The 128,199-nt window shown below is 39.9% G+C and overlaps 1 protein-coding gene across 4 annotated transcripts; it reads right to left on the bottom strand.

Annotated features, from left to right (window-relative positions):
• Positions 1–12,840: 12,840 nt before the first annotated feature.
• Positions 12,841–106,493, bottom strand: OSBPL3 (oxysterol binding protein like 3). Of its 4 annotated transcripts, none has more exons than XM_064444410.1 (24): positions 106,283–106,493; positions 87,436–87,562; positions 63,456–63,698; positions 52,939–53,058; positions 52,698–52,751; positions 52,377–52,490; positions 51,467–51,637; positions 48,014–48,140; positions 47,082–47,185; positions 46,838–46,930; positions 46,066–46,222; positions 43,591–43,721; positions 40,665–40,772; positions 37,657–37,791; positions 36,864–36,957; positions 33,525–33,775; positions 31,480–31,617; positions 28,688–28,751; positions 25,531–25,609; positions 23,276–23,420; positions 21,880–22,024; positions 21,083–21,209; positions 20,392–20,514; positions 12,841–18,907 (listed from the first exon to the last, which is right to left on the bottom strand). In XM_064444410.1, exons 3-24 carry the CDS (start codon positions 63,546–63,548, stop codon positions 18,811–18,813), a joined length of 2,670 nt encoding a protein of 889 aa, XP_064300480.1. In that variant the 5' UTR covers positions 63,549–63,698; positions 87,436–87,562; positions 106,283–106,493; the 3' UTR covers positions 12,841–18,810. The 4 variants fall into 4 exon arrangements, with proteins under 4 accessions (XP_064300480.1, XP_064300482.1, XP_064300483.1 ...); XM_064444412.1 differs by having other exon boundaries at positions 52,939–53,055; XM_064444413.1 differs by lacking the exon at positions 40,665–40,772.
• Positions 106,494–128,199: the final 21,706 nt, after the last annotated feature.

Raw genomic sequence — 128,199 nt, 5'->3', positions numbered from 1 at the left:
ACCAAGGTCAGCGAAGAAGGAGGGGGAGGAGGTGCTCCAGGCACCAGAGCAGAGATTCCCTTGCAGCCCCTGGTGAAGACCATGGTGAGGCAGGCTGTCCCCATGCAGCTCGTGGAGGACCTCATGCCGGAGCAGGTGGGTGCCCAAAGGAAGCTGTGACCCCATGGGAACACCACACTGGAGCAGGCTCCTGACAGGACCTGTGGCCCCATGGAAAGAGAGGAGCCCACACTGGAGCAGGTTTGCTGGCAGGACTTGTGGCCCCATAGAAGGGACCCACGCTGGAGCAGTTTGTGAAGAACTGCAGGCAATGGGAAGGAGTCATGTTGGAGAAATTCATGGAGCACTGTCTCCCCTGGGAGGGACTCCACGCTGGAGCAGGGGAAGAGTATGAGGAGTCCTCCCCCAAGGAGGAAGGGGTGGCAAAGACAACGTATGATGAACTGACTGCAACTCCCATTCCATGTCCCCCTGTGCCGATGAAGGGGCGGAGGTAGAGAAATCAGGAGTGAAGTTAAGCCCAGGAAGAAAGGAGGGGTGGAGGGAAGCTGTTTTTAAGATTTAGTTTTTATTTTCTCATTACCTTACTCTGATTTGATTGGTAATAAATTAAACTAATTTCCCCAAGTCAATTTTGCCCATTGGTAATGGGTGAGTGAGCTCCCTGTCCTTATCTTGACCCACGAGCCTTTCATATATTTTCTCTCCCCTGTCCAGCTGAGGAGGGGAATGATAGAGCAGCTTTGGTGGGCGCATGGCATCCAGCCAGGGTCAACCCATCACAGCATGGAGCAGTTACAGAGACAGCATTAAAAAAACTCTGCCTTTGGAATTTCTTGCTCTGGAAATTTTGTTGGTTTGCTAGAATTAAAAGGGAAGGTACCAAAGCTGGTAGGAAAAGCCTGTCAGAGTGAATTCACTCTTTCAGACTGATAGCTAGGCGTGAAAGCAGAGAAGGAAGGTGTATCTTCCTTGCCTACTGAGAAATTTAGAATTAGCCTGAACCTGGGCTACAGGAGGATTATTCAATGAAGGGGATAAGATTCAGGAAACACATTTACAGCAACTACATTATTTACTTTATCAAATCTTACCCTGCTTCTTTCATCACAGCTCCCCAGCTCAACATAGTGGGACACTAGATCCAAATAAACATTTTATGAATAATCAGTGTTCACCTTTGTCAGTGGAAAAGCAAGTTCTCAAGTGTTTCCCGGTATTTCTTATATTCTGTATACACATACATTGACCTTTCAAAAAAAAATAAAATAGCGCTTTTTTTGCCATTTAACATAAGATCACCCAGCACACCGGGCTGGGAATTTGGGAAGAGGGAGACAACTAGACAGGCAAAGGTCATCACATCCCTTGCCAGTCCAAGTTGTAAGGAAATACAACCCCCGAAGGCATGACCACACAGGAGGCGCAGCATCAGAAGAGCCATTTGGCATCGGCATCAACTCTGATGTGCAGCAGCAGTAACAGCCCTTGAATCCTAATGAAGTCGGAGTTTACGCTGAAAGGCAACTGAAGCGTGGAAGCGATGACAAGCAGGACGTGTGTTTTATTACAAAACCTTATAGCTATTTTCACCTCCTTTCTAGATAATTTAAATTAAAAGATTTAAGCCATAAAAGCTAATACACAAAGCCTAGCAGGGATGTTCACACAACGAATTTCAATCCTTGAATGCATGCGGTCCCTGAAAACCCATCCAATAAACTTCAGTCCTGGATGTAGCCCTCTTTTGTGCCTCGAGGACTTTACAGCACGTGTCTCCAAAGACTTGATGGCACACCGAACCGCAGCAGCTTGATGGACCCAACATGGATGTGGTGCCCTTACCCGGGGCTGGTGGGTGCCATCCTGCGAGGCGGAGGCACGAGGGCCTACAGCGGGAGCCACGCACGGCAGGAGCGGGCCCGAGGCGTGACAGGAGACAAGATGCCCTTATCCTCGGTGGACAAAACATGCCACCTCCCCAACACCCGCGCTGAGGCGGCTCAGGCGGGCGTCCGAGCACGGGGATCCCCCTCAAACGCTCATGCGGCCTCGCCGCCCCACGCTTAAACCCCTCTCAGAGCCGCCACGCGTGAACTGCAGCCATTCAGCCCTGTTCTCCCCATCGTGAAGCCGGGGGACGCGCACAGGCAGACAGGGAAGGCAAGGAGAGTTACGGCAGTCAGCGAGGCGGCCCCTGGGCGTGTGAGAAGGCGGTGCGGGGGGCACAGGGCGCGCCGAGGCCCCGCTCCGCCCCGGCCAGCTAGCGGGGCGCGGGGGGCTCGGCCCGCCGCTAAGGGAGAGGCGGCGGCCGGGGCCCCTCAAACGAGCGCTGGGAAGGCAGGCACGGCCACCCCCACCGGCCCGCTCCGGTACTCACGGCTCTCTCGGCGATCCCAGCAGCCGGGCCCCGGGGATGCGGCGAGCTCCGCCCGGAGGGGTGTGCCGAGCCGAGCCGCGCTGAGCTGAGCCCAGCCCAGCTGCGCCCCGAGGCGAGGTGCCGAGGGCGAAGCTTAGAGAGGAGCCATGGGGAAGCCCGGGAAGGACAGTGGGGTTCTTGCCGGCGCTATGGCGCGGCGAAGGGCGAGGCCGGGAGAGCGCAAGCCCCGCCCGGTGCTCAGGCCGTGCGGGGAGGGCTCGGCGGCGGCGGGCCGGGGCTCGGGCTGAGGCGGGAGTCGCCGCCGCCGCCGCCGCCGCCATGTTACCGCGCAGGGCCGCCGCCCGGCACATGGCAGCGGGGCCAGGCTGTGGCTGACAGGAGCCGTGGCGCTGCCGTTGTCCGCCTGCGAAACCCCCGGGGCACTTGCTACCTCCCTTACCCTCCCTCGTGCTCGCCTGCACCGGGCCTGCCTCAACTGCCCCCCGGGTTCAGAATTCACCCATGAGGTGGCTGCACCCGGGGAATGGCATGGCTGGTCTTGCACAGTTATTTCCCGTCAACACAGTGTGCTCGTTTTGGCTGGGATAGAGTTGATTTTCTTCATAGTAGCTAGTATGGGGCTGTGTTTTGGATTTGTGCTGGAAACAGTGTTGATAACAGGCATGTTTTAGTTACTGCTGAGCAGCGCTTGCACAGAGTCAAGGCCTTTTCTGTCTCCCACCCCACCCTACCCCACCAGTGAGCAGGCTGGGGGTGCACAAGGAGTTGGGAGGGGGCACAGCTGGGACAGTTGACCTCAACTGACCCAAGGGATATTCCCTACCATATGGTGTCACGCTCAGTATATAAAGCTGGGGGAAGAAGGGGGGGGACGACATTTGGAGTAATGGTATTTTCTCTTCCCAAGTAACCATTACCCATGATAGAGCCCTGCTTTCCTGGAGATGGCTGAACACATGCCTACTGATAGGAAGCAGTGAATTAATTCCTTGGTTTGCTTTGCTTGCATTTGTGGCTCATGCTTTGCCTATTAAACTGTCTTTATCTCAACCCACAAATTTTCTCACTTCTACTCTTCTGATTCTCTCCCCCATCCCACCTGAGTGAGTGGCTGTGTTGGCACTTAGGTGCCAGCTGGGGTTAAACCACGGCACACAGTCAGCTTTTTTTCGCTATTGGTAATTGCCTGACAGTGATATTTTATGACATACTTAAAATTTTTGTGACACCCTTTCAAATCTGGCTTGGATCACCCATGGTCAGAAATGCAGAGGGTCAGTGGCCTGCAGGCAAAACCTGCTGGAAGCAGCAGCCCTGCCACATTTTTGGCTGTGGGTTTGCAGCTTTAGGGTTGGCACTTTGGCCTTACAAAGTTACAGTGGTCCAAATGGGAGCTTCCAAGCCAAGGTTCCCAGTCAAGGGACCTTGAACAGCAGCACTGCAGAAAATGAGAAACGTGGTCAGTGGAGCAGAGGGGGCAGGTTCATGAACCAGCAGTATGAAAGACTGTGCTCTGTCACTATATTTCAGCCCTTTGAAAACAATGCAACACCAGAACAAAACAACTTGATCGTTTATGATACCAAAGGACTGATCCAGTGAGAAATGGAGGAGTCTGCAGAAACCTTGCCAAGGAGTATTTTTTCAAGATAATAAACATCAATCTTTTTTAAGCGAACTGTGCCACAGGCCAGGTACTTCCCTTGTGGTTTGAAGAGAGAGCATTTGAGGCTGTGGGGTAGAGCCACAAGTGTCATGTCACCAGATCTTAATGGACTGGTGGGCTTAATGGACTTAAATGGACTTAAACACCTGGGCTTTGTAACAAAGGGATGTTGAAAGTTGTATGTCCTTAAATGAACACTCCAGGTGACAGGAAATGGTTAATGCATATAGATAAAGTATCATCCATTTTTTTCCTTTCTGTTTAACTACGTACATTATCCAAAACTTCCAATTAATTTCAGCAGATTTTAATCCATCACCCCTTTCTGATTCCCCCAGGTGACATCCTTAGTGAATCAATGATAAATAGATTTCCCCTCGGGGATTGCATCTGCTTACAGAAATTTGAACAAATAGCCTGAATGGAACTAAGTAAGTATCTGCAATTGTGATAATTTACTTTTTATGGACTAGTAAAAAATAAAAGATAAAACTCCATTCTTAGAGCCTCATTCTGAGAAAAAGCACCCACACATCCTTGGGACATCTCTTTTTACGATCAGCACCGAGCTGCAGACTGGCTAGCTCCAGTAATAATCTCCCACAGTGGCCAGTAATAGCACACATTTCATCAGCTATCATGTTTTTCCAGGGAGTGGCAATGTGTGATTCATTTCAAATGCGAGTGTCTGCTACAGCATATTTTGAGAAATCAAGTCAGGAAGTTGCACTGAACCACATTACCATGGAAATATTCACTGGGGAGGGAGGACACGAATTAAAACAGTGAAACTTGCAAGTCATTTTAAGGACATGATGGTAGTTGCATGCATACCAAATAAAGGGTGCCCACACCAGGAATATTTCCATCTTTCCAAGAAAAAACTGAGCGGAAATCTTCTATCCACTTGAAAGACACAAGCCAACATAGGATAGTTTTCAGATGCTTCTCATTAATTAGAAAAGACAGAAACATAGGTCTGGGTATTAGCAGACTGGTTTTTGGGCTATGCCGCAATTAACTTAAAGACTTCTAAGACTGTTATCAAAACTGGTTGCAAACAGGAGACATTTAGGATTGAGGACCCATCTTGAGCCTTAACGCTTCATGGAAATGCTCTTCAGGTGTACTGCACAGTCAAAACTCACAGCATTCAGGTATTTCATGACCGACTGGGATGCCAGCAGGGAGAACGTCATATCAGAGAAATACACATTGTGGGTGTGGTCTGTGTTGGGATCTGTCTGCCACACGCTCCATCTCCTGAGCTGAAGCATGAAGTGCATCACTTCTGCATTAGAAGGTCCTTCTACACAGAAGGTCCTTCTGTGTGGGAAGATCTTGCAGAAGGAGAAGGAGAAAACCAGAAACTTTTGCCTCTGGGACAAACTGCTTTTGGTGTGGGACAAGAGTTGGCTACCCCTTCTAAATGAATGAGACAGTCAACACGAGATCTTTACAGCCACAATTTAAAAAAATTAGTAATGCACATAATAAGTGAGTAATACCACAAAAGATAGTCTGAAAGGAAAGAAACCCAACACAATTGCTGAATGCTCTTCGAACACCTCTGTGAAATTCCTCAGGCATGATATTAAGATAAGAAATCATTGAGCAGGCCACCACAAGATGTCAGCATTGCAGAATGGTTATTCCTACCAGGAATAACCACAAGGTCTTTGCATCCTATAAGTGCTTGGCATTAGATTTTTTTTTTTCTTATGATGGCATAATCTGGCCCTATTTTTTTCAACCATTGACATTAGGATATAAGTCCAAACTTGGCTGCAAAGGGGAATTTCTTAAATGGCTTTTTTTTTTCTTTTTCTCTATCTTAAAAACTTTTCTAAATGCTTTCACAGGGTCAGTATTAACAGCAGTACTAATGGTATATAATGAGTTGTTTCAGGCTGCCTCTAGCCCGGCTAGAAAGAGCTCACTGAAATTCAGCCTGTGTATTGACATGTCAGGAGGTTGTCCAAAACTCTCTGTTGCTGCATGCGAGGCTTTTTTTAAACCCTCACACTGACTGGAGAAGGGTGTGCTGGCTTCAGTTCTGTGGAGGAAATGGGAAGAAAGTGTGAAACTATTTTGGGCTTCTATTTAGAAAAGGAGGATATTTGGGGTAGCAAATCTTTTTAAAGGTGTCCAGCAACATAAGCCAAAGCACCAGCAAAAGAATGAACTTCTTTTTTCCCCCATTTCCTTTTGCAAGAATAAAAGATCTGAGTGGGGGTTTTTTGTTTGTTTCTTTCAAATCAACGAACCAGCCTTATTTGTATTTCCCATTAAAATTCATCTCCTGTTTTGGTGGGATGCTCTGTACTTTTCTTCTATACCATTCAGTCCTCCAGAACATTTCCTGTTGCAAACAACAGCTTTCTCGCTCTCCTGCTGGTGTGGCTATCATCAGCCCTGCCAGGGTGCCAGCAGCTAGTGACAGGCTTAGCAAGTTCCTGTGTCCTGCTTAGGGGACACCAGTAGGAGGGTGCAGAAAGCCAGGAGGGACCGCGTGAATTCAAAGCAGCCAGAGGGCCATTCTGCTGCATTTCCCTACTTGTTTATGTGAGCTTCTGTCTGTTCAGCTCTTGACGGCGGCGGAGGGAAGGTGGCATCTTTAACTATCTGAAGATTTTGCTTGTGAGATGAGTTTTGCTACTACTAAGAGGCTGTTTTATTGTCAGGTTCATCTCCGCTACCTTTAGAGACCAATATGAGGAAAAACCAGTTCAGTTCTGGATCTTTTAGTCCCTTGGAAGGACAACTGGAGAGCGCCACACTGAGGCACAGAAGGAGGCGGATGTGTTCAATAAAACATAAACATAACATAAACATAAAACATAAAACATAAACATAAAACATAAAACATAGCCTGATTGCTGTAACTCAGTCAGATCATGGTGTCTCAAGTACTGATGTTGGCATGGGGGGGATGGTGCATTATCTACCTTTCTGTAGTACACGTGTGGTGGCACAGGGCTCCCCTCTGTCACTGCAAAAGCTCTCTTATCCTGGCAGTGACTGCGTTTTCAGGTAGCTGTAACTTTCTAAAGATCTACCTATGACACCCATGTAATTATTTGATGATTTTCTGATGGTTTTAAGAAAACTGTCAGAAAGGGTAGGCTAGGGTCATGACTAATAGATTGTTGGTACCTAAGGAGTCATCTAGTGATGCCTCTAACAATAATATGGAGGAGTTTGCATGAAGCTGCGTGAACTAAGTGCTTCTAATTTAAAATTATAGCTTAGATGGCAGCCACAGAACTTTATTTCTTTTATAATTATGATAAATGAAGACTTAGGAATAGATAACGTTTTTTGCATGTCGCAAAAGTCTTTTTCCATAATAGTTTATTACGAACCATCTGGTCTCATTAATGTTTTATCAAAAACCATATGGTTGCTATATTGTTCAGTCTACTCAGTAGTAGGACTTCCTCTTAAATTGCCAAAAGGAATGACTATCAAACTATAGTGTAGGAGCGCCAAACATTTATGTAGGTCCTATATAAACAGTTATTTTAAATGCATATTATTCCACATTAAACTACAAAAGTCTAAAAAAAATATAAAATCTGAAAGGAAGTTTATCCCCTGTGCTTCTTAATTTTTTCTTCTTTTTTTACATCTTTGGTTCTCAGGCAGTTAGAATGGGACCTACAAAGTCAAATGATAAACTGTATTAAAATAACAAATAGGATTTTTTTTTTCAATAAAACATTGCAAACAGAGGACAGGTGTCACTGAGCCTCCAAAAAATGAGGCCCTTCATCTTTGTATCTCTGCACACATGTACCTTTCAGACTGTAAGCACTCTGGCAGGGTTCTTTAAAATATAACTGTACAGCACATGGCACTGTTTAAAGTATAGTTGTACAGTGCCTAGTACTATGGGCAGCTAGATACAACTGATTGCAAATGATTGCATAATATGCATTGATTTACTAAATTGTAATTCCACTCATAATTGTTCTACTGTTACATTTTCAGATCAGTAAAAGATGTGATCCTAAAATTAGTGTGGCTCATATTGATTTTGTTATTTATAGACAGCCTTAAAGTTACAGTGAATGGAAGAACATGGGAAAGCACATCTAAAGAATACATACAAAGTTGAGGACAAAACTGGCAAAACAAGAGGAGTTAAATGATCCATGGGGAAGAGCCTGTGACTGACACTGCCTGTAGAGAAGAAAGCTGGCTGTAAGAAACAATTTTATTTGATCAGCTCCCCAGGTTTATTCTGATTCACACAATTCCTCCTGCAACCTCTGAATGGATGTGTATACAGAAGTGCTCTCAAAAAATGCTCACTGTCTGACTGTGGGAGCAAATGATTTGGGCAGAATTTTCCAAAGAATCTGCAGTATGCGATTACAGTTCTTCATGGTGTTTATATTAACACTGACAGAGAACAGGCACATGGCTGTAGTAAAATCTTGCAAAATGTTCAGAAGCTAATATTAATATTTCATTGAATAACACCAACTGCATGTTTTCATCTACTACAACATTTTTAGCAATAGCTTTATTATGATTTAAAACAGATTTTGTCTGTCCCTTTTGTTTTTTGTGCTTCCTTTGCAACTCCTTAACCCCCATTCTCATTATCTGTTAACTGTCAGCTCAATATCTCCTTCAGAACTGAACACCAACTGGAATTCCAGTTCCAGGGCAATCTGAAAGGGGTTTCTCCAGGAGAACAAAGTAAATGCATTTTTGAAGTACCCACAAAGATAGAAATTGATAATTTTGTTCAGAGGTCCTTGGGGCAGGTCATGGCCCACACAAGTAGCAGGTACAATGAGGTGAAGACCACAAATAGCAAAGAAGCCAGTGTCTCCAGAGGGTTTTGAGGAGCTGTGAGGCTGCATTGCCACTACAGGGTGAGTCAGGACTCCTGGGGCTCCCCAGGGTCTCTGCAGCAGGAGCTGCCAGCAGCTGTCTGCACCTTCTGCTGTGGAAACGAACACTGCAAGGGAGGATGAAAGGAAAAAACCCACCCCATTTCACACAGGGCTGATAATTCAGCCCCATTGGGAACCAAGACTAAGGTTTCTTTTTAAAGCCATTTCATTTTTCAGCTTGCTGTTGCTGCCTCCTAGTTTCAGCATGTGAAGGGCCTGCTTTTCGATGTCTACAGGCAGTGGAGTAAGAACATACCAGGGTTTTCCCCACCAAAGGGAAGCAGGGTGAAAAGAATACAGTTCTTTTTGAAACAAGGAGCAAGAGCTGGCAAACAGCTCAAAACTGTGTGGGCTGCTAATTGCATGGGAGTTCCTTTTATATTATGCAACAGTGCTGTCCCAAAAGACAGCAAGATACCATAAATGGGGAGCTGCAGTGTTGATCTGCTCAAGGGTAGGAAGGTTCTGCAGAGGGTTCTGGACAGGCTGAACCAATAGGCTGAGGTCAGTTGCGTGAGAGTCAACAAGGCCAAGTGCCGGGTCCTGCACTTGGGTCACAACATCTCCATACAACGCTCCAGGCTTGGCAAAGAGTGGCTGGAAAACTGCCTGGCAGGAAAGGACCTGATGGTATTGGCTGACAGCTGGCTGAACATGAGCCAGCAGTGTGCCCTGCCCAGGAGGCCAAGAAGGCCAACAGCATCCTGGCTTGTATCAGCAAGTGTGGCCAGCAGGAGCAGGGCAGTGATTGTGCCCCTGTACTTGGTGCTGGTCAGGCCACACCTTGAATACTGTGTTCAGTTTTAGGCCCCTCACTACAAGAAGGATATCAAGTTGCTGGAGCGTGTCCAGAGAAGGGCAACGAAGCTGGTGAAGGGTCTGGAGAACAAGCCTTATGAGGAGCGGCTGAGGGAACTGGGGTTGTTTAGTCTGGAGGAGGCTGAGGGGAGACCTTCTCTCTCTCTCTACAACTACCTTTCAGGAGGTTGTAGCGAGGTGAAGCTGGTGTCCTTGCTGCTTGTACTTCCCTTATCTGAATGACACATTGATTTGGGTGAGTAGCATCTGTAACAGGTGATGCAAGTAACCTTGGGTGAATGTCTTTCCTACTGCTAGTACTCCCCCCTTTGCAACTGGGAGATGGGAATACACGTACTTGTACAGAACTTGTCATAGTCAGCCTGAGCTGGGGCTTACTTGGTTCTTCCACACTTACTGCCCAGCCTCACCAATGCCAATACACCACAGTGTGAGCAATGCGGTTCCTAAGAGAGAAGGAAGGCCATCTGTGTCCTGAGAGGAAGTGTTAATACCAAAGGAAACAATGAGCAACCAGTACTGGGAAAGCGTGAACTGCAGCTGGTCTTTTGGCTAGGACCTTGTGACTGTACACTTCAATACTGAGAAACTTATTTCAACAGTATGTACTCCTTCCTCTCATTCCTTTCCCCCATCATTTCAAACAAAAGAATTCTTGTTGGTATCAAGACCAAAGCATTCACATGCGCATTTGTTTTAGGAAGCTTTGCAGCTAGATAAAATACAGTGGAGCTCCTACTATGGCCTTTCTTGCAATGTGGCGCACCAGATCTCTTTCCCAGCTTCTGATATCCACAAAAGGCGAGCATTTAATATCCTTGAGTTCTTTACCCTTCATCAAATTTGGTTGATGATCAACTCTCTCCAAAACAAGGAAGGGCGCCATGTTAAGGATGGGCTACGCTCACCATCCTTTGGTACCTAGAGAACTGAGGTAGAAAAAGTCAAGCTTGCCCTAACCAACCTACCTGCAGTGCTCTTTCTCAGGCAGAGTCCTCAGTAGAAGTTTTTCCCATGAAAGGCCTTAAGAATTTGGTGCACTAATTTTGAACTTCATAAGAAAATTCATTTCCCCATCCAAAAAACCTTTACAGCCATTATACAGCTCTGTTTGCTTTCACAAGATTTGTTTCAGACTGAAGTAACAAACAATGAATACAAGTAGGATGATCTTTTGACTTCACTCCATCTTCAGTCTGTCAATGGCTGAAACGATAACAAACCTAAGAGTAAACAAAGAAGTAAATCTCTCTCAGCTATTAGACAGGTTCTCATCTATTGATAAATCTACATAATCTTCTTTGCTCTAGGCAGCAATCTAGACATTGCAGGCATATCCTCGTAAAACCTAAGATGGAAAGGATTTTTCAAGGCATCTACTGCAGTAATTCAAACTAGATTTACTGCAGCTTTTATCGTGGCTTTTTTTTAAAAAAAAAAACCAACACAAGTTAAAAAGTAAGAATTTGTAATTCAGAAAAGCAAGTTTTTATTAAAGGAATTTTAACACCCCCGCAATGCTAACTATGCAATAAATCATATTTTCAAATTCTAACAGCTGCTTTTAGTAGAATAGCAAGTGAAACATCAGCTCAAAAAACCCTCAAAGTGAAACAGTGCCCTAGTACATTAGGTATATTACCAATAATTCATGAGGTCTGTGAAATTACAGACAGAAACGTCAGCTGATGTTCGTACACATCTTGTCTTCCAGGAATTTATTATTGTTCCAAGAGCCGTAAAAACTTATATCAATGAACCAACAGAGTCAAATTCTTAGTTAACTTAAGCCTCAGTTATACTTAGCTCAGTAGAGCAATGTTGATTTACCTCAAATGAGGGTTTACACATAGCAATTTCAAATATTTCCCTTGGTACAGAGTAAGCAGAGATACACATTCAGAAGTACACAGCAGAATTTGGTATCTGGCCAGCTTTTAACCCCATTTAAAAACTCAGAGTAACCCTACCAATTCTTATGCATCTGCTGCACTGGAGGGGGTCTAAGTTAAAAATCAACAAATTGAGCATGGAGAGCAATGTTTGCAAGATGAAAGAAATGTGATAGAGGCATTAAAAAAAAAAAAAAAAGAAAAATAAGCCAAGACACATCAGTTACTATGCAATGCAAGCTCTGCTCATCTGTCAGTGTTTTTCCTCACACTGTGGTGGTTTGAATCATTTTGCAGTAAGCAAAATGTCTTTAAAATAGAGAATACTGTAAATGAACAGACAACTAAGCTTAAATGAGAATTGGATGCAAGGTCCATATGAGCCAAGTTTACCCTACACTTCTGTAGGGGAGAACAGCCTGTTTTTGTTTGGGTAGCACTGACCACACCATGGGTACTTGGCATGTTATTAGCTCCAGGGGCAATCATAAGAATTTCACTCCATATCCATTTCTCTGTAAGAGAAGCTCTTACTGCCCCTAGGTGGTTCATGATCAGGGCACCAATAATGAGGTTCCCTTCCCATCTTCCTCTCCCTTTTATAATTATGAAGAAAATATTACTTCTTCTGTAAACCACTATTTTTCCAGCAACTTGAACTAAATGCTAGTTATTTCAGGTACCAATTAAAGCATATTAGATCTCTGTGAAATTAATCAGCAATGAAGTGATTCCCACCAACATGATGAGCAAGTTCCAATGTTCTTAAGTGAATACAGAACCAAAACTGCTGTATTTCAAAAACCAGGAGCTGATTCTTGCAAGCTATAAAAGCTGTTTTTCTTTCGGCCTCTATCCTTATTCTGCCATGTACAACAGCTGAGGATATTTTGCATAGTAACAGATTTATTGATCCAATTTTCCAAGCTCTTCCTGGAACCTCCATGCTCCCAACCACCAAATCTTTGTACACACTGGGAAGTGCTGGAGAACCGCAGTCAGGAATTACAGGTTGGTCAGGAATTACACTCACTGTACGCCTGTGTTTTTCAAGATCCTAATCCATCCATATTGCATCTTATACACATACGGTGGGACTGTGAGACATAGTTGAGATCTGCCTGGCAGAGCTGTCCTGAATCACCATCTCTAAGGAAGAAAACACTACATTGATACTATTCCCTTCCAGTTATTTATTTTATCCAGTAAATACTATGTTTCCTTGGTTTTAAAAGTTGTTTTATGGAGAACATGTGGTTTGTGGTTTCGACATTCATACTAAAAAATAACATTCGTGCCACACATCTGTCTACTAAAAACTGCTTTTAAGAATCAGCTTCCAGCTGTGAATGAATTCCACCAGCTTACCCCTTTCCCTGCCCCAGCGTCTGGCATATCAGCCATGCAACAGTGCTGTACAGTGTGTGCAGGTAACTGGTAAACAACTGGAACATGATACAACTACCAGACAGATTGTAAGAGTGATAAATAAGGCTTCTAGCAGATGGAAGCTCTTTCATACTTGCCATTTTGGAAACGGTAAAAAGCACAGATCACTACAGCAGCTAGACTTACTTCAGCTGTCACTAACAACCTTTGAAGAAAGATGCTTACAACCCCTGGGAAAAAGCCAGGGTGCTCTATGACCTTTTGCAAGTATGATTTATTAACATCCAACTAAATTAGTTACAGAGACAAAAATAATAAATCAAATTGTGTATCAAGGTGCTCCAACATTACTACAAATTTTTGGAGTAAGTGAAGCAGAAAACATAAATGATCCTGAGTACAGAATGTTTTTCTCAAAAATCTTAAAGTCAGTGATAATTCTAACACATACCTTTCTTCATTCTGAAACCACTAATGCCTTATCAAAACAATAAATCCAGCAGCTTTGTGTATAAAATACCTTATACATATGGTATGTTTTTCCAGTACTGGAACTAGTAAAATACTATTAACATAAATACAAGACTGCCTGATTTTCAGGGATACCAACCATCTCAAAGGTCTGGAGCTGAAGGAGCTCATCACCTCTTGTGGATCAACCTCCCAAAATTCTCATAAGCTTTAATACAGTTTCGTTTTATACAACAAAAACACCAAAGCCACAATTTCTATTAAAAAAGGATCCACTTAAAATAATTTTTTTAACACATGGCAAGTATTTATGTGGAAAATTTCTCTTATTGCTTTCAAAAGCTGCAGCAAGAACAGTATCTAAGAACTGAGCAGTACAGTAATACATTTGGTGGTAAGTTACAGCATTTACTAAGTTTCAACAGATAAGCCAGACAACATGTGCCATTTCCACAGCTGCTGGAGTAAGCTGCACCCACCAGTAGCTAGAAAACAGAAAGGAGGAGTTAGTGAATACTGTGTTGTACTGAATGTAGTAGGCATAATACTTGAATGAAAACACACTCAACCAAAAAAACCCCTTCCATTTTAACTTCACTCCTTTGAATACCACCATCTGACTCTAGTCCTTGCAAGATGTGTTCAGTTATGTGGAGAAGTTAGATTTCATCCTTCTCTCTATGACATAAGCACCATGGGCCAAGTTTTGCACTCCTCTTCAGCTTGCCCCCTCTGTATGAGTTGTACACAAAAAAAACCTCTATTGAACAAAATGAGATATGCTGAGAATATCCTGTTCTGCTAAGCTGGTCATCTGGAGAGATGACAGGAGCGACTGACACAAAAGCAGATGCAAGGACGTTAATTAGGAGTATGCTCAGCAGATGTAGCTGCACATTTCCGTAACATGCTTCCCTTACCAGGTCTGACTCCAGAGGGCAAGTAGGAAGAAAATCCTATTCACAGTCAAGGAAAAGATACAGAAGCAGGCCACAATGTTTATGGGGTAAGTTTTTAACTACAACTTTCAGGCATGATTTGTCATTTAAAAGCTTGTTAAAATGGACTGTTCTAGTCTTCAGAATTTTTTTTAATAAAGAGAAAATGGGACACTGAATAAAGACTTTTAGATATGAAGGGCCACACAGAAAACCTGAACAGGACTGTAAACAGCTGAGGGAAAGTGGGGGAGCATGGGAAGGAGTGAGGTTTTTGTTAGGTTGGGTCATTGGTTTTTTGGGTTTGTTTTTTTTTTTTCAGACCAGCACTGGACTTTTGTGCAACCCAAAAGCTGTCCCCATTTGTACATTCCGACCCCATGAGTTTGTGTTCCTTTCTGTACAAGGACCTGGCTTCAGCTCTGAGCTGCCAAACAACGGGGTGACCATGTTTGCAACCTCCATCTCATTCAGGGGCCAAGTTTTAAAGGAAAGCAGCAATCCTGCTTCCAGTCCTTCAAAGAAAAGTTTCTGGTGGAAGAACAGATCTCTAGGATGTTTCCTTCTAAAAATTCTGGCTGTTTTCGATCTTCCTTCCATGCATCTAATTTTCCAAGTTCTGTATAAAGAACCTAAGTACTTTCCTGGATCTGTATTTCAAAAAGCATCTAAAGAAGTAAATCAGTGCTGGCAAACTAGCACGTAAAGCGTATCTCAGAGCAGAGATCAAGGAAAGAAGGCAATGATTAATGGTGCACTCCAGTTCCACTCAGTCTAAAGGGCACTTTATGCTATCAAGAGTAGTCTCCTAAAGTTACGCAGTTTCATAAATTTACACTGTACCAAAATCAGAAACTGAGTGTCAAGTCTGCAAATCTGGAAGTAGAGCTGTGGGTTTCTGTTTCTATGAACACTACTTCCCTGGATTTTTTTTCTTTCTTTGCTGTGTAACTTGAAAACTGAGCCAGGTCTTTAACACCCAAAGGCCTGAGCTGCTCCATCGTCTTGACCTAAATTTATAGTGAGATTTTTACTTTGTGAATGGGTACAAAAAGAAAGGCAGTGCTAGATGAGTGTTTCTCAAACTGCCCTCCAAAATCATACTAAGTAATGCTTATAAAGTCATCAAATAAGGGAGCTGTAAGAGCAGGCAGTGGTCATCAGGAAATTTAAAGACTGATCCATCGAGCTAAACAGCTTGGGGATCACTGCTGTGCATGAAAGAAAGCAGAAAGCTGCCCAATACGTTCTTTCTACCATTCAGGGTAGAAAAGGGGGGGAGAAGTCCCTCAATGTCAGTTATTAAAAACAAGAGCTGTCTTAGTTATATTGCAAAAAGCTAATAGGTCTTGCTCCCATTAACACATCTGAAGTTTGGGGGAAGAAAATTATCAAAATTTCATATATCACCAAAAATAGCTGTAGAGAGTATATTAAGGTTTGTGAATGATGAATATATTTTTAGGCAGAAATACACAGAAGTAACATCAAGACAATTTTTGTCCACTTCTTAATATACAGTTGACAGAAGTTTAACAACTAAACTAAATCGTTTTGTACAACAGTAAGCAGGGACAACCATACTGCAGTTGGAAACATGGGGTCAGAGGGTCATTCACAACTGGTTACACCATGTTTGAAGATGTGTATCAGATTTACAAGAGCAGCTATTGTGCAATGATTTTGCTTCATGTATTTAAGAAATGCCCTGGATAATTTTTCTGGAAATGATAGTAAAATTCTGAAGTTTACCTTCTTGATATGGGAATTTTCTTTAAGGAAGTTTTATATAAGGCACTACTCAGTCCAGTGCTTCTTGTCATTAATCAAATGTATTTTTGACATGTTAGATTGTAAGATACAAGGCAATGCTGCCAGACTGATTTATTAAAAATTATGACTTAAACACCCAATATGAGATTAGTTTTGCTTAACATCTGCTGATTTTAATGCATTACTGTTCCTTAACTTTGCCTTTTGGCTTCTAAGCCTTTAATTTTGGACACTGTTGATTGTTAGGTCATATGACAAAGTATGGGGAAATCCCCTCCATACGCAGAAAATACAAACCCAGCAATCAGATCAGACAGTAATCACAGAAGCTGCCAAATATGACAATCAGCAAGTTTCATGCGTCCTCCAGAAATTTTGCTCCCTTTCTTAAAGGTGCTCTTTTTTTTAATTTCCCCTACCCTCTTTTGTTGTTAAATGAATGTTATTTTCAGTATAAATGGTAATTAGCAACAGCAAGAATAATTATAAATATAAAATAATTTCTGTGCCAAGTTTTGACAGTCAATACAGGAATAAAATACAGGAAGGGAACAAGCCATGAAGAGAACCTTGCTTTCCTTGAAAAGCCAAACAGCCCCCAAAGGTTAAGATTTCCTTTGGAATCAAAACCCACATTTTGTGTTCGTACTGACATGAGCTTTGCCTTATTGTAAGCTGCTGGCGTGGTAGTCAAGTCTTTAAAAGATGTATTAAAGAATTATGCTAAGTTCTTTGGTAATAAATTACAGAAATGATAGTGAGGCAGAGTTCCTAGGCAAAGTGAAAAAGGGTGAAAAAGCATTCATCTGCCACTAAGACAGTGGGGCTTCAAGATAACAGAAAGCAAAATTCAAATATGCATCTCATCTGACATCACAAATTTGGTTTAAAATGGAAGTGTTCAAAGTATTTCCCTCGTGTTACCTCTATTACATGGATCCATTTTTAATGGGTTTTCTTTAGAACAATGCAGCACACAGTAAAACACAAGCTCTTCTAAGCTACTAGTCCCCCTGGGAGTCTCCCTTACCATGCCATGTTCAATTGTTCCAGTCATAAGCCAGTTAAACATGCCACCGACATTTGAGTTTATTTTGTGTCATTAAAGTGGCATGTAAGAAGAAGAAAAGGGGGATGGTGGTGGTGACAGGGTATAGATCTAAACTTGGAAACTCTGTTGTTGCCAGAGAGTCACAGACACATAGAACAGACTTGAAGAATCATGGGTCAGGCTTGAGTTGCAGATTGGTAGGAATGCAAGCTATTCTGTTAATGACTGTGGCATTGTGATTTGATAAAAAAACCAAAAAATACTGCCCATCTCTATAATCTTCATTCAAAAGTGCGATTTCTGCTACATTTGTTTCCTGCTGTATTTCTGAGTTATGGTTTAGTACTTTCACAAATCTAGCCATATGTATAAAATTACAGGAAAGAGATGCAAATGATTTAGTGCAATACACTTGAATATTTATCTGAACACAACAAACAAACAGAGGAAGATCAAAGATTCCGTACATTTCTCCATAAGGCAGTTGGTCATTTTTAAAATATAAGATCTTAAATATGCTGTTTATTTCTTAAGAGGTAGAAAATATCAAAATACTAAGAAAAATTTTCTAGCTTAAAACAATCAGTTTGCTTACTTTTTAAAAAGTCTTACTGTCGCAATTTTTAGGTTAATAAAAACAATTGAAGCTATGGAAGCACAGGATTTCGTGCTCTGTATAGATTTTACTTACTGGAAAAAGAGAGAGCTGCTTCATCTAGTCAGTGCTCAAGCATTATGTACAAAGGATCTCCTCCTCATGCCCTGTTGGGGGCTATAAAATCTGAAGATTCCCAGTGGAAAATTTTGGCGATTCCTGAATTTCTAGCACTACCTTTAGCCAGGTACAGTTTATGTATAAGGCAGCAGAACCACTGATATAAGCTCCGAACTACCTCTTCCATAATGCTAAGAAGAAAGCTAATAAAAACAAAATCTTATTTAAATCTTTTCTACAGGCAGCAAAGGATCATACTCAGATTCCAGCACCATCTGATAATCTGTTTCAGCAATTTATACAAGCCCAGAGACAGCTGAACTATTCATTGAACTGTGGAAGCCTACTTACAGTTTGAGTTACTAAGGCTTGCACTCTGATTTCTCAGCACAGCTAGGAGATGCTGACGCTACTGTCTCCAATGCAATTCAATAAGGCATAAGTTAACTCAGAACTCACATTATTACACATTGGAAAAGTAGTGTAAAAGCTCCTCTTTTCCCTCTTGCTGTTAACATTCAGTACTATTTATTAAATATTTTATAAAAAGAAGTTAGGGTATTTATACATTCAAACAATCACTGCAACAGAGAGTAAAGAAAACAAATTAATTAACAGATTCTAAATTAAGCATGATTCTGGAGATATGCACACTTACACACATACACACATCCCACACATATATTTTATATATGTGTGTGTATATATATATATATAAAATGTGTATATATAGATATATTTTATATATACTTCTTTTAAATCAGATCTGAGAATACAGCACAGAACATCTTCACTTGGCTCCTCTTTCACCAGAGGACAGGATTGTCCAGTTTCGAAAAACCAGGTTCTTTTCTAAGGTCCATGTAGGTTCCATTGCTCACCCAGGAGTCATCGCTGGATTTCCTATCAAAGATGAAACAAATGCTTTAAATGCAAAGCTTCTATTTTCCATACATATGCTGCGTAATGCAATGTAGCACTATGCACAGATACCCAGTCCAGCCCCATGAACCAGGTGCAGTACAACTCAGTACAGCCTTCAAACAAGGCAATATAGCTTAGGGAGTCTGCACTGGGCCTTGGAGTTGCACCTCAGTAGCCTAGCGTCCAGCTGAGATCAACACTCTCATTTTACTGTCACGTGCCAGTGCTTAGCACTTGAAACTACAGTCCAGGTTTATTTTGTGGTCTCAAAGACAGCTTTGAGTGGAAAGTGAAAACTTTCCTTTTACCTCTCCAAAGATGGCTCTCCACGGTTATTGCGTAAAAAGAGCCTGTAGCTCTCAGTCAGGATGCAAGACTCATTACACTAGGTACCGTACCCTGAAGGAATCAGTCTGCTTTTAATCATGTGTACATTTTTGGCACAACAGCAAATTAGTCTTTGAAGCAAATCAAGGCTTGTGATTTGTTGAAGAGAGAAATCACTATTGAAAGCCAAATGCATAATTCATATCTACTGTAACTCTGGGTAACATTTTGCTATATAGTAATTCAAGTTTTTATTGTGTTATTTAAATCTCTAGCACAAGTCTCAATTTTCAAATCCTCATTATGAGGATTCAAACCCTCATCCCCATCCAGAGTCCTCATTGTGAATACACAGTTACAAAGTATTAGACTTCATCTCTATCTCATCTTTTTAGCCTGCTGGAAGCAATATATGCTTCTCTTTGGCAGGTATGATTGGACATGTGATGAGTTAGCTCACCATCTCCTTGGACAAGTAGGGATTTTAAACATTTCTGTGCTCGTCAGAAGTACAGTATCTACCTATCCAGAAAAAAATTAGGATCCCAGATCCATTAACTGTGATACATAGGGCAATAAAACATTCACCTTGGCTCCAACTCTTACATTGCAGGAGAACAGGGAAGCTGGAGGGCAAAAGGCCATGACCTCATTAGCACTCATTTATGTCTTTCAGCATTTGAAGTCTCCCATTAATTGATTTACAACAGGAAGAAATAAAGTGCCCTCTGAATGAGAATTCTCTCCCTATCATACAGGCGAAACATATACAAAAGTAGCTCTGGCAATGAAAGGCACCAACTCTGCACACTTCTGCACAAAGCAATCCCACTGCATTCAGCAGAAGTATTTAAGCTAAATCCAGCTATTTCACCTTGCCATTCAGGCAAAATGTGGACTGAATATCAATCACCATCAAGGCAAAAATATTAAGAAATTCAGGGATGCACTAATGAACAAGCAACACATAATCCTGAGTTTTAACTAAGCCTGGAGGGAGTGTTCTACACTGCCAAAGTACAAAAATCAAGAATACAGAAGAAACCTGGAAAAAAACTGGAGCCTGCTCTATGGCAGTTTAGAACCAGAACTATAATAAGAATTTCAAGAAATTATAGCATATTATTACATAGTACCTGAAAAATCTAGGCTGATGCTCTAGATTGTTTTCTTCCAGCACCTTCCGTCGTTCTCTCTGTAGCTGCTCGATCCTCTGCTTTTGCATTTCAGCTCCTTCAATATTCCCTTCTTCTAGAAACCTGTGGCACCAGTGGTGAAAAGAGACAATTGGTGCTCTTGCCTCCCATCTTTGCCAGGTCCTCTAGAGATCCAGAATCTAATCTTTACAGCAGGCAGTTCACAGTGTTTGAGAGGTAAACAGCTACATCTGCAGAGAACCGCACTATCAAAAAGCACTTAGGGAAAAGTAACTCTCATAACAAGCTCAGTCATTGCTATATTATATTGTTTTCCTTGGAAGTTAGCAACAGTAGAAATTCCACTGTAGAAAGAAATTTCAAGTGTCTCAATTTTTGGCTATTCAAAGACAGTACACTCAATATCCAGTACCTGAAGTACTGAAGTTTTAAACATCTTTGGAAAGGCAGTTATCTAGAAGCATGCGAGAGCCAATTTTAGGAAACACTGGTCCATAATCACTAGACCATTTCTTGATAAGTGATTAAAATGACTTACAGATGCACATTAATGTAAAAATAGAAACACCCTGCTATTATCTACACAAAATAGTCTGAGCACAGGGTAAAGTGAGTGTACAGAAGACTAACAACTACTGGAGGAAGCTGTTTAAGAGTTAAAATTTCTTACCTTTGGTCCGGCCTAAAACGTGTATCGGTGGGTGGGAGTAATGACCTAGTTTGCAAATCCAGTTCATTTAACTCTAGTGCAAACTGAGTAAATCCATACCACTGTTCATAATCTTTAGGCATCGGATCTACAGAAGAAAAGAGTACATTCAGAATTCCAATTAAAAGCTATTTTCTTTAGAAGGAAAATTCCAAGCTCCCCTCAGTCATTTGTTCATCTCTGAACCACGGTCTCAATCTAGGAGAATAAAAGTTTTTTTAATAACATGACAAAAGAGAACAATCCCCTTGATAATTGCACTGCAACAAAACAGACTTCTGTTCTCTCAGCTGAATCAGAGAAGAAATGTGATAAAGGCCATGCTATTATCATAGTGCTTTTTCAAACCCCACGAGTTTGGGAGAAGTTCAGATGTGGCTGTCATTACAGAATTGGACTTTGGGGGCTATCGTCCGATGTTTAATACAAGAAATACACCACCCTCCTCCCCTCTTTTTGTGTGGAGTTTTGTTCCTCTTTTTTTTCCTTTCTTCCTTTTAGAGTCCTCAATACCCAGTTCATGCCCAAATACGAAAATGATGGAGAGTGGTAAAAATGCAGGAAGCCATGGGATTAAGTTCTCCATATTATTTACATTAAATGATGTATTCTTCTGGTCTAAATTTTAAATGCTTGACAAAAATCTAATATTTCACCTAGAAATAACAGGAAGCTGGGGCCTAACAGAGAGATGAAAATAGTAAGCTTATTCTCAAGCAGATCTTAAGTTCTGTACATAAGCCATCCTGATCACTAACTTGCTCTCCATATGCAGTTTGAAGATGAAGTTGTCCCACAGTATAAACTTTCATGCCACTTCCCAAAGAGTCGATGCACAACTTTCCCAGCTTTATCCATGACACTGCCTTCAATCTCATGTGCATTTGGATTCCAATACTTTGCCTAGAAATAAAAGAAACAAGGGGAGAAAAGGTGCATAAGAGATCAAGTGTGAGTGATTTTGCCATGTCAGTAGCACCACTATCGAGTGGTTTTCTGAAACGGAAACTATTCATTTAAGTGTGTATTACAATACCATATGCAAATAACTCCTGTTAGTACTATTAATCAGCTTAGTACAATACTATTGATGAGAACAATATTATTTTGTTTTCCTTTTTTCAGGGCAGTACTAGGTGAAGCAAAGCTGACCTTGAATTTTGCCCAATGACAGGTAACACTGACTCCTGACTTAGTTATCCACATCTTCCTCAAATTGGCAGAAGAGGAAGAGAAGGAACTGATACAGTAATCTCCACTTTAGACAATTCACCATATCAAAGGTGTAAGACTTGCAGGCTCTCAATCTCTAAAATTTGAACTCTGAACATCCACTGCAACTCTGTAAATACATTACAGCACTTTCAAATAAGTATTTGAAAAAAAAATCACCCTAATGCTTCCTAGAAAGCACAAAGTATTCAGGAAAACAAATAACAAAAGGAAACTTTCCTTCTGCTGAGCATGCCATGCTGCATAGGTATGCTGAAGTACTTAGCTTGTATATGTATGTACTGTTTCTACATAAAGCACGGCCTTTCTCCAGCAATCAGATACAGAAAATGCAGGTGAAGGTAAGTCTCCTAGCATGCTTTGCAAAACTATTTCTCAGGTTAGAAATTTTGGCATAGTTTTAGGTTTTCATTGATTTTCCTTTACTAGAAGTCATCTATTGCCAAAAACAAATTTTAATTTCAGTTACAAGGGCATTTCCTGAGGAGGTCATATCTTGATGCCTTTTACTGAAGTAAAAGCTTTGAGTAATACCACAACCTCTCACTTCAGCTCCTCTGAGTACCTGCGAAGGGCTAGGAAAGAGCTTTGGGTGAAGCACCCCACATAAGCACTGGTTCTACCGTTGCTGACTGAATGTGACCACAGCACATGCCAATGCATTAGCAGGAGGCATGTGGTAAACCACCTTGTGCCTATCTCTCTCATCAAACACTGACTGTTTTTCACTGTACTTCTTCCTTTCCCTTCCCCATGCTTTTCAGCATCTCAAGTGGAATCACCTGAGAAAGCTGTTGCTTCTTTCTTGTCTGGCTCTACCTAGTGAGCAGTTGTACTGAGCTTCAGCAGAGGGCATCCACCCACTGTTGTATCTGTTAGAAAAGGCACTGCCAGCATTGTTGTGGTTAATGCTGTGGTTACCTTTATGAAAGTCAGTTTGCAGTGGCAAGTGTCATCGTTAAGATTTTTGATTATGATCTCTCCATAGTGTTCAATCCATCTTTGCCCACTTAAGATGTTATGGATGCAAGATGTCACCTTGTTCCATGCAAAATGGTCTTTAAAACTGCAAGAAAAATACACACAAGAAAAATCTCATGCCATGTTCAAACAAGCTCATAAACTTGTGAAAAAAATTGCAGAGAACTTGTGTTAGAAAAACCTCACAAACCAATTGTTTTTTTCTGGAATGCCTCATCTTCTTGTCCCACACCTTCTCAGAAACAAACCCTGTGACAACAATCCTGTCTCCCAGAAAACCCTTTTCACTTCTGCTATAAACACTGGCCTTGAACTCAGTTTTCTCTCAATTTATTTGCCCTCTTTACCAGTTTTAAGTTTCCAAAAGTCATCATTCTAATATCTTCTACTGGCTGAAATGCCCATTTCATAGCTTGTAACACAGTGACAACTGAACACACAAGGACATGGACCACCAGAGTCGTGAAAAGAATTATTGAATGGAATGAGCTTGACTCAAGCTCTCAAAGCTTAGCCTATGTGTGTGCTTCAGGCAAGAACAAAAGTTCTCACCAGGCAGTTCAAGATGCAGTTGCCCACGGGAAGACAGCAGACAGAGAGATGAAAAATACTAATAGGTAATACAGTATTTTACCTTTTATTAAAGAAGTATATATTATTATAAAACAGCTTTGTAAAACTTCAGGAAAAGTCTCATGAAGACACATATTCTACAGTTTGTTCTAGGTATTGATAGCCAAATCTCTACTGGTCAGGTAAAGGGTAATCTTAACAGCACCAGTTTCCCCACAGCAACTGCCTCACACACATCCCATAAGGATATTAGAACCTTTCCTTACATCCCCTTAATCACTTGCTGCTTTGTAAGAGCATGTACAAGGACAGTTTTTACAGACTAGCAGATATGCAGCCAATTTACCCCACGGTAACTTGTTTTCCTGCCCCTACCTGCAGATCACATGCTTTATTATGCATGCTAAGAATACTTTATGTGCTCCAAAAATAACCTTAATACTAATGCTTCATTTTTGCCTACAGCCTCAGTACCTTTTTTGTGCCCAGTTCTGTTTCAGATACACAGGGATACAAACCAGCAACACCAAGACCACACATGAATCACATTATTTTCCAGTTCATCAGCCCACCATGGGCCTAATCCATTAGTTACCTTGCGTCTGAACCCTCAACTCACCTCCCAAAGACCTTTTACTCCAGAGGTTAGGCTATCCGCTATGAACACAGCATGTTTTATACATTACCTTTTGGATACTATCTTACTATATCACAATTTTACCCACTTAAAAGGAAAAGGCATGCTTATTCTGTTAAGTGCTAGGTTCTTGGGTTATTTTTCTTTTTTTTTCAGATGACAGAATAATTAATTTTGTAGGCTGTCTTTGGGGGAGAGATTTAATTGGAGTACTACTCAACCTTAAGACCTCTGGTTCTGCAAACATGATGGATATAGGCCAAATTTTGAAGGATTTTAACTGTTGATCTATAATGGGCACTCTGACAAGCCAGCATAGGAACACTGCAGATTTTTATTAAAAAACCACAAACCACCACCAAACAAAAAACCCCAACTATACTCGACACAACTACAATGGCTGCTTACTTCCTTGGATGATAAACACCAGATATGCAACTGGTTCTATTTATCACTTACAATAATTATTTATGCAGTGGTGATAGCTATCAGCCTCACTACAGACCAGGACCACGTTGTGTTAGGGTCCGTACAAATATAGGTATGAAAGACAGCAACAACACAGTCTCCCCCAAACCCATATTCAAGCAAAAGAATTCATAGCTTCCGCTATCATGCACTTTTCTCCTGGGGGTCTAAAATACACAAAGCTTGAAGTTCAACTGAAGTATGAAAATACCAACTTTGGTTTTTTTGAAGATACATAGGAGTGATGTATGTTTTTATTTAATCTTTTGTTTTTTATAACCCTTGGAAGAGTTAGTGCTTCTGTTACATACTTCTGGTTTTGGTTTTGGTTTGTTGTTCCCCCCCGTCCCCCCTCCGTCCCCTCCCCCTTTTTGAACTAAATCATAATCACCAGTTCTTCCAAAGGTCTAACACAGCACAGCACAGCTTGTTCTCATGTGGGTAAACATGGCTTCAGTGTGTGCAAGCACATACGTGTGCCTGTGTGTGAACAGCAATGCACGACTAGAGCACTTACGCTGGAAGAGTTACATGTGTTGTACCAACTGGAACTATTTCCATGGACTTTCCCCAGAATTTGTTTTTCCATCTTACATCTGAAACAGGAAGAGGGGAAAAAAAGACCGGTTTAGTCATAAGCATGGGTGAACGATTCTATTTCTGGTTTCTATGTTTTTTTCAAGAAATGCAAAATAACAAAGTGCAACATAATAAAAGTGCTTAAAGAATGCTGTGGACCTTCAAGAACATGGTTTTGTTTGGGTTTTTTTTTCATTACGTTATCGGTTATTTAAATAGCAAAGTAACAGAGGTTTAAAAAAGTCCTCTCTCAAAAACTTTTGAAAAAGAGAGGAATCAGAACCTGCTCTAGTGTCCCTGCTCAAGCAGGGGGGTTGGACAAGATGATCTTCAGAGGTCCCTTCCAACCCCTACCGTTCTGTGATTCTGTGAATTTGAATAAGCTATAGACAGCATATATTTATCTGCAATTCAGTTGCTAGTGAATGAATGCAGACATTTCCAAAAACAAAACCAGAATTCAAAATACAGAAATATAGCAACTAAGGACATCCACAGTGAAAACACAGAAGAATATTTCAAAGGGCACGAAACTGCAGAGGGATTTAGTCCGACTTCCTCTGTAAGTTTAACTGGCCTTTTAAAATCTTGTCTGACTCACAGAAAGACGTGTCCAAATCTCACGTCATTTCTCCAAAAAAAGATGAGAAATCTCAATGCAAGTTTAGCCAAATTTATTAAGCAAAAACACCTGGAAGAGAAAGAAACATGGACAGAGAAGCACAGCAGGAGTATAAATTATGCTAGATAATCAGACAGTAACTTTCATAGTAACCTCAGAGCTCAGGGGAATAATATTCTTGCTATATTAGACACTAGGAACTCCATATTCCCGGCCCCATCTGAAAAAGAAGGAAAAATAATCTCTAGTCTCACAGAGATGCTAGTACTAACACGAGGAAAACAAAAACACTTTCCTGTGCAACCGTGGGGGCAAGCTGTTATGCTGACTGAGAGATAGATGCTCAAAACCATTGTTAGGAGATTACGTATCTCCTGAGTATATATGTTCAAGGGATAGGACTGAGCTACACCAAGCTGCCTACCATTGCAAAGGCTGGAATGGGACTTAGGGCAGAATTCCTCATGAAAAAAGTAACCCTTTTCTTACCACTTGAGAAAAGAACCCCCTTTTATTTAAAAAAAAAAATAAATTTTGAAGATAGTGCAGCAATTCCGTTGTGATTCCTATACTGCACAATAAGAGGTCCAAAACTACGTTGACTACGATGGTGTCGAGCTGAATTCTGTACTAGCTTTCTCTTCTGCAGTGGGATGGAAGAGAAGGGGCAAAGGCACACCCTGCTGAGTTTAACAGTTAAAATGTATTATCAGACTGTGTTATGTCCTATGTTCTCACAAATGGCACAGCTGTCCCACAGAGATCAGTACATGGGAAACACCTTGGGAACCAGTATGTAACTTGATCGTGCAAAAATTTTAGGACAGCAAAGAAAAGCGAAGTGTTATTTCAAAGCTATGCTCAGACCAATTCAGGCACAGATGCTGTAATAGCTGGGATTTTCTGTTTTGCATTTCCATTGTTCATGTGTCCACACTGCTTTGCAAAAGCAGAGTCAGCTTCGTAAGTCAGGGAAGCAATTTCCAAAATAACTGTCTCTGTCAGAACCCAGTCTTCTGGCTCACTAGAGATGATCAAGAGATTTCTTAGTGTTGAAACAGATGAGCTAAGGTCAGTGTCTGGTGAGACAACAGCACTACTCTGGCAACGTTGCTCGGGACCCTCTCCTTTTTGGCTGAGGAGATAATACGGTAAGTGAAAAGATCTTTGCACACAGAAAACTTACCTCATTGACAAGCTACCTTTATGATTAACTTGATGCTAACCTTTCCACATAAGTTAATATAGCCCCATAACAAGAGGCCACAGCATTTACATACGGCCTTTGCATTGGAGGAAAAAAAAAATCATTGTCTAGATCTCCCATAAGCTCAGCTAGCCACATTTAAAAACAAAGCAGAACAAAGCAAAACCCTGCAGTACCCTGACTGAGCCTCCAGTGCTCATCAAGACCAAATCTCAGACTCTCATTGATCAGATTCTCAGCTCTCATCTTACAGACAAGCTTTGTTCTCCATATGCAAGTGTTAAGATATTTGTGTGATAACCTTTGTCAAGATCTGTTAAACAAATCAATCTCATCAGTTTTTATTAAGACAGGTTGCTATCTAGTCTTATTTATACAATATTCAGCTATTGAAATTTTTGGTCATCTCTACTTTTTAGCTAAGAACAAAAGGACTCTTGTTCCTATATTTGTTTACGAAGCAAAGAATTATACTGAATAATGAAATGCAGACTAATGACAGAGTTCCAATGCCTGTTCAGTATGGCTCCATCCGTAATAACTATAATCAAGTCACCATAACAGAATTAAAGCTTATAACATGGGTACATTGTGCATTAACAAACCTCTGCGTGAAGGATTTTAACTGAGTTAAAAAGGCACAGTTATGTTTTGTGTACACTCCAAAAATATCTAACCACACAGGTACTGTGGCTGGCTGACATTGTCAGTCATCGGCATTACACAGCACCAAAAGCTCCAAAACTTTTTTTTTTTTTTGAAACACAATGTTAGTAGCTAAATAGCATGAAATCTTAAATACTGTAGTAATGCCTGCAGAGAAATGGTAAATATATTTATCCTCACTGTTATGCTCATTTTGGAAGTTTTTTCAGAACATGTTTACAGGATCTGCCAAGGCTCAGGATTTAACTTGTAGTTTTTCGAGCTGTGTTCTGGCTTGTTTGTTTATAAATAGCTTGAGGTAGGTACAACTCTTTACTAAAGAACCATCCCAAACCAAACATATTTTAAAGAAATGCAGAGATATGTACATTAAAAGAATAATCAATTAATGTTATTAAAAAAAACCCTGAACATTTTTATAATGGCAGAACATCCAAGTAAGAAACATGCGAGTAAGTATACGCTAGCATTTCTTAAAGCCATTCTAATACAATTTAAGAAGGGAATTTCACCTTTTCCCAATTTCTGAATATTTCATGTTAGACATACAATGAAAATATTACGAACACTGTAAAAGTAAATGATAGACTGAAGAGTTACCTTGCCAAAAAGCAAAATTCACAGATTCAGCATGGCATGCAGAAATAGGCGGATGGTGACTGACCTAATAGCAAGACATGAAAAGGGGAAAAAAAAAGATGGACATATTAACACTTCAGCAGTTGTTTTGGTTTGGGTTTTTTTTTTAAAATTCCCCTTACTTTTTCATTCATACATGGCATTTACAATTTGAGCATTTACTTTCCTTTTGCAGTTTGTCCTGAAGGGGGAGTCAGTGAGATTAATTAGGTACTGAGACCTAAGGATCCTTGAAAGAAATGGGAAACAGTTATTTTAAAAGGCCTGTGAATTTTGTTCGGCAAGTGAAAAAAATCTAACTATATTTTGTATATTGCCTCTAAGGTGATAATTACAATTAGCCTTACAACCTCTTCATATAGTAACAGAAGCAGCACTTTGACCACACAGACAACAACTTAAAAACCCAAAGGGGGAAATTCTTCTGTACAGTAAATACCCACAAAACCCTGACTATGAAGGAGAAGACAGCAATCAGCATCTCTTAGGGGCCACGGGTGGAGAAATCAAGCCATGAAATTCCATCTAACAATCCCTACTACTGCAGTAGTGACAGCCCCGGTGTTCCCTTCTAGCGCAAAACTAACTACGCACACTGCATTTTATCGGCTTTGGGCATTAGCACATACATGAATTAGGGCAACAACCGAAAGAGCAAAGCAAAGACTGAGTAAAAAATACAGAATGCAGACTATTAAAAGGAAACAGTAAACAATAAAGTAACTGCACAAAGTGAAAGCAGCCACTCCTCCTTAGCTGTAAATTCTCCCTTCTGGGTGAACATGACAACTGACCAGGTCCAGCTCTCTGATGCCTACTGTTCTTTTGATAAAGACAACTTTATTTTCAAGTCAAATTGCTGTTTCCCACTATTTAATTTCTTAACCACCTACATGGCTCAAATGCAGTTTTACTTCCTTCTTTGTTACTCATTTTGCAAATCAGTTATCAAGCATTTTATCCACAGGCATCCAGTTATTTACTAAACATCCTCTCCTTGGGTTTTGTTTTTTTTTTTTAAAAAAGGAAACTAATTACTCTCAGCTATGCTTTAATCCACCAAGAGCAACACTCACTCTCTCACATTCTGCACTTAGATTAACCCCAGATGTCACTATAATTCATGGGTTAAACTTGGCTCTCACTTAAACTGGTATAATTCCAGAGTAAAGTCATGGTGCTAAGTGGAGTTAGTCTAAACTCTACTAATAGAACAGGATCTCTGTTACATTATACATTTTGCCTATCTATTCCATGGATTGCACACTATCTGCACTAACAAGTTATCCAGAGTAAGCATCAAAATGCTTGCACAACAAGCACCAGCTTCTGATGCAAAGAGAAGTATTTAATGCTTGCAAGCTGCAGGAAATTTCTTTCCTCCTATACTGCCCTCCCTTCTTAATATTCCTCCACGCCATACTATTACAGTAACTTTACTACTCTATAAACTCATGTCACTTATTGCACATATTAGAACAATAGCTGTTAACAGGCCAAGCCCCCCATGTATTAGATTACTCTTTAGAAAAACTAGCCTTTGTACTGATTTATGAAATATTCAGGGGAAAATCTCTTCCTTTAATTCTGTGTAACATTAAGCTCAGTACCAACCTTGATTCACCACTTTGTTACTCCAATTTGATGTTACACTGGTAACTGCAGTGCTCTATACACATCATCTTAGAACTGAAGTAACACAATGAAAAACCAGATACATTACTGAACATTAAATTTCATTCTTGCTTTGACTCTTTGGTTTTTGGGTTTTTTTTCCCCCTCCTTATTTTTACTCTTGCCTGTGACATTCCTGAGACTAACGAAAAAACACACAGCACTCCTTTTTGTCAGTTCTAAAACATTATGTACAAAATGTTGTGTCTTCAGAGGTGGTCAAAAACACTTTTCATTTCCCAAAAGAAGCCTCTTCGAAGGCTTTCTCTGATCAAATTTCTAGGTTGTATACCCTTGCCCACTGCACTTTTTGTGATTTTTTTTTTTTTTGTTATGTCTAGACAGAACGAGACAGCTTTCAATGATTCTTACTCTAGTAGGCACCAGATTATTTAAGTGTTACCTCTTTTTAATGTATGTCTCAAGCTTAGCAATTTTGGTAACTTGGCTGGTTTAAATGTAATATTTTTCACCCATACTTAATATTTATTCTCCTATTGGGGAATAATTTCCATAAACACTCAGACCTTGATGCATTGTATATATGCTTCACCTACTGAGCTGTGGTACCAGATTTCAAAAGCTTAGCCCATGAAGTATTTGGACAGGAAGCAGAAATATTCATGATGCTATAGAAAATATTAGTGGTTGATTGACTCATACAAGGCATATATTTCTTATAAAAGAAGACATTAAACAGCTGAAGATACAGTATTTTTAATGATCACGCACAAAAAAATTACAAGAATGTGAATGCTTGTTGCAGTCGCAATCAGATTTCAGCACGGGGAATTGCACTCTACTCAACGAGGTTATCTAGTTACTGGAGTAGGCAGCCTGCCAGCCTTTGCTTCTTGAGCGTCAGCTGTTGGTTGCCATGTACCATCCCAGAGTTAGCCGATATTCCTCAATAAACAATTTCCTTTATTTGTAATTCTGCAATGTCCCTTGAGATTTGCTGGGCTCAGGTTATGCGAAGTAATTTTGTATTTTGCTATTAATTCCAGAGGATTGCAGCCATGCATTTAGAATTAAGCAGTGTATTGAGTAGCAAATCTAAGGGTTGCAGCATACAATACCTGTTCCGCAAAGAACTGGAAACCTTTATCTTCACGAATACATTCATAGGTTTCTCCAAGCACAGGGTTAAATGGCTTACTGCCAGCTCGGTAGTAACTGGATGCATATGCAGAGACTGCAAATGCAGCTATATACACCTGGGAATAACGTGGAATTTTGATTAATTAATTTACCACAGCCATGCACAATTTTTGCTATACATTCGTATTTAACAGACGGAAAGGAAAAAAAAAAGTCTTATCCTGACATCAGATTCTGTATTTTCCCCATCATTTGCACGCTACAAACATGCATGCCTCCTGCAAGTTAGGGACTAGCTCACACAGTAGAGAATGATTCAGTTTTCAGAGAATCATTCAATGGTCCAGGGATAGAATTATTAGGATTAAACACTGCAAATTTCATCAACTGAAAACAACATTTCTGAAAACTGTTTGAAACGGCTTAGCATTTTGCAACACAGTTCAAAGCAGTAACCTTAAAAATCACTGTTAGATTTTTTTAAATTGTTATTATAACTGGCTTTTATAATTATGGTCTGTGATACAATGGATCTACCAACTATCCTTTTTGCTAAAAACAGCATAGGAAGTTTTCACCAAGTTTGCTATTTCTAATGCAGTTTGAATTGAATTGCCTTTTATCTGCTGTGTGCTATTACCTAACCATGAAACTGTTCTTGATTATGACTGAGACACAGGTAACCCTTCCAAACCATTGCAGTCAACTCAAGCATAACTCCTCATAAACCCAAGGAATTAGAATTTGGGGTTGTTCGATTCAGGTCTCTCTTGTGCCATTTTCTCCCTTCTCCTCATCTTGTGAAAGTGTAGATGCTCTCCCTTTCACAATTTCAAAAATTGAATGCACTTCAGAATGGCTCTTTTGTGAACTATTGCAATTACTATGCAACAACCAGCATTAATTTTGCCTCAGGAATTTCTCAAAGGCAAAGAATACTCCATTCTGAGGTAATTTCCAGATGCTTGGGTGTGGGAAGGAGGGAAAAGGCTTCTTTTCTCTCCCATATGAAAAATTACTGCTCATTTCCTTTTCCTTCCAACACATGTTCTGAAGAGAACAACAACAAAAAATCTATGCACGGAAAACCCCAGTTAATAGCCACACCCTCTGTTCTGGTAACAGACACCAAATTGTAATGCCTGCAGAGTGTCAGAATGGAGTAAGGGGCTTTTCAAACAGTATTTATCACATGACTATTTACATTCATTAATAACCTCATTTTAAGATAAGATATATTGAGTTGAAAAGGCTTAATTCAGTTTAAGGGACATTCTATAGCTTCCATTTAAGAGAATTTAGAGAGCTTTTAATCCTTTATTTACAGGCTTACATATTAAGAAGCTCTTGTGCACCTGGAAGCAGAACAACTAAAACACTTTTTTCTCTTGTTCTTCTGACAAATGCTGAATTCAGGGTTCTGTGCTGGCAGAAGATGAGACAATTATTATACCCAACATACATTCAAATTGCCCATTTTTGAGATCCTGAACATTTTAGATGAGCCATAAAACTTCCTAAAACTAGCTAATAAAACACATGGAGCTCATTTAGTTAATATAAAGATACCACAGTAGTGTAGGGCTGGAAGATCCAGCATCCTCTATACACAAATGTGTTAGCAGATTAGACACCCTTAAAAAAAAAAAAAAGATATATTGTAGTTTTCATACTCAAGAGGGAAGTATATTAGTTCAACCCCCCTCCCTTTTTGCTGTAAATTTTGAACCTTACAGAGTAAGAGCTGTAAAAGACAACTAAACTACTACTATGGTTTTTAACCCTGCATGGCAGCTACTTGAGAGACACTTCCTGGCACAACAACAGAAATTACATAGAAGAGTCAAAAATCGTGGGTAGGTAAGTATGTACAAGACACATGTTTGGAGAGTCTGCCTCTCTCAGCTGGGAGAAAAAGAAAAATGGAACATAACGTCTTAATTTCTTTGGCAGATTGTTTTTATATATTTACTCTATTCTAATTATATTAAATGTTACAAAGTATTTGGAATAACATATTTACCATCCGTTCAAATGGATTAGGCGTATGTGCTGCTTTATCTAGTAGTTCACTGTACTCCAGCTCCTCGCAGAGACGCTGAAGGGTGTTAAGTGGCTCATTTAATTCAACAGGCATGGCCACTTTGGACAGATCCTTTCCTATGTTATTTCTCAGGATATTCCATAGGCTGATGTTACTCGTATTAGGACATGGAGCTGGTAAACATGTTCTCCGTTTAGAATTGCATCCAATTCCACTTTCAGAAATACAGTCTGAAAAGGAAGGAAGTGGCAGAACAAGTCAATTCACTGTTTACTTAGTTTCATTCCCTTTGCAAGCACACATTAAAATGCAACCATCTTTTTTCTGTCAAAATTTCCTTCCACCCTCACAATTCAGTCAAGTATTTCACTGTGGTTTGAAGACAGCCTGTTATAAAAATGATAAAATTAAGAACAAGATTATAATTTCTGTGTGTTAACCAATGTAAATGCTAGGTACAAAAGACGCATAAATTACTTTCTTTCCCCTTAAATGCTATAACAAAGGCTCAGGCTTTCCAGGGAATTTGAAAGAGTAAATATTATAACTATTTTATTTGTAACAGAGATGGATTCCTATCTGTTTAAGGGACATAAAACCTCCCTCCTTGACAGAGCTTCAATTAAGTTGACACTTCTCAGAAGGCAAGGCATAACTTACAGATCCAAGTGTAATAACAACTCCTACCTATCTTTTCCTACTGTTTTGAATACTCCTACCAGGGAAATTTACTGCACCACAGATTTACATGCAGGCTTTTCCACAGTGCTCCCCATAGTACTTAGCATTTAAAAAAATTTAGCAATGTTAGCTTTTAGATACGCCCATACATTGGTGAGGAAATGGGCTGGTTTAAAGGTGGAAAAGCTGAAGCAACTGTGGAGCTATGGGTTTGCTGATGAAAAAAAAAAAAAAATACTCATGTCAAGAGTCCTTGACACAAATATCTGAGGTCTGCGTTGCTATGTCAAAGCAACCAGAACAAGATAAATAGTTTTAAGTGTGCCATGAAATAATTTTGGGCAGGATCAAGACAGAGCTACAAACTTCTGCAACAGGCACTAGTCTGAAGTGATTACATTGCTTAGCTGTACATCAGTCTCATTTCAGAGAGGAATACGGTTGCCACTAAAAGAACATATTTCATATTTACACGTCCTTAGAAGCAGCTAGGAAGCTCCTGCCCTAGAATCAGTTACTATTTGGAGACATTCAGGAGTAGCCTCACTCTGTCAATCCTTGTCCTCATCTGGCCTTCCTCACACAGCTTTGTCTTGGAAGAATTACAACAGCACTGGGCAGCACATCTTTCCTGTGCTGCACATGCCCAAATAATCACTGCCCTTAAATGCACGATTTCAACCAGTACTTCCTCTGCTGGTCCACTGACATAAGCACAATATCAGCAGGGCTTCCAACAGTGACGAAGCGCAGACAACCACAAGAGCTAACTTCTCCATCACTGCCATGTATGCTAGCCCATGCCTCAGATGGAGTTTTTCAAGTGTAATCAAGAGCCTCAACGTTTTGAGGAAGAAGTTTCCATCTTTTCTGCCACTCACAAAGCAGAGGTCCTAACATCTCCTATGACTGAGTTACTGTTACAAGGACAGGTGAACTATTTGCAGTCTACTGCCTATCTCTTTGCATAAAAATTGCATGGACGCTATGAATCAAACACTGCCTAAAACAATTCTACTGTTAAGAGTTTGGCTCCTATACTTCCCTCTTGGAAGAATTTATTTAATATCAGAAGAGGCCAAAAAGAAGGATGTTCCCTTAGATACCTCAGGAATGAGGGGATATCTGGAGAGGAAGGAGGTAAATGCTAAAAATTCAGCCTTGTTCAAAAGACGTCTCTGAAATGGGATTTGGATATGTCCTTCGATAGCTTCTGATTAAAAGCAGAATACTAACTGACTGAACTACATATTCTGGAACAGCCCATTAACTGGGGTAAAATGGTAACAAAACAGAGCAGACAAACAACTAACATATTCAGATACCAGATTTTCTATAGAGTGAAGTTTGCCCACCTCCCATGAAAGAAAAGCCCATGCAGTTCTGGTTTAGAAGGACTGTGACAAATGGCCAGCAACAATTTGTCACAGCTCTTCCAAACCAGAACTGCATGGGCTTTAAGACATCTGACCTCCAGCTAGACTCAATGACTTTTAAGGCCAAACTGGACCATTACCATCATCTGGTCTGACTGTCTATATTAGAGTGGCCAGAGGATTTTATCATAATCCCACAATTTATGGTTCAGCTAAAGCCCTGCAGGAAAAAGACATCCAGTTTGCTATTAATGGGAGTGGCAGGCTGCCCAAAGCACAGAAATAGCAGGTAGCAGAAGCATGTGGAGGTGCTGCTAATACGGAAGAGCTTCAGTAATAGTCTTTGTTACAAGAAGATGAACAGCCACACTAGTACAGTTTTCTAAGGTCCAGATCATGAGACAAATCAATCCGTATTCTTTCCTGTATTTAAAAAAAATATAAAATCTTCATTTTTAAACAGTTACAGAATACAACAGATCTCCAGGCACATCAGACTACCCAAGTTCACAGAGTTCTGCTGGTCCTTGGAGATGATGAGGAAACAGCTGCTAGTAAGAAACCACTGTTGAGCATTTTTGAAGATAAAAATATATTGATAGAGTGGGAAGAACATTGTGGTTAGCTGAAAGAAGTTGAAGGCACAAAGCCAATTAGTTTGTTATGACCAATTCTTCTCCCTCTTTTTTTGATTATGTCTCTAATTAGCAAGACAGTTAAATAAGCATATGTACTAACAAGGCTATCACGATTAAAACATGCAAAAAAAGAAACCCTTATGGTCATATACCAGGCCTGCCAGTATGTAATTATTCTCATGTTCCTTTAAACAGTGAGTTCTGCTAAAAACAACAGAATTCTGAATGTGGTTGTTAAATTGCAGACTGAAAAAACAGTGTGACAATAAGAAAATTGCTACTTGAAGAAAAGAAAGCAGCTAAGCCTTGCTACTTTGAAAAATCCTGTGGCCATGAAAGGAACTGGAAAGGAGTGGGAGTTGCACTAAAGAAGCCAAGAAAATAGGCGTTTCTCTGCTGATACAGAACCGCCATCCTGCGTAACCAGTGGTGCTCAGGCCCAGATTAGTCAGAATGTGCTGTTCAAAACCAGCCTGATGCTGTAAGAGAAAAAAACGCAGGCTGTTTACATCTCAAAACCTGTAATACCAAATTATTTCCAGTAAGAGAAGAAAAAAGATATCCCAAACAAAAAGAAACAAAGAAAATTATCAAAACATGATATAATAAAACACTGAACTTACCTAAAGTTTGTCTTTCATTCTCCATGTCATTACTTAGGTTATCTTCTGAGGCATTATCACTGATATCACTTACGTATGAGTCATCATCTGATACCTGAGTGTGGGGCGGGGAAATGAGCAAGATACATCACTCATTAAAATAACCCCATATGCACATGAAAATTGTTACTTTCCATTGCAATTATTGTTTTCATAGATTTGAGCTGTTTAAGCTGTGTTTTAGTATTACGGGAAAGTAGTAAGAATTCCTAAGATGACACAATTGAGTTTGGGAGAGATCGCTATCACTGAAAATTCAACTATTATTTTAGTGGATACATGCTTCATCTTCTTGTCCTCATAGGTAAAGGCTTTCCTCATATCAAAAGCCAAGGTTTTTATGGAGTCCAAGAGAGGTGACAAAATGAACTATTAAGTTTCAATATCCATGATATCAGCCCCAATGTACCTACAGGTACCACAAGGACAGGTATGAATATATATTTGTAGAACACAATTTCATAAGCACCTGTATAACAACTGAAGGCAGACAGTACAGTATATGCAGTATCTGCATACTAGCTACCTAACTGCCATTTGCCTCTGTGCATATAAGACTTCTCCATAGTAATTGTTACATTTTATTGTGAAGAGACAATGACAAATAAATACATGCAGCACATTAATTTCTAAATGTTTTGAAAATTTTCATTTTCTGGCAGTCATCTGATGTGCAGTTAGCACTCAGAAAGACTGCATGTCAAGTAGCAGGTAAGAAACTACATCAGAATGATGTCAATCTTAAAGCTCAGACCTCATTTTCTGAAGAGCTAGCAGACAGTAGGACTTCCTGTGCATCAAAAAATTCTGTGAGAGAGTCAGCTATAGACAGTCTGCTTTCGTTGGAGACCTGGTGAACCAGACCTCTGCTTTCTTCTCTTGAATTTTCCTGTTTAAAAGAAATAGAGTTTTGAGAGAAGTACCACAAATAGCATTTATACATGCAATCCCACAGTCACATAACTTAAAGGGCTGTAAAACACAGAGGAGATTGCACACGCTCCTCTCCGATTTAGTGAAAGGTAGCATGTGTTTGAAAGAGGGATTTAAAACCAAAGTAAAACAGACCAAGGAGAAGAAAAAAAGGAAGGAAAAAAAGCAATGCGTATTCAATAAATCAGTTATGGCACTGCATGTACTTTTTCCTAACCCCCCAAAAAAAGTAAAAATGCTTTGATATTTGTGAGACTTCGCCAGACACACACAAGGGTATAATCAAAAAGCCCCAAAAGAACAGAACTCCCATCTCATGTATTACATTCTAGATTCACATTTCCTTCTGATCTTAGCAAATGAATTAGTCTTTTCCTCACAAGCCTTGTTTAATGCAAAGCCTATGGTGCAGTGGCATACAAAATTCAGAGGAGCAAAGCTGCTTTCTATATAATAGCAATGCTTTCCCAACTCTCTTCACCAGATAATTTTCTATGCTGCTGTGCTTTGGAAAGCCTTCCTTCATATCCACACCTGAGATAGTTCCATGTTAACCAAAATCAATATATTATCAAAGCCACATAAGTGACATTGCTTTTGCTGCTGCAGCCACGTTTGACTGCATAGAGATCTCTAACTCCTCTCATGGAAGCTCTACAAATCATTGGCATAAGTAGAGTTCCAAAAGGTGGCCTAGCAAAGGCAGGGTGACCAGTGAGGCTTGGTTCATTCTGTGGATACCGTAAAAAAAGTTGGAGAACACTATGCACTGTTGTTTTCCCTGATAACTCCAGCAACACTAAGAAAAAGGGCTAGCAGGCCCACAGGAGTGTATTAGCTGCTCTCAAGCTTTTCTGCATGAGATGCTTTACGAACCTGTAACCATGACTGCCCTATCATATTTTTGCAGGAATTGTAGTGTTTTACTTTCAGAACAATGTAATGAGTGATCGAATGATCTGACAAGTCTATAACCAAACTGACAAATCTTCTTTCAAAGCTTTTCTGCTGGTAGATTTTACTATAGTATGGAATGTTATTCAGTACATGCTGATAATGGTGACATGGTTACAAACCAAACTGTTATAATAGAAAAGACTTCAAAAAAACCCAACCAACAACACAAAAACCAAACCAAAACAACCAAACCAAACCAAACAAAAAACCCCAAAACAACTGATACAGCAACAAGAAAAGAGGAAACCTCAACACTGCCTCTTCTGTGGGAAAGCCTACACTAGCCTACAAGTGAAAAAAAAAAATCCTACACACAGAAGCATGGCTACTTTGATAGTTTCCAATAGTATTTTGAATCTGAGAAGTAAAGTGAGCAGGAAAGGCTCATAAAAGAACAGCAGGGTTTTATATCTATCACATGAGAGTTTCAGGTTGTCTTCTTTCATGTTCCCACTCTGGCATGATAAACTACTACATAAACTGCCCAAAAGACAAACTAAACTTTTACCTTATGCAAAGGCTTGAGATACTAGTTTATACTGCTTCAGTTTTCACTAGTCTGTCCTAGCACCTGATATATCATTTAGGGCCAAGCTTTGTACAGTGACCTTGTCTTCATCACAGCAGCACTGCTGTATCATAGTCCTCAGACAAATCTAAACCAAAACTCCTCCAGTATAAATGATTTCATCCTTAAGTTCCATCCCAAACCATGCCAGAGGGAATTTATGAATGAAATCTCTGAAGGGCCTTTTGAAAGCTATTTTTGTCCTCTGTGTGTGTGTATATATATAGTGCATAGAAGAAGTTTCAGAAATTGTCATTGCAAGGACCTCCATTAAATGAGAAAATAAAGAACTGCTGAAACTAAAAAAACCAATGCATTAATGCTTGTCTGGATAGTAGTTTAAGTGCTGTTCAAATTCTCATGGGATTAAAAGCAAAAGGCATTAGAATGATCAACTACCTTAAAGAAAACCAAGCAGCTAAATATGACCAAAACACAGCTCCACTAAAACAGAAATAAACTGGAAGTGAACAGATGGAATGACTAAACTGTCCTTAAAAATAAAAGGAAATAAGTTATATAAAACACCCAGCGTTACATCCACTCAAGTTCTAATGAAAGATTTATACTATAAGCACAGCAGAAGTTTCTGTATGAGTTAACATTTAGAAAAATCCATCAGAAATAACAGTTCTAGCTGCTCTCACTAGCACCATTAACACCTAGATCCTATGACCTATAAATACACCCTATTCACATACATTCCTGCAGCAAGCCAAAAAACTGTCTAAACATCAGTACGCCTCAAACTGGCTAACTGGATATGTAGAAAGCTCCCTGGCTTCATACAAAGAAAACTAAACGGCTGAAAGGGCTCTTCTATGCCTCATTTCTTTGATGCTTTCATGGAAATGTCTGATAGCTGTTCTAAACCTCAGACGAGCCACACCGGTAGCCAGCGTTCTGAGCTAGCAATATTTAGACAGGCAACAGAAAGAACTACAGAACTGGAAAGTTAACAAGGAAATGAGGAGGAGAGAAACAGTAGCACAAGGGAAACAAGGCAGCAGCTCTGCTCATGCTGAATGGGAAGCAGGCGGGAGGCGAGGGAGAACACCAGGAACCAGTAGCAAAAAGCAATGGAAGTGTGCTCAGGAAAACTGCTGACAAGGAAAGTCTTTGAAATCAAGTATTACACAATGCATCATGAGAAATTACTTATAATCATAAAAGCAGACTCATTTTACTAACACAATACACCATAGGGAAGACACGAAGAACAGGACAAGATGCAGCTACGCAGCACTGTCTGGATGTAGGGGCTTGAGGAACAGACATCACTGAAAGAGAAAATCCATACCCACCTTCACCAAATCTGGACTTGATTTTGCATTAGATGCTGAATCAAGGATCATAGATTCGGCATGTATTCTGCGTAACCGGTCTTTAAGATCTGTGTTTTGTGCTATTGCCTGGAATATTTAACAAAAATATTGGGGATATAAAGTTCTCTTAACTAACTTGATTGTGGATTTATTGTGTAAAAAGGGGTGAAGAGTATTTAAAGTGCAGTATAAAACACCACCACCACATGATTATTTTACTGGTTCAGCAAATCATTTCTTATGAATGCTTCAAACTTTGTTCCTTACCTCTCAAAACTATCTTTGTTCAGTGTGAGGGAAGAGACACATAAATGGAGAAAAACGGTCAAAGATGGCAGGGATATTTCAAGTTACCAGTTTTGCAAGCTGATTTAATGACTTATAAATGAATTTGTACACCTTTTTTCTTTTCAATCTCCCTTCCTTCACCCCGTCCTCAACCTAGCCTCTCTCAACACCAATTCTGACTCTTGCCACAGCCAAAAACATTGGATTTTACCATCAGTCTGGTATACTGACAGTTCCCTTTGCCTTCCACTGACAAAGGAATAAGATTTAAATTCAGAGAGGTACAGGTACAATTTGTGTCCTATCAGCTTATAATGGCGTTGATCAGAATATAAAGTCTCTCCTGCAAACTCATGTTTGTTACATGACTTTTACTCATGCTGGGTGCATCTGATGGACAGATGTCAGAGTAGACTTGTAGGAAGAGAATGCAATCCTGCCTGCAGTGAAAATATCTCTGAAAAAAAGATTGGGTTACTAATTTTGGAACAATACCAAAGACTTAATGCCCCTTTTAGTGGTCTGAATCAATACCAGGACGTGGAGCACCCTGCTGTTTTCACACCTGCTTTGTTCCACCAATGCTCCTGATTTTGACAGGAATTTTTTTGGAAGTAGTCTTGAGGGCAGAAAAGACAGTAAGCTCACAGTGATGACAGAGGGAAGAAAGTAATTTCTGGCTTTACATATATGTGGTCTGAATTTGCCATACAGGTATATATCACTTCTGTGTCAAGTGTTCAAGTGGACAGCATTGTGTGGTACTTTGTACATTGTGTGGCATCAAATAAGTGTAAAAGAGAATTTACGCTGCTTTCCTATAATAGCATCTTCCAATTTTCATTGTTTGCTACAAAGTGTTTTCTTCCCTCTATTGTCCTCCTCCCCCCAACACAAAAATATTTTTCTTTTCCCCATCCTGTATTTGCTTTTCTTAGACTGTGTGTAGGTCAAGGATACTATCTTAATGAGGGAGAAGCAGAGGCAGAGATGCTAATTTTGTGGTGTTTTATCCACTTTAAATCTGTTCAATTTTCTTCCCCTGCCAGACTGATGAGAGCAGAACAGACTTATGTTTGATAGCTTTCAACCTGTGAGTCTGGTTTTTTGTTCCTCATGTACAGAAAACAAGCTGAAATGAACAACAACAAACACTAAGTCAAAGTCATCAACACAGGACTCTTTTGCAAGGAAGCCTCAGAAATGTGTCAAGTTTATCATATCTGTGCTTCCATATGTCTTCAAAGGAAGCTTCTACAGGATCTCTGCTGCACAGGGTGAGAAAATTTCTGTTGGCATCATGCCTTTACAGATCTGCAAGCTAAGAATAGCTCTCACAGGTGTTAACCACTGCTGAAACTGCCAAGGTCCACAGATGACTTCTGGATGGGCTACAAAAGGCTTATTAAGTATCAGATAAGACCTAAAAGCACGACTTAAAAGACATTTAGAAGATGAAGACAGGCAACAGAATTTCATTGCTCAGGAAAAAAATTTCATGCTGAGTGTTCACTGAGTTCCCAGATCTTAAAATGTATTTTTTGATCTAAAATAGTAGGCAAACACTGGGAAAATAAAAGTCGCCTATTCAAATATCAGAAGTGGAACATCTGAAAGCCAAAATCAGAGAAGTGTAAGTGAGTGAGTATTGTTATTATGCAACAGGTTTCAGCTTTCTATAAATAATATGAAGACATCACGACCTCTAAAGATCTGGCAAAGAGGCATGTTACACACTTAAAAAACTATAACCATATGCAGCTTTTGTAAAGCAAAGGGAAGTTTTCATACTGAAATAATTCTAAGATTATCTATATCTCATTTATCAACGCCAGAGAGTCTCCCCTTCCTCTGGTTAGGAATTTGCAACAAACACTGAAATTTTAAGACCACGGTAATGATGGCCCTCATTGCTATGAAATCAGATCACTGGTTGTTGATGTGTTCAAACATGACCAACCCCAAAGTTCTGGTCTCAACCAATTACAAAAAGCACACCGACCAAAACCCCCCACCTTTCTAAAAAGCGCAATCTTTTGTCATTTAGAACTCTGCCCTAGCGGCTCCATTGCTGCTTTTAGAGAACTGACAGATAATTAGGGTTGGAATATAAACAAGTTGTACTTGAATTTGCTTTGCAGTGTCTTGACACAGCATGGTGAAGCTCTAGTGCATTAGATGGGACAGCTGAGTGCTTTCAGCCACTCTCACCTTTATTTTATGCCAAGTCATACAGTGAATACTTGAGTGCTGTTTAGGAAAAGAAGAGGAAAAGGAAACCTGCAACCTACCAGAACTGAGTGATTAAACAGTGTATGTTTTGAGAGAAAGTAGAATCATTGTCACACAGCAGCCCTCTGATACTGAACATCAAATGATACAGATTATACCATATACCTATATCAATCTATCAAACTTCAGTGATTTCACACCACCTTTAATATTTAAGAAAGAATCTTTGAAAAACACCTTATATAACAATTTGCTAGGATTCAATACTGCAAATTCTAGGACAGAACAGACAGTAAAGAAACAGAAATTAACTACTATGAAATTAAAAAGTAGTATCTGACAACAATGAAGCATGAAGCTTGCTGAACTTCAGCATGTCACTTACAGATGTTAAGGCATTCTTCAAGCCAACTATTTGTGCAGATGGAGATGAGGATGCATCGTGCTCCAGCATCTGCTTCAGCTTCTCTCTCTCTGTAGATATGGTGCTGAAAGCTGACCTCAAGGTGAAGTAAACTAGAACCATTTCATAAGAAGTGACAGTTAAAAACAGCTACCAATTGTACAGACACCAATTATGTAAAGCTTCAATGAAACGTCATTTATGGTGACAGAAACAATAATTTAGGTTGAGGGATCCAGGGTGGGTTACTAAAAACAAGTAACATTAATCAAGGTTATAGGGTAGATATTTTAGTAGGAGAAACGTTTATGGAGAGTGCTACCATGTTGACTATATTAGCCACAGTCAAAATTGCTCTGATTATTTGTGACAGATGGCAACAAAGCTAACTAACCACATCTGCTCTTCACTTTCTTTTCTTCCCCAATTAGTCTGACTCTTCAGATAGCCATGACTCTATTCCACATTCCTTTAAGAATTCCAGTGGGGAGAAGAAGAGAGGGAAGAAAAAAAATTAAATAGAAAAAAAAATAAAGCAGCTATAACACATACTGTGCCACAGCTATAGGGTTAGTAGTTTCCCCACAAGCAAGTCAGTTGTGGCATTGAGTTTTGTTATCTCTTTTAGGGATAAAGAAATTTCAGCTTGTTAGATGGTTTAGTGACCCAAAGGGTCAGATCCCAAATGTTGTGCATATTACGCTGCTTCTTCTACTCCTTCCTAAGGCAGTTATCACCAGCCTGAAACATTCAAATCAGACAACAGATGATGCAATTTAAAAAAAAACTAGATTTTTAAAGGGGAAACACACTTTCCTTACTTTTTTACTTTTAAGACATTTCGTGTTTTCTTTAACCACAAAGAATAAAAATTTATTCAAGTAATATTCAAGTGGGATTTGAACATTCATCTAACTGGAGAATTAGAGGATTTCTGAGGGCCTAATCATGCCTTGTAGCACAGTCATGAGAACTGTCAATGCAAAAACGTATCAATTTACAGGGAAACAGAGATATAAAATCTGGGCAAAGAACAAGGAATCTCTAACACCTCTCTTCTAGTCATCCACTCAGAGTTAACGTGAATCATCACCACTCCACTGAGTATTTGATATAACCTAATTTACTCTTAAAAGAAAATATTCTTAAGGTATATTTCAACACTGCAAACCATTACCAAAGCTAATTTTCATACTTTAACCTTTTTCAAGAAATCTTTAACAGTATTCTCATCAGGTGGAGAGGAAGATGTACCCACTATGATCTATTTTATGTTGGCCTTTCATATGTGGGTGACATGACCAGAACCTTCAGTGACCTTAAATGTCATTTAATAAGGTGCGTGCTAACTTAATAAATCTTGAAAATTTACATACTAAAGTACTAATGTTGCATTTTATTTAAAAGTTGTCTTCCCTATACCACACCCCTTCCAAAAAAGGGTAAAGAACTTCAGAAAAAAATTCTTTGTACTCTTAATAAAACGATACTCTATTAAATAGTACCAAGTCAACTGTCCCCTCAATGCATGTGTCAATCTACGCAAAATTTCTGACATGGACATTTCAGGTAAGATGATATTGAATAGACAAATTCTTTGCTCTGCTTAACTGCAACTTTTTCAACTGCGCCCACCCCACTTCTTTTCTCTTTTTGGAAAACATACATCAGTTTTGACTATAACTGACTTTATAAAGTTTATTACTTAGATAAGTTTCTTACGTAATGGAATCAAGATACATCAGCACTAAAGGGGAAAAACAAGCAAAGAACTTTTATTGATACCATCAACCATTATCTTGCGCAAAAGGGGACAAAACTAATACTCCCAAAAGTCTTTCAGATATAAATGCTTAAGTGTGTTTCTCACTGATATCACTTGAACAGTAAAAATGTCTCTGGTGCGAGGGTGATGGAGCAAAGCACTGCTAATGAAAAACAATCTTGAGAAGAAACATTTCTAGTCAAGCTGCCCCTCTGGCTGCTTTACATTATTTTACTCTTCTGTATTCACTAAAAATAGGTTACTACCATAGCAACCCTTGCATCACCAACAAATTTTGACTCTGAAACACAGTGAAGCACACCAAATATACAAACATACATGTGCTCATATACACACAACAGCAGATTTACACCCTTTTGTGTTTGCATGCAGTTGTGTTTATAGCAACTAATTTTAGGATTTTTACCTTTTGGCAAAAAAATAAAATCTAGGTTTTTAGCACATAAAACAAAGGGATGTCCTTTATTAAATAGAAACTAAAAAAATGTGATGATTAAGCCGTTTTTTTCAAATTACTCAAGTTCTCAACATTTGCAATTCCTCAACGGAATTAAGTGAAATGAGGGTGTTTTCTGCTTTTTCTAAATATTAAAGAGGTAGCATTCTCAAAAGTCACATCATTATTTAAATTGTGATGATATAAAACCACATATGAAAGACAATTTCTTTACCTTTATGTGCAATATGAAATAAGTCCTCTTGCAATTTAGTAAATTCTGATGATGTTTCAGAGCCATCGGAGTAATTTTTCTCCTCTACAAAATCTATTGTAGATAAGTTAGGATTGGAAGCATGCAGTCTCATAGGGGCAGAAAATACTGAAGGCACCTGTAAGGAGGATAGCCACTTGTGATGTTTTTACAAACTGTAAAGAAAAAATTTGTTTAATTATACCCACCTGGGTTACATGTTGGAGACACCAAGAATGGAAAGACTACTGTCAATTACGATAGACTTGGAACGGATAACACTTGGCAAATGAATCCATAGATATAACTTTACCCAAGGTATCATAATTGGAGATTTGGCAAAACTCCAAGACACAAGCCCATTGAGACTTGTAGCATACGTTATACTGGTTTTTCCCCCAGTTTTAAGTATCTAATCACTGGGGCTCTGGATGCAAATGTGTGCAAACCTATCTGGAGAATTTGCAAAAATCTGTACTGATTAAAAAAACCCCAAAACCACAACCCCTCAAATGGGAGACAGATCAAAAACATGGGTACAAAATATGGCCAGTTTCCTGAAGGTAGCAGCACATATCCTATTGCGGACATCAGTGACAACACATTTGTGTTTTGTCTGATATACTACCAGCTTAAAATGAGCTAGCACAGGGCACTACTATGAAAGGATTCATATTTCCTAAACTGGTTACACCAAGAAGTGATCAATAACTAAGACTTGGAGAAAGATGGGCACTGAAAGGACTTAAGTTACCTGTAATGTTCCTTTAGCCTCTTTCCCAACAACTCTGGATCGCCACCTCCTGTGTGTTCTCTTTTCCTTTTTTGGGCTTTCAAAAGGTCCAACCTTTTAACAACACACAGGACAAAAATAACACAGATTGCCATAAAAGTAGCAGAGCTAAGAAGAAATACCATGATCCTTTAGGATTTGGGGGTTGTTTTCTGGAATTGCAAGGGAAAACATTTTTTTGGTTTTGTTTTTTTGAACAACAAACCTGCATAGCATTTATAGCAGGCGCTGAATATGTCCTGTGAAGAACATCCATGCTCTGTAACAGCTGGTTCATTTCCAGTAAATATGTATGACAGTTGGAGAGGTCTGTTTTGAACAAGAGAATATTTTCAGTTGCCCTAAAGTAACAGACACACTGAAAGTCTTTCTTTGTAGGTTAGTCTTATTTTGATTGTAGCTAGCATAAGCTATTCATTGACTAAAAGCACATTATTAGACAACGGGATAAAAAGCTTATATCCTTCTATCTTCAAGTTCAAATTCAAAATATTGAAATGCATCTATATGGTGTGTATAGTGATTATGACATTTTATCCCAGTTGGTTGCAGAAAAATGAGAATAATGTTATAATTACTGCAGTTTGGGACTAGTCAGAGCTCCTCATGGTGAGGGTAACAATGCCATAGGCATCAAGACTGAACTGTACATTCAGAGCTGGAGATGAGTCTCCTCCGTATTAGAGCTGACACTCACTGGTGGGTAGAACTTTACTAAATCAGTATCACAGACACTACCAACATGAGAAAGATCTTCCTGTTCTTAGGAAAGCATGAAAGCAGAAGGCGACTTAGAAGTACAAAGATTTAGTGCTTTTTAAATGACTAGATTTTGGATGCTCCCCTTTTTTTGAATACTCAGCTTAAGAAAGTTCAAATCTCCCTACTGAAGGTGATGTTCATATATGAAAGAAAATGTACGGAAACATATAGGTTCCTTGAGGAGGTGCCCACAATTGATACCCCAACATCACTAGTCCTTTTGAAAACAAGTGAGTAGCCAGTTAATCCACAACCACCCCTTTCCTCTCCCCAGCAGAGAAAACTGTAATGACTACTTACGGTATAGCACTCTCATTGTCAGGAAAAACAAGGGGAAGTATTAGGGTACTTTCAACTTCCTTCACATATCATTACCTCTTGAACACTTTTCCATGTCTTCAGAAGACTGTAGCCAAGACGAAATCCTGGACTCATTACTCGAAAAGGAAAACGACAAGTTACCTCCAGCTGACAACGAATTCTGTTTAGTCAAGCTACCTGCCTGTTCCAAAGGAAAACAAGTGAATAATTAAAAAACAATATTTTAATGTTGTACGCACAAATTTTGACAACCAACTGTTGAGGTCCATAATCAGGGACATGGACTGAAGGCATCAATAACATGGAGGAAAAGTGTATGAACTAGACTAGGTGTACAGACATTGAGCATAATGTCAGGATATCTAACATAACTGCTGTCCACCAGCAGTGGAAATACTAACAGAACCATAAAAATTTGCTAAAAATGTAAATTTTGAGGAAGGACAAAGTTCTGCATCAATTAAGTCAACTTAATACAATTAAAGCACTGTATCTGAATAGGACCAATGTGGGACAATCTGTTCCTTCTCCGTGCTCCCCAAAGAAACCCCAAAATTAACTTAACTGTAACTTGCACATATTTGTTAGAGCTATTTTTTCAGTAAAGAAAGCAAGATCTAGTAGATGTTATTTAATAATTTTACTCAAGGTTGTATGACTTTAGCATGTATTTGGCTTGATAGGCCTTAATACATGTGTGACTATACACCTCATCTGGGTAAATACTACCCTTTTACATCATCTCAGTAACCATTTCCAAACTTACCTCATTTTCAGGAGTGCCCACTATCAGATGCTTCAGAAGATTCTGAAAATTCTGTGTAAGAGCTAATGGAGCAGTACAATTAAGTAGTTTCCAGTGGGAAGAAATTTCTACCCATTCTACTACCAGTTGATTGTGGCCTATAATGCTGTTTTCTTCTCCAATGTAACTACAAATAATAGCCATTCAAATACTTAATTATTTTTAGACCTTACTAAACCTTTCATCTTTAATAATATCTATGTCAGGAAGCTGCACAAATTACATGCTTTACCAACATCTTGTTTTAAAATGTTTCATCTTAAATGCCATTACATAACCACTTTACTGGTTATAAGAAAAGCTGACTAAATTGTTTGGCTCTTCTCTAAAGCACACACTTTACAAACTTCATTACGTCTTGCTCACCTTGCATCAAAACTCAGGTAGTGCTAGTTTTAAATCTATTCATAGCAATCATCATCTACATCTCAGTCAGTTGCTGTTTTCTTAGTTGGTCTTTTTAAATTTAAGCTCCAACATGCATTGCAGAATAAAATAAAATGCACTGTCCATGTGATGTCATTCAGTACTATGTCAATTTATATAGTCAATATGCAATAGTGGTAAGCACCAATAAGCACACTTACTTTTAAATTAATCTACGTAGTTCAGCTGTTTTATTCCTACATAAAGCTGTATTAGTCATCTATATACGTATACCCAAATAATAATCCCAGCACCTTTAAAAGCACAAGTAAACTGAATCTAAAGATAAGCAATTGTATTGACATTTTGTGAACAAATCCCACATTTATCTCTCCAGAAATCTATCTCATATAAAAAACTTTTCCAGAATTCATATACATGAGGGGCATGAGCAGGAGGGAAGAAGGAAGTAGGCATTACCATGAAACAGGCAAGAGAGAGTTTGTATAGCTCCAGTTAGCACAGTTTTGCTTTTGATCAGCATGGCTAAGCTTTAGAATCCAAGCATTCCACATAAACTTATGTAGATACATAAACCTACCTTCCAACAACAAAGAAACCCCCTCAGATATAAAAACTGATCAGGTGTTTCTAAAAGCAAATAAAATGCAATGCAAAGTTCACTAAATATATTTTTATCAGAATAACCGAACTGCTTGATTGATACCAACTAACATCAGGCTAGGGCTGGTGTAAATTGGCAAACCTCCATTTAGCTTCAGCAGAGCTAAGGTGATTAACTGCAGCTTAGGAACTATCCCCTTCTATTTTTCACATGAAAATAAGTAGGGCTTCTTTGCAGTGCAAATCTGGATTAATAAATTAGAAGTGAATTAAAGTCTTTCACGCTCATGCCAAAGAAGAAATGGTTAGTTTCCTGACAGTAAGCACAGATTTTTTTTTTTCTTGAGAGAGCAAGCACAGCCATAGAGATACCATGAGCTCTGCACTGTTCCACTTTTGCCCTCAATATTCTCCCCTCCCTCTATCCCTTCTGTGTTTTGGGAGAAAAGAACTAAATGGCTGCAAGAGGTTTGCCACTTCCTTGCAGACACAGCCTCAGAAGAGCAGGCTGTCAGAGCCACAGAGGTGCTGGCACCACGGAAAGCATGCAGACAGCTCTTTGCAGAGCTGCCCTGTTACCGCAGGGTGAGTTACTGTTCTTTCAGCTGCCTCACCACACAGATCTCCTCCCTCTCAACCACTAGCAAAAAGCTGTTCTGGCATATGTTTGTGTTTAGTAAAACTCACTCAGTTACAGCATAGTCCTACTAAAGCTATGAACTGCAGGTGTTGGGGAACAAGCCCACTCAGATCATACAGCAATACAGCCAGGGAAAAGAAAACCTCAGAAAGGAGGATAACAAAGAGGCGATTGCTGCTGACAGAATGTGACAGCTGGAGCTGTCAGAAACAGAGAGCCATTTCAGTTATAGTAAGTAACACAGCATTGCTAAAAAAAAAGGACATTATTGTCAAAAGAGATCACTGGTTCTAGAATGGAACAGAAGAGCTTCTTTGGGTGAACATCAGCCAGCCAACATGCAAGGCTGCTCAAGGCACAGGGGTTGTGTTCAGGCACAGAGCACAAACACTCTTCCATGAGACTGCGCCAAAGAGGTGAGTTATGGTGTTGGACTGAGTGTTTGTTAGGTCATTTGCAAAAATAAGTCACAAACTTCACCTAAAGAGAAGTACACACCAACTAGACCCATCCAGACCCCGTATCCATCTACAGCATAATCCTTGGATTGGTTTGAGTAACTCTTCTGCCTCAGTTAAAAATATAAACAGTGGCCACGGGTGATAACACTCAGCTAATTCCTATATATTCATCAGGTAAGCACAGTCAGATTCATTAACGTAAAAGGGGAGAGGCTTTATTAGCTAAAGTATAAACAAAAAACTGCTAAAGGAAAAACAAAAATCTAGCTGTATGCTCTTCTGTGACCCAAAATAATATTCACCAGCGTATATCAGACAAATACTGATATCTTGAAAATTTTGAGGATTCTAACTCAATATCCAGTTTTAGAAGTCATCATGAAAATATAATCTACTGCATTAAAACAATGAGAAAATACTATAAAATTTAACAGCATCAGAGAGAAAACTGCTTAGGAGTAAATCAGTAAGTAATATAAGTTTCCTCTTGACATTTTAGATCATAACTTAAACCCCACCACAAACTTCCATTATAATCTTCACTTAATAAACACAAATCAAACTAATTGAATCCTAATGAAAGCTCATTATTTATAAATCATAACTATTACCTTTCTGCCCGGAGTAGAATCACAAAAACCAGGGACAGAGTCCGTAGTAGTAGACACAGGAAAGAAAAGATTATTGGCATCATGAGGAAACATGGAGATTTCATTCTGACGGTACATTCTGTGATGACGAAGTTTTGCTACCCATTCATCAAACAGCTCCTGAGATTTCACCTACACAAAATTCCAGGTTTTATAACATTCACATTCAGAATCACTAACACAAAAACTAAGGTATTTTGTGCTCATTAGACAGCTAGCCTGACTGACCTTTATTGGCAAAATATCAGGAAAGGTTTTCTAATGATGTTCCTAATAAAAAGCACACTGTATGAACTTAAGCATGACAGAAAATTAATCACAGGATGAAGTCAAAAAGAGAAACTTCAATTAATATAGTTATAACTTCCAATGCAGAACTCAATACTTAGCAACTTCTAGATTGAAAAAAAAACCAAATATAAATAAATAAATATTTGGTTTGTCATTTAATAATTGCCATGTTTAGTCAAGGTTTAACTAACTACAAACAGAAATCTGATTTTGGTGATTATTTTAAAACAATATATTCCACAAGTATAGATAAATCTACACCTTTGACTGTGGAAAATACTTCCTGTAGATAAGACAAAAAGCAAGTCAGAACTACTGAAAACAAAAGCACTTGTGCAACAAGTGCATACCCTTTGCTGAAAAAAGTGCTGCTAAACATGAGGCATCTTCGACACTTCTATGTAGAACAGGGTAACTGACTTTGGAACAATACAGTAAGGCCTCTGAAGTTATAGAGTGTAAACTAGACTGCTGACACTAAAAAGTCATTAACAGACCTCCTACTATTAAAAAAAAACCCACCACACACAGCTAGTGTTGTTATTTTGGGAGCAAGGTTATAACAATCTTGAAGACCTACCTTCAGATGGTATATCTGCTCTTCTGTATCCAAATCTATACATTTTGTTGATTTCTTTACAGACATGACAGAAAGTCCAACATCAATACAGCCATGCAGCTTCCCTCTCTCTATCTGCAAAAAAGTAAGAACACCATAATCACCCCATAATAAAGCAAAAGGACAGATATTACCTGCCGAAACCATCATTTTCCCCACTTCAACCTATTGTTTAGAATTGCTGAAACTATTTCCCATTGCCAACAATATGGAATTACTGTTATTTTGGATAAAGTAGTGTTGTTACCTTATAATGGCCTTAAAGGGTTTCAGATCACTTACATCAGCTTGGCATTTGGAATACTTCAAAATCCCTCTGTCCAAAAAGAAGTATCTCTGTAATGGGAAATGTAGAGAATTAAAAACAAACAAAGCACTCCCAAAACCCCCAAACAACACTCCCCCCCACCATTTATTTGGAGGATACCTTCTCTGCTCTTAAGTAACCTTTTTTCAAATAAAACACACCAAGCAAGTCCCACTCACATGGCATGAGGCTTTCAGATATGCATTCCTTTCCTACCTTGTGCCAACCTTTCAAAGGCCATTTCCTCTTTTTCAGCAAGCAGCCCTCCTGCTTCTGTGGCTCCTGGGTACAATTCATTGCTCCCCGGAGTCCTTCTACAATTTCCCAGCTGTCCTGCTTAAACACAAAATCCAAACACAGATCTTATTTCTTCCAAAGAATGGAATTATTAAGAGAGATTCAGGAGGATGAAGGTTTTAAGTAAAAAAACCCCAAATGATGTTGAAATCTAAACTTAGATCCATCTGTATACTTTCTTATGTATCTCCCAAGAAGCAAGACTCCTTTTTATTTTGATAGAAACACTACGAACTAAGCAAAACACTATTTTGATGATACCATCCTTCATTGAATGTATGTGCTTACCAGATTTTTATATGTATATTTTTCTGTACAGACATACACACAATGTATAGCCACCGCCTAGTCACAATGTAGTGTAAAAAACCATCTGCCATCACAGGCAGAAACAGCCTATGCTAAATGGATATGTTTTGTAGGTTATGAAGCAGAAATAAGAGACACTGAAAATTAAGACCTTTTCTATAAAACTCTTTTGCCTGTATTCAGTAACTCAGCATTAGTCCCTAAAGTAAAAATAATAAAAGAAAATAAAAACAAATGAAAAAGCCAGGGAAGTAACTCAAGTAGTATGAGGAACATGACAAAGGGAGAGTACAAGAAAAATAAAAAGCACTCTTCATCAGATACACCTCTAATGAAAAGAGGATCTGTCTTTTGCCATCACTTAAAGGAAAGACATTACAGCAACATAACAGAGAATAGAATAGATCTCATAGTATCTTTACAGTTCTTATTTATGGAACGCCTGCTAATGACAACAACACATGACTTTCAAGATTTCTGATCAGAGATCTCATTAATTATTTATCGCCAGCTACCATAAGATTTGACAGATCTAGAATTAGAAACAACTGACAGGAAACGGTATGTGCTAGTACCATCCCCATAAATTTGAAAAAGACAAATAATACTTTAATGTATAGAATTTAATTACAAAAAAAAAAAAAAGGACTAGTATTAAATCCTTCAGGGAAAACAGAACTATACCAGGTAGGTAAGTACTTGTGGTCCTCCCTGTAAGATACATAGAGAAACATTCCCAAAAAGAACTTCACTGACTCCATAAAAAAAAAACTTTGAAAACAAAAATGAAACAAAAATCAGCAAGGGTGCTAGTTGTGCTGTATTGGGTTTGTGTGGCAAGGTTTTGGTAGCAGAGGGGCTACAGGGGTGGCTTCTGAGAGAAGCTGCTAGAAGCTTCCCCTATGTCTGATAGAGCCAGTGCCAGATGGCTCCAAGACGGACCTGCCACTGGGCCACTGGCCAAAGGCCAAGCCCATCAGTGATGGTGGTAGCATCTCTAGGAAAATGTATTTTAAAAGGGGGGAAAAAACCCACCAACCCTGAGCAACAGCAATTGCAGCCAGAGAGAGGGATAAGAATATGTGAGAGGAACATCTCTGCAGACACCAAGGTCAGTGAAGAAGGAGGGGGAGAAGGTGCTCCAGGCACCAGAGCAGAAATTCCCCTGCAGCTTGTGGTGAAGACCATGGTGAGGCAGGCTGTCCCCATGCAGCCCATTGAGGTTAATGGTGGAACAGATATCCACCTGCAGCTCATGGAGGACCCCACGCCGGAGCAGGTGGGTGCCCAAAGGAGGCTGTGACCCCATGGGAAGCCCACACTGGAGCAGGCTCCTGACAGGACCTGTGGCCCCTTGGAAAGAGAGGAGCCCACACTGGAGCAGGTTTGCTGGCAGGACTTGCAGCCCCATGGAAGGGACCCACGCTGGAGCAGTTTGTGAAGAACTGCAGGCAATGGGAAGGAGTCATGTTGGAGAAATTCATGGAGCACTGGCTCCCTTGGGAGGGACCCCATGCTGGACCAGGGGAAGAGTGTGAGGAGTCCTCCCACTGAGGAGGAAGGAACAGCAGAGACAATGTGTGATGAACAGATTGCAACCCCCATTCCATGTCCCCCTGTACTGATGAAGGGGGGGAGGTAGAGAAATCAGGAGTGAAGTTAAGCCCAGGAAGAAGTGAGGGGTGGGGGAAGGTGTTTTTAAGTTTTGGTTTTATTTCTCATCCTACTCTGATTTGATTGGTAATAAATTAAACTAATTTCCCCAAGTCAGTTTTGCCCATTGATGGTAATTGGTGAGTGATCTCTCCCTGTCCTTAGCTCAACCCATTAGCCTTTCATTATGTTTTCTCTCCCCTGTCCAGCTGAGGAGGGGGAGTGATAGAGCGGCTTTGCTGGGAACCTGGTATCCAGCCAGGGTCAACCCACCCTATGTGCTCATTTATCCGTCTCCAGAATCCTTAAAATTCACCCCCAGAAACCTAGGGAAAAATTACGTCAGGTAATATGCTCATTACTTGGGTAACAAGGCATAATGGCAAACCATCTTCGAAAAGACATTCATTAAACAGCCTCAGGAATGTGATCTCTTATTCCACTGCATTACTGGCAGCACTCCACTATTTTGTTATTATTTTCCTTGCACTGCAGTTCATGGAAAGCTGTTCTGTTTCCCTGGCTTGAGTTCACTCTGCTAGCACCACACAACAGGCTGCAAGCAGTAGAAATGTAGGGCTGAGCAGGTCCTGTCATTCAACACCCTACAGACCACCCACTGATGTTCTACTGCCTGAAGGTAAGTCAAAACTGCAGTTGTCCTAACTGAAATTGTTATCATGACACATATTTTGTGCCCCTACAGGTTTGTGTTTTGTCCATTTTGTAACAAATACCTTTACTCCCTCCAGTTCGAGAGAGATTTTGACAGCTACTTATATACCCTTATTTCTAACAATTAATCATGAAATCATATTTTTCCTATTGAAAACCAGAAGTTACACTGCATATTCTTTATTTTTTATTTTTACTACTTTTGGACTCACTTAAAATTCTCGATAATCATGAACCTTCTCCTGCTTTAGGGTAAATTACTATGGTATCAGACCAGGGAACAGAGAAGATAGTCATGGATATCATGAGCTAGCGGGCTGAAGGCAGAGCAGAATGCCTCCTGGGCTGTTTCTAGCACATCACCCTCACACCAGCCACAGCAGTGCACACTTTTCTGCTACGGACCAACACCACTGGTCTTTCACAGGGTGAAGCTGCCAGAGAACAAAGCAGAGAGCCAGCCTATGCCCATGCAAGGACAGTAGCTAAAGCATGCTGGCTCAGTTTGACAGCTATTCAAGTACAAAGGCAGCTCTCTAAGCCTCCACAATGAAGGACTTTTCCCCCCACTTTTTTTTGACACAACATTCCAGTCTAAACCTTGAAAGCCAAAGACAAATGATGTTCCGCCACCTCTTTTGCCATAAATGTAAATACAAGGCCACTAAATGGTTTCTGCAGTGGTCTTGGATTTCTTTTTCCTGTTCAAGATTATATATTAACCCTTATATAATCACAAGGATTGGGACTGTTATGATGACAGACAGCAGCCTCTTTAAATATCAAATATAGTGTAATGCTACAATTTACATTAACAGCTGAACTTACTGTTGCTTAGATGCCCATGTGTGGATCAAATCTCATCTCCTCAGAAAATACTATCTATTAAATAAGCCAATATAAAAAATAATCTTGACATTAGCTGATTTCAAATTTGGGACTTGGAAAAAGGTAAACAGTTTAAAAAGTGAGACACTTGATAGAACTAGTGAAAGATAATTCTAATTAAGAACTATGAGGAGCATCTGCAAGATTAAGAAAAATGCTGTGTTTATGTTTTTGTTTCTTTCTTCTTGAAATTAGCCAGAACTTAAAAGCTGTTTTGCCTGATTACTAAGCAAGCTATTTCCCTAGCCTTAGCTGAAATATATTAAAGTATACAAACACATAACTTTTCCACTGAGAATTAACCTGATAGCAGTCAAGACTAGTGAACAGCAGATCCTTTTCAGTATTCCAGTGTTATACCTAACAAAGTAACTGTCTCCAACGTTGGATCAAGTTCTCACAGACTTTAAGCTTAAACACAGTACATGGCTGATAGAGTGGAGACAAGCAGAAATTTCAGCACAATCAAGAAAAACACAAAAATCCAGATTCACCTTTCTACAAGCTTAGGAAGAAAGGGACTCCTGAAGCAAGACAGACCCACGCTACATTGGGTGAAGAGGTGAAGAGAAGGGAGCAGCTGAGATATAGCTCAGCCAGTTGCACCCATCTGGAATATATATGGTATCAAATAGTTTTGGTAAAACTTTTAAATGAAGAGCATCTCCTGGCCTGCATCACAACTGCAATTTTGTCTGGGCCTCTCCTGCAGACCAGGCACAAGGCATCTCCCACATTCCTGCAAGAAAGCCACATTTCTCACTGTTGTTCTTGTCAGTGAGATGGCCAAGAAAGTGCCTCCACAATTAAAAAGCATGAAAATGGGAAGAAAAACTGAAGTAGGAGCACTTCTTCCCATTGAACAGGCACAATGGCCTGCCAAATCTCAGGTGAAGGCAAGTCTTACATTTCTGCCTTGGGAACCTCACATTTCAACTGCAAGCTTTATGTGAAGGTAGCTTTAGTTGAATTAGAAATGGATCCTTTTAAAAGCAGAAGACTATTTAATCAAGTGGGTTACTCAAGGAAAGACAAGGAATAGCTCAGAGAATTAACATTTTGGGGAACTGCTGGATATATGCATGGTACCACACTGCAATAACAGCATCTGGTCCTCTTCCACATAGCTCTGTCCAGAAGAGTCCAACCTTTCCAACCTGAACCCCCAAACTCCCACATTTCTCAAAACACTGCTGCTGCAACTCATTTTGGATCCATTTGCTCTTGACTCAAACCCTACAGGATCTTGATAGGTATTTTGTTTTGCCAGAGATCTGACATCTCATTTAATGAGGAAAAAGCATCAGTTGGCTATTGCTGGGAGCCACTGTGGAGGCAAAAGAAAACTGCTTACTCTCTAAATTGAAGGCAAATGAATCAGGCTGGTTGGTTATCATCTGTTCTCATCTGTCTGAAATAGCAGAGATAAAAATTTGAGATATAGGATTTCCTGAAACCTATTAGAAGCATTCAGGTTATGCTCCATTTTGCTGATTCTTATCCCACAACAGGGAACTGAAAAAGATACCCCAAACCACAGTACTAAATTAAAAAAAAAAACAAACAAACAAACAACCACACTGATACAAAAATTTGCGGATACTATCCTTCCAAGTCCAAACCTCCCCGTAAGAGGAAGTGGAGTATCCAGAAAGTTCCCGAAATAAAACTCAATAGCAACAAAGTCACTATTAAGCAGGCATCCTTTATTACAGCACTGGGCAGCACTGGGGATTGATCCACCATAAGTGCTCCAGTGATTCGGTAAACTTCCAAAGATTATATGCTATAAAGTCATACATATTCATAAGATTCCTGAGGATTCATTAACATATGTAAAAACTCAAGCTGCATGCATAGTTGTCTTTTTAGTGGTCTTTGGGGGTCCTCCAGTGGTCTCTGATGGTCTTCCTCACCTATCCGCTGATTGAACTTTGGGTTTTCTTTGCCCATATATAGTCATTGAATTAGCTCCTCAGTCTTTTAGCTTTGGACTGTCACAAGGGGCTGATTTAAACTAGTTCCTCGAGTGCTTATCTCGGCACTGATGTCCTGAGTCTCTGTTATCAATTAATTTACGAGCTTATTCACCATCTTTTTTAATCCTATCTAGCACCAAGTTGCATTCTTCAAATCCCTGAAACTATCTTTGCAAGGGAGGAAACCACATGAGAACAAGGATGCTTACAATAAGGACTAAGTCAAGGACTGTCAGGGGTTTAGTTCTTTCAACACCTCCTCAAAAACCCCACCCAACTCCCACCTGAACAGCATTAACAATTCCAGCATAAGCCTGACACCCAAACTGGTAGTGTCTTAAGGTTATGACACTACCAGAGACTTTTGTATCATTATGGGCCAATATCTGTACAAAATGATCAATGCTGTATTTACATACTTCTCTTAGGTCCAGAAGTGCTCATTTCAGATCAGCACTGGGAACTCACCCTGTAGCTGCTACTTGGCTTATACCTGCTCTGAGCCTGAGAAAAGGAAAACCCATACAATTTGGTCTTCAGAGGTAAGTCTGTCATTAGGTAACTGTAGTCATTTTCTTAATTTAATAAAATAAAACCCTCCTCATTTTCTGCAATATTCTGTGCCATACAGCTACTCAAGGTGAATTATTTCAGTAGAAAGAATGAAGTAATGTGTTGGAATGTCTCTCAGACTGATGCCTGCACTTGCAGCTCCCTGAATGAAACAGATGACAGTGCCAGACTTTCTTCCAGTGTAAAATGCAGTCAGTTGTATCAAATATTTTAAAGCGCCAAAAATAGAAGCCCGCTTTGTGGAGAATAAGGGTTGGCATCAGCTGCAACTAAAGCATTTGTTACGGTTCATAAAATGGGCAGAAATTATTTAATTTTCTTTTCTACAACATGAGGTTTTTTAAAGCAGCATTCCTGACACAAAGCTTCTCCCTCCTGAATCTATTTTAAAAACTAGTTATCATAAAAGACTTAAAAGTACCACAATAGATCTTCTTTTGATTACAGGTCAATTTAAATTTAAATAAGATCAACACCAGTTTTCCTTCCTCACAAAACGCAGTTCGATTTGGGGCTTTGTGGAAGAGATCCTCTTCCATAACTGCAGGAGAGAAGCAGAGAGAAGGAGAGGTGGGATGTGGCAGTAGCCTCCAAACTGCTGTGGGGCTTCAAGGTGAAGGTAAACTTAGTGGAACAGGATTAACTCTTAGTGTCTTCAGTTCACACTGCAGATGTGTTGCATCTGGCAGAAAAAGGCCACCAAGTTTAGCGAAGGAAGGAGTAGGCCTCTCTAGTCCTGCAGCCCTGCTTAAGTCAACTCTTTATTAGCACAATGGACCATCTTCTGCACCATTTCCCAGTCTCAGGAAGCTTATTATTTGGTGCTAGCGTATACCTGCAACACAGTCTGTGCCGAGGAAATCAGAAAGACTCAAAACTGAGACCCTGCTGCTTTGCAGGGGGAGAAAAACAAATGAACTGTTAAGGTCCCTTCCCCTGCAGGTTTCAGAATTTATTTCTACTTAATCAGATTAAAAGACCGGCAGCACAGAGAAAAGCACCCATCAGGCAGATCTGTAGTTAACCTGCAAGCAATGAGCCTAGCTCTGAATGTCACCGAGAGAGGCACAAGTGTTTGATGAAGCCCTCCATGGAGCTGGAGGATGAAGGAAAGAATATCAAAATCATAGCACTCCACTCCCCAATCTGCACAGCATATGGCAAAATTATTTAAACTTTCACGATACTATTAATGAAGAAGTATCAGTAACAGTGTTATAGTGTACTCTTCTACCAGGGCATTGGAAAAAAAAATAATTTGGGGATTTTCAGCAGATTTGTAGAACTTTAGATTGTTGCTGTTTTCTTAATAGAACACCTAAAGTGCTGTCATTTAAATTAATATGCAGATGAAAAGGGCAAATTAAATAACTCTCAGACAGTGGCGTGACTCATGCCCAGTCTTCTCAGCCCTGAGTAGGTGGATATTAGTAGGGATGGACCATGAAGATCCAATTTACCAGTACAAGAGGCTGAGTGAGAAAAGAAGCAATTAATGATATAAACAAAACTACTTGATCAGGTGTGACACGAAATCCTTTGTGGGAAGGGGGCAGGGGGGGCAAGGGGACAGGACACAGGAAATGTCTCAACATCCTCACTGCCCAGACCAACAATTTAGATTTTATAATATATACTGTACTATATGGTTTGCACCACTAAAGAGAAGGCCTATCTAGCAATGTAAAGATCTTTATAATCTGCAAGAGCAGAGCCTTTTGGGGAGCAGGAACAGGGAGCAGATATCCATTCCTCACCCAAAGCATGGCTGTATCCAGGCCAGTAAGTCTTGCAGAGTCCTGCCTCTGTTAGACCTAAAGGTCCCTCTTTTCAAATGCAGCACAGTATATCTAACAAAACGTTTACTGAAACACACTACCATCACAAACTATAATTAATAAATGTATTTTTAAAAGCATAAGGGAAAATGACTCATGGAAGTTATTTTCAAGCAAATATCCAGAGTATGTACTGGACAGGATATATAAATCTCCCCCCCCCCCCAACCCAATTTGTTCTGTAAACTGCAAGATAACTTCAGTGTGAAAGAACAGCCATGTGAAAAACACCCAAAAAGCCAGGGAATTAAGGAAGGAACAGCAATCCACAGCCATGCACATAAACACTAACAAAGCTGAAAGAAACTAATTTAGAAGGAATATTTTTTCTTTCTACATTTTCCTACTTTGAAGGAAAACCTCTAGATCACTTCAGCAGATGCAGAGTTATAGGATAAGCTAGAAAGTTACTGCACTTAGTGAAGAAGGAAATAGGGAAAGTATTAAAGTATTCCTTACAAATCTTAGAAGTCCCTACTTAAAAATAAAAATATGAGAAAAAGCAGTGGAAGCTTAAACAGCACATGTAATTTCTGAAAAACATTTTCAGAAATTTCAGAAATGTACATTTTCAGACTACATAGAAAAGTCAAGCCAGCAGAGCTTTTAGCCCTGCTTAGTGATCATTTCCCAGCATATAACAAGTCAGACAAACTCCCCAACTTCTGTGGGCTTGCCTCTCATTACCACCCCCTGAAAACACAGACAATCCATCAACCCATGTAGGTTCCCCAGATGCAAAAATATACCATTACTTATTTGGTATTGCAGTAACTGACCATAAAAAGATAAATACTGAAACACTGATCAAAGTGGAAATACTTATCACAAAACTCCATATTATCACAAAGAAACACCAACTGTATCGCCCTTCAATATACATTGGGAAACAACCTCCTTTATACCTCCGTTTAACTTAACCCGATAGGTGTATGAGGCAATTTACCATCTGCCTGACTATAATGAATGAGCATGGATGTACCAGGAATACAAACAAAACACCAAGCTGCATCTCTTACCTTGGTCAGGTACCCCTTGCATTTTTTTGTACAAGGATCGAACACTAAAATATTGGGGATCAAAAAGATGACATTTAACCCTACTGAATTATTCCTTTTCTCCAAAGAGTGCAGGTGAGAACAAAATGGTTAAGAAATAGGACCTGCTAATAGTATCAAAAGCCTGAGCTAGCCAACAGATTTGATAACATTAAATGGCAGTAAACAAGGTTCTTGCAGAAATAGCTGCTGCAAAAGTACGGTTGCTTATATTGGCTGTGTAACACACCAGTGGATTTAGTCATGCTTATGTAGATCTTATTTAGATACTACATGATAACACTTGATAGACAGAAACTGTTGAAACAGACAATACCAAATGTTTTAAATTACACTTTATAAAGGTAATCTCATACCGAGGTTATAAAAAATAATGTTGCAGAAAACCAAAAAAGGCATCCTGAAAGCAAGGACTCCTTTGCTTGGTATACTAGAAATGCACAGCATTTCTTACAAGCACAGCACTTTAAAAGGCATAAATTGTTCAGAGATTTGTCTGCCTTGCCAATTGTATGTACAGGGCCAGAAGTCCCAGAAAAGCAGGTGCTATTTGAAAACACAGCTGAGGTCTCCAAAGCTTTTGGAATGCTCAATTCCAATTAAAATTTCGAACAGAGGCAGCTTCAAGAGCTCCACCAAGCCAGCATCTGTACAAATAAAAGTTTATGTTCAGCACATTGCTCATGATTTTGCAAGCATGGTTTGCGCATTTAAGCTTAATTCTCAATGTGGCTGCAGGTCAACGTTTCTTGCCCACAAACAAAAGCTGTCTTCAGCAGTGTCACTTGTCAGGTGCAAACACTCATAGACATGTCTTTTAAATCTGTAAGGTTTAAAGAATAGCGTAACCTCTGCAGAAAGCAAAGCATCTTTTGCATAAGGCACCCAGATGCATCATGTTACACAAATATTTATTCTACTAAGTACAGTTCTACAGCAACAAGCAGCACACACAGGCATTCACAGGCACTTTTTCAACATCAATGTTCAATGAAAGTTTAACTATATCAAGTTTCATAACAATGTGTTCTCTTCACACAGGTATGCACACCTTTCCCTGAAAACTTGAAATAAGCAGAGCAGTTACACAATAATCTACCACAGAAGTGATATCTTACATGGAAGACCTGGGATTTCAGGATCAAACCACTGAGACCAAGCCATGGCAGCAGCAGTACTTCACTACAGAGACACCATACATACGTGATAGGAATTCAATTCACTGTTAGCATTCCAGTTTTATGAGTGCCTGCTATTCGGCAATGCGTGTTTACTGTATTTGACTCGGAACAAGATGCTGTTACCAACAACAACAAAAAAAGAAAACAGAGTAAGGAAAACAGGGGAGTAATGAATTACAACAAACAAGCAACAGGAAAACAGCATTTAAGAGATTCATCACTACTCGAGCAAAAGTAACAGCTTCGTAATGCTTTCAGTTTGGTTGAAAAAGTTTGCATTACCTGTCGACTTCCCTGCTTGGAGGAGCAGCTGCTAGTGCTTCTAGAAGGAGACAACATTTTCTGGGATACACCAAAGCTTTTTTCTTCACTCATGATCCAATACCATTTGTTTCACACAAGCTCACTTAGAACACCATTAGAAGGTGATTTAGAAAATGTGTCAGAAAACTCCTGAGACAAACACAGAACCTCTTCTTCACTGAAATGCAGTCCAGTGGCATGATCTGCATCCCACACAAATTCCTAAAAGGAAGAAGAAAAGCAAAAAGCCAAGTTATCAGATGCCATCTCTTACTGCCATCCTGTAGCATGGATCATGAAATCATAATAAAGTCTTTGGTAATACAAGCTGACTGCTTTACTGTACAGTGTTAGAAATTAATTCAACAACCACTTTCTTTAAGATAAATTTTCAAGACTCAAACAGGAACAATAGGAATTTTGGATCCTAAATGCATGATTTAGTTACCACTATTTATTCAGAGGAGATAGTATAGTATCAAGCACCTTAGCACCTTTTTAATAATAATCCAATAAAAAGATTAATCAAGGCACACAGAGTATAAGAAATTAACTATATAAAAAGAACCAAAACATCCTCAAAATTAGAAGAAAACATCTAATAAAAGGTCTCACAAAAAGGATGGTGAATAACCTCCAAAATATCTTTTTTACCCCAGTTCCTTGATAATTTAAACAAGTAAGCATGGCTTCAGTTTGTAAGGGGAAAAAAAATCTCTCCATATTAAAAAGCAATACATAGAAGTGAAGAGCAGGCAAACGCAGCTGCACAGAGCTGTGCATGACCACTCTTACCTGGAATAGGAAAGTTGTAACTATTGTCACATCAGTCGTCTCACTCTGTGACTATAAGACTAATTAACAGTCTGTTTAATAACAGTGCTGTTTGCAGCATATGCAAATAAAAGCCATACCAGAAACTCCCAATAACGGATTTCCAGTGTGGGCAAGAGTTGTCATGGTAACTGCATATTTTTTTAAAAACCAAACAGAGGACGTAACAAAAGGGTGATGCTTTCCAAAACCTGGGGTGGTGGTGGAGCTCTATGAGTCGTGTATCACTTCAGATTTCGTTGTCTTGGGCAAGGAATTTGCACATTAGGAAGAGCGCAAGAACCACCACTGAGGAAGGTAAGGAGGTTTCCACAAAGAGAAGAGAAATTTCATTGACGAAACAGGGAGGCACCACTGTACAATCCCCTTGCTTGCACTGCCAGAACTCTCCTGAACTGGGTTCACTGGTTATTGAAGTTTGTCATTCATTTTTTCAAGTAAAGACTTAAAAGCCTATTCTGCAAGAAGCGGCATTTTACAATATCTAGTAAACCACTTTGTGTATTTTAAGTTTGTTTTCTTTCATAAACAATCAACCCCCCAAAAAAACCCACCCAAAAAAAAATCTACACCACACCCCCACCCCCCCATCCCACCCCCCAAAAAAAAAAACCACCAAAACCCCAACAACTCCCACCCAAAACCAGGTGCTATTTTTAGGATGAAGACAACAGTATGATGCGGAAAACCTCTCTCCCTACTGCTGTAGTCTGAAGCATCCAGCTCCTGAACAACAACCTTTTGCAATCTACAGTGCCTCTTTGCAGTACAATTTGATGTAACATTTCAACCAACATGCCCTCTTTTCACCTGAAACAAGGTCTCTCTTCGTGGCATTTACCTTACCTGGTTAGAAATACTCAATTATTATTTCCAGCAATCATCAGACAGGTACAAAGCCAGCAAGCACAACACAAGAGCTGAAGAAAATCAGAACAGTACAGCAATGGGATAGCAAGGTCTATACTTGGCCTAGTCCATGGGTTTCACACTGAAATTACTACTGAGATTAGGAATAGTGCATTTTGGAGAAGGTATAGTTGCTTTCTATCTGGAAGATAAATTTGTGTGGCATTTCATTAAGGACTAGCACTTTTAATAGGTTTAGATTTATTTCACTTTACACAAGTTTTTACTGTGGAGTAAGTATAAAGAATAACTTTCTTGCTTAATTTCAAGCTGCATTTAGTAAAAGAGATTAATGAGAGCATCTCTATTAACAAGCAGAGGTCAAATATTCACAATAGGAATTGAAACATGCTTCCTGCAAACCCATCATTCAGACACCCCCCTTGAAAGTACCATTCAGCTAGTGCTTTATCTTTTTGGCACACTGCTCCGATAACCACCTGCCTTCTTCACTGCCTCATGTTCAAAATGAGCACTTTATCACTTGGCTTTTATCAGTGATTATCTGGCATTTTGGCAAAGACTGGCAGAGGTCATGGCAAGAAACTGGCTCTAATTTGCAGGAAAATGCACTGAAAGCTGCTGTTACCAGTACTTTGGGAGTGTATCTCCAGGACATGCTAGTTGTAAGTTAAATAATGCCCTTCAACTATTTGAACACACAGTGCAATGGTTGTGATGTCCTGGAAGAGTCAGGTAACTGAAAAAACCAGATGTCCCATGCATTTAACATGAAAAGAATCCATATAATCAGAAGAGTATTTCTATCATCATGTTTTTGGTGTGGAGTCTAAATTAAGGTGTGGCTACGTTAGCATTTTAGAACAGAGGAGAACACCGCTTCCGCTGCAAATCTACTGGTCCCGCCTCTTGTCACATTTAGGTTTGCACTGCAAGGCGGTCTTGGAGTATGAAAACCAAATCCCTTTTGGATGAAATGTGTTCCAGGAGTGCATCCAGTGCTCAAAGCGTTGAGTCCATGGCACCAGACCAGAGCTAGTCCTGACTAGTCCCACCACAGTGTACATGTTGGGTCCTCACCCTTAACTGATTCACTGCAAAGGTCCACTTTTACTGCACTGCTGCATCTGCTAACATTGACGTCATCTAGACGCAGACTTGCGCCACCTAAGTACTTAAGATCTCCTAGGGCAATGTAATTTGTCCTTTTGGAATCAAAAAGAGAGAGAGATGGGCACTTTTCCAGAATTCAAATAACCTGAAGGTGACTCAGCCAACTAACCAGAGGTGCTTAATTCCAGGTGGGGTAAATCTGACAGAGAGTACATGAAGTATTTTGTCAGTCTGCCTCCAAAATTGGGCTTTTGAATTTTCTTTTATTCCTTCAAATTAATTTACTACATGGGCTGAAGAAAAGGCTTTTGTTACCAGCCCTGAGGAAGGAGTGAAACATGCCCTCTCTCCAAAGTGTTTTATTATTATTTTATTGGTGTTTCCCAGTAATATAACTTATTACCTTGAGACTTCCAGACTTGAACATGGAAGCGTATGTGAATAATAAACATGGCCCAACTCATCTGTGAAAACTGCTGCATGCTCCAGCAACTACTTGGTGCTCCTTTATTAAAATTCTTTTCAAGTTTAGGAAGAAAAAGAGAAAACTGTGGTTGTCCTTCAACAATAACCCACTTACTCTTCCTGGAAGAAGGTGTGAAAACATTGATCCTGCATCCCAAAGTGGCTCATATTCTGGCTGCCAGCAGCAGTGACTGGGCCTCTCTAGAGCAGCTGATATTTTACATTTCCTGTGGAACTTAAGCCTACCAGGTACAAGAGCAATTACAAGCTTAAAGTGGGCATAAAAATCAGTATTATACTAAGTTAAGGTTGCAGCTAAAATTGATGTTTTGAGGTCATCACGATCCAATTACTTCAGGTTCAATACATTTTGCTCCTTCCCATGCCCCAGGATGGCCTCAGAACTGTGTTTGTTCCCACTTTTCCTCCAGAGCACACAGTGCCACTTACTTTGATTTGTCTTTTTGGAGTAGACCAAAGGTGTGAGGCTGAGGCAAATCCACATAAATTTAGGACAGGAATTTCCACAAGTGCTAAGTATTGCCCTAATTTTTCACTATCAAGTCAACAGCAGCAAAAGTAGGCCAACAGTACTTTTGCAAATGACCTCGCCAGGTGCGTTTTAAAGAATTAAGAATACATGGGTATCAAATATTATTTGTAGCTACTACATCCTAAACCCATAAACAGCACTTATCTCTACTTATCAGCTGTTACTAAGAGCCTTATCATTCTACATCAACTAAAGCTAATATAAACATAAGATAATACGTACAACAGGAAGACCTGTTTTTAAAAAAAGTACTGTCTCAAGTTGTCCTCAAACCTTTAAAACTGCACAGGTTCAAAGCAACCTCTCAGCATCACAATTCATCTCTTGCAACTCTCAAAACAACAAGCTTACAACAAATTCCAAGTTGTTTCACATCTCACAAAACAGAGGCAGAAATTCAGAAAAAAACCTGAAAACTGCACTAAAAAAAAATTAATATTATGCAATAGTTTGTTATAGTTTTGGAAGAAAAATAAAGCCTTAACAGCTGCTTCAGAGCTGATTCAGCAGTGAAAGAACACTGAAGAGGGATTTTGAGCAGCAAAACTGGAAGCGTACATCTCATTCTATAAATGTAGTCAATTCAGGCTCTGTAGATAGAATAATAGAAACAACAGAAAGTCTGATGAGAGTCGTGGACATAGGAAGCACAGGACTGAGCAATCCTAATCAGAGCTGCAAGCAACATTGAGTGACTTTCACTGAATTAAAAAAGAATCCATGCTAAACCCTTTTCTCTGTAGCTATTATTAAATTATTAAGTTATATTCATGCACGTCCACCTGGATAAGCAAAGCAACAGCCTATTCCAGGTAATGCTTTCATGATTTTCTCTGTTATAGTTCAAATTGTCAGCTTTAATTTATCCCAGTGTCTTATCTGGCTCAAAAAAAGGAAAAAAATATTTATAGACTACAGATACTACTGGAGATGTCTTTCTGTGGAGGGTATTAGCTGTTCCTGAACTACCGTAAGATTCATACTATTCAAGGACAAAACACACAAATACTGTACTGTTGCTAACTATTCTCTTTACCGAAGAAAACTCGCAGGAACAAACACAAAATAGTTTAACACAACTAAGTTATTAAAACTGCCTTTGAAAGCAAAAGTTCAGACCACTTAGGGAGACTAATAATAACAGCAAGTATTTCAGAACTGCCTTCAATCAGATAGGTGCTGTCTCTAGACTTAACTCAAATCATAACCTCTGTTGAGCAGCTGCTTTCATTAGCCATGGACACATACTACTCTCTGAAGTAGTCTGTGATGCAAAGAAACAGTTGCTTCCATCTGGAGCACCTCCTTAAGGAGGCTATTGTAGTAATTAAATCATGCTATTTCAGTGACCCAAAAGAGGAAAATTTAGTTCAAACAAAACTCAGAGACACACAGAGTGGGAAAGAAAAGCAGCTAGGTGAAGACAAACATACCACATTTAACAGCAAATTACTTTGCGTGTATAATGTTCATCACTTGATGAAAGAAAATCCTGTACATTCCAGTGTACAGAAAGCAAAAAAACCCAAAACAAAACCACAGAAACAATCCAGTAGAACACATCTTACGAAAGACATCACAGAAGAACATGCTTCAGTGTCAAGTCTAGTCAGGCTCTCCTGAAGCAAAGCAAACATCTGCTGATTCACTAAACCTTGGGGCAAATAATTCAATCCTTATTAGACAAATCTTATATAAATTTAGAAATAGGTCAATCAGCATCCTGAACTGTAAGCATATATAAAAATACCACCTTTTCCTCACCACAGAAACTGACTATAATACTGCATGTGACATGATTTGTTTTAAAATGTCTAATCTTGACACTGTTTCCACTCCCCCCAGAGATCTGCGATAGATTACACTTGCATAAAAAAAGCTTGCTGGGTATATATTCTAGACAGGTACGTCAAGAATCTTGGTGACTAGTGATACAGAAAATACATGTAGTAATGGCTATATTATTACAGTAATTACTCAGCTGTCATACCACCTTTTCCACCCAACTTTTAATCATAGTTGAGAATCATAACTAATAGGACTGACCTAGCTCACAGTCAGGTCTTAAATAATTAATTCTTCTCTCCTTTTCAGAAGGGGCCTTGCCTAGGGACAGCCTGGCAGCTCAGGGCTCTCTAGCAGGAGCTACCAGACTGAGTGGGGTCCCACATGCTCCCTCCAGCTTTCAGGGTGACTCTCACAGACTTGACTGAGAAGCCAGAAGCTGGAGGACAGTAGGAACTAGATTGTGACCCAGTAACAGAGGGGTGCACAGCCTCTCTGTCAAGAGGATGGAGCAGAAAACAGTACTGAGCCGTGATCAAATCCTATGCTGGAAGCACATACACAGCATACAGCAGTGCTAACAAGGTTGATAGCTCTCCCCCTGCTCAATTAATAAAACAGCAGTGGGTCTATTTGCACTGGAAGTGCTATTCATTTAGAGAAGACCTTACAAGTGAAAAGACAAAGGAAGATCAGGCAATAGAAAAGAGAAAGGCTTATTATAATTTTTAGTAAGGAAAGTAACAGGCATGTGGTATCTTTTTACAGTCTGTACTAAAAACCTTGGAAAGGCCCATCTGTCCCAGCGTTGGTACAAGTGGAAGTGTTACCGTCAGAGCTTTGGCATGAGCTTAATGACCTTTCATTTTTCTGCTATCTGTTACTATTTAAAGCTTTGCTTTGTTCACTAAAACAAAGATACCCCACTATGCCCTGAGGCTTATTCCTTTTTAAAACTGCACTTGTTATTGCTAAAGTGTTACTGAAATACACAGTTTGTTTTCCTAGATTCAGTTTTGATAGGCACAATGTTAGTTCTGGAAGTCAGTGTCTTCTTGTGTAAATATCTGTCAGTCTGCCAGCATGTAGTAATTCAAGTTCTTAAGACAGCACTGGCTGCACATCAAGACATCACTTTCTGTCAAATCACTGAAGGCATTCATGTAACTTCAAATCAGACTGTCTCTTTGTGCCCTGATAAGCTGCATAATACTGTGAGATGCATAAATCTATCAAGGCTGACATCAAGCAATATATTTTAGTAAACCAGCTGACATAGTTGGTTTCACTATGGAGAAAGAAACCCAAAACCTATCACCTGTCGTTTCAGGCAGAACAGCAAATAGGACTACTGGAAGAGTGTTGGTGGCCCAGGAATGATCCTCACTGAAGTCTAAAAGAAAACATCATGGGGTACGTATGAACAGCAAAACACAACACAGAGATCCTTTAGCTCATGCAGGAAATCTAAACGTGTTCATTAGAGTGGTAGGATCCAATAAACCTGCTTTGTCCTCTTTGATGTGGTGTTTTACTTTTCACGCTTTGCCATGATCTACATTCTAAAAAGAAAAACCCAAACCAAAACCACAAAAAACCCCACCCCAACATCAACCAAAAAACTAAGGTCCCCCTCCCAGAAATCTGTTTTCCCACAATACACTGGAATTGTCATGTATGTCTTTGTGTACGTCACTTAATTTCTAAAAGACAAAAAGTTACAAAGGAAATAACACTTCCCGTTGAGAATGTTTAGTGCTTCTCCTTTATAAGCAGGCCTATTAGCTCAAAATTTAAATCACATTAACTTTAATGACCATGGTAACAAGATTCAGTTCTTCCTAGGATACACAAATTCATTTATGCACTTTATAAAGTGTAATGACCATGAGTTATAAAAATGTCACATTTCTTCTTGATCAACTTACCATACCTTTGGAGGCTTCTGTCTCGAAGTCCATTCCAGTACACCTTTGCTGGTGTACTTTATGACATTAGTATTTAATAAATGCAGACAGAGCTACAGCTTTCTTTTAAATTTTATGCAGATTATTTCTTTACCAAAGGTCTTTCATATTAAGATAGCTTGATACATCAAAAGATGTGTATAGTATTCTGAACAAGGATGGGTAGTTAGCACATCAGTGTTAACCCTTTTCAGCATCATCTTAGGCGAGGGGCTGCTGACATCCTAAAACAGTGTTTCTGAACACACAATGTGTGAATAAACCTTGACACTTTAGAGACGCACTGCAGGAAGCAATTAACACATATAAAGTATACCAAGGACAATTAGTCCTCCAAGTGCTAAGTATTTTTGTTATTAATACCAAAAGGTAAGAGTTTGTTAACTCTAAGTTTTCAATAAAAAAAGAAAGGCAAATATAAAGAAAAAAAGTATAAACAGAAATTTATTTCTTTTAAATAAAAATTACAACTATTAAGGCTTGGGATGGAGCTCTACAAGGAGAGACAGGACGATGCCTGCACCTGTCCTTTTGCTTAGAAAGACACATCACGTATGCAGGTGACAAGAACTATGAGAAGCAGCTGTGGATGGAGTGAATCATGTTCTTGGAAGATTCTACATTGCAGTTGGTTTTAAATCCATTCATATTTATAATCATAAAAAACACCTTGACAATGGGAACCAGGAAAGAGATTCCACAGATCAGGTTTTCTGCAAATTACCCTCTTAGCATAGGATAAAGATGAACTGAAAGAGACCTAAAGCTGAGAGATGCAAGATGTGGAAAACCAGATTATAAATCTGAATTATTACATACAATGTTTTGCCCAGGTAATATGAAATGGGAAAATATCAATCACAACAGCTGGCTCAGCCAAAGAAAATGCAGGCTAGAGTTGAGGGCTTTCAACTGGGTTAACAGGGTAGATCTTAAGCAGTAAACAGACCAAAAAAGGGATCCTCTCCCCACCACAAATGATAGAACCCCACCACCACCTCCTTAAAATCTGAAATGCTAGAGGAGAACCCAAATCCAGCTAGGGTTACCTTAAAGGTTCTACTTGTGCAGAGCTGGTAAAGGAACTTTTGACCTTGTAAAAGGAAGAAAGTGCACACAAAGCTGCAGAAGCATTAACTATACTCGGGAAGAACCGAAGGTCCATTCCAGAGTGAGTGCTTTCATGTCAGATCTTGTCCTGCCACTGCCTACCTACAAAGGAACAAAATCTAAAACCAAGTTAGGAGATTGGCCAAAAAGGAAAGCTTCAATTAAGATTGAATAATTTAACGCTATCACAAGACAACCCAGATCAAGGAAGATGTATAGAGTTTTAATGCACTAAGTTTGTTTGTACAAGTCTACTGCAGTATGACATCCCAATGTAAAAATATGGCCTGCCTCCAGCAATAGAGCTCAGAGATAATACAAAGCTGCTGAGAACTTTTATGGGTCTCAGTAGCAGCTCAGTGCCTCCACTGAAAGGTTAGAGCTCAAATTTATATTCACTTTTAAAACTGCCAAAGCAGTTAAAGAAATTCTTGCTCCCAAGCAATTTGTTACTGTCCCTTTTCTGAAGATCAGCAGTTCCCCTGCCAAAAACTAAATAAATTTTAAAAAACAGTAAAAAAAAAATCACAGGAGCCCTCCCCAATCCACTTCAGTGGAAAGCCATTTGTCACAAGGGGTAGGGATGCAGGGATGGTGATCACCAACTTGTGGGTAAGAAAGCAGAAGCAGTATGATTTTCAACTGATCTGAAAGATACACTGTTCATAATGTTACATTTAGATTCAGGTTAGTGTAAGATACTGACTATCTATTTGAATTTAATTAAAGCCAAAATAAATTCTGCATGATTAAAAAAAACTTCAGTTACACTCCCATTTTCAAGCGTTTTTATAGGTTTAAAAGATGGAAAGTTTTAATTAGGATGCCTCAGCAATATGAAAGAATGAATAATTTAGAGAACTTGATTTGAGCTCAGTGAAAAGGTGCTACAACTTAACAACCCATATTTGTTATTTCTAATGAGTACACTCATTTTTTACTTCAGTTCCTGTCACTGTAAACAGGCTAGAGACAGCAGACGACAACGTGAAGACTTTTATAATGTGTGTGGGTCTAGCATCTTGGTTACTTCATAGCATTTTCAAGGTTGGTTATACTTGAACCACAACTAACAACTGGATTTTAATTATAGGCTATAAAAGCAGCAATAAACAGAAGTGATGTAGATTCCCCTTAAAACGCTTAATAGAAGTGTGTCACCATTCTTGGTCTTTGCCTTCTATCCCTCTACTCTCCTCCCAACCTCTCAATATTTTTGTGTTTCTAAAATGCTGGCGTATGGCACTGGCTTTTCTAGACCAACAAGACTTACAACAAAAAAAATAAATTAAACCTGTGGTTAATTATGAATAGTACAGCATAAAGTGTATCCTGACATAGTTCACAAGACATTTTCCACAATTTTTCATATATAATGCAGTTCTGAAAAGCAAAATAGGGAAAAAAGCAATTTCTTAGAGAAGGGAGCCAAAAAGGTTTTTTATTTTTAATTAAAAATATGTCTAAAATAATAACATATGAGGTCACAGAAAACACTGAAAGCCAATTCCTTAACAGATGACAGTCATGCCCACTTCACCCATGCTGACCTATATCGTTTTCCTTAACTTTTATTAATATTAATCTTTCACTTTGTTTTCCACAATTTTGCCAGCAAGTGATACTTTTAGGATAAATGCTCCGAGAAACTCACTCAAGTACATCTTTTTTACATGTTAAAATATAGAATGCGTAAAAGAGGAAAACTTATGCCATAAAATTGCACTTTCGACCTAAAATTGTCTTTTCAGAGTTTCAATATTGAGGAGCCTTTATGTACAAAATTTTCACCAAGTCTTGACCACAAACTTCAAGTTTGCAAATAAGACATTTTCATAACTCACACTTTCAAGAAAATAAATACAGCTGTGCCATACAGACAGTTAAAACACAACATTTGAACTGAATTTCAGTATTTTGTTCTATCTGTGAAAAGGTAGAAAAATTAAATGCATGTAGAAGGTGAAAAGCTAGAGGAGGAATGTGGAAAAAAGTTACTGTGAGTGGTAATTTAAGTCATGAAAAATTTAAATTTCCATAGAAAATGCACCCAACCTTTTCTCCTAAGCATTGTTATACTGGTTTTGATCACACATCATAAAATATGTCAAAAATATTCAAATCTCTTTTGTTACTCAAAAATGACAAGGACTTACATGGAACATAACATAAAAGATAAATGTTGGAATGACTGATGGCAGTTGAAAGGATTACATTTGGAGAAGTTACATCATCAGCATTTGCAGTCTTCCAATCTCATTTTCTTATTTCTGAGTACAGATGAGAAGTCAACCATCTGCCCTAGGAGCAAACAAGCAAGGTGGCTCTGGGAGCCGGCAGTCCCCCAGCTCCTATTTCAGACTGTTGTTCTCAGGCGTACTAACTTGCCTGACATCTCATCGGCATCTAGGGAAAAGAGCAAGGTAGTTTGCGCATCTTTTCACTTCATGTGCAATGGGGAGTCTGCTGCAAAAATATCCTTTTGGAAATACTTACAGGCTTTCCTAGAGAAGAGGGGTGCTTCTATATAACAAATTCTTTATGAATGAAACTTATGAGCTACATTTTGTGGTTAGCAACATAAAGATGTCAAGAAAAGTACCACATACCTCTGATTGCCTAACAAAACTCTGAAAACCTGCACATACAGACAGAGAATCAAAAGGACAAAGAGTTCTTATTTTGGCTGAAGGACCAGCCAGCCCGCTGCTGTCCCTCATTACAAGCGATCTTCCAGAGTAGACGACTTGCTCTAATTTGGAGAATAACGCAGTTGATGAAGCTATTCCTACATTGTTCCCAAAGTGAGATGATTGAAAGGTTGCTCTCTAGTGTGATTTTACAATACCAGTTGGGCAGAGGAACAGTGAGGGTAATCAGTGCTTCAAGTCAGTAATCAAACAATAAAACAAAATACAGTGACAAAGCAAGCAAGATCTCCTGTAACACTCAGTACTTAGCGAGATGATTTTAGGAATAGATCACTTATCATGCTGAATGGGTAAAAAGGTAAAAATCAAGAAATACAGAGTATAGCACAATGCAACACATTTCTTGAGTGCCTGGTGTTGTATTCTGTATCTTCGTTTTGGTAAACTGAAATAAAATGCTATTAGAGCTGCATGCAAGTACATTTAGGAAGCCCACACATCAAAAATCCAAGTAATTTATTGTGTTACGTATAAAAAAGTTACTGAATTACTTGGAGAAAAAGATTCTGATCTCTCCTTGTGTTTCTCTCAGCACCATTAGGTTTTTCAACAGATTTTGGAAGTGGGACAAATGGGGAGCCACACACCAGGCTCTGAATAGCGTCCACTGAAAGCTGACTGTCTCTTCGTGCTTCCCAAAACACCCGCTCTGAAGTGTGGTTCATTTAGACTGACCCAAAACTGCATTAAACTTACACACTTCACATTTTGCTTTCATGTAAGTGATAGCATTCTCAGCCATGCAAATTCTGACCTATCACCAATCACCAACCTGTTAAAAAAAATTCAGTATCATTCCCCAAAACTGGATGTAAGTTTGCCTTTACTCCCTATGGCATCCAGCAACTCATTTTGAGGAAGTCTGTCATTTGCTCTTGTGGGTAATTTATACAATTCCAGCATACAGTGCTTTAAAGTAATTTAAGTTTCCAGTAAACGCTGCAATGCACTATTTTTCCTGCCTTGTGCAAAGGGATCTGACTTTGTATTAATTTTGCCTGGGGGGTCCACAAAATGCTTGAACAGAGTTCACATCTCCTGTTGCCAGTTTGTACATTCACAGCTCCACCTCTCTCCATCTTCCTCCTTGCTCCACTCCCTGTGCCTGGAATACTTTTCTAAAGCTAGGTGAGGACATGGAAAAAGCATGAGGCATTTGGAAGTTAAAACCAGCAGCTTAACCACCTTATACAGCAAATTTAAGAGGCTTAAAACTCACCAACAAGTGCAGGAATTGTCAAGTTGGCCGTTATGCATTAAGCCTGAGAAAGTAAATACATGTGACAAATGCATTTCTTCCCATGTGAATGTAATGATTCCCAGCTACTCTGTCTAAATTAAGTCACACATTAGTTATGTCTGAACAGAGGAGAACAACAATTAACATTTTGTACATAATCAACCACTGGCTTTTTTATATTCAGAACCAATTATAGGGATGCTGCAGGCCTGACTTTTCTTCAGCTTAGCAAGCAGAGAGATATTATTTCAACATCATCCACTTAGAGTAATCAGCCTTCGTGTCCACATGCACAGAAACAGGATATTTCACAGGTGGTAAATTAAATAAATCACACGAAAGCAAACAGTTCAGATGCCACGATTTCTCCAAAACCATTAAACAACCTTCCATTTACTCTTCTCTGTAACATACTGAATCAGGACTTGTTCACTACCAGTGACAGAAGTAAATAAATAAATAAATCAGCAATGCTAGCTTTCACAATCAGAGTACTCTGAAATACAAACACATACAGAAATACAAGTACTACTTTTGTGACAGCAATAAAATATTCTTTATAAAGGAAGGTACATCTTCCTTACCCCTAACTTTGTAACGTGTTACTTTATTTCACACCAGCTAAATAAGCAAAGACCTTACTATGGACACTTTGTTAGACCTCAAATAAAGCTACACCTAAAGAAAGAGAAGAATGAAGGCCTGTTGTTCTCAGACTCCAGCTTAATGACAGGAATTTTACTGACTGATCATGGCAGTTGCAGCCGGATGCTGCAAGGCTGAAGAACAATTAAAGGTCACTGACTATTAGATTACACTAGCCCCACGACAACCTATTTGTAAGCTAAGGCCCCCTAGCTCTGAGTCACTGCAGAGTCTGAACAGATACGGACATTTCACTCAATACCTGCATCATTTGTGCTTTCCAAGCCAGCCACTGTACTCAGATCCATCACTATGCCACCTGCATGGGAGACTCAGGTGGACCACAGCCTTCCCCCTCTACCAAATACAACTTCAACAGCTGTATATCATTTTTCAGGCTAAGAACTTCTGCAGCACCTTCCATGGTAAAACTCTCAGTTCTTGCTGGTCATAAAGCTGCTTTATTTCTAATACCTATGCAAAATACTTGCATATTTATACACATGCTTTCTATACATACATCTACAGTGATGCTATCATTGGTTCAAGTGCTAATGATCCTTTTTTTAATCAAGTCTTAATGTGCAGATTTATTTTTTCTATGACACCACCATTGTGTTTTAAATGAGTACATCATATCTAGCATGTTGTGGTCAGACTTCCGGGGTATAAGTTAAATAAAATGTGATGCATAGTTACGTAACTGAAAAACATGAATTCATCTTCCCACAGGCGATGAGTCTAACAGCACAGCTGCAACATCCCCAACACAGCTAGACATCTAGGCAAAAGACAGTATTAGTGGCTCCTTGTCCCTTGCAAGCGACTATTAAAAAGGGCTTCAGCTTTCAGCCAAAGATCCCACTTCCGAATTCCTCACATTTTGTGCTGCTAGTCATGAATTAACCAAGTCTGAAGATGTTTATGAGATAAACCCCAAAATATTCAAATCTGCCTAAACAGATGCACAGAGTAAATAACCTGTGGCTTGACCAACGTAACTTTGCAGAGGTATTTATATCCTCCTCCATTAGAACTTTAAAGGAAAGAAGAGAACTGTGATAGTCATGTACATTGAGTTGCACTTCAGTCTTAATGGGTGTTTTCAAAATCTTTACATCTGCTTTTTCAAAAATATAAGAGGCAAGGCAACACTGACAGGAATAAAATTAAATACATTTAGAAATAAGATTTTAGCCTGGTTATGTTTTACAGAACCCCGAGATCTGCTCGTGATTTGAAAATGTCTTTCTGCTTCTGCTTTGAAAGACACTTGTATTATGCAAAGCCCAATATCTGATTTTAAGTGCAGAAATACAAAGTTGTAAGAAATTCTTATCACTCCTTTCTTTCCTTCCCTGCATTTCTCTAAGGCCTCTAGTCACTGTCCTCTCCATCTTTCAGCCATACTGTCCTCCATACTTGCCCCTGCCATGCAGAGATGATGACTACCGATGCATGGTGCCACCCTCTTACCAACATATTCAGTTACTAAAGCAACAACTCAGCGCTTACTTCAGTAACACTGTTTTGGCATACTGAAAATCTGAAAGACACTCAGTATTTAGGAATGTTAGGTGGTGGTTCTTTTAAGAAATACTTTTGTGATATCGTTCAAATATCTTCCATCTGAAATAGAGCTGCAGGGAGAAAACAAGAACGCCACAGCCAAAACCAGCAAGAGCTTGCAGGCATTTCTGGGGGTGGGAAGAGAACAGCCTCAAATGAAAAATGAAGTTTTTCATTGCAAGTGTCTTGAACAAGACATCTCAATTTTGTCAAGTGAGATTTAATGATACAGTGCGTAAAGCTACTTCATGGAGAGGGGAGGGGGGGTTACGCAGCTTGTTGTTGCAGCTGTTACAGTTCACTACAGTCATTGCTTTCTTTAACTTCGTGTTTAGGAATTTTTCTTTTTCACTTTTTTCAATTTAAATGAAGTGAGCATTATTTTTCAAGCTGATATTTCAGGTCATGGCAATTGTTGCCCGTAGAAGTAATACACACCACCCTTGAAAACAGACTTATTTTTGCCAAATATATCCGAAGTCAATCCCTATAATATAAATTTATTTAGTTTCATGTACACCATCAAGATATATGCTTATTAGAATAAATGGGCAATTTCAATAAACTTGAAAAAATAATTTAAAGACAGCCTTTTTCATATCAGATCGTAAGTCACCCTGATGAAGGTTATAGGAAGGGTCTGACAAAAGCGCAAATGTTTTACAACTATTCAGGATAAGGACTGGCTTGCCTTCCTACTTAACATCTCATACTGGCCAGTGCCAGAGACAGGCACAGAAGCACAGAGTACTTCCATCATGGCAGCCCCTGCACACTGGTCACCAGTATTCCTTCACCAAGGAGCCTGCAAATACAGGGTATACAAAAGTTTCAAGTTGTGGGGTGAGACAGTTGCAGGGGAAGATGCTGAATCATGCCCTTAACAACTGTTACTTAGATATCACCACCTCTTATTAGTGTTTTCTTTTAGATTTCCGTGAGAAGTGTATGGCACTAAAAAAACAAACCATATGCAAAAATTTTAAAGGTGAAGCATAAGCTACAGTTTGGCCAGAAATAACAAACAGGCTTCTAGAGTTAGTGTCTAAGTGAAAGCATGAACTATGGCCTGAGGGAAGAACAATTTTATATTTAGGAGACTTTCAAAAAATTTGGAATTGCTGGTCATGGGATGACTTTGAAAATAGGCAAATGAACTCACTCACTCTCCAATCAGCACCCAGCAGGATTTCAGCCAGTAATCAAAAGAAATCTTGTCTCCAAATTTGATTTGATACATACAAGTATTCATCTGAAAAGTTGCCTAATACAGCCTATTTCTGTAGAAGAGCCCGTATCGCTCAAAGCCAAGAGGATTTAACTGGAGCAGTAAATCCCTCACTTTTCTTACAACCAGACAGCTACAGTCCTCCCTCACCCACTGCTGACCTCCCTTTTCTTCTCCCCTGTACATCCCCCAACAGTGAGTGAAATAAAAATATACACGCATGCAGTCAAGCACTGATTTATAAGAAAACCAAACCAAAAAGTTTATCAATGTTTCAGACACAGATGTGAACCTTCTACAGTTGGTCACACAGCAAAGATACAGCATGTGCAACAAGTTCTCCAGGCTTAGTGGTCTGCTGTAGAAAAACAGAGATTTTTTACATTTTCATTCCTTTATATTTACTTAAAGAGAATGATGAATATTCATTATTACCTTTTCCAAACTACAACACTATGGATCATAAAACCTAAGTTCAACCAGTGTTGATTTCAACGTCTCTGGTAGTTACTCCTTGTAGAATGTATTATTGGAAGGAAATTACTGCCTGTTTTTTAAAGAGTGGCAGTTAGAGCTTTCACATATTTTATGACATGTTGTCTTTCCCATTTAAAAAAAAGAAAGGAAGGAGACAGGAGAGCTGTGACCTCTGTTTCTCAGAGGACAGGTGGAACCTGCCACCCCAGATGATGACAGAACATTAGAAATACTGAAATTGTGGTCATTATGAACAGCCTGAAAGATCAGCAAAAATGATCTCGTCAAAATGTTCTAACTTCGAAATTTTATTTCTGAAGGTATGATTACACTGCCAAAACTGATTTAAAGTGAAAAGGCAAATTAAAGCAGTGTATGTTTAAACAGAAGGTTTTAAAGGGACTCTAACCACAGGATTAGGAAGAGCTGTTAATCACCCACATTGAATCAAGGCTACTCTCTGGAAAGTTACCATGAAGTTTTATATAGCAATATCTTCAAGTATGCTGCCTAGTCTTTAGTGCAGTATATTGGTCACACAGAGTGAAGGCAAATGGGAATTTAAAAACCTGCTAATTCTTCACCTAATAACAAAATACTAACAAACTGTGCAAGGGAACAGCTTTTACACTTCCAAAGTACAACCAGAAACAATTCTGTACAGTAGTACAATTGTACATTTCTGGTTCAGTAAATTAGTTCTTCAAGTTGCATATTTTTGAATTTAATTTTAGAAATTACTTTTTCAGTATTTTAACCAATTTCCATGGAAATGTAGTTTACAACAGATCATACACAGAACAGCATCTTAGCACCGTTCCAAAAGTAATAAAGGTGCAAGATAAGAATCTGAATTAGACATATGTGATGCTATATAAATTACTTAATTAAGCAAATATGTACAGCTGTCTGTGAAAGTACTTGCTTTGCTAAGCTAAATTTACTACTAAATATCCACATACAGTTCATTAGGTTTTAATGAGAAGCAGTCTTCCCATAACTTCATAAAAAGCAAACACACAAAAACATTACAGCCAACTAAGAAAAAATTTCTTCTGGATTTGAGGACACTTTTGTAATTTTCTGGTGTCGCCTTAATGTACATGACCACAGAGATACGTAGCATGTTTCCTCTTTACGGGTAGAGAGCACAGTCTGCTTTGTTTCTATTTTCATAACGTCATTTCATTACAACACACTAAATTTAGTCAGAAGTTTATTAACTATGAAAGCCATCTACAGGCATATAAATTTGCAAATTTATACTACCCTCATGACAAATCGAAATCTGCTGAACTTTTTAGTTCCTAACTTTGCAGCCCATATTCCTCCACACAGTGGAGAATCCAGTTTCCTTCAGAGTCCCAAAGTTTGAGCTAAATGATGAATGCTTTTTCCAGTTCTCCTGAACCAAATGTTTTCTCTCAAGAGCTGCTGGCCAGATGCTGGAAGGTGTTACAGGTAAAACTATAAACTATCTTATCTTAGGGTACCACTTGTTAATATCACTTTGTCCAGTGATGACAAAATTAAAATCAGCAGGCAGGGAGTGGCATGTCATCAAGTGTTAAAAACTGCATTAACAAACAGTTTCAACCTTTAGAAGCAAAGAGTTGCTGCCCAGTAAAAAGCTGGCAATAAAAATCACACACAAAAGGGACAGGGCACTTCCGAACTCCTCCTTATCCTTCTCAGCAGCAATACCAAATTCTATTGATGTGTCTCAACCAGAAACACACTCAGCTTTTTCACTGTCAACACAGTAAGAACTGCTGCCTCTGACTACTACTGTAGCTGACAGCATCTACCTTTTAGCTAATGTAAGAGCCCCCAAGAATTTGAAATCGTTTCATTTTGTAGCACTTGACAGCTTGTTAGCAGTTCCAAACACTTGCTGCACTACAGAAGAACAATTTTCATTAATCACTTAGTATTAGACTTCTAAAGTAGCATAATAATTTAAGTTTCTTGATTTTTCTGAAAGCACAATTCCTGCTGTTTAAAATAAGCTTCTACCTGTAGTACATTCAAACACGCCTGAGGACAGTTGTCAAATTGTTCAGATATTTAAGTACTGGGAGTAAAAACTCCTGAGATCAAACATATACATTGTCAAAACTTAGGAGGGGAAAAAGAAAAAAAACAAACAAAGAGAGAGAAGTAAATTTTTTGGTACTTTTTAAGATAAGGCATCGTATGAATCTGGTCTTAGATCAAGACCTTTTCTTTAATAACTTGCCATCCTCCAAAAATACAGCAGCAGAGCCCACATCTCCTCCAGGAAATATGGAAGCACAAAAATCACCTGGACAGAAAGGAAGCCCAGTGAAAGTTACAGGAAAACATGCTGCTGCATCAAAATCATCTTAAAGCCTTTTAAAATAATTTTATACTGTATTGCTCCAGTGCTCACTATTGTGCCTGCAAGTTACCAGTCAGCATGTTTTACTCCCTACCAGATAAGACTTTGCCTGGTTTTCCGCCAGAACCTTAATGTTCTTTCAACATAAATTCAGCTGATGGGAGGATATATTTTTCTTCTCAAAAGTTCTTGCATGTGTCTCCACAGAAGACTTCTTTCATAAGTGCATGGCACATGCATGAACTCAGTAAGTTTAAAATACTCATTAAACAAATACTGCAAACATGTTACATTTTCATAAATACATCTCTGTTTATGAATCACTACTGATAATTATCCTTGCCCAGGTTTGATTTTTTTTCATCCTTCATATATTATTTTATAAGGTGTGCAACAACAAAAAACTCTACAACAGATTACATGCTTGGACCAATATGTCAGGATAAAACTACATTAAACCACATTACTACAGAAGCACACTTATGGTGAATTTTACACATGTGGCTTTAAAGACCAAGTAAAATGTTAACAGTATAATTTTTTAAAGTAATCTTTATTTCTCCTTGAAAAGTATCTACTTTAATAATCATAATATTTTTCTACTCAGTGTAGGAAGCTTCTTCAAACCTAAAGGAACAATGCAATTTCCATTTCTTCTTCGAATGCCTACTGCTACAAGAACTTGCCTTATGAATTGAGGATATGACCTTTTCCCAAAAGCAGATGGGAGTATAAGGCATTTGAACTAGGAGTCAGTGAATGAGCAAAGTAGTCACTAGAGGCCAAAAACATACCTCATTCACTATTACACATGCTAGTATCAGAAATTCAGTCTGAGATCCTCATTACCATACTACTAAAGGAGTCCACTAACAACTGCAACCTCCTCTTCCCCCTCATGCAATTAGCCTGCATGCAAAACCTTTGCTATTGCACAATTGGAAAGCAAGGGGCCCTAAAGCTATACAAGAGTTGCCTCTTCCTAAATAAATTTCTAAGGCCATCCTTGAAACGTGACAAATCATCTGCCTGCTGATTTATCTGAAGCATTATTTTTATTCTTTAACTGATGGACAAATACCCAACTCAGAGTTTACATAAGCAAAGAGAGGGAAAAGTTACCCAGTCTTTCAAATAAAAAAAGAAAAAAAGATGATGGAAACACATGTTCAAACATATACTGAAAGACAGAGATGGTATCTCTACAGCTAACTCTTAAAACGAGAGGCAAGTTCTCATGGCTTCTCCAACCACAAAGTCGATTTACATCAAAGAACCAACTGAGTTCATGACCTCCAGATGAAAAGTGCGTGCTTCTGCTCAGTGAGAGTGCAATGAAAATGTTTTCAGAGGTAAGAACCTGGATTATCTTCATCACTTTGGAAGCAAAATGCAGAATTTCGCTTTGTAAAATCCTCCTTGAAATGCCAGTAAGAAGGCAATTTGTTTCTGTTGCTAAAATGAAGGGCGACCAACATGATTGTCTCTGGAACAACGAGTCACACAACAGTTGCTACTTTCCTCTGCATAGAAGCATAAGGAATCAAAAGTTAGAATAACCCGAGACAAGGTTCATGATCTTCTAAGTTACTTTTGGCTGTGCTAATTGCCTATTTCAAGCACTTAAATTCATAGCCTCTCCCAAGTTAGGAAGCAGTAACTATTCAAGAGATCAGAATATTCATGTCTGAGACATACTCATGTCTCTGCTGCAGGGGGAACGGTCTGTGCCCGTGACATCACAGGATAAAGGATTTCACAACCTTTTCACACCACTTCAAGCCCAACATCAGCCTGACAACCTGTTTGGCATTTACAAGTGACAACCTGCCTTAAAAGATGCATCTAAGCTACAACTGGCTTACAACGCTGTATTAATGAACCTGTACGTTTGATCCATCTTTTCATAATTTCAAACATTTGATTTCTAGTGACACAAATTCTAAAAATTACTTTATTTTGTAGTCATATTAAATCAGCAGTCCAGTTGTTTCAAACAGTTCCTCTGCCTAATCGGGTATTATCTTTTTAAGAGCAAAGTACCTACAACTAAAACTAAAAATTACAAATTATGCACTTATGAGGTAAAGTTATCCTGCTTCTTCGCTCCTCCCTTCCATAGATGCCATCCATGATGCTCAGATAGAGTTTAAGACTAAAATAAACTATTACACAAAATTAATTTGTTTCAATAGCAACTATTAAGACAGTAAGTTAACAAACATCCTTTCTCCCCTTCTCCACTCTTCTTTTCCAGTAATATTTACCTCTGCTACTACCCATTGAACAATTTAGTGCAAGTATTCATAACTAAATTTGATTTCATCTGAGAGAAGGAGCTTAAATTCATAAAGATCAGCTTGCAGACAAAAGAGATAGGGTTGTGCACATTGGTTATTTTTGCATTTACAAGTACACACACACTAAGAGTTGACCTCATTTTCCTTTGAAGGAAGTACTAAATGACATATTTTAGCACAGAATTTAGGTCTGTGCAAAGAGTTTCTCATATAAAGACAGTAAAGAGCCAGCAGACGATGTCGAGCTGCTGTCAATATTCAGCTTACAAAGTAAAATTAACTACCTGTCACAAGATACACTATGTCAGTGGTCCAAGTGAGAGAACACACAAAAATCAATGTACATAATATTTATATTGCAGAACTAAGCTTGGAATCTTAAGTTGGCAAAACTGAGAGAAAATACCAACATAGGAATACACAGGGGTTCCATGAAGCTTCTAAAATAAAATTTATGAGGATTGAGGAATGAGGATCACTTCCCTCACTATGTTTTCCCACATTCAAGAGAGCAGTAAAAAATGCCTCTAACAGCTCAGTAATATATGAAAACTGCTTCTATAACAGCCATAGATTCTGTTTCCAACTTTGTAAAAGTTGAAAATTTAAGGTAACTTCCCTTTAAGGTGAATTCACTTTGAGCACTAAGTACAGCTTCTTTCCTTTTTCAAAGACAGAGCTACTCAGTGAAATTACACCATGTGTTAATCTTTAAAAAAGGGTGTTAAAAATGATTAATGCATTCCAAGAACATATGCCAACAAGATGGGACTATGTCAGTATGAAAACTAAAATATTAAGATAAATAGTAGCTCCTATATTCTGCTAAAGCTATTAGAAAAGCAATGAAGAATTCCCTTTTAGTAACTGTTCAAACTCTGCTGGTTTTGTATCCCTGTAGATCTACCCCTTTTAGCAACTATCAAAGTTGTCTTTCAGTGGAGTTCTTCCTTACACTAGAAAGATCAGGATAAGCAAAGTGAGGGCTTCCCCTGACTTTTTCACAGGTTTCCTGCATGACTCCATGTGAAGACATGAACATACCTAGTCCACAGAAAGCCCCTCTGTAAATAAAATAGTCACATGTTGCATACTGGGATGGGGCAGTCTATTTTCATCTCTGCCAAGTACACTGAAACTTTTAGAAAGTCATTAGACAATCATGAAGCATTGCTTTGCTACTTAAACATAAAACTTCCCAACATAAGCAGCTAACTACTTTGTAATAGTATTTGATAAACTCTATCTGCATAGGTAAAAGGATCTTCTAGCAACTGGGCACCTCGCAGAGTCCTTTGTAGCAGTATGGCAGTACCTACCAACACAAACCAAGCAGAAGTATTTTCCAGTCCTTGCTCTCCTCCTCCAACTCTTTTTTGGCTTCTCATTTGTAGAAGCTGAAAACACACCTGGATGTAACACGCCTTACAGCAGCCACATGTTGCAAAGTTTAACCCTGTGCCTGCTGCATACCTCAGTTTTCATTACTTATTTCCAGCTTTCCGGAGGAAAGTAAGTCCTACTGGGCAACACAGAGCTAGCAGTACCTTTTAAATGCTCAAAATAGAAACTGTGAGAGATTTAGCCTAAAAGAACTCACCAAGCTTAAAGCAGCGACTAAGCCTACTCAAACATAGACGTAAGTATAATGGGACATAAGTGCAGAACAGCAGTGCTATATTCTGCTTTACAGGTAACAAGATCCATGTAAGCCTGTTAAAACTAATTTCAAAACATTAGTTTATATACAGTCACAAAAAACCAAAGAACTGCACAGTTCAGAACATCCAGCCTTCCACAACAGCAAGCAAATATGTAAGTTATATGCCCGTAAGACCTACAACATCCTACCTGTCCTATATGTCCTATAATACTAATTTAATGCCTATAGGTTAAAAAGGCCATGAATATATTAACACAGAGTTAAAATGCAGCACAAGCAGCTAGCCAGGAAGTTCAAGTGGATTATCAATGTCCCTATCCCAAAAGAGAAATTTTTAAGTATTCAGGATGCACTGCAAGTACCATTTACATACTCTCAGAGAAGGTAAAACGTCACAAGTTTCATGACTAGTAATATGGCTTGGGACAGAATTTCCTTCTAATGATACATCTCACAATTAGCGAATAGGCAGGCAAAAAATGCAGCAACACGAGAAGTTTTTCAATATCACCAGTAACATAATCTCAACCTTGCAAAAGTCTTGTCTTTGGCTGCAGTCTATAGAGAGCATTTCAGAATGAGACACAAACCACAGAGTCTAATGGTGCAGTGGGTGAGAGCGCTCCTTCCTGACCTGGTAGATGACCAGTGCAAGCCCCAAATCCTAAGATTAAAGGGAATCCAAACACAGTACAACCCAAAGGATATTTTTTCTAGTTCCCTCAAAAGTAACACAGCTTTGAGATATTTTTGAACAATTATCTTCATTTCAGCAGAATATAAGGTTACATTAGTACAGCTTCAGGTTTACCTATTCCATTTCCTTGCTACATCCTTCAATTCTTCTTATAGACATACAGTTAAGCACAAGGTATCATCCCCCAAGCCAGCTATACTACAGTCCTCTCCCATTCCCCATTGATGAAGTAATTCTTCATAGCACAAAGCTTCTTATGCAGCTTCTTTCATTATGTCCTCTCCAGGCTGAAACAGGCTCCACATCAGTTTAACTTCTGCTTTGCTATAGGGAGGGCACCACATGCGTTACATAAAGACGACTGACTTACAGTGACTGGGTAGTCTCTCAGCGCCAACTTGTTAAGAATACAAATCTTCTCTTCTTTTACAGCAGTGAAAGTCTGAGCAATTCCATTAGGCAAGAGGTGGTAAGCTCACGTGAGGCTGGTGTTGGATCTGAAAAACAAACAAATCAGGTGAGAAAACTTCCTGCTGCATTGTCCTTCCATACCTGGGAAGCATGAGGGGGGTAAGGAGTAAAATATATGCCTGGAAAATTTACTACCTTGCTTTTTCTGTGTTCCCCTCCTCCAAAAATATTTCCCTAAAACATCATCTACAGCTACATCTTCCTCTCCTGAAAGATATGTATAGAAGTTCAGGTTAGCAACAGTCTCCCATATAACTAAGCAACTAAGTTTTAGTCTACTAACACACTAAGAGCAATGCATTTTATAAACAGAAATCTATCTTGCCCCAAGGATCCAGAACTGGATGTAAGGAACCCACTCAAACATCTTGTCAGCACACAAAATGAAAGAAACAACCTGCATAGAAAGAAATATGGGGGGTACTACTCTGACAAACTCCTATCACTATTCAAACTGTTGCTTTGAAGCAACCAATGTGCAGTTTTGACATTTAGTCAAATGCATTTTTTCTGAAGACATCCCAATTTTACAGTTTTAGTGGCCTGCAGGACTTCTCTGTACAATATGAACACTATCAAACAGAAATGGCTTATGACAAAGTTTAACATGCTCAATTTCAGCTAGAAAGAATCAATAGTTTAGCCTCTATATTCATGGACTGTATGGTGCTTCTTTCCAATTATTAGATTTGAATTTCTGTTGCACTGAGCCAGTTCCCATATCAACTTGACTATAATCTTTCAGGAAGTCTAATCAACACCAGACGAAACAGTGCCTGGGTACCACATACCACTTACTGTTTATAAAAACTAACACATCACTAAGCTTCCTCCAGTGCTCTGAGGCTTTCCAGATCTTTCTTCAAGATCAAGATGAGAAATAGGATTCCTCAAATTATTTGTACCCTAGATCCAAAACTGTTATCCACTCTGTAGTTTGTGGTTGTTTTTTTAAAATAGCTTTAGCAGTTATAGTTTAACTTTTTTCTTATTTCTCTATGCTGCCAATAGACCACACGGCTTCATTTCAGTAATGCAACTAAATCATTCTGCATTTCTTGAATTGTTGACATTACTGCCCTTATTTAGTATTATTCTTAAAGTGTTAGCATATTTTCCAAGGAAAAAGGAAATCCTTTTCCCTGTTTTCAACTCACTGAGTTTTGAGCAATACTTTTGCCTTCTCTTATCAGTTGTCTACATTGACTAACTCCTAGTTTAGTGTTTCCACTCAATTCCTTGCTGCTTCTGTTCGTTATATTCCTGAAAATGCCACCACCCAGCTGGTCTGGAGTCTAAACATCTGTAATCTAAGTTGAGGATTAGATTTTAATACATGAACTTGTGTATTTTTAACAATAATCCAAATATTAAGGGTGGAGGTTTTTAAAACTAGAGCAAGAAAGAACACCTGATGTGTTAACTCTGGCATTTTATATTAAGCTAAGGTTCTTTTCTTTGGTTGCTTTTTAAGTTTAGAGACCTAAAATAGCTATTAATGTAAGAGTCTATTAACATTTTTAGCCTGTAGGAGCATGCAGTGGGCAGATGCAGCTGAAGTAACATATTTGAGCGATGAACCAGCTTTATGATTTTATTACTCAGACTTTTCCAAATCTATGGCTGGCGTTTTTCCCAGCAATTCAGAAATTAAGCTGTTCTACATTTAAAACTTCCAACTAATCATATACTAAAAACTTCTCATGGTTAAAGCAACAAAATCACCTTATGATAAGCCACTGAAAAAAAATGGATAAAAATACCTAGCTTTGCAAAATAGTACCTTGAAGTTTTTGTGTTATTTACACGAACGATGTAAGAGAAATATGAAAAAATCATCTAATATAGTTTAGAGACAATTACATTAGTTATCAGGAGTATAATACATATAACTGCACATTTATTGTGCAGTCCCCTGTGTAAGAGTTTGGCCTTGTCTTCACAACTGCAGAATTCATGAACTCCATGCCACCTAAGACAAGACAAATGCAGGGGCCTTCATCTTGAATGACATTTCTAAAGGTATCTGAAAAGTCAATCAGGGAGCTGAGGCTTGTACCAACCACTTAGTCACCCATAAAGCCAACCGATGCTTTTGTTGTTCCACAACCTTTCCACATTTTTGCACACACAGCAAGTCTTCCTCCTCCCAAAAATGATGTTTTCCCCACAACCTGCCAGTCAAGAAAAGTTCCCATGTTCCCCGTTTCTCCCCAAGCCACCGTGCTGCAGTGATCTAGTCTGATCAGTGAGCACAGGGATTCACCCATAGGATATTTTGCTTCTGAGTATTTTGCAACACAGGTGCACATTCCTAAAATAATCCAGAAATCCAGGCCAGCTTAACTACACTGTTGATTGATTTGTAACTTTTTTTGTGCCTGTGAAATGAAAAAGTAATCCAGACTTATACAGACATACTCACAGACATTAGAAAAATTCTAGTGTCCAATACATTGGAATAGAAGGATAAATTGAACAATAAATATACCTCAGTGGGTGACTAAGCTCATGTGGGCATCACAGAGGGATGCTCATTTAATGCAGAATGGAGGAAATCAATTATTTGGTACTGAAGGGAAAAAATGAACATGCAATAATTGACCTTTCAACAACTCCACAACAATTCATTAAGCTGTTTTGTACTCTATTAGTTCTAAAGAACCTACACATCTCTCTGTATTGCTGGAAAAGCCTTCCAGGAGTGCACAAAGACCTAGTCTGGCAAGATAATGTAATTTGGTGTAAATCTACAGCAGGCAAACCTAAACCCTTGGGGAGGAACCAGCCAATTCTCTCCCTTCTCAAAGTTAGCCCTTTATTTCTGCTGCAACTCCTACTAAAACCAGTAGCAACATGACTCCAGGGTGGAATGAGAGTTGGAAATGGAATCCCGTTATTAATCAACCAGGAAAAAAGCCAGATTTTTAGCCACACCATTTGCTGAACCAGTTCACTGCATGACCATGCTGCCACCATAGAAGAGATGAAAAGAGAAAAATCAGGCAGCTGCAGACAGGAGGGTAGAACAGAACTGCTCCTTTTGGAAGCAGAGGATTATGCTGGTTTACGCTGAAAATGGAACTAAAAACAAAGTGACAGGGAACAATAAGAAAGCAAGTGACTTGCCCTAAACAACCTGCAACAGACATGCCATCTAAAATTCAGATTTTTGATACATGTGAGCAAAAGCTGTCAGTAATGCCAAGTCTGACTGAAACCAAACATTTAAAGTCTTGTAGTTGGCATGATGGATAAGGTAGCTACAAGTGCCATTATATAGAACTAGCTTTAATTGCTCTGAGCTAAATATATCTTTAAGAATTTAAGAGCTCCCCATAGCTTTTCTGTCTTTCAAGGAGAGAAAAGTCTTCCCGATAGAAAGAGCACACAGGCATACACAGTTACGTCTGAGAAGCAGGAAGCAAACCGTTAAGATGATTGAGTTAGAGTCTCCAACACTCATTGAGAACTCCTATTTTCGAGAGATCAATTGCCTTCCTATTCCACCACTCTGGTTCCAGTTACAGCAGGTGAGCAAAGCATGCATACCTGCTCCTTTTCAAACTACACCATTTCATTGCTTTATTAGCAGACTGTACTGAATCTTCCTCACCCCATGTTTCAAGTCAAGTTGTTGCCCTTACGAGCAAGCTGCCCTGGTACCCACATGCTTCTTCCCATGCCACCTAGCTAGGCACTGCAGGCAGGAAAAGGTGGAGTGAGCCTCCTGCACACACGTGTTGCCTGACCCTTCACTGCAGCCATTGTATCAGCATCACATACACAAGTGGTCCAAAATCCGCTACAGCAGCAGAGACTGTAGTACCCCAATAAAGGCATGAAACAAGTTCTCTTCTGCCTTCTTATGCCCAATAAGTTTTTCCAAAAATTTAATCAAAAGTTTTATGTAACAGGCTTTAGTTTCCTTGAGTTAATAATGGGTTTCAGGCAGAAAACTTGGCTGACAGGTAGAAGTGTGTTCTACAGATTTCACATTTCTGTTCACCTTCATTTTAGAGGTCATTATGTAATTGAAGTGCCTGCACTTTTTCTACAATTCTGGGAGTTAAATTAAAAATAATAATAAGAAAAGCCACTGCTGCAATGACAGTCTTTCAGCTTTCCCTCAGGCCATGACTGCAAAACCCCTTCTCTCCCATCACCTGGCTTGTGCCCTCTATTTCTTCTGTGGTTTCATCTGTCTTTTCTTTACTGAGCTGAACTCTTAATTTTTATTAAGAGTTCTGGTCCTCTTCATCCCTGTCTTTGATGAGTGTGAAAAGAATAATGCTACTTACAGAAAATAAAGTATTATCAGACCATAGGAATTACTGAGTGCCACATCACAGCTGAAGAGATGGGCCAGCTAAGACTCCAGGATTGCCTGTGTTAGAGCTGTGCGTGCACAGTAGCAGCACCAGCTGGAGGTCTGCCAGGAAGTACCAACTACACTGAACAAGATGTAGGCAAAAGTATGCTTCAGCTTTTTCTGTCCTCTGATCTATCATTTCTGAGGTACATATAAGGCTGGATAAAACAGGTTAAAAGGACCTATGTTTATTTGTTGCTTAAGAGAGATTTTAAAGCAAGCCTCCTGACATACACTGTTCTGCACTGGAACATCCATGCTCTCTACTGCTGGCTGAGCTGCTGCAGGAGAGAAAGCCTCCCTACTGTCAGTGCAGGCGTAGGCAGACTTCATTTACCCACTTCTGATAAAGCACAAAATAATGATGCTCATTGCCATTAAGATTTTTTTTCTTCTGAAGACAAAAATGTGGATAAATAGCATCAAAAATAGGGATGAATACTCGAGGCACTTTGTATACTAGATCTGTCACCCTTACAGAAGGCATTTTTACTTTAAAACTTTGCTAATCACAACAACCTATGTAGTACAGATGAATGCTTGGGAAAAAAACCCCAAACCCCAAACAGACAAAGCATTGTGCATCTACTATGGATAAATTTAATGCTATGTGTTAACTGCCATGAGTCAGAGCTGAGTGACCTAGAACTCCATAGGGCTCTTCCTGGTCCAGCTGTTCTGCTCTCAGACAGTGGCAAGCAGACAGCGGCAGGGCAGGGCAGCCTGCCCAGCGTGGCTGCACAAGTCCTGAGCGCCGAACAACCTCTCACCCTCTCCGCACATTTAAAACCATCACGTAAGATGCAGTGAGTAGAGACATACCACATGCTGCCTTTTAAGAAATTAATAGAAAACCCCACACAAGCAGAAGGATGGAAGAACAGTGGAGATCAGCCAAAGCAACCACAGCATTAGTCTAGGAAAGCAAGCATGCAGCTACAGTAGCATTACATGACTGTCCACTAAATCTGGATCTGGGGATTAGCAGAAGAGAAAAGGTACCAGAAATACTGGAGAGATTTTACTTTCTTCTCCAAAATTAGAACACCTATGGAGGTATAACCCCTTATTTTCTTTTTAGTGTCACATGTATACACAGAAACACACACACAAAAAAAGCATATCATCAGCCTCAGGTCAGGACAGTTGAGGCCTAAATGTTCACAAAACTTTCATGAAGCATTAATTAAAAAGCAATTATAACAACAAGATCCATCAGAGTAAATATATACCATCCTCCAGGATCCATCAGAACAAATACATACCATCCTGCAGAAGCTGCAACCTATTCACAGTTAAGTTTATTCAGATAATTTTTCCTGCAGGGGAAAAAAGTAGATGTGGCCAATTATGATGCCTGCAAATTCCAGAATCTGTTTATGTACCAGATGCTTTTCTCTACATCTGGTGACCTGCAAATTTGCCTCAGCTGTAGCAATAGTTGCTGAAAAACTCTGGTAACAGCTACTCCTGTATCTGTGACTTCATAGGGAAATAAAATTATAAACATTTTCAGTTGAATATATATTCACTTAAATGCAACTTGAGACTTTTTTTTAATGTTTTGATAGATATAAATAAAGTAACATTTAAGTGAGTGCTTTCACAATGTGATCAAATGATTAACATATTTTGGCCCTTCCCCTTCCTCCTTGCACTTCATGTATTTCACTGCTGATCTGAAGCTACATTCTTTCTGGGTGTTCAAGGCTACTTAAGTTGCAGCAAAGAACAGAGAGGGGTGCAGAACCTAAAGATTATTTATATGGCAGGACTTCAAACAATCGATCCAGCCAGATCTCAAGGGATTCGATAAAGAGGCAAAAAGATGGATGAAACACTAGAGAATTCAGAGTCTCATTCACGAGACAAGGCCACTGACCCTCTAGGACAAGATGACACACCCAAGAAGGGATTTACAGATGAAAGTGAGAAGTGAAAGTCTTTGGGCACCCACACAATCTCCACATCTAACCTCACTGTACTAGCAAAGGAAAATGAGGATGTGGCCAAGAAGGACTCTTATCTCTGATAGTTTGATTAAGGACTGAAAGGTGTAATAGAGAACAGAGGTCAAACAGACAAGTAGTCTGGCCTGGCAAACAGGCATGACCAGATGAAACATTTTGAAGTATTTGTGTACTTTAAAAAAAGAGCCCATACTACAAAACCGGTATTAGGTATTAGAATACACAGCTAGATATCACAGAGACAACAGCATCTTAGGGGCTAAAACACATATTGAAACAAATGCACATGCTATTCAGAAAAGCCAGTAAAGGCAGTACATATCTACACCACTTAAGCCTGCGATGGATAAAAAAAAACCAAAACACAACACTGCAAAAGAACAAACAGAACCCATCTGGGTCCAAAAAAAGCACTTTAAAAAAAGGACAGTCCTGCTCAGATTTCTGGGATTCTGCAGCAGATTCCAAGAAACCAGCCTTGGAAAAGATTTTGTTTTATTAGAATGAAAAATGTTACAGTGAATTGGGCATTACAGGAGATTAACCTCTCTGACTCAAGTGAGTAATAAGCAAAAGGAACTAGTTCAAGTAGTCAGTTAGACTGAGGAATTCTCTAAGTTGACAGTGCTGAGCTGCTGCTTCATTAAATGTGCAGAAACAAATCTGGAAATGCTTCATGGGATGCAGTGTGCAGTAGACAACTTGCAAGATGAAATAGGCCTAAGTAGATAAATAGCTTCCCCACCCCTCCCAAAAAGGCAGGGAAGGAGTTGATTAAAGAAGTTGCACCTCATATGTTAAAGTACAGCAATAAAGGTAAAACTTTCCCCAAAAAATTGAGAGATACTAAAAACAAAGGTCTTCAATAACACATTGAAGCTAAGTGGAGAAATAACCTGGCAGTGAAAGTTTCTTAGTAAAGAAACAAACACAGGATGTCAGCTATTAAACAGGCCTGGAAACTGTCACAATCAGCATGGAATCAAAAGTAACAGCTTCCTGAGCATGAGTTGTGGAAACCAGATGATACTGCAACAGATTTCTGATAGAAAAAGGGAGATTAAATTGTGCATATAGCTGCAAATAAAACTTTCATGCATTCTCAAGTTATTGTGCCTACTTCATCTCTAGCCAATATAAACATTTAAAAACCATAATCTATACTTTTTAAGTAGACAGAAAAAAAAACAGTGGGAGAAACTCTATGATGGCAGGAGAGCAAACAGAATACCTGTCTATAGAGTTGTAGGTGAGGGGAGAAAAGGGAAAAGAAATCAGCCCTACTAAAATCAGTAACATGCAAGATTTCAGATTAAGTCGAAGAGTCAGAAAGCCAATGGTAGATTAACCATTAACTTAACAGATTAACAGGTTAACTTTTTTTTTTAATTAAAAAAGGGAAATCTGTATATCTCATCTGGACCTGACACAGCTGCATAAACATGTTAATACAGCTGGCAATGATCTTATTTAGTAGAATTGCAAAGTGACTAACTGGCCACAGAAGACGATAGAAAAAAAAAATCAGGCTGGACACAGACCACCAGAAGAGGTTACCAAGAATTATCTTGGGGCTAGTTTTATTCAAAGTCCTACTAGTGGCAAGGAAACTGAGGTGACTAATAAAAGTTGCTGCTGACAAAGTAGAGGCACCTCTGATGCACCGAACAACTAGAACAGCAGGTGAGAGGTTCTGTCACCACATGGACAGAAGCAGTGACAGGGAACGTAGTTCATCAGTCCTGAAAGCAAGGCCAGGACCTGAGGAGTAACATAAGCAGAAATTCTGCTGACAGGTGGAAGTGACCAAGGAGGGGAGGGTGCTCACATATATGAGCTCATTACACATTCACTCCATCACAAATTCGATGGAGGTCTGAAAAGAGAAAAAAATAGATACCCTCTGACATAAAGTAAGGCATTTCCTACAGACATATAGGGAGGGAAGCATTAAAAAGAAAATCATTGTGCAAGGTGCTGCCAGCATCTAATCTGCTCAGGAAACAAAAAATAGCATCTAAGACACACCCAAGATCACTGTAAGTTTACACAAGGCAGACTGACAGCAAAATATTGTCCTGAAGTGAACACCATGAGCATACCTAGTCAGTCACACCATAAGATTCTCTGTATCTCTTCAAGTCTAAAGGCAAGTATCCTAGGCTGACCGGGGGAAACCTTAGAGTCTACCCTCTGTGAACAGAGCAAAAAGTTAACCAGTTTACAAAGGCTCAGAGGGAACACAGATACTCTAATAAAGACTGAGAGAAAATGCCAGTTTAAGCCAGGTGTACCAACTGGTCATGGATACATTTAGTCAGAATCCTGGAATAAAGTTTTAGTCAAAGCAGGGAAGTTTTGAAGTAATTTGTTAATGGGACAGCCAGGGACAAAGCTCTGACTATTTTAAGATGATGCTTGGTCACTTTACAAAAGGGACCATACAAATGTACTGTCTGCAACAAATACTGAACATTTGTATCCAGGAACTCTCAGCTAATCCTGTGATGTGTCAGTACAGCCACTTTCCAGAGTTCTGGGACTCGGAAACACAGAAACAAGCATTTCTGGATCTTGGTGCAGGGAGGAATGAGCACGATCAGAACAGTTTTCTTCAATTCCCTTCTTCAACAAAGCCAATCCAAGCACAAGTCTAGCCAACCTATGCCTTCTGATTTTTGTTTGCACTCCTACATTCCACAAAACATTCTTGCATGCAAATATTCCAGTGGCATTCACAAACTAGGCAAGTTTCATAAGATCACTCACCTGTATTTACTCAGAACACCCCGTTATTTTCAAGGGCCAAAAGAAACCACAGGGAAATTAAAAAAGCAGTTTGGTCAACATGAATAAGAAGAGAGAATTAAAGTTATGTACCCCAATATATAAAAATCTGTTTTCCTGCCCTTTGTCCCTAGTTCCTTTACCAAATACCACCCTTCCTCTCAACTCTAAGTGCATTAGGCTAGGCTAATACAGAAGATACAATTTTATTGATAAGTACTGCACAACAGAGACACAGCCTACACCTTCTGTCTTAAGTAACCCACTGCGAGGCAGATTGAGCTGCAATGCACTTGCAGACTGTTGAGCAATGATAACAACAATGAAAATCCCTCAGGAATTCAAGTTCTGCAAGATGCAAGTGCTGGGAGACAGGCCATAGTGAGAAAGGCTTTATGTCTTCCTCAGTTAGGGGACAAACTTTTTTTTTTGTTTAGCACATAAAACTCACTAAACAGCAAAGATGATCCTTTTACAGAAGAGCTCTGCACACTGAAATACTATTTAATAATTTAATTTGAGAAAACCAGAAGCAAACAACTCTCATCCTACACTGAACAGAGGGTGTGTTTATGCTAACCATGCAGTCTAGTCATATTAAAGTAAATAATGCAAGCTCATTTGGAAAGGAACATTTGGTAGTTCAATGTGAACTGCCATTAGGTCTGGATTATCAAGACTGAAATGGCAACCACAGTTAGGAAAATGTGTATGTTTTTCAAATGCTGAGCCACACCTCAGAAACCAAGATTTCCTAAGCTTCTTCAAGTCAGGAAGAAGACACCACCACTGACATGCCCCACAAATATTTCCCAAAGTGAGAACACTCAGTCACTTGATGATACTGAGATACAGCCATTGCTCTACCACTGAACTACTATGAAATTAAGGAAGCCACTTGTTTAAAAGTAAAGGCTGACAATATAGCTAGAAATAAATGGGAAGTTGCATCTTCCCTACTCAAGTTATCAAACTAATCAACTAAGACTAAAAGCAGATTAAATCCTGCCTGATGAAAACAATGACCTCGTATGCATTTAAAAAAATTCAATGGTGTCCCATTACTTGAAATTTGATCCTTTAAATGTAAGATTATCACCAGTAAGAGATCTTCAGTACACCAGCAACTGCATGCATGTGATATGGCAGGAGAAAGTGACCTTGTATACTTAAGTATACCTGCAATAAAGAAAGAAAAATATTTTACAAGTCACCCTTATCAAATACTACGTTTTGTGAACGCCTGACAAACAATAAGTCTCATCTGCTGAGGTGACATCCTGGCAATGGCTGTGCTGTTGATTTTCAAGTGGAAGTGGAAGTGTTGATCCTACTGAACTTCAAAGAGTACAGTACAATATAGTATTATACATAGGAAAATAAGCTGTGAAATGAAGTGTGTGTGGAGAGAAGCCTATGATTCAGCTAGCTTGTGGAAAATTCTAATATCTTATCTCCAGATCTGAAATGAAGTTCCATGTTTATTCAGTGAATTCAATGAAATATGACTTCAGCAGTGCATTTTTCTTCTCATTCTAAGAAGTAGGATGTTAAAAAGCTTGTTTCAACAAAACAAACTGGACATCAACTAAAAGGCAGGAACTTTATTTATTCATGGTAACAGTTCCCTACCTCAGTAAGTTCTCCCTTCTCAACAATTTGAGATTATTTAAGTACTGGGAGATATTCAATACATGAGTCTTAGATAAGGTTATCATAATATTGAATACTTCTGGTTTTAATGCCTTGCAGATGAAACAGGTGGATTTGAAGGACAGTAACAAATCTGCAAATGAACTCAGTAATATAACTTAAAAAAAAAAACAAACAAAACAGGAAAGAATGAATGGGTTCTATACTTTTAATTTCAGCAGTTGTGGCAGCAGTGTAAATGCTCTGAATTGTTGCTTCCTAGGAAGGTCACTCAGTAAAAATTACCAGTACCATTCAGTTAAGGAAGACAAGAATGAATCATAATACTTTGGCTCAATATTTTGCTCAACACCCAAACTTTATATTTCATTTCCATTTAGATCTTTTTTTAGACGGAAGTTTAAGAATCACATGGCAAAAGCACCCCTCATACCCAGCCCAGGAATCTAAACCTAGCTGGGTGCCCACTCAGCCTAGTAGTGGTACCAATACCACAGTGGTAGGTAAATGAAGGTCCATGATATATCTTAGCTGTCCATCATTTTATTCAGTAAATAGTATTGGTTGATGCTAGTAAGGGTACACCTACTGAATTCACTTCTTGAAAAACAGTAGCTTTCTTGCCAAGCCATGACAAAGTCCTATAGACCAACACCTAAATTGTTTTCCTTCCATTGTTCAACCTTAATCAGAAAACAAACAAGAAATATCAACTCCTCCTCAACATGGTTGTTACTAGAGTCCAGTAACAGGACTATATTTAGCCTAGATTCTCCTCTCTTCATATACAAGTTGCTTAGTATTTGACTTTAGCATCAGCAAATTAGCAAACCCCATTAGTTCTAGTTCTATTTCTAGATGCCAAATTCTGTCAGACAGACACCACCAACCCTCCACAAGAAGCCTATTCCAACAATGGTTGCATCCTGCTGTATGAGAGGTGACCTGTATGCCAACCACAAGGTTGCTTATTGACTCAGTTAAGGCCCAGGCAAGACTGGAAAAGAACACCAGGGACTCTGACTGGCTTTTCCAGAATCATTTCTAGATGTAACAGAATTTGAAGAGCAGAGCTGCACTACACTAAAATTCAAAATACACTAGGAGAATTATCACAGAATGGTTAATGTTGTAAGGGACCTCTGGAGGTCATCTGGTCTATCTTGCCCTGCTCAAGCAGTGCTACCTGGAGTTGGTTGCCGAGAACCACATCCAGACAGCTCCCTCCCAAGGAGGGAGACTCCAGAGTATCTCCAGGCAACCTGTGCCAGTGCTCAATCACACTCACAGTGAAAAATACTTCCTGATGTTCAGAGAACACCTCCTGTGTTTCAGTGCCCATTCCCTCCGGTCCTATTCTGTTACATATCTTAACAAGTGACAAAACCATTATCAGAATGTTATCTTTTAAGGAAACTAAACATGGCTGCTCTGAGTGATTCAATTAGCCCTATTTAACAGTAACAGCAAGTAAGATGCAGTTCTGAGAAGTTTCCAGGACATGACAGTGCCAGGGTAGACCACAGAGCTTTATTAATCACTCTTACTGACTAGCAAAAGTTATCTTCAGGTACAGTTTCAATAACACCTTTTGCTTATTATTTTTGTTTCTTTGTTCCATTATCACTTATTTAAAAAGTGATAAAAAGACCCGCAATCTTTTAGCAATAATGCTAGGTCCAAATAGCCTGATGCATGCTAGGCCACCTATACCTTTTGAGGTGGTGAAATCATTGCTTAAAAAAAAAAAAAAAAAAAAGGACCAGCAAGGTCTTAGAACATCTACTACCTGAACAGCTGCGTAGTTCCCAAGAACTGAGAGGTCACGTGCCACTGAGCTGCACAGACCCAGCTACATCCAATTGCTGGGGAAACCCCACACAATTACCAAATTGCAGAGAGGTATCTCTCAGCCAGTACCAGCCTGCCTGCCTTTGGCAAGCAGCAAGGTATCAGGGAGGGAACCTGAGAAAGCCACCACAAACACCTACCACAGTCATCCTAAACTAGCAAAGACTCAGTAGCCCACATCCTTTGGAGTTAACTTCATCAGCTTCCCCAGTATGCAGACAATGATCACTAGCACATCTTCGGGATCCCCATTGCTGATGATGATTTACAGTTCCTTATTTTGAAGTGCTCAAGCAGTACCACAGAAGATTGACAGACACTCACTGTTTCTTTTTTTTTTTTTTAAGGTACATGAGACAGTCAGTGGCTGAATCACATTCATAGCAAGACTTCCTCCTCCTCCTCCCCCCCACATCATAAGTTGCACTTAATTTCAGTTTACACTGTCAAAGGTTTGTCCAGGGCCTCTCTGCAGTTGTATTTGTCACAAGGAAAGGATACAGAAAGAAATGATAGAACCACTCACTCTTTTTCAGACTACAGTATTTTATAAGACCATTAAACAAGCTTCTTTTCTATCAACACAGCTGCAGCCAGCATACTCCCAGGTGCCAGTATGAGCAAGACATGCCCTGCATTGCGTTCAGGGGAGACGCTGCTATTATGCCTCCAAGCCTGAGGCAGCTGCAGAACCCTTTTGACAATAAAACTTACCAAGGCTGGTTTCAAAGCCATCTGTTACCACTGCAGACAGGACAGCAAAAGTTTTGTAAAAATAAGAATTGTACATTTCACTTGAGGAACTAGGAGTATGAAGAAACTCTCTCTATCCTTACTCAAGGCTATTTTTCCAGACACACTGACAAAGCAATTATCTTGGAGAAGAGGGATACATTAGAACAATTTTTTTTAAAAAAAAAAAAAACATGAATAGTTGACAAGATGGAAGAAAATAGTGCCAGAGACCTATATCCTACTCTGTCCATGTGAAAAACTTGAAGGACAGGATTTAACCTTCTGTAACAAGCAGAATTAACAGTGACACAGATGGGCTTGTGCACTGAGAAGGATAAAGTCTCCTGCACATGCGGTTCTGCTGGTGATTGACAAACTGTTCAGAAATCATCTCTTCTGTTGTTTCATCTACTCCCCAGGCAGAAAGAAGTAAACAAGTAAGGCAAAGGGAGTATACCCACACAGTTGTTCTTTACTGGAACCATTAAGACCAAGAGCTTAATTAATTTTCACCAGCAACTATATTAAAATGGAACAGACTAAAATCTGAACAGTAACAATGCATCCGCTGTGACTAGGAAAAGCCTCCAGAATCACAGGAAAGAGAGAGGTGACCTAAAAGTGACCTAAGTGATTGCCACAACAGATAAGGCATGACACTTATGATAACAGACCATCTGCAGTATCATCATGAGCAGTAAAAACAGAATTAGCAGAAGGTAAGATGAGGGAAGAGTATGAGTACATTCAGCCAGGGAAACATTTCAGACTTCTCTAAAAACATTCATCAGGGGATACACCACATGGCCAGAAAGCTCAATGCTTCAGGTTTTTCTAATGGCATCAAGTCAGGTATCATTAAACACAGAACAGTTATAAACACTGATACAAACAAGGATCAGTTTCTCACCTTTACTATTCTGTATTGTTACCATCTTCATTCTAAGAACAGCAGTTAAATACAAGTGCTGCATGACAACTGCAGCACCACATACTACCATGGTTTTGCTGTAACAGGTTTTTTTAGGTTTGAGCTCAACCAACATGCAGGCAGAATCTGAAGCTATCACTTTAGAAGCTGCTATTACGGAAAGATTAAACAAAAGAAAAATCTCTGTAAATCACAACTCATGCATTGCATTGGAAGGCAGAAGAAAGACTTGTTTGCACAGCCATGTTAACATAATCACCAAAGAAAATGTCCAGAAGGAAATAATTAAGTGTTGACATGGCAGCAGCTGTGTTTGCCAACCTAAACATGATTCAGCCATCAAAACCCCACACCTTAAAGACTAAAGAGGGAATCTTCAGTTCAAGTACTTGTAATTTAACAACTGGACCTGAAAGTGAGAAATCTAGAAACACAAATATCTACACACCTCTTGGTCAGATAAGGAATGCAGAGCTTGGCTAATACACTATTCAAGGACTTCAAAGGAAGGATTTTTCAAATTCAAACTGTTACAAAATCGAAAAGCAACACACAGAGACACATGAAGAGTCATATCTGCAGCCTTCCTTCTGTGATTTACTAGATGCTATTAGGCAGCCACTGTCTTTAAGTCAGGCTGTCTTACAGCCAGATATACAATTAGTAAGTTCGGAGATCTCTCTTAAGAGCTAGAAACTCATAGCAATTCTCAGTGCACTCTTCAGCTTAGGGCTTAGAGGTCAGTGAAAGTCAGTTCTCAGTCTTATTCCTCCCTCATGTTGCACATAACAGGGATTCCTGTGAAGGAACACAGAAAATATAATGCTCATCAGTACTTATTTTCCACAGAAAAAGATTCAAGAGCCATTCTAGAATAGCCCCCATCCAAAGACTGTGAATCATTAGCAAATAGACATTGCAAAAATTGCTTAGTATCTTCCACTGCTCAAAAGCTGCTCAACTGTATTTCTTTACCTTCATGGTTAGCATCCTAGAGCACCCAGACACTGAAATAGGATTAAGCACTGCCGTGCTTGGTACTACACACTGACACGTGACTTCTACCCTAAGGAGCTTGCACTGAGTCAGAGCTGTTCTGGCACACCAGACAGGCAGGACAGTAGAGGCTGAGCTGCACTGGGCTGAACTGACCAAATGCATTTCTCAGTGTCACCTAGCACTTCTTAGAGTCCTCACTGCTTTTATTAACAAGGCAGGTTCCAGAGTTGTCACTGAATTCATATTTAAAAAATAACTCTATCATTTAACAGTTATCTCAATTGAGACACCTAAATACAGAAAACTTAGAATTTGCACAAGTTTTCCGTTTTCTTACTCCACTGAGGCTGTCCTCAACCTTTTTTTTTATTTTTAAATGTTTCAGGCAACTTGCAACCATGTACCATGAGTTTCATATAGACAGAACTCCAAAACCACTACTCAAACACTGTGCTAATTCACATCATAACTTCATATATAATAGAATCTGCTATTTCTGAATATACGTGCTACATGAAAGTCACAAGCAGCTTCAAGAACTTCGCATGAGCAACAAGCTAAAACAGATTGAAAGGAGAAGTTACTGATATTCTGCCTCTTAGGACCAGACCCACAGCTGTGCTTTTCTTAGCTATTATGTTTCCAGCTTCAGCTAGATTATCATATTCATTACCATCAACACCCACATCACTCAGCCTTGCAGGCAGACAGCAAACTTCACTCTAAGGTAATTAGAAATTAACATTGAGGAGACATATTTTATGTTAGCAGAATAAGGACAAGTACCCACAACGGGACAGAATGTTGCATACACAAAACCTTGTCCTTCAGATAAGCAAGAAACTAAATCAATGAAACATGTATTTCCAGACACAGTATTCAAGGGTTTACGTACTTGTACCACAAGTAAGACAGCTGCAGGAAACTAAAAACAATGTCTGTCCCCCAAAGTATACTGCTTGAACACAACCACAAAGGCAGCAGACATGAAAATCCATCATCTCAAAGAGCAGAGCTGGGTGAATTTGGTAACAGAAACACATTAGTCCTGGTCTGGAGAGCTGTTTGTCAGATCTCACAATATCTGCATCCTATTATCCGAAACATGATACAGGAAAAGGCAGTTAGATTCTCCTAGAAGTTTCTTTGGCTACCTTACTAGTAGTGTATCACAGTATCTATCCCCTAGCCTTTACCAGCAAAACTCTGTCTTTGACGAGCCAAATCTTAACATACCTGAACTCAATTGAGAAATTTCTTTTTACTTCAATGAGATCAAAATATGCTGATATAGATACTACGCTGCTTCTGACATATAAAAGTACCCCATGACTGAACAGTCATATACTCATTCTGCTGCCTCATTCATCACTGCAGTTTTTTAAATGCACATTACAGCAAATCAAATTTAAGCCTGAAATATATTAGCAATTCGTATATGAATTGCCTCTTCAATAGGGAGGCTTTTCTCATTTTGTAGCTAAGAGCACTGTTTGTAGCAACTGAAAACTCTGTTTTACAATTGGAAACCATACGATCCGAGACTGCCAGAATAATGCTCTAATTTCACTCTACTTTCCACGCAGCATGTAACAAGACTACAGAATGCAACAAATGAAGGAAAGGCTGTTAGGCTGCAATGCATCTGTTTATAATAGATGTGGTTTGAACTAGACCCAATTCTTTATGGTGACATACACACAGCTACTAAAACAACCAAATAAGGTTTTGTATAAAATACAGTATACTTGTATTTGCAAAAGTGAATGACCAAGCCACACATGCAGTGTTGCAATAAGCAAACCCCAGAGTCTTAGCATCATTTCCTGTCCTTGGGTGAACATGCTAGTAATTGCAGCACAACCACAACTGTTCCACACATACATGCACACTCATATACAGAGAGCATTTCCAATCCCTAAAACTCCCCTCCCACCTTTCCTGCATGTTAACCCAGATATCATACAAAAGAGAAAACATAAATGTGCCTAACACAGTGTGAGAGGAGGGGGATGTCAGGGTAAAGAAAAAGAGAATAAAGAATTGTGTATGCTATTGCTTTGCAAATGGACTAGGAGCCACAGTGGAAAGTGTTTAGATTAATCCATTGGAAGTATAGACTAAGAACTATTACTTAAATGTTTTTTTAAAAAAATCTTTCAATAATAAAAAACAAAGCTTGTGAAAATAAAAACCATTGTTACCCATGGCTTTGCAGAAAACGTCCATGAAAACACTTGCTTTAAATACCCAAACCTGACTTACGAGCTGTTGAAATTAAGTAGAGTGAAACATTCTGAACTCTATGATTAATCGATGAAAGTCAAGGGATGAAGCAACGACCAACTGTTCCCTGCGTCCCTTCTCGAGAAAGCAGGGAAGGAAGGACACTGTCACCATCATTTGAGGCCTAGGACAAAAATGTAAGGCAGACAAATTACCTTACAACGAAGGAGTAAATTTACTAAACGCCCTTTTCTCTAGCCATTCCAGATATCCTCCTAGTGAAAATAAACCAGCGTCCGTGAAGAGTACCTCACTGTCAGTGAACTTTACCAAGTAGTTTTCAAGTAATGGAGTATTTAAATGCTCATAGTGCCTAATTTGTCCTCAAATAGAAATTAAATCAACCAGGAAACTGAAGTGGCTGGATTTCATTAACCTATTTTCTTGAAGATGCGGGCAAAAAGGAAATAATAATAATAATGGTGGCATGTTTTATTTTACAGGAGCACTGAGAACCACTGATTTAGACGAGAGCGGCGGCTTTGCAAACATGCCCAAGACTTCTGAAGTTACACTGAAGAGCCAGCCGGCTGCCGGCTCGGTTCCCCAGAGCGCACAGCAAGCGGGAGGCCCCGTCCTTGCCCGCTCCCTCCCGGGAAGGCCACCGCTCCGCCCGGGGGGTTCCCTTTGGGAAGCCGCTGCCCGGTGTACCCCAGCTAACCCGCAATTCGCTCCCTCTCGGTGCCGCAGGGAGCGGAACGAGAGTTAAATAAAGGACGAGCAGCCCTGAGCAGCACTCTCCCGAGGGAGGGAGAGGTGTTTGAGTCGGCGGCCATGCCGAGGTTACAGCGGCTCGGCCGGGGGACACCGAGGGCCGCAGGAGGTGACCGAAGCGGGGCAGGCGGGAGGCTCGGGGGCTGAGGCGCTTCACCGGCAGCCGCCGCCCGCCCCCGGGCTCTCGCTGCGAGCCGAGCGAGGAAGACGCTTTTTGTGTGGTAAAAAGCCACTTTTCTCACGTGCCGAGTTCGCCGCTGCCCCCCGCCCCCCTCCCCACGGACCCCCGGCACGCCGCGGCACTTCAGCCAGGGGAGCCGCAATCGCAGCCCTCCCGGCCACCTGGGGGTTACGCCCCGCCACGCCGCGCCCCCCGACCCCACGGCGCGGCGGGGAAGCGCACCCCGCGGCCGCCAGCCCCGCCCGGACATCCACCTGAGCTCCTCACCTACAGACGGCCGAGCTACCGCCTGCCGGTCACCCCCGCCATGGCCCCCGGCCAGCGGCGCCCCGCAGCCAGCAGGAGGGAGCAAGGAAGAAGGAGCCGGGCGGGAGCGACAACCGCAACCATAAAGAGCCAGTCCCAGCGTGGGCGCGCAGAGCAGCACCTCTGCTTGCCTCAGCTCCTGTGGAACGGCCACGAGCGGGATGGGGGGGCGGTACCGCCTCGCTCGATTGGCAGCTGCCTCGGCCAACAGGAAGCGCGCATTCGCTTGCCCCGCCCCGCAGTAAGGAGGTGTTATTCCTACCCGCTCTCCCCAGCCGTTGGGGTGGGGGAAGTGGGTGTTTCCATGACGTCAAGGGTGGCGTCCGGCGGACAGGTGGGGAGCGGTCTCTGAGGGGGCGGTGGGGGCGACAGCCCCGGCCTGAAGCGGGCGCTGAGTCGGCCTTAAGCAGCCGGGATAGGACAGGACGGGGCAGGGCAGGGCGCGGTGCTGGTCCCCGCTGGCCATGCGGGAACCCTGATGGCTGTCCCGGCTGCCCCGTCACGGGGCTTCCCGCGCCCTCGGGGCGCACCGCGAGCCGGCGCCGACGGGGAGAGCTTGTCGGGGGGGCGCCGTTCCCACCGCGGCCTGAGGGGATCAGCGGCCGGGGAGCCCGCGGCCTCGGGAAGGGTTCCTCCAGTGGGGGAGAAACCCCCCGCCCTGCCCCGCCGTCCTAAGATTAGCGTGTTCCTCTGAGTCTTATTTAAAAAGAAACAACTTGAGTGACTAATTAGATCCAAGCCGTTAGAAGTGCTCTGGATTGCTTCCATGAACCCTTTAACCTGTGCTCTAAATCCTTCCAAAATTATTACTGCTTGTGAGGATGTAGATGGGATGTGACCTGGCACACAAGTCATAGCTTTTATCTAGAAAGTGTGATTTAATCCACGCTTTGGAGAAGGGGAGGGGAGGGGAGCGGGAAGAACCACCCTGATTTCCCTTCTCAGCCTCATGTGCCCAAAACTGATCAGCTGCTTTTCAATTCCATTCAGAACTCAGTGCTTTTCTTGACTGGAGTGATTATAGGAACCAGAAAACCTTTTCTTCATTTATACCATTTCTACTGTAATAGAAAAGAGCAAAAGCATTTGGAAAAGCAACCTTAAGTGACATCACAAAAGGTAGGGGGGGTGTTCATGGATGGGAACTTGTGGTAGCATAACTCGGGAGTAGAATAGTACCTTGTGTTTTGAATGAAATCTTATTTCTTATAAGGGCACAAGAGACACTACAGTGTATCGGATTTATTAAGAACAGTATCTGGCAGAGGGTTCCCAAACCATAGACACCAAAGCAACCCTAACACCTTGAATGCCATTTTCAGAGCTGGCCTAGATGCCACCACAGCAGAGTGGGCTTCAGTTGCCTCTGCTGCTGACTGTAGGCATACAGCCTTAAGGAGATGCTGCCTACACGATGAAAACTCAAGCAAGGATGTTGTGGTCAGCATCAAGCAATGAAGTCAATCAAAAGCAATAGAAGCAATTTTAGTTTTGATTGCATTGTTTAATGTAGCATCAAGTTGCTGTTGTGTGGGAATTCAGGTACTGCCAGAGGGTATTTATCAGCTTGCAAACAACTGGAATTCAAAAATAGCACAGAGCAATTCCTTAGGTTTCAGGTTTTATAGAATTTTGTTTTTATAAATACAAGGTTTAGGAAAAAATCAGCACTGTCCTTTCAAAGAGAACAACTGTTGAACTAATGGCACCAAATAGCCTGCAGCAGCTAATCAGTTAAGGAAAAATTAGGCAGCTGGAATATGTTGATGGTATGCCTTTCCAGTGGTCACATGATGTAATAACATACTGTTAGGCCTGTTCCAGCTCCCACTGAAACCAAACTTGGACCACCTCTTGATTTAGAAAGGAACCAGGTGGTTCCCAGAGGATGTACAGTCTCCTCAAGGCCCTTCAACAATAAGGAAATGAACAAAGCAAAAATAAAATTCTCTTCCAGTCCAAAATCTTCATTTGAGTCCTGCTGTGTAGACATTGTGCTATTGGAGGTTCCTGAAGCATTTAGGACATTTACTGTTCCTGTGTTCATCACAGCAAAAAACACAGATTAAGCCCATCTCTGGGCTGTATTAAATGATTTCACTGGAGTTACATCAGGAAGGAGTTTGATCTTTCTATGGATTTAGGGCTTTGTTTTGTTTCCTTTTGTTCTGCCCTTCTGTTGAACAGAAACAATGAAAAAATATTGGACTGCTCTCTTTTCCTGTGCTAAAAAAAAGGTTTAGAAATAAATTAATAGGGAGCCCTTTGAGAATAAGATTATTCTAACCGAAACCGTTAGAAAATCAACACACGGAGAAATAGTGACAGTCTGTTAACCGAGATGGCAAAATACAAGATGGTTGTATACATCAGGGGAAATGTATAGGCAGAAAGTCTCTGTCTGAATATAGATTGCTGTTTTTTCTTCTTAAGAGATCCATTGACACAAAGCCATCCAGTTTATAATAGTAAAAGGATGGTGGTTAGGGTGTTCCTGAGCACCATGCACTTAACCTTTGATTTATCCTTGCTCTTTGGTTTTTCTGTTCTGATTGATGGAGCCTCATGACATTGTAATCTTTCCAGAGCTATTACGAAGAGGAACTCCATTCTGCATAATCCAAAAGGTTGGTTTTTTTTAAAATTCAATTTCCCTTTGATCTAATATAATTCAGAATTAAATTACGTGGCCTGAATTAAAACTCTACCACAGTGTCCATTTAGCTTGCCCTTTCCCGTGGTTTTGTGAAGACAGTTCACAATAATATTTCTAGTGGTGCAATGAAAGGGATTGTCTTTTGATTTCCAGCCTTTTTTTTGTTTTTAATTATTAGGTTAAGATAATTACATCTCTATTGAACTCAAAGACATACAATGATGTTTCATGTCTAAGCAGTCTTAGTCTCGTGTGAGTGAACAAGCTTCCAAATTGTCTATATGGACCAGGGAGAGAAAATTCATCATGAGATACACGTTATGTTCTGTGGTTTGAGCTGAACAACTAAGACAAATAAGATGAAGAGCTTCTACGTTTACAGCAGAGGAATATATTTAGCAGTATCCTTGTGGCCAAGAAGGTGTGAGCAGCAGCAGAGTTCTGTACATAGCAAACTTATTGGATTAATCCATCTTTCTGTTCTGATGAGTATGTGCATACATCTTCAGTCCTGAGCAGGAGTTATCTGTCTTGAAATTCAGCAACATCTTTCCTTGTGCACCAAAATAAATCTGTCCTTGGTAGCTTTCCTCTTTCCACCAGCCCTCCCCATCATGTCATTTCTGTCCGTATGCCAGTACCCTTTATTTTATTCTCAGTCACTGCTGAGGAGCCTTCTATTGCATTAACAATGCTTTGGCAAATGTTGCTATTGTCCTGTTGTTTCCTGTTGTGTCTCCAGGCAGGTATTATGGAGGCTACTGGCGCTATCTTTCATGTGTCATTCTTGCTGGTATTTCTAAATACTTGCCTATTTCCCTAATCTGCCCAGGCCTCTTTTCAGTGGGTCTTCTTCCATGGTTTGTCTGGCTTCCCACCTAGAATTAGGCTTGTTAAATTCCCTTTGGAGCCATTCTGAATATCTCTGAAGAACCAAGTTTATCTCCAAAGTGCTTGATGCTGTAATGCACATGTGAAAGCATCTCATATGTGTTGCAAAATTCATTAATTGTTGCAAATACTTTTAGCAGTCTCAATTCTGCCCTTCATTTGTGTGTTGATCAGAGCTCTACAGCTGTGGGGGAAAGCAGATCTGCTGTCACAGCAACCTTTACTCTTCTTCTCCTTACAAAACTGTTTAACAGGGTGTAAATTACTCATTCAGATGAGGACAGAGAGAGCAGGAAGTCTTACAGTCTTTCCATGTTGGCAAAGCAAATGTGTGGCCAGAAGTTAGTCAAAATGGGAAGGAGAAAAACTGAAAAGGAATGAATATCCACCAGCTTGGCACTCAGCAAGGAATTATCCCTGTGGAGCGTACCACAGTGAAGAAAGTAAGCAGACATCCATTTCCCCATACACAAATCGCTCTTCAGGAGAGTCCCTATGCCACATAGTCAAAAGTAGTTCGCTCTGGCCCAAGACTTACAAAGCTGGAGTAGGATGAACCAGGTAGCAAACGTTAATAAGATACACAGATTTACTGTGGCTGCCATGACCATGCATAGTGTATCCCTGGCGGGTAACATGACAGAACAGCTTTACAGCTTCTTTCCACAGCCCTCCTGATCCATCCCAGAAGGTGCCAGTTCACACCAAAGAAAGAGAGAACACATGCAACATAAGTTCTTTAAAAAAAAACAAAAAACAAAAAGCCAAAAATGCAGACTCTGGAGAACCCTGTCTTTTGTATGTGTTTGTGCAGCACCTGCCACAGTAGTATCCGTGGACTTGGAAACAGCCAAATTCCAAATAGTAACATTCATCACTGGTACTAAAAGTACTTTTCTTGCTGTTGATTTGACTTGCATTTGACTTGCATTTGTTTGTTCCATTTAGCTCCAGGGAAACTGGGAGGGCCCAGCTGTATTGGGTCTAGCTCCCAGGCTTACTGCACTTGAGGGCCAACTTGTGAATGTCAAGTGGTCACCATGTGGTGAGTAAGCAAATCCGACATCCAGACCGCTGGAGAAACAGGAAGTTAAGAATCACTGAGCTTCTGCTTCACGCAGATGAGGACATGCTTCAAGCGATAACTTTAATACTGACTTGGAAATGAGAGGCAACTCCAAGGTTTTCAAGAGAAAATTATTCTTATTTTTAAATTATTTTTCCTTTGAGAAGAAAAGCTAAACAAACTGGCAATTGAAGATTCTGGATTTGTCAGTCTTGTGCTGGTTTCATACACACCAGACGCTGTTTTATAACATTTATTCTCCTCCCCCTCATTGGTGACTAACACTCATTCTTCCAAGTATTCTGGGACTTAAGTATTTATCTAAAATGCAGTCAGATGGAAAAAAATAGTCCTATTTTTTCCATATTACTAGAGACAGAAAATATCAGAGTACATGGAAGTTTACTGTATGCAGAAAACAAGTTTACAAAGATGTGATACAGGTCTCTGCAGAATCTGGCATCTAGATGTTGTTCAACTGACAGAGGGCAATACAGTTATTAGGAAACAGTGTAATTCAGTGCACTGTGGGCCCAATTATCCTTCCCTACTGATAGAAGCCTGGTTATTCAGATTGCTGGTGAGGGGTTCTCTCTGGAGTAGGAAAGACAGAAACCTCCTGTGAGGCACAAAGGATTACTTAAGATATTAAGTATCTTAAAAGATACTCCACACCCACAAGTCTTTTGCCTTTCTAAAGTCTTATGTAGTTGCAGATGGAAGCCTTAATATATTTTCCGTTGACAACAAATGTTTACTGACTTTACTGGGCTCTGGGTGAGGCCCAGGTGTACTTCTTGTGTTATCCTTTCTGCATAACTATCACACGCAGAATGGAGCACTTCAAGTCCAGAAGTTAGGACCCTGCTCTCCTTTCCTCAGAGGAACTGCACACAGATTCTTTACCCTTTGAAGACTGTCGTATTTTCTGCAGTAAGAATAGGATCCAGATTTCTCTTATTAAGTCTAGCTGTGCTATTCTTTTCCTTTGAATACACACAATAGGAAAAAACGTGGAAACATTAATGCACAAAAACTGCTGACATCAAGTTATTTCATTCTTTCAGGACCATGAAAGCGAAAGGTAAGATAAGGCACTGAATTTATATCTGGAAGGCAATTTCTGGAAGGGATAGATGCCTTTGCATTTCACTTCAAAGTAAAAATAAATTATGTTGTTCAAACCTTGTAAATTGTACCTACAGGGTACATTTCCTGCCAGCATGGGCAAAGCTTTCCATTGTGCGAACTCCTTAAAGTTGCTAGTTCTTCATCTGAGTGTATGTGATACTCAGCGAGGGTCAATAATGGCATCAACAAGCAAGACCACGACAACGTGTGCAAGTCCAGCTACAGACGTTAAACTTGTTAGCAAACAGCTACTCCTGACTGTCCTCGGAATGAAAGAGCAGAGAATAACTCTCCTCACACTGACTTGGAAGTTAGGCTTCTGGCCTCCAGCCAAAGAGCTGTTCCAGAGCCTTCCTGCTCCAGTGATCAGACAGCCTCCCAGTTCTCAGACTAGCCATAGTTACAGCCAGTTTGTGCCTATTGATACTTTGCTCCCCGGACCTGCACCTCAGCAGAAAGTTAATGTACCAGACCTATTCACTGCCACAGGTCCTAGATATCTGTATACTTGAAACTCTTACTTAGGTAGGAGTTTCACTAGAAGCTAATAGAAAGCCTGCCTGTTGCTGCTGTGAATTAACTGTTCATTTGGCATCTGGAGATTTCCAACAGGAAAACTGTTCAGTCTGGCTGCTATGTCACAGTCGGGAAAAGCTAAGGTAGGTGGGTTCAGTTCTGCTGATGTACAGTAGTAGCCACTCCTCTTTCTGTACCGTAGCCATTTGTATCATGGCCTGAATTTTAAAACAGTTCAGAAGCATACTAGTGTGGCTTATTTCCCATTTTCAACGCTGCCAGCAGACCTTATTTGACAGGAAAATACATCTTCCCAGACATTGTAACCCTGACTCCGCAGAAAACAAGTCAGTAAGTCCAGACAGATTTGCCTCTTCTTTTTTTTTTTTTTTTCCCCTCCCCCCAGAGGCTAGCAATGGTTCCAGGCAGAGGGGACATCCAGGAAATGAGAGCTTCACCTTTATTTGAAGTAGCATTACAGTTCCAGGCAGCTCCATCAGACCAGATATAGAGCTGTTGAAATCAATGGAAAAATCATCCTTCAAGTTCAATGAACTTTGGGTCAGATGCCTCACCTAATGGATCAAAATGTTGAGTGGCTGGCATTTTCCTTGCATCTCAAGACATTGGTGAGAATCCAGGCAGCTGTTGGGAGGACAACCTCCTCACCCCACTATTGCCCCATCATAATCGAGGCAAGACAGGCTACCCAGTCTATTGCTCAATGCATCCTTTCATCTGTGCTGTTTTTCTAATGGTTTGCTGCTGAGGAATGGGTCTCTGTGATTAAGAAAGTTTTGACAATGATAAAGCAATGAAAGCCTTCAATTGAACACAAAGGTGATTGCTGAGAAAGAGAAGAACAAAAGTATTTATGGCATTAGAACTGCAGTCTGACATGACTGACTGACAAAGTAAAATAGAGGAAAAACAAACCTGCCACACAGCCTGCCTTGGGCAAACACAAATAGAGATGTCACTAGCAAAAGGCATGAAGGGAAACTTACTCACCTGCAGCCCAGGTATAGCCAGTTCATCACAGGCACCTCAATCCAGCCAGTGCTAACCAGGCAAGTAGTCACTTGGCACAAATTCAACTAACAGTGCCCTCAACCGTGACAGAGATGTGCAGCTGCCTTTCCACTTTCCTGCCTCCAGAAGAGGTGTGGAAAGGGGATATCACCACAAGGTTTTAAAGCCATCCAATTTTAATATCTCCTTTTGCATACAAATAGACATGGATTTACCAGCTGTTAAATTTTTTTTTTATTTTAATAAGCTGCTATTTTTAAATTGAATTAAAAAAAAAAACCTGTTGAAAAGTTAAGCAAATACCATAGCAAAAGTGTTGAGGTCATTGGTCTGTACACATTTGTAGGAACCAAGAGCGAACAAGAGTATTTTAAAGCCTTTAAAATGGGAAAGTCCTTCATTCATAACTGAAGAAGAAAAATATTCAGCAGAGACACAGAGCTGTTTATGTGCATTCATTATCACACTAGTTAATATAATGGAATGGCAGGAAATAATAACCTGTGGGGAATTCAGGGTTTTATCTTGGTTTTTAGAAGTAATAAAGGCAAAAGACTCCTGGAGACATGTTTGAAAAGATGAAATTAAATCACATTACATAACTGGGAGCAGGTGATATAAGAATGTCTAGTGAGAACTAAAATAAGAAGCAGCTGAATTCAGGAAAACCCATCCCACAAAATCAAAAACACACTTTGAATGAAATGGGCTGTTTATCTGACCTCAAAAAGCTAAGGCAATGTGTTATGGCAAACATTTACTTTGCAAGGAGGAGAAAATTAAAAACCTAGTATTTGCTCTTTAAAGTGGAACTCATCTTGATTTTAGGAATCATATAGGTTACAGAGTTTTAGCTCAGTGCTGAGGTAAAGAATTAAAGGTGGATTTCTGAGGCAGCTCGGATACTATTATAGGCTGGCAGCAGTCATAACAATAGGGGGAGAAAAGCAAGCAAATATGCCTCGCATACACTGGCTTTGATAAGCCAAAATAAAGTCACTAATAGTGACTTACTAATAGGGAAAAGCATTTATTTTCTAAGATGTAAACATTATTTCAATATTAAAATAGTGGCTTATGAGGGATGAGGGGATGCAATTAATTCAGAGCCTTGAAACACTGTCAATAACGTCTTTTTTGAAGAGGCTGTAAAGGAACTTGAGAATCAGAGGTGAAAGGTAAAGTTCTGTCATGAATTAACAACTAGCTGAGAGAGAGACTACGAAGAGCTAGAATAAATTACTACCTCTTAAAATGGAAAAAGGTTAATAGCAGGATGCCCCAAGGACCCCAGCTGGAGCCAGTATTCTGTATATTATTCAGAGTCTGGGAGAAAGAATGGTCTGGTAGCAAAATTTGCTTGTGATACAGATTATTTGGGTTTGGCACTGTTTGGGAGGATTATGAAAAATACCAGATGGATCTAATAAAGCTACTGTAAACGTTTGGAAGCAATATAAATGTAAAAGAAATGCCAGCAAAGTTCAATATAAGGCTTGTTGGAAGGAAAGTAGACTTGTATGCAGTGGGCTCTGAATGAACTGTAACCTCCAAGGACAGCTCTAAGCAAAACTAGCAAGACAACCATTAAAAAACCACCAGTGTGACTGTTGTCGTCTCAAGGCTGTTTGCAAATATGAACTGACTTTGCCAAATAGTTTCAGCAAGAAAAAAAACCATAAATGTTTGAGGGCCAGATTCAAAAAAGTGAAGTAGTAGCTGGAGCACTTGGCAAAGATGTGGGAGAACCAGGTTCCCCTTCCTCCCCTGTGAGGGAGGTGCATATGTCATGGGGGAATGCCAGAGCTACCACAGCACAAGTTGTGCCAAAGGGTGTGTGTTGAGGGTTTTCATTAACTCAGAGGAAAAAAAAAGAGAATGAATCCCTGACTTTGGCAGTGGTTAAACTATTCCCAAAAAGGTGCAGTGCTTTAATGCCTCTACTTTTTCCTTTAACACCAAAAAACCACTTGATTCCTTTCAACTGTCCCAGAAAATCCTTTAAACAAGTGGTTAGGACTCCCATATCATGCATAAGCACTTACTGAAGAAGGAGGAACAGTAATGTTGGAGGATTAGAGTATATTGTCTTCTACTTTTCCTCTGAGCAAAGCCTTTCTCTGAGGGTGAACGGAATACTTGTGTTAGATGAACCAGTGTTTTTTCAGGGTTTTATTTGGTGAGAAGATAGACTTCAGTCTCGATTTTAACCAGTTTTTGTTTAAATTGTCCAGTTTAGCTGTCAAATCAACCTGTGGTGCTCAAGATGCAAGCACATGTTGACAGCTCATCCAAGACGTCTGCTGAGTGCTCAGCAGATGTCAAAAAGTGAGTAAAGTACTAACCGTTGTAAGAAGAAAATGAAAGGTAATAAACAAAACAGTATGATACTATGCAGTGTTCTTCTGATCTTTACTTTGTCAGTTAACAAAAGGCTGCTACAGAGAACATTTGAAACTTAAAGGCATTTTTAAAAGACATCCCACATTGCTTTCTTATGCAGCTTTTCTTATTCCGACTCCCTCATTTTATCTACCCCTTTTCTCCTTCATTCCTTCACCAGACTCACATGTACCGTAAGTGCAGATCCAAACATTCCCTCTACTATTTTCCCTCTGTTTTCACATCTCACCTCCTCTGGTGGCCATCCCATCACTTCTGTTTGTATTTGAGATTGGGATTAACTTCAGTTTGAAAAGCACCTTGGTTAGCAGGTACATGCTAAAAATCTGTATGCTTTCAATTCTTGAAATCTCATACTTAAAAAGAAATGATCCAGATATAACCAGCTGACACTTTCACAAATCATGACTGTCATCATAAAAGTTCCCCAGTGTCAATGTGAGGTGTATATTCATTATTCACTCCCAAAAAGAATAAAAGGAAGGAAAGAGACACAGACAATGTGTGGGGGAAAAGTGGAGCGTGCTGCTTGGGCTTCTGTGTTCTCAAAGTAGCTCAGGGAGGAGGTGCCCTGAAAGGTGGCTGTCATTTTTATCCAGCACATGTAGGCTGAATGGCAATGACATCTTCAAACTGCCAGCTGAAAAGATCTGAGTCATTCAGGTGAGATTGCTGAATATAAATGGAAAAAAAAATCAGAGTAAGAAACTCCAGAGGGAAAGAGAAGACAGTATTTCATGGGTAGCAGAACTAATGAAGTTTGATCTCCTGCAGCTTTGTTTCTCTATATGTTTCCTACAAAGCTCCACTCAAAAACCCCAGTTTTCCCCTCATCTTTTCCAGTTTACCTACATATCCGTAAACTCCCCTACAATAGTCTCATCTCACTCCAGGTCCTCTAATTACCAGGCAGGGAAGAGGCCAGATGTGCAGTAGCTGAATTAGAGCTCTGCACCTGGTCAATTAGTGCAGACTAACGGGCCAGCCTGTTCTTACCCAGATGGCTGAGTTTTTTCTCCTTTCCCTGCATCGTGAAGGAAATAATAGGCTTTTTCTATCTAACCACAGATTTTTACATGATTTGCCAAAACTGCCTGAAATCAGTCTGCAGGTTCATAGTTATTAGAACTAAATTGATATATGGGTGAAAAAACTTGGCTGAGTAAGCATTGTTTCCTTAAGAAAACAGATTAAAATAGTTTTCCATTGTGAATGTCCAATACTCTGGGAGCTTTCTTCACAATGAATAGACTTAAATAATTTTCAGCCATTTTAAAAGAAGTAAAGACTAGCTATCTGATCCAGCTGAAATAACTTTGTAAATGGAAAATAGCTCCTAGAAATACAAAAGAAGAAAAAGGCAAAAATGCTGGGTTTAAGCACTGTAAGTACAGAGCAGACTTCTGGCAAAATACTGCCATCCTAGCCACCAGATCCAGTCATTCTTCTCTTTTTTAGCTTGTATGAAATACAGGCAAGTGGCTTTTAGTTTATATTAACCCATCCAAACCCCCCAGAATTAGTCTCCTCCTGGTTAGCTGGGGGAGAATTAACCAGGTGGCATGGTAACTGTGCTCTCAGTGCAGCCAGCCACACGGGCTCCATGTGAGCCAGGTTGAATCTGGAAGCCATATACCCATGTTCTCATGGGGATGTGCCCTAGGACTTGCTGGGTTGAGCTCACGCTAGATTGGAGAGCCTTGTGCTGCAGAGTTGCCTACAATTAAATCAGTTTGTATGTGCTGATGCCAAGTTTTACCAGTGTTTTGTATTAACTTTGTTATTGTCTTGTCTAGCTTATCCTAACACCTCCCTCACAACTAACTTGGCAGGACTTTGCTCCTGAATCTGCCTCTGCAAACTGAGGGTGGCCTTTGTGGACTCTGCCAGGGAAGATTGAAGTGACCAAGTTATTCACAACTAGTTTCTTTCTTCCAGAAGAGCCCAGGTAGGATTCAGGAGTGTTTCTTCAGCCAGATATATTTTAAAATCTAGTTGTCCTCAACCATTCACCCCAAGCCCTTTAATCCCAGTCCCAGCTAATGCAGTGTGTGAAGAATGTGGAAAGCTTCTGTCCTGCCTGCCCTAGGTGAAAAAATGGCTTAAACTGTGAAAGCAAACCGGGGACAGAGAGTTGGGTGTATGTGTGTAGGGTGAATGTCTGAAGCTGAACTTCTGAACTGTCAAGCAGAAGCCTGCTACTTACTTACTGCAACTAGTATGGGCTGGTAATAAATTTTGGTAACACCTGGACTAAACAGAAATGGTACATCCCAAATTCTGCAATTAATGGAGAGACATGAGACAGAACTACCAGTTATGAGGCTGATCATGTGCATTGTGCTTCTGCACACTGGCTGTTCAGACTGGGAAAATGGGGTCCGAGAATTCTGGAAAGAAGAGCTGATGATAAAATGAAGGCTTCCCAAAATAAAAAGAAGGTGGCCTGGAAACAGGAGGGTGAAGATCTTGACTGGAGGAAAGGTCCAGAAAGTAGGGGAAGATCCTAGAGACCAGAGGGCTGTGTGTAGGTGAATGCCAGGGGATGGCCTTCCTGGATGGACAGTGATGTCCCTGCTGGGAAGGGAAGTTAAGACCAAGTGGACGTTACACTGGGGTGGTGGCAGGAGTGAGTGAGTGTGTGAAATAAGAGGGGTAAAAGTTCTGATCCTGTCCATTGTTAAGTAACCCCCAGTTCCCAGGTCCACTGTGGGTTGTCATTTACTCTGTCTCATCCATGACACTGCTCTTTTTTAAGTAACCAGCATTTGCTGGGCTAGAGGCGGTGTTGACTCGTGTGACTTGTGTACATTTCTTTGCTGTTGTGATACAAAAGATTAAAAAGAACACTGTCATATAATTACTGTTTTCCTCCAAAGATTTCTCAGCTGTTACAGAAGCACTCCAAAGCACACCTTTTAATGGGAGAGGAACAATGACACTTTTAACCTTGAATGTAGGCACCTGAACCAGAGTAATGCGGCATAAAAGGTAAACACCAGTCTAGTTCAAAAAACTGCTGGTATTCTAAATATTTGTGCATGGGAAGGGCCTTTTCCAGATATAATAAAAAGAACTAATACAGAAACTCATAAATATTAAGAACTCTGCACACTGCTAAAATGTGTGCAATTAAAAACAATTTATCAGGAATACAATCGATTTACAGTGCAATACAATTGATTAGTGTGTAGCTGAGTCATGGTAATATTTATTTTTCAAATAAATTGCCCATGTCTAAGAGTAACCTACCTTTGAGTGACTAAGCTCAAGTCCTTTCCATGGGGTGAAGTGAAGCACTGGAGGTTTGCAGTGATATCTTACATCTTACCATGCCTTAAGCTCATCTAGATAATAAGCACTAGTCTTGTAGCAGCAAAATTCTTCACCTTTCTTCTCTGACTTCACAATAAATTCTTGACAACTCTTTCTGATAGTCAGATATGTGCTTCATGAGCATGTTAAACTGTCCATGTGAACATAGCATTTTGTGGCTGTTTTCAACAAAGTCTTGTAAGCAGAGCTGAGAAAAGTCAGAGATCTCTAGTTGCTCAGTTACAAAGAGCCACTTTCTTTGGCAACACAATATCTTGCGGCAACTCAGGGCAAGCATTTTCTTTTGACAACATTCCAGTGATGTAATCATAAAAGCTGCAAACAATTATCTTCTCAGAGAGTTTCTGAAACTTACTGTTGAGGGGAACAAGACAAAGTAGCAAGGACTCTGGCTGTGGTGTAACTCTGAAGGAAGAAGAGGGTGTTACTAGTTTGGCAAGGCATTTCCATTTCACTTTTTACTGCTAGATCTTCACAGTCCTAGATTAGAATAATAATAAGTTATGGTCTTCTGATTTTCAGCAGAGTAAACTTGTGGGGTTTTTTGTTTAAGGCCATTTTTTGCAGACTGTGCCCATTGCCTGTCTACAAGAATATTGTTGCAGTGTCCTTCAGCTTGGTGAAATGACTGTTGTTGAAAGCTGCTGGTTTGCTCTCTGAAACCAGGATTTCCAGCTGCCATTTGTTTCAGGTCCTTGTAAAGTTCCACAGTGCTTTGCATCAGATCATATACATGATGAGTAACATGGATTCTGAAGTCTGGGAGTAATTATCTCAAGTCTTTTCATTTTCTTGTATCCCACCACTTTCTTGGAGGCTCACAGAAGTTTTATTGCTGTTGCCATTTGCCTTAGAACTTCAGTAAATCTCAAGTCATATAAGAACATAACAATGAACTGCAAAAGGGGGACACAGTTACCTTGACAAAGGGAATAACGATCAGATCTATTGCAAATGCTATTGCTGGAAGAAGGTAAAAGATGTAGATTTAGTCTCTGGTTGGAACAGACTCTGAACTAGGCATATCACCAAGTGAAAAAACCTCCATTCTCTGATGAAATGACAAATAACTCTGTTGTGGACTGGTGGTGACTTTTACACAGGTACTGTACAAGCGGAATCTGGATTCTTGCATAACAGCAGCTCTTTCAAGGTCGCAGCTTGATAAGGCCTATTCACGTTTGCAGAACACCCACACTAAACACATCAGAAAGGCAAGAGTAGGAGAATGTGTTAAACGCTACACTTTGGGTAAGCTCTGCTTACGTGAGCTGGATCTGTAGTGACTTCTGCCTCTAATTTCTACAGATCGTTGCACTGAAAGAGAGAACCGCTGCTGACACACGCACACACAGGTTTTAGAGCTGTGGCTCTTCCATTTACTTACTGCAGTTATCAGGGAGCTGTTCCCTGGCTATGAAACACTATTTTTTGCCATGCTAAAATGTCAAGCAGCTGTGAAGTTTGCCTCTGCCTTCCTAATCATTGCTGATGAGAGAGCCAACACAAAAATGAAGCTATGGCAATTGGGCTGAAGAGGGAAATAACTTACTCCATTAGCAGTAAAGCCAATTAAGCCTGACGTCTTACAAATGTATTTTCTGTGTACTGAGCACTAATCCATATATGTAATCCAACTCTCACCTATGTTTCTTGCAACACTACCATCACCGTGCCCCCAATCTTTGTCTCTCCTAAATCCTCCTCCCCCTCAAGCTCCTTTTACAGTCCCTTGATCTGTTCATACAACAGCCAGAGATCTACTTATGTCCCTTGTTACAGCCTTCAGGCTTCCTGCTGAGCATGAGTGAGCACAGGGTATGAAGAGCTACAGGCACAGTCACTGGTTAACCAGCTGCTGTCAGAGAGAAATCTCAGCTGAATTCCCCCTGCTGCTCCCTCTTTCTTGCCCCCATCCAATCACCTGTCAGATCTTCATGCCTCTGAGATCTCTGCCCAGCCATCCTTTTTGCTGAAATTGGCCAACGTGTTCAAAACTCTTTGACAAAGACTTAATTTCCTTATGACACGAAAGTGAAAAACCCAAACCAACCTGCTCTTTCTTTCTCTCTGTAAGAAAAACAACCCATTAAGAAGAGTGTGCATACTTAGCAGCCTTATACACTGGACAGTGAGAACCTATAGAAGTGAGAACCTGGTGAAGGATTGGAGGTGTGTGGTGCTCCAAATAACAGAAGAACCACCAACAATCTAGGGGAAAACACTGGTGCTCAGCACTTTATTTCTTCTTATCCAAGGCCAAAGCGTCACTTATGCCCAGAGGTTTGTCTAAGATGCAAAATGTGAGTGGGACAGCATTTCCGCTGCCACCCTGGATTCCAGGGGGTGATTGTGGCTCCACTGCAGCAGTACTAACATTCTGCAGTGGGAGAGGTGTGGGGTGACATCCAAAGCATTACTCATGTCCTTCTGTCTGCAGATAAGTGATGATGGCAGTCCCTGGCAGCTCTCCCTGGGCACTGAGCCCAGAAGGCCCATCACATCTGAGGGGGGAGGCACAGTGCAAGTTCTCAGACTGGAACAATTCTGACTCTTCCCTACCCAGCCTCTCCTGAGCTGCAGATGTTGTCTGAAAGGCCACAGACATCTCAGCTGTATCAACACTTCATTCTGAGCAAATTCTGGTCCTCCAGTACTCCTGTGGTCTACCTCTGCATGATCAGTGGCAATACAGGTGACTGTTGGGTCATTCATTGTAGGGAACCTGAGTTAGCTACACCAAATAATCTTGTCAGGATACTTCATTCAATAATAAATGAAAAATGAGTCTTGCTTCACAACACTATCCCAATAATAGCCTTTGTGCTAACAGCTCAGTAGAGCTCTGCACAAATACTTTTGTCCTGCAAATTTCAGGGTAGGAGTAATATAAGTGTAAAACTCAGATGACAACTTTGAAAACCAAGTACAGGTCCTCTTCCCAGCCATCAGACATGCCAAGAAATAGAACAGCACACACAACCTTCTTGCTGGGAGACATCACTAGCCCTACTGCTAGCATCAGGGACGAAGAAAATGCAATGAAGATGATTCATACTTATAATATTTCCCATGTAAGTATGTGGGAGTACTCTTAGCTTTTTACCATAAACTAAATTTAAAGAAAAGCAACAACTTGATTTCAGTTCAATAACAGAAGCATGTGACATTTTATATTAGCCTGAGAAATGAGGCAGGACATCGTATGACATAATTCTCTTCTTTGATGCTTCATGTTCTGCAAATTCATTATATTTACATGCTATATTAAGCCATTTGAAGACCTGCTGTCAGCCAGAAGCAGCAAATAAATGAGTGGAAGAATGTTTCTGGAGAGTCATAAGGAGAAAAGGCCACATCTTATCAGACTTCTGACTAATAAATATAGCCCAGCTATGGTGAGATCTTTCTAAGCTGTCATCAAATATTTTGACTTATAGAGAAATAGAAACGAGGAACAAAATTATCAAGTAAAGACTTATGTGAAAACTGGATTTAATTACCTGACTTCCTTAAACAGTAACAAACAGGTAGATAAGCTCTTACTTCAAGATACATTTCTATCCATATATACTACATCAGCAAGCTGGGCCATAAAGATCTGCTTTTTCTCCTCTTAGTGCCAACAAAATGATGGCTGAAGCAGATTTTAGGTGCCTGGTTCTTTACTGACCACTGCCCATGATCTCCTGGAAGATGCCAAAGGAGCCCAAGCGATTTACACAAACCAGAAATCTGCCTGTGAGAAACTATAAACAGAAGCTGTGGTGTAGGAGACTCGTGATACAAAGTTAGCAATGATGGGCAGGATGGGATTACAACTTCCAACAGCACCTTGAATTTGGAACCTGTATCCTGATATTTCTAAAGATATGTTGTCATTTTTTTAAAACAGTACTCCAGAATTTCACCCCAAAAAAGAAGCAGCTGTGCTTACAAGAAGAGAAAAAAAAATCCAAGGAGTTTTTCAGTATTCTTCTCTTTCCACTGTTCAATGGCATCTTAAATCTTAAATCTTAAAATGTCAGTCTGACCCATAATGTTTCCTGATCACTGAGATCATTAGAATATGGAGAAAACTCTTAATTTACCTCCTGTATATCTCCAGTCATTCTAGATATCACAGAGACCCCTCATTCTGCAGGGTTCCCCTGCTGTAACTCCATGTGAGTTACAGCCAAGAGTGCAACTACAGAAACCTGTTTAGATTGTTCGTTTCTGAAGCTGTGCTGTTGCCAGTAGAACTCCACTGAAAGAACAACTTAGAAGGACTCTCCTTATACTATGTATTTTTATCATTTTATAGCTCATCGCCAAATGTGAGAGTTCAGGCTATTGTAGCTCTAGCAAGCTGATGGAGATGAGCCAATTTTTACCACTCAGAATCCTGGCTCTATTTCCACATTCCTGTCCACCCACTTGTTCTGTATTGTTCCACAAAACCACCTCATGCCTGGGCTATTTATTTTCAAATGTGTTACATTTATCTCTAATTACAGTGAGAGAGTAGATGGACTTGCTAGTTCTATGTGAAATATGCTAATTGTAGCATCATCTAAATAATTTTGGAAAAAAAGATCAGCTCTGAATAAAGAACACAGTGAATGAAGGAGTAAAACACGACCATATGCAGCAATTTCAAGGCATGAAGTAGTGCTGATAACTCAGGAATGTGAGTCAAGTGTTTCAGAAAGTTTGAAGATATGGGAAAATTAATTTCTGTCAGTGTACAGAAAAAAAAATCCCCAAACCAAATCCTCCAGGCTGCTTGCTAATACAGTTGAATGCAATTTGTTTCTTTATATAGCTTGCAGCATACAAAACTTTGCAAAGAGAGTCAAGAGTTGACGAAAGGGATGAGTCAGTGACTTAGAGAAGGAAAGAGGATTTTAGACACGTGGGGTAGCAGGCGTGATGCAGCAGTCCTTTGCTATAGGACACTGCAAAAAAGCAAAACAAAGGAGATTTAGGGTTTGCCTGCAAGGGGACACTCGGTAAATTAAGCCAATTCATCTGACCGTGGGAAATCAACATGCATTAAAGCCCCAAATGGATGTCCTAATTTAGGATTAAAGTGGTCCTAATGTGACTAAAGTGGTCCTTAATCCTTAGGGATTTAGTCCTTGGTGAAAGTGTGCTCTGAATTGATTCAAAGGCATTTTGTTGGATGAAATCTTCAACATGCAGATTTCACCCTTGTTAAGTTATGCCAACTGACTTCAAACTTCTTGACTCATCTTAATGTTGCCGATTTTCCCTATGAAACACAGCCTTAATTTGAAATAAGAGCATTCAGAGTGACAGAACAGAATGAGTCTTGGGCAAACTCCAGCCAAGCACTGCATTGGAGACTGCACAATATCATTCAGAGAACAGGTAAAACCGGGGCAAAAGCACTAACCAAGCTTGCCCTGAGATAAAAGTTTCCAGGCAAAAGCCTGGAGATAGCCACCCTAGACCAGCAGCACACAAGTTCCCAGGGTAAACCACCTTTGCTAAAATAGGAATCACCCTGTGGTCTAGCTGGGGTAAAAAATTCCATCCAGGGCAGATTTGCCTTAGTTCAAGAAATTCTGCCATGTTCTTTGGAGTGGAAAGTGGGGCACAGGAGGTAGTTAGGGTTATGGACCTATGCGTCCATAGCTCAGGGTTAGTTACAAAGCAGTCATGATGGTGCTTTGGGGGATAAAATGGTGCCTGCCATGGTCGCTTCACCATCTCATGATACAAAATACACTAGAGTACTTACAGATGAGGAGAATTACATTCCCTCCTGATTTCCCCCATAAATCCATCTCTGCAAGGCCTAAGAAGATAAACCCGGAGGAAGGCAGGGCATACTGATCTCCAGGCCTATCCAGCTTGCAGCCTTTTGCGCTCAGCTTTCAAGAGGGGATGTCAGCACCAAATGCGTCAGCTTGTGCAGAGTAGCACCCGTCTGCTAAAGCCTGGACATGGCTTAGGTTAATTTTACACAGCCCCAGCATCTGTTCCAGGCTAGCAGCTTCCCTATGAACAGCCATAAAATTAAAACTGACATGATTAAAGGAGGAAAATGTCAATCCTATCTCAGCTCCCAAGGACACTGGCAGCAGGGACAGTATGGGGATTATTCCCGACACTTGCACACCTGCTTCACTCTCGTTGCAAAATCTTCCATTGAGGAAGATACAAAAACATATATTTTCTAATGAGGAAAGCCAAAACTGTGACACTGATAGAAACCATACAGTTTGCATCAGTCTTTCAATCTTACCTAGTCTCATGCAGTTACTTTCAGTTTGGGATTGCCTACAGTCTACAGTCTACTTGTGCCATCAGTTACAGCAAGTGTTTTCTCCATTCTGACTTGTGCACAAGCTAAAGTGTGGGGAGACATTTCCATCTCAGCTTCATTCATGTTGAAGGATTAGGCCCCAGGCTCTGCAGATCAGCTGTGCTGGCCTCTTCTAACAGGTACGTGCAGAAGAGTCCTAACAATGCTCTTATATTCCCATATAATAGCCTCTAAGTGAAAAATATTTGTGTGGCAATCACAGAGCTAATTTTGGTGGTGAAACAGGCCAGGTGAATGAGCAGGGCTAGCACAATCATCTCTCTTAATGACAGTAAATAGTTAAATGTAGTTTGCAGTGCTGAGTCCAGCTACCATTGCCTGTTCAGTCCTAGGAGTAGTGACACAATTCAGACCAAACATTGAGGAGCAGGTTCATTACTGGTAGGGGAATACAACATCAACTGATATTCCCAATGCACAGTGTGGTTTATCAGCCACAAGTTGTGGGGGGATGCTTTGGATCTTGGCTGTCGTTCATGATGTGGGATGTCACTGGACAAATGCAGTCACTGGACATGCAGGAATGGAAACTTCCTTCCATCATGCTATAGCCAGGCCTAAAGGAATGAGAAACAACAGGTAGGAAGCTATATGTGTGTCTCTGTGTAAGACACAGAGAAGGAAAGCAAACAAACTTGATTTTCTCTGTAACAAGATGAATTGGTCTGGTCTCGAAGCAGTGAGACAAGAATCCTTATTGATGCACTTACCTGATCATCCCAGCGGCTGAAGTACATCTGAAAAGAGTCTCTAGAAAAGAACAGACATCATGGTCTTTCCCTGGTGAGTTGTTGACAAATTAGCTGTGTTTCTGCAAAGACAAAACAAAGTGGACACAGCAGAGTGAAATTGCAGGCAATACAGATGAGGCTTGTGCTGCTGCAGCACCCTTTGCACCCTTGCAGCTAGGTTAAATCCACAGCCTGTGAAATCTGGTGAGCTGGCATTAGCATTCAGCCTCTTTAAAGCACAGCTTTCTAATCCAGGTGTCACAGAGGTGTGCAGTCTTACCTGCTCAAGGAGAGGGAGAGGGCTGAAGAAGAGAAAAGAAAATGGGATGCAAGGAAGGAGAATGCAGAAAAGACAGGCTGGAGGAAGAACAGTAAGTTTCAGGTATAAGATAAAGCCAGTGGAGATGATGATGTTTTCTATGAGTCTTTCTTTTTCTTAGCAGTATTAGGATGACAAAAGCCCATCTCTCAGGAAAAAGGGAGCGGGAGCCCCGTTATGTTACAGAGCATTTCATCAAAAGCAAAAAGTAGGGTGGTGTTTGTAAAGCTAGTCTCTGACTACCAATTTGGCACTTTAATCATCAGTACCAAAGTGCTAACCCAAACAGTACTGGCTAGAATGGCTAATCTCCTCTTTTATTTTTTTCGACAATAAGGGCTGATTTCAGATTTATTGGAGAAATCACTTTGATTTCTTGTTAATGCACTGTTTACCAAACATGATCTCAACACAGATTTTAGGCAGCATATTCTTTGCAGACTACATACTTTTCTTTTTTTGCCTTTAGATTTTTCTGACTTTAAAACAAAAAAATCACAGAGCAAGCAGAGTTTGACTTTTGCTGCTTAAGACACCTTGGAGTGTAGTCCACAAACACAACATCAGCTCTGCCCTTTTCAAGGGCATTCTGCCCAGAGTGCAGTGCAAAACCGCCTTAAGGAGGGCTGAATCTGGGTCAGAATCTTGCAACAAACAGCTTCAAGAATAAATCACAACCATTTTAATCTCATTATATTTTTGATCATCCTTGAAGAAGCAAATGTCTGGAACACTTGCAGTAAGTTCTGCAGAGGACATCGGTGAAGGTTAAGCAGAATTATGTACATTCCGGACAATGAGTTTATGAGACACAAGGATGAAGACATTACTGTCTTTTTGAACTGCCCATTATACTACGTCTAAACATTAATTGCTGTTGTCTAGAGGAAAGTGATTTACCTTAAGATAAATGTTACAGTCTGTGATCAGCAAGCTATTGCTCAGTGTTAAATTAGATTTTCAAGTTTGTCTCTGCACTGCAAAACTTGCAGCATCACAGTCATACAATGCCAAAAAGGATTTCTTGTCATTTGACTAAAGGGAAGCGAGTGTTCCCCAGTAAACAGCTTCATTACTGCGTCCACTGACAGTGCATCCAACGCACAGGCCTTGTGCTGTTTCAGTCGTACCTCATACATAGTTAAATACACAGTATTGCTCATTTAGCCTTCTCTTATTTGCCTGTAGTTCTAATAAGCTAAGCATTAATGCTGATTTATAGAACTGCACTCACTCAATATGAAATTTGGCACAATACTCCTGTCTCAGGACAGGCAGAGCCTGGCATAACAACAGATTTCCAGCAATCGAAGAGAAAGATTATATACTGTCCTACTGCATTAGGCCTAGCTAATCCCATGAGCTTTCTGAACAATATGTGGAGGTGCAGCAGATCTTCTGCTGAGATTTCTCTAATGCAGCTTTTAGAAGAACTGAGTCTTGACTCAGCTTATGAGAAG

Source organism: Phalacrocorax carbo, chromosome 2, assembly GCF_963921805.1.
Source record: "Phalacrocorax carbo chromosome 2, bPhaCar2.1, whole genome shotgun sequence".
Classification (NCBI taxonomy): domain Eukaryota; kingdom Metazoa; phylum Chordata; class Aves; order Suliformes; family Phalacrocoracidae; genus Phalacrocorax; species Phalacrocorax carbo.
The sequence above is the reverse complement of the archived record's forward strand: the minus strand, read 5'-3'. Positions and strand labels throughout refer to the sequence as shown.

What these genes read in the sequence shown, in the direction of transcription:
- OSBPL3 (XM_064444410.1), bottom strand. Translation starts at nt 63,548, where the DNA reads ATGAGTGAAGAAAAAAGCTTTGGTGTATCCCAGAAAATGTTGTCTCCT. An exon ending in ATTCTACTCCGGGCAGAAAG is followed by an intron (nt 48,141 to 51,466) that starts GTAATAGTTATG and finishes CCTTTGGAACAG; the next exon opens with GCAGGTAGCTTGACTAAACA. An exon ending in GCAAACTGACTTTCATAAAG is followed by an intron (nt 22,025 to 23,275) that starts GTAACCACAGCA and finishes TTTTATTTCTAG; the next exon opens with GCAAAGTATTGGAATCCAAA.